This window comes from Schistocerca gregaria, chromosome X (genome assembly GCF_023897955.1).
Source record: "Schistocerca gregaria isolate iqSchGreg1 chromosome X, iqSchGreg1.2, whole genome shotgun sequence".
NCBI classification, from domain to species: Eukaryota; Metazoa; Arthropoda; class Insecta; order Orthoptera; family Acrididae; genus Schistocerca; species Schistocerca gregaria.
The window spans coordinates 688,565,723-688,709,901 of record NC_064931.1 but is presented as its reverse complement, the minus strand read 5'-3'; the positions used below and the strand labels follow the sequence as shown (position 1 = coordinate 688,709,901).

The 144,179-nt window shown below is 41.9% G+C and overlaps 1 protein-coding gene across 1 annotated transcript; it reads right to left on the bottom strand.

Annotated features, from left to right (window-relative positions):
- Positions 1-26,551: 26,551 nt before the first annotated feature.
- Positions 26,552-110,726, bottom strand: LOC126298280 (segmentation protein even-skipped-like). Its single transcript, XM_049989579.1, has 4 exons — positions 110,564-110,726; positions 58,123-58,316; positions 41,941-42,173; positions 26,552-29,368 (listed from the first exon to the last, which is right to left on the bottom strand). Exons 1-4 carry the CDS (start codon positions 110,724-110,726, stop codon positions 29,149-29,151), a joined length of 810 nt encoding a protein of 269 aa, XP_049845536.1. The 3' UTR covers positions 26,552-29,148.
- Positions 110,727-144,179: the final 33,453 nt, after the last annotated feature.

Below are 144,179 nucleotides of genomic sequence, written 5' to 3'. Positions count from 1 at the left end.
AAGGAAAACATCACTTGCAGATGAGATCTGTGCGAGGAAATTTCGCTAACGACTTTTATTTATTATACCGAACAAAAAGAGAAAACTTGACCTGGAAGTTAGTACTGAACACAGGCACACTAGTAAGGGACAGATAAAATGTGGACATCAGGAAACAACTAGCAATAACGAAGCTAAGGATAATGACCATGTAACGTCATACAGAAGTCTATAAATGAAACATAATCCTGTTATTAACGAACGGCCGGATAGTTTGGTACAGTGTGTGACGTCAGAGCAGTTTCGGTACTTATTAACGAAGAAAGCACACAGTCTTCTGTGGTCGTAAAAACTTCAGTGGAGGTACAGACAGATACATGACTTCTGTTCTCAGCAACTACTTAGTGACACATAATAACTGAGTTCGCATTTCTGGTGAGATGTGTAGACCGATCTTAATTCTTAATTTGAAAGTTGAGGGATTGTTGTAGAATGCCCGAAGACCACAAACTCTACGGAAAAAAAGTTCTCTGCATAGTCTTGGTTGAAAATAACAGTCAATGTGTAAGCCGTGGCCATGATCCTCATATAGCTAAGGAATCCAATGAATGAATTCACGGCCATCAAAAATCCTTTCTAATATGTTGGAAGGCATGCTCTTTTTCCTAAAGATGTACCTAAACCAACATCAAAACTTCTTAATATATACTACTGGTTTTATGACTGAGATACGCGCTTCTCGCGTAAACCTCCAATCTTAGGGATATTTCAAGTTTAACACACAGTCTTTATTGGCTGAATAAAGTACCTTCACGGTTTCGTTAACGTATATTTCACAGCTTTTGCAGGGCGATGCGAAAGTGACTGTGCAACCATTATCCCAAGCGCGGATCCAGAAATAATGAGATGAGCCTCTGAAATATGAAAGGCAATTGAAAGATCTTCCTGGTTAGCCAACAGATCTGGTATTAACTTCTTTTTCAGGATCATAACATCTGAAAAAACGATTATTAGGAATAGTATGTCTCAGGAAGTCGTTTCTAAAAGTATTTGTATGGAGTGTAGCCATGTATGGATGTGAAACGTGGACGACAAATAGGTTAGACAAGATGAGAATAGCCTGCCGCGGTGGTCTAGCGGTTCAGGCGCTCAGTCCGGAACCGCGCGACTGCTACGGTCGCAGGTTCGAATCCTGCCTCTGGCATGGATGTGTGTGATGTCCTTAGGTTAGTTAGGTTTAAGTAGTTCTAAGTTCTAGGGGACTGATGACCACAGATGTTAAGTCCCATAGTGCTCAGAGCCATTTGAACCAAGATGAGAATAGAAGCTTTCGAAATGTGGTGCTACACAAGAACGCTGAAGATTAGATGGGTAGATCACATAACTAATGAGGAGGTATTGAATAGAATTGGGGAGAAGAGGAGCTTGTGGCACAACTTGACTAGAAGAAGGGATTGGTTGGTAGGACATGTTCTGAGACATCGAGGGATTACCAATTTAGTATTGGAGGGCAGCGCGGAGGGTAAAAATCGTAGAGGGAGACCAAGAGCTGAATACACTAAACAGATTCAGAAGGATGTAGGCTGCAGTAGGTACTGGGAAATGAAGAAGCTTGCACAGGATAGAGTAGCATGGATTCAGAAGGATGTAGGCTGCAGTAGGTACTTGGAGATGAAGAAGCTTGCACAGGATAGAGTAGCATGGAGAGCTGCATCAAACCAGTCTCAGGACTGAAGACCACAACAACAACAACATGTGGTTTCTTATAAATTTCATAACATCCTTCCAGATCTGTAGCGGCCGGCTGCTGGTGGCCAAACGGTTCTAGGCGCTTCAGTCTGGAACCACGCGACGGCTACGGTCGCAGGTTCGAATCCTGCCTCGGGCATAGATGTGTGTGATGTCCTTACGTTAGTTAAGTTTAAGTAGTTCTAAGTTCTAGGGGACTGCTGACCTGAGATGTTAGGACCCATAGTGCTCAGAGCCATTTGAACCAATTTTAGATCTGTAGCGTTAGGGAAATACGTTTTATTTGTGCATAGCCCAATCCACTGACATATTTTCAGTTTTTTGCTCTTACGTCGTAAGTCACACCTACAATTCTCGTACAGCTTCTTTCAGTTCTTTTCTAATTCTTACTGATCACTCACTAGTTATTGTGATGTTGAAGTAGTCAAAACTGGTTTCTTCAATGACGCAAATAAGGTTCACTTCCTTAAGTATCATATCAGCAAATGTAACTTATTCGGCAATAAATGTTCATTTTACTGAAGGTAAGAACAGATAGCTCCTCAAGTATTTTAAACAGTTTGTCAGCCATCGATGCTGCTCATTTTTGGAACATAACCTACGACCAGCTTAGAGACAGAAGTGATGGCGCTTTCTGCAGGACCTGACCATCATTTTGCAGGACAAAGCTCAAGTACGTACAGTGCAAGCTGTTACTGATTTGTTTGACTGACGGGGCTGATAAGTGCTATACCACTTACTACAGCCCCCTGACTGAAGCCCTCGTGAGTTCAACTCGATTTCTAAAAAATATGTTCCAATGTGTGTGAAATCTTATGGGACTTGACTGCGAAGGTCATCAGTCCCTAAGCCTACACACTACATAACATAAATTATCCTAAGGACAAACACACACACCCATGCCCGAGGGAGGACTCGAACCTCCGCCGGGACCAGCCGCACAGTCCATGACTGCAGTGCCTATGACCACTCGGCTAATCCCGCGCGGCAATCGATTTCTAAACTGAAGGGAACACTTCACGGCATTCTCTTCAGAGCTGCTATAAATTTGTTGGGCAATAGACCGCGCCGCTCAAACTGTCAACACAACTGGCACTGCTAAGAGTATCCTACGACTTCCACATCGATGGCAACGGGTTATACACAATGCTGGTGACTACTCTGAAGGTCAGTAAAACTTTGAAACACGTATCTATTTTGTACGAGCTTTAAATAAATAGTTGCCACCATTAAAGTTCCAACCTTCGTATGAGTCACGTATGGGAGAATATGCGGCAGGCGGTAGCATACGAACTAAGCCACCACTCCCATTGGATCCAGCTGTCCATCGTGCGGCTGTAGTAGCGGCAATAGGAAAAGATGACGTCGCAAGGGAATTCAGTGAACCTGTTTCGGTGGAGAATATCACCTAAATGAAAGAGGCATCGGACAAGTTATTAAGAAAGATCGAAAAGACAGACAATTTGTGCGAAATGGAGTCGTCAGCGATCGCAGAAGGGCGTGGCGATTTGTTTTGCAGTATCAAGCAATATGAGCGGGAAAACTTTGAAAAGGGTTACACGACCAGAGATTTAATAAAAGAGAGAAACGAAAGTGGAAACGTCTGAAAGAGGGCGTTGTCTGAAAATGAAAAGGAGGTGGAATTAGTTAGCGCCACGCAAGATGCGGGAGCAGCAGTTTTAGAGGAAGAGGTTGGTAAGAGAAAGGCAGGCGCCTCACAAAGCACGCGAGTTGCCGATGTTAGGGAAATTGGTGCAAAAAGTAGAAACGTGGTCGGTATAAACAGGGATCTGGAGGAGCATGAAATCCTCAGTACTGTGGATGAGGCGATCTTGTCTGACGAAAAAAACTCGTCCTAGTAAATATGGTTGATAATCATGAGAATATAGATTCAGATGAATATATGCGAACCACTGAAATCCATGACGATTATACTAAATATGAAGTTGACGTTGACGTCATCCAAAGTGATATTGAAGAAACGCCTGTGACTGAAAATGAAATAGAAATTTTAGGAAAGGATCGGAAAATTGAAATTGAGAAAACTAATGAAGAGCTGGCTCGTTGTCTAAGAGTAGTTTTCATGCTAGAGTCAGACAGTGAATGTGAAATGAGTGATAGTTCAAACTAAAGAAACGTAGAAATAGAGGAAAGAGAACGAATAGTAACAGAAAATATATCTGAAAAGAAAAATGAGGTCTTTTCTAAACAAAATCCGGTGGTAGATACCGAGCCGAAAAAGAAAGAGCCACCTGACGATACGATACCGGGGCAAGATTTGATTAGAGCCGTGAAAGACTTCGAAATCAGAAAACCGAAAAAGCCACCAGACCATACGATACGGTGGAAAGAGTTGACAAGAACCGTGCATGACGTAGAAATCAGGAAACCGAAGAAGCCACCAGACATAGATGAGTTACCAGGAAATAAGAACTTACTGCCACCACAATCATAAGGCATGGGGCAGGTTTATTGCGGACTTTGAAGATGTAATGAATTCCCTACACCATGAAACTACAGAATTTACACCCGAGGAAACTCTACTTATTTATAAGAGCAAAAGTATAATTGAAGAAGCCTTACAATTTCCACCCCACGTAGAACTAGATCTGAAAGAGAAAGAAAGACTTAGTAAGAAAAAGAACGAAAGAAAAAGCGGAAGCCAGATCTGAAAGGCACGATAAGGGCCTTAAACTGACCAAATTCGAAAATGGTGATCTTGCTGTCGTAAAAATTCATGAAAAATCTAGTGAAATAAACCAGAAAATTTCTAAGTTCAAATATATTTATGATGGTCCCTTTGAAGTGCAAGGGACTCCACAGACTCATCACTATTATTTTGTTTATCCAAGTCAAAGCAGCCATTGGGTGTTCATAATATTGTAGATTTAAAACCTTATGTCCACAGGAATAAGTAATAAGGGGCAAAAGTGAAAAAGTGAAAAAAAAAGTATATGTATTTGGTCGAATAGTATTTTACTCTATATGTTCTTGTTCTTGATGTTGCATCTGCAAGTGTTGTTATGTTGGACAAAACTTTTCTGTTATCAGACTACTGGTGCATGTCTATAAGTTTCAAATTCAGTTTAACATAATGGGATATACATTACATGTAAACTCCAGGACTGCAATAATGGAATATTACAGCATAATCAGAAGGACTGCCAAATGTGTCAATGGGCAGATAAAATGTCGATGTTGAAAATAACAAAGGATTGCCAAAAGTGTCAACAGGCAGAGAAGTGTTGATGATGAAGATGACGAAGGACTACCAAATATGTAAATAGGCAGACAAAGGGTAAAAAGTTGATATAGTGCATTGAGTATAGTGTTTTCTTAATGACCTGCATGTGTATTTTCAGCAGACAAACATAAATTCTTAATGATCACACAGTGAAAAATAGGTTTAGAGTAACCATGTGTAATGAAAACTGTGTATGTAAACTATGTGTAATCCCTGTGTGTATAGTCCATTAAATTTTGGGCATGCAGCCGCGCAAATAGAATTTCCTCCACTGATATTTCGGCCGCGTATCGTCCGGCCATCCTAAGAGTGAGTCGCAAGACCGACAAGATGCCAAGCGCGGCCGGATACTTTTGATCAGATAATGTAATTACTATTTTCAGTTCCTATCCTCCGCTAGGTAATCAACAAAAATGAGCCATTCTGCACCCAGAAAACAATGGGCGCAATCTTTCCTGCAAATGATGCTGACTCCATCCTATAAACTACAGACGTACCAGCTTCGACAAAACGCATGTGATTGCTGTTCCGTTCCTGCTATGGAGTTGTGGACCCACACTTCACTGACAATAACAAATTGCCGGAAGAAATCACTCAGATGTTATTAAAGGTCCAAATCTTGCTGAGAAGTTCGTTTTTGTAATTGCTGTTGCTCAACATGAAGCACTTGCGTCATACGTCTTGCACAAGCCGTTGTAATGGTTAACACTTGAAGTAAAATAGTCCTTGATTTTGACCACTTCATATAGCGTAACACGTAGAGCCATGGCTTGTGAAAAAGGAAGATAAGTCGCAATCCGGATCGACTCGGCGCAGCGGAATAACGACCGTAGCTTGTAGACCTGACAACATGAGTTTAGTTTTTAGGCGGTTTCAACGCGCGTTCAGGCAAATACTGGGCTAGTGCCCAGTTTCCGCCTTATGAAATACGATACACAAACAGTTAAAATACGATCATTCTCAAAACCATGTTTACACACTTTACTGCAGAGGCGCGTGATTACCCTAAGTCGCTCCAGGCAAATTCCGGGATGTCTCCTCTGAAAGGGCACGGCCGACTTTCTTCCACGTCCTTCCCTAATCCAATGAGACCGATGACCTCGCTGTTTGGTCTCTTCCCCCAAACAACCCCAACTGCAGGGGCGCACACGACTTCATCGAAAGGAAGGGCATCTGTCCACAAAGTTAAAGAAAATAAAGTTTCCAAGTCTTGGTAGTGAACTCCGTACTAGATGGGATTAACGCTAAGAAATACAAACTATTTAGTATTTTTGCTCTTTCGGTATGTTTATAGCGGCAGCTATTTCATTCACATTTAACCGTCGATCGTCCAGTACGATACTGAGTACTTTTTCTTTGAGTTTCAGTTAGTAGTCTTGGGATGTCCTTCGCATGAGTAGTAAGACAAAGTCCATATGGCCCCACTCTACATTGTTGCCAAATTTATTCAAGATGGCGGCGATGGATCTGGGAACATCGCAATGACGACATGGTGGGAAGTTAAAATTTTGGCAGGAAAATATGTCAATTGGGCTACCTCCATTAATCTAACCCCATTCCCTTCCTTCCCCATAAAATGGCGTGAAGTTCACATTTTGGTGGGAAAAAGGGCAATTGAGCTACCTCCACTAACCTAAGAAAGTGCGGGAAAATAGGTCACTTGGGCTACCTCCACTAACCTTCATCCGACCACTACCTCCTCCTTGGAATTCAGTTCTTAACTGCCGAAAACGAGGAATTGTGCACCTTGTAAACCGTCACTGACTTTTTCTGTATGTCCATCCTTGTAATATCTGGTTACAATGACTTCAGCTGTTCAATATGAAATGGAAATTAAAAAACATCTTTTGCATTTAATTTATTTATGCAACCAATTTCGGTGTTCCGTTACACCATCTTCAGGCCCCTTTTCAAACGTAAAATGGGAGGAATCCTGTCTCGTGTGCTGTTATAACAGGAGCAGTATTAAGTAACCAGTACCCATAGATATCTGGTTTACACGACACTGTCCCTTTGTTGATCATTGGGAATGTTGTCCTGATACTCGTCGGTTGATGAACGAAGGGATAGTGTCGTGTAAACTCGAGATCTATTTTTTTTATTTATTTTTTATTTACATGTCAAGTTCCGTAGGACCAAATTGAGGAGCAAATATCCAAGGTCATGGAACGTGTCAGTACATGAACTTACAACATGACTGTAATAACACATAAAAATAAATGTTCATGAACCTGAAAAAAGTCTCTCCATAAGTTTAAGTAAACGCTATCAGCATTACAAAAGAATCAGCTTAATTTTTCAAGGAACTCCTCGACAGAATAGAACGAGTGACCCATAAGGAAGCTGTTCACTTTCGATTTGAAAGCACGCGGATTACTTCTAAGATTTTTGAATTCGACTGGCAGCTTATTGAAAAATGCAGCAGCAGTATACTGCACCCCTTTTTGCACTCTGGAGTTAAGGAAGTACGATCCAAATGGAGGTTTGATTTCTGCCGAGTATTAACCGAGTGAAAGCTGCTTATTCTTGGGAATAAACTAATATTGGTAACAAGAAACGAGAATAAGGAATATACATAATGAGAGGCCAATGTCAAAATACCCAGACTCGTGAACAGAGGTCGAGAAGAGGTTCGTGAACGCACACGACTTATTGCCTGAACCGCCCGTTTCTGAGCCAAAAATATCCTTCTAGAATGGGAAGAGTTACCCAACAACATGATACCATATGACATAAGCGAATGAAAATAAGCAAAGTAGACTAATTTATGTGTCGAAGTATCATTCACTTTTGATACCATTCGAATAGTAAGAATGGCAATATTAAGTCTTTGAACAATATCCTGAACGTGGGCTTTCCATGACAGCTTACAATCTGTCTGAACACCTAGAAATTTGAACTGTTCAGTTTCACTAATCATATGCTCTTTCTGTGAGATTTTGTTGAATTGTGTGTTAGAAACTGTAAAAACTTAGTCTTACTGTGATTTAACGTTAGTTTATTTTCTACAAGCCATGAACTGAGGTCATGTACTGCACTATTTGAAACCGAATCAACGTTGCACACAACATCCTTTACTACCAAGCTAGTGTCATCAGCAAACAGAAATATTTTAGAGTTACCCATAATACTAGAGGGCATATCACTTATATAAATAAGGAACAGGAGCGCCCCCAACACTGATCCCTGGGGTACACCCCACTTGACAGTACCCCACTCAGATCCCACATCACAGCCATTATCAACATTGTGAATAATGACCTTTTGCTGCCAGTTGCTAAAGTAAGAGGTCAACCAATTGTGAGCTACTCCCCTTATTCCGTAATGGTCCAACTCCTGGAGCAATATTGTGAAATCAACACAGTCAAATGCCTTAATTAAATCAAAGACTAAGCCAAGCGTTCGAAACTTTTTGTTTAGCCCATCCAGTACCTCACAGAGAAAAGAGAATATAGCATTTTCAGTTGCTAAACGACTTCTAATACCGAACTGTACATTTGATAGCAAATCGTGTGATATAAAATGATCAATTAACCTTACATACACAGCCTTTTCGATAACTTTTGCAAACACTGGTGGCATAGTAATAAGTCTAAAATTATCTACATTATCCCTCTCTCCCTTTTTTATAAAGCGTCTTTACTACTGAGTACTTTAATCGCTCAGGAAACTGACCATTCCTACAGGAAAAATTACAAATATGGCTAAATACAGGGCTAACATGAGCAGCACAGTACTTTAATATTCTACTAGACACTCCATCATAACCATGAGAGTCCTTAGTCTTCAGTGATTTAATTATTGACTCAATCTCTCTCTTGTCTGTATCACACAGGAGTATTTCAGACATCAATCTCGGAAAGGCACTTGCTAAGAAATTTATATTATTTCCTGTAGAAGCTAAATTTTTATTTAATTCACCAGCAATGCTCAGAAAATGATTGTTAAATACTGTACATATATCTGATTTATCAGTAACAGAAATATTATTATTATTATTATTATTACGGACACCAGTTATTTAATGCTGACTCCTGTTATAACTACGCACATGACTGGATGCCTCCCAACTTAGTTGCTCAAGGTGCCTGAAGACGGTGTAATGGAACACTGATAATGGTAGTGTAAATGCAAACAGATGGATGCAGGTGATTTAATTTCCATTTCACTGACTTTGGTTGAATAACAATAATAAATAAAAAATTTTATGCTACGGCAGTATTCCATTTTATCCGTTTGAGATACGTGCACACAGAACGAATATTTTAATTACTATACGAATTGACCTACTCCGTAGATATGCTACAGCTTTTTCAAATGATTGCACACTATGAATCAAGGCCGAACAATTTACAATTTGCCATCAAAATAACGAAAACAGCACTTTCCGTGCTTATATATATTATGTTGTTGTTGTTGTGGTCTTCAGTCCTGAGACTGGTTTGATGCTGATCTCCAAGCTACTCTATCCTGTACAAGCTTATTCATCTCCCAGTACCTACTGCAACCTACATCCTTCTGAATCTGCTTAGTGTATTCATCTCTTGGTCTCCCTCTACGATTTTTACCCTCCACGCTGCCCTCCAGTACTAAATTGGTGATCCCTTGATGCCTCAGAACATGCCCTACCAACCGATCCCTTCTTCTAGTCAAGTTATGCCACAAACTCCTCTTCTCCCCAATTCTGTTCAGTACCTCCTCATTAGTTATGTGATCTACCCATCTAATCTTCAGCATTATTCTGTAGCGCCACATTTCGAAAGCTTCTATTCTCTTCTTGTCTAAACTATTTATCGTCCATGTTTCACTTCCATACATGGCTACACTCATTACAAATACTTTAAGAAACGACTTCCCGACACTTAAATCAATACTCAATGTTAACAAATTTCTCTTCTTCAGAAACGTTTTCCTTGTCATTGCCAGTCTACATTTTATATCATCTCTACTTGGACCATCATAAGTTATTTTGCTCCCCAAATAGCAAAACTCCTTTGCTACTTTAAGTGTCTCATTTCCTAATCCAATTCCCTCAGCATCACCCTACTTAATTCGACTACATTCCATTATCCTCGTTTTGTTTTTCTTGACGTTCATCTCATACCCTCCTTTCAATACACTGTCCATTCCGTTCAACTGCTCTTGCAAGTCCTTCGCTGTCTCTGACAGAATTACAATGTCATCGGCGAACCTCAAAGTTTTTATTTTTTCTCCATGGATTTAAATGCCTACTCCGAACTTTTCTTTTGTTTCCTTTACTGCATGCTCAATATACAGATTGAATAGCATCGGGGAGAGGCTACAACCCTGTCTCACTCTCTTCCCAACCACTGCTTCCCTTTCATGTCCCTCGACTCTTATAACTGCCATCTGGTTTCTGTACAAATTGTAAATAGCCTTTCGCTCCCTGTATTTTACCCCTGCCACCTTCAGAATTTGAAAGAGAGTATTCCAGTCAACATTGTCAATAGCTTTCTCTAAGTTTACAAATGCCAGAAACGTAGGTTTGTCTTTCCTTAATCTTTCTTCTAAGATAAGTCGTAGGGTCAGTATTGCCTCACGTGTTCCAACATTTCTCCGGAATCCAAACTGATCTTCCCCGAGGTCGGCTTCTACCAGATTTTCCATTCGTCTGTAAAGAATTCGCGTTAGTATTTTGCAGCTGTGACTTATTAAACTGATAGTTCGGTAATTTTCACATCTGTCAACACCTGATTTCTTTGGAATTGGAATTATTATATTCTTATTGAAGTCTGAGGGAATTTCGCCTGTCTCATATATTATATATATTTTTATTCCACTTCAAAATGGATGCAATATTTCTGTCATACACTATAGTGGACACTGCAGCTCCACCCAATGTAAAATTTTAGGTTCGTCTCCCTTACTACTTCGACATCGGCAGGGGATTGAATCCCAAGCGGGAAACATTTACTGCTCCGAGATAATATTTCTAAATTAGAATGAGCCTCTTCACAATCAGTCACTGACAAATAGCCCAGTTCCTTCAGAGCGCGTGGGGCGCATCTGTTTCACGGGGTGGGCGGCTGGTGGCGTGAATATAGAATGCACTGCCGCGTCCAGTCAATAAAGAAGGGGACTGCGAGTAACGATGTGTGTAATCCGGGAGCAGCCGGCTGACCCCGCCCGTCCCCGGGGGAGCCGCGCAAGGTGCATTGTTTTCAGCACCTCCCCCTCCCTAGTTCCGGCCGCCCCTTCCGCGACGCACACCCTTACATTTAACGATGCAATTTTCAATATGGCGAGAAGCAAGTTTAATGGCTAGTCACTCCCCCGCGCCCACGCACGTCACTCCGCCAATAACTGCTCGACATTCCATCAACGACCGCTTTAGTGGAGGACATTATACACCTACTCAGCGTGATTTGTAGTCATGTGTGCTGCGAGACACTTTAATCTACCGCTTTGGCGCGTGTTTACGTGGACTGTTATCGTTGTCACTCACGCGTACTGGCTCGGCTTTATAGCATCGGCTAGTCTCAGCAGTCCCCTACATGAAATCTCGTGCACAGTTCAGTGTCACTTCTTCCTAAGTATATACATTGTCCAGAACCAAAACCTTATTTGGGGCGGTGAAGATAAATCGGGCACTGTGTGCATGAGAGGTGTAACTAATTAACAGCGAAACCTGACACTTGTGAAAATATACGTTGCGATGAATACTGGCTCGCAAACGAGCCGTTCGCGATATGTTAGTGAATGTGTGATTGTGAGCAAAGGCTGACTTCAGTATGAAATAGTGTTGTAATTAGTGAATGTGAACTTTCGGATTAATCCCCTATCTACATTGCCTGATGAAGATACTGAAGCACCGAGAAGGGGAAGAGGAAACGTTACCAAACTCCACAGGTTGAGAGGGTATGTGATATTATTTCAGTTATTACAGCATCGAGTCAAATTTACATAAAACTTGGCAGTATGAACTCACTTATCAGTATGGTGTTGCACCCCTTCTGGCCTAGATGCGTGCACTTATTCGGTTGCGAATCGTGTCATAAAACCATTGTATCCTCTTCTGAAGCAAACTGGCCCACAACCGTGACGGAGTTGACATCCAAGACGGTCCCACGCATGTTTTATTGGAGACACATCTGGGGAGTACCTCAACATCAAGAAGACAATTCAAACAGACACATGCAATGTGCACGCAATAATGATCCTACTGAAAAATATCAACACGATACTGTCGCATGAGAGGAAACACATGAGGACTCAGAGTGTGGCCGGCCTTTGTGACCGAGCGGTTCTAGGCGCTTCAGTCCGGAACCACGCGGCTGCTACGGTCGCAGGTTCGAATCCTGCCTCGGGCATTGATGTGTGTGATGTCCTTAGGTTAGTTAGGTTTACGTAGTTCTAAGTCTAGGGCACTGATGACCTCAGATGTTAAGTCCCGTAGTGCTTAGAGCCATTTGAACTCACAGTGTCCGTGACATAACACTGTGCCGTCGGAGCTCCCTCAGTCACTACCAGCTCTGACTGAAGTCATACCCGATGACTCCCCACACGATGGCACCCAAGTATCACCACTGTACCTCGCTCAAGTATTGAAAGAATGGGTCCTCTCCCCAGGTCGCCGCCATACGCGTCGACGATGAGCATCCTGGGTAGTGTTGAAGCTGCGACTTATTGTTGAACACACTGCGACGCCATTAATCAATAGTCAATTCTTCACGGTCGAGACACAACTTCAAACACATCCGTCTGTGTTGTGGTGCAAATGGCAGCCTATGAAGGAATGGTAATACCCTAGTCCGTCTGTTGCTAGTCTCCGACCAATGGCGCGAAGTGACACTGTGTCATTTCTTGTTTCCGGACGGCAGCTGCACATGTGAAGGAGTTTTGACGTGCTTGGTGCACAATACGGCGACCGTTCCTCCTGGCGGTCAGGCGTGGTCGACCAGAGCGAAGAGTATGCCTGCCCCCACGTTCCCATACGGTCCTATTTCGAGCCAATGTCACATTCGAATGCCCCACAAATTCAAATGTTGTACGATTCTACAAATGGAGCTACACGAGATTCCTTTCCAGCTCTTTCGGCTGCTGATAACGCTGAATCAAACGCGTACGCGGCATCTTAGTGTCCTCACTCTACATCTGACGCTGTTCACTCCCCATACACATCCTTCCAGACCTGGTAACAACACTAAACACGAAGAACACTAATGTACTGTTATGGCGATTCTACTTGTCGCAGAAATGTGACGGTGGTATGTATGTGAACAAAATTATCTTTGGCCGTGTCTTCACGGTGGTTTGGTTTTTTTTAATCAGACAGTATCAGACTAAAGTGAGGCAACATCTATCGCACCTGCATGATCCGATGTGCATACGTTGAGTAGGGTCTGTACCTTGACCGCTCAGATCATCCGACCTCAATATTCCTGCTTTTTCTATCAGTGGCCATCTCAAGAGTGAAGCGTTCAGTAATCCCAATCATACAGTTGAAGAGCTCGAGCAGCAACTTTTACAGTCTTGTTAAGCTTTATGAGATGATTCAGAGGTGTTTGAATGAACTGGCAATTCACCTTAGAGACGGGTGCAATACTGCATCCAAATGCTACCTTGAGCACCTAGATCATCCGACCTCGCGCCACTGAATTTTTCTGTCTGAGGCCATCTCAAATGTGAAGGGCTCAGTAATCCTGATGGTACGGTTGAAGATCTCGAGCAGTAATTTGTACAGTCTTATTAAACTTTACGAGATGGTCCACGAGTGTTTGAAAGAACTGGTAATTCACTGTAGACAGAGGTGCAGTTTTCCATCGAAATGCTACGACGACGTGTGGAACATCTCCTTTTACATGTGCGAGCTACAGTTAATTGCTACATGTAACGTGCTGAAGCAGTATTATATTCCTTGTCGGGATAGAGTGTGGGTGAAATTGGAACCCAATTAGCTGGGAAGTTAACCGAAAAGTACAAATATCTAATACCTTTGCTCTAACTGGCACAATATTTCATGCTGCAGTCAATGGCTGCTCATACCCACGCACTCGCAATTATCTCTCCAACGCTCATTTGTGGACCTATGTTTTCTGGAAAGTTTTTGCATTTAGTAACACATTCTTTCACCCGTGTCGGTTTCCGCTATTAAGTGTGATGCACCCTCTACGTAAAGTGTGAACACGAACTCCACTGACCAAATTTCGTATTGTTCTGGGATATTTTCAGAGTACTTTTCTACAAGGGACTAGTGGTCTCCATTGGCTCTGTACAGACTAACTGCGATTCTTTTGGATTTTAACGTTACTCTGATTCGAACTCTGGCAGAAAACTCAAAGAGATTCTGGTCGTATGGAAGAGTGCACCATTGGCAGGAAACAATCAATACCTTCAGTGCGTGATACCAATGGTAATGTTACGGATGATAGTGCCACTAGCGCCGAGTTACTAAACACGGTTACCCAAAATTCCTTCACCAAAGAAGACGTAATAAATATTCCAGAATTAGAATCAAGAACAGCTGCCAACATAAGTAACTTAGACATCTTGGGTGTAGCGAAGCAGCATAAATCACTTAATAAAGGCAAAGCCTCCGGACCAGATCGTATACTAGTGAGTTTCCTCTCAGAGTATGCTGATACAGTATCTCCACATTTAGCAATTACATACAACCGCACGCTCGTCGAAAGATCCGTACGTGAAGACTCAAAAGTTGCAAAGGTCACTCCAATATTCAAGAAAGGAGACGGGAGTAATCCGCTGAATTACAGACCAATATCACTAACGGCGAGTGTAGGAATCAGATATATAGACTGTACTCGATAATCATGAATTACCTTAAAGAAAAGATTTATTGGCAAATAGGCAACATGGATTCAAAAAATATAGTCCTTGTGAAACACAGCTAGCTCTTTATTCTCACGAAGTACTATCAACAGGGTATGTCAAATTGATTCCATATTCTTAGGTTTCCAGAAGGCTCTTGACACTGTTTCTCATACGGGATTTCTACTTAAATTGCATGCCTACGAAGTGTCGCCTCAGTTGTGCGACTGGATTCATAATGCCCTGTCAGAATTGTCACAGTTCGTAATAGCTGACGGAAAGTCACCCAGTAAAACAGAAGGAATATCTGGCTTTCCGCAGGGACGTATTACTGGCCCTCTGCTGTTCCAAATATATATAACCGATTTAGGAGTAATCTGAGCAGCCTTCTTAGTTTGTTTGCAGATGATGCTGTCACTTCCCGATGAGTAAAATCATCAGAAGATCAAAAACAATTGAAATATGAGTTAGACAAGGTATCTATAAGGCGCGAAAAGAGGCAATTATCTGTAAATAATGAAAAGTGAGATCCTCCACGAGAGTGCTAAAATCAATTCGTTAAATTTCAGTTCTACGATAAATCACAGAAACCTAGAGGTTGTCAATTCAACTAAATACCTTGGGATTGCAACTACAAATAACTTAAATTGGAATGACAACTTAGTTAATGTTATAAGAAAGGGGAACCAAAGATTGTGTTTCATTGGCAGAACACTTGTAAGATGCAACAGATCTACTAAACAGAGTACCAACGTTACACTTGTCTCCGGCCGGTGTGGCCGTGCGGTACTAGGCGCTTCAGTTTGGAACCGCTTGACCGCTACGGTCGCAGGTTCGAATCCTGCTTCGAGTATGGATGTGTGTGATGTCCTTAGGTTAGTTAGGTTTAAGTAGTTCTAAGTTCTAGGGGACTGATGACCACAGATGTTAAGTCCCATAGCGCTCACAGCCATTTTGAACCTACACTTGTCCGTTCTCTTCTGCAGTACTGCTGCGCTCTATGGGAACTTTTGCAGGTAGGATTGTCGAACGACATTGAAAAAGTACACATAAGAGCAGCTGATTTTGTATTATCGCGAAATAGGGATCAAAATGCCAGGGATTTGATATGCGAGTTGGGGTGACAACCATTAAATCATTGGTTGCGGCAGGATCTTCTTATGAAATTTCAATCACTAACTTTCTCCTCCGATCGCGAAAATATTTTGTTGGCGCTCACCTGCATAGGAAGAAATTGTCGTCATAATAAAGTAAGAGAGCTGAGAGCTCGTACGGAAAGATTTAAATGTTCGTTTTTCCCGCGCCCTGTTCTAGAGTGGGACGGTAAAGGTAGAGAATAGGTTGAAGGTGGCTCGATGAACCCTCTCCCAGATAGAGCACTGATGAAGGTGTGGATGTAGAGCTCCCTCTGCTGTCGTATCTGTATTAGACCCAAAACACTTGCAAAAGAGTGCAAATGTGTACAAATCAACACTTTGCACTCGATACTAGGAACCACACTAATGTACAGTTTGGCCAACGATTGACTGGTCTCGGTGGTCCTGTTCAATGGCCATCTCGGTCCTCAGACATGATACCAATGGAATTTATATTCTGAGAGGTTATGAAGAAAATAGTTTTCAGGACTCCAGTCGATGCCCACACGAACCTACTTGACTGGGTTATCCCAACCGCAGATAAAGTGGATCAAAATCCTGGAATTCTTGAGCGTATAAGACAGTCGATATTGCGTCGCTCTGCATTCTGCTGTTATGCTTGTGGTTACCACTGTAATAATGTCTGTAAGGAAAACGTTCTGCATTTGTTACATACTGTACTGTATACTGACAGAACAGATTATTATAAAAGTGTACAGGTTTCGTCTGAAGGTTATTACATCACGTTGTATTCTCTGTTGTAGGTTTTTGTGATTGCATATTACTGTCTTTTTCACTGCATTGAAGGTATTTTCACAGAAGCGCAGGTAACTAGGATAACAAAACCCAGTAAATAACTATGTTATTTAGGGAAGGCTGCTATAGATGAGCCGCCTCCATCGATGGACCGCCTCGATTTGTCTGTGGATATTGACAATAGGAGCACACTACCGGTCATTAAGTGTACCCTTATTGCCAAAGATTCGTCATCTTAGTCATGAGCTGTTTCATGAAGACACAAAGCAACACTGAAAAAGGATAGGATTTGCACTGTGTTCTTGTAATTGACTAGTGTTAGTCATTGAAACATCGTACTGATATGGTAATACAGATAAAATTTCTGCAGTCCTTATCGGAAAGTACTACCAATGCACGCTATTTCGTCATAATCACAATGTAAAATTACGTGCTGTGGACGAAGACTAGGTATTGCTATGCGTTGCAATGCGAGTAGCATTGAATGATCAACGTCTAATTTTGTCTAAAATTAGGCCTAAGTAAGTCACTATGAACAAAATTTAAATAATGGTTTTCATTATATGTTTTCTAATAGCATGTAAATGTTTTGATAACCAGTTTCTTTTTTTAAAAAAATCTTCGAAGGTGACATTTCTACTTATAACCACATTGGTTTCAGATGCATGTTATTTGGTTTCGGATGACTCGAAAACTCCTAAAATAAAATACATGAAAGGTATTTACACTTCTTTAGATGTGTACGGTATTTAACAGCTATTAGACTACTTCCCATTCAGGGAAGCTGCCTGGGCCAATGAAGGAAACCAATCGCCTCGACTGGTTTTTATTTTTCAAATCTTTCATTAACGGTGAATATTTATGACTTCTTTGTCTCCTTCAGGGAAACATAAAAGATAAAGTTCAAGTAATACTGAAAATAAAATATTTATTACAATATCCAACAATGTTATTACACCTTTTCCTTAGGTGGCCCATTGACAGCAACCTTCCTCTACTCTGCAACTAACTATCGGAGACCAAGAGACCAAGAGGCCCTTGCACCAGAATACTCACAAAATATCCCTACAAACTCTTGTCAGTGGAATACAGGTTCAAACTGTATAAATATAATGACTTTTCGAGGTGTTTGGAAAATCAAATAATGTACAACTGACACTAAAAAGAATGGAACACATTTGTACCATTTTTCATGCAGATCAATGTTTAAAGAACAGTCGTTATTTTCCTGTAGCTTACAAACGCCGATCAGAAACAACAAAAAAAGTAACTATTTTATACGCAAATTGACCGCATTCACAGATTTCGAGGAACCGGGTAAAATAGGATAGTAACGTGGGAAACCACGTACTTCCTCCTGACTTGGCTAGGCAACGCTACACGGCGAATGAAGTTCAACAAATGTCGCATAGTTTTACTTAAACACGAGCTTCGCGCGTTTCTCTCTTCCGACATGCGCCACGGTTATCATTTTCAGCAATAGGCTATTTACTAAGGTCGTTACTACAAACAAAAATGTTTCGTGGTAATTATTGACTCAATCGTTGGCCAAATGAAAATAAATCACCGTATGGCACTACTGGCAGGGAGACCCCTGACGAATTGTTCGTTAGCTCCGTGTAAGTCTTTGTATTTGTTGCCACCTCGGCGACTTGAGCTCCGGTAAAGCTAAGATGAAATGATTAGAATACCGCAAACACTCAGTCCACGATCAACGAAAATCTCAGCACCGTTCGGGAATCGAACCAGAGACCCCGCAGTCTAGAGGCAATCACGATAATCACACTTTTTTTCTTTTTTATCCTCTCTTTGTTTTTCTTTCTTTCTCTTTTTCAGTAAATCACAACTCCCGATGTTTTACTTCAAAAATGGCAAAGAAAAGTACTCGTGTTATCAGTATGTTAAAGACATCCCGTAAAAACTATGGAATCACAAAATCAATGCCATGACCAGGAATCGTACATGGACCAGCGGATTGGTACGCTAATGTCTTGACCGCTTTTGTCTTTCTTCAAGACGCTACCCCCCCCCCCCCCCCCCCCCCCCGTTTTCTTTGGAACTCTTCCCTTTTCTAAGAAGTAAGTTTAATCCCTCAAAAAGATGAAACGGAAAATTAAAACTACCCCTAGTTGGCAAGGCCGCATGCATCGAAAAGTCACCATGTATATACTGCCCTCGTGAGTAATTTAGAAAACCCCTTAATATTCAAGATCTCAAATATAATTTTATTGACTGCTGGTTTCGACTTATGTGCCAGCCATCTACAGATCTGTAATATGGAAAATGTCATCTGAGAAGTACATAAGTGTTAATCGAAAATATAAAAGTTCCATTACACGTTACATACTATAACAAAATACATTGTTTGATGTACAACTGCCAAACGGTCGTAATTTTATGTGAATAGGATCGTTTGTTATGCAGTCCAGTGGAACAATGATGTAAATTATCCTAAATCATATTAGAATCACGATAATAATATTTTAGTGCTAGAATACTTAACAGGGAAATATAAGCTGAGACTACAGTCTTTACCCAAAATAAAAAGTCGTCATATGTAATGCACGCTGACAGAATCAGACAGTTTACATATGAGAACGTAGACATCATGCTTGCCACGTTATGTTACTGTAAAGTAACGTCAGAAGCAGTTATTCTTGTTGAATCTGTAGAACCAGATGTCAGTTCCACACGAGAAACTACTAGTATGTAACTTCCATATGTGAACATAAACATCCTGTGTAGCTCATGACACAGGCCTCGGTAGACAAGGAAGTGAACGTGCTTATAGGAAGACAACTTCCGCCTGATGGCGCTAATAACTAATTTTCTTGTTAGTGGAAATGAAGAACAATTAATATAATGATGACATGAATAATTAATTACACAAAACGAAAGACAAAATATGTTTAATACTTGATAACTGAGTACCATGAACAAGGCGGCATGAAAGTGTTGGAAGTACCACGTGAAAGTTTAACGAAGTATAATTGCACCTGTTCTTTCAGTATTGATGTCAAAGTTACGGTACATTGCCGAAAGCCTTGCTTTTTTAACGATTACATATTGTATTGTCATAAAAGAAAGTACTATGGATTTCTTCCTGTATTATCCTGTGCTTTCTTACTTGTTTATAATTCAGCTGCCTTGTTTATGGCACTCAGTTATTAAGTATCACGTATATCTCATTCTTTTGTTCTGCATAATTAAATATTAATGTTGCCATTATTGTAATTGTTCGTCAGTTCTGCTAAGCGAAAAATAAGTTACTAGCGCTATATGGCTGAACATGTCTTCCTGTAAGCCTTGAAACACAGCGTCGTCAACTTTTGTCTCCCGCAGCACGTGCATTTCCGTGTCTACCGAGGTCTGTCTCATGACGTTTATTTTCATTTATGGAGGTTACTTAGTACTAGTTTCTAGTCAATCATGGCCTCCGTGGCCCCATATGTAAACTGTCTGTTTCTATCAGTGTGCATTATATATGACGACCTTTTACTCTGGGTAATGCTTGCAGTCTCATCTTATATTTCCCTCTTATGTATTCTTGCACTTCAATATTATTATCATGATTTTAATACATTTTTAAGATAATTTACATAATAAATCCGTTGGATTTTATAACGAACGATCCTGCTCACGTAAATTATGACGAGATGTCCCACCGTTTCGCAGTTTTACACTAATCAGTGTATTTTGTTATGGTGTACATCGTGTGACGGAACTTTTATATTAACAATTTACACTTCTGTACTTCTTAGATCCCATTTTCTGTCTTACAGATCTGAAGATGGCCAGTAGTCAAGCCGAATCTAGAAATCAATAAGATTATATTTTCGATCTCGACTGTTAAGGGTTTTTATGAAACCACAGCATCAACTATTCACTATTACCAGAAAAGTAACGTCATATCTGAGAACTTGTTGAAAATAGTTTAAATAATGAATGACAGCGAATGACATGTATTACGGGACGGACGAGTTCACGTTGCATGCATTCTTTGACACATCTCTTTCACTGATCAAGACGTCTGCTGAAGAGTAACAGATTCACGGGTATTAATTTCTGTAACCAAAATGGAATTTAAAGAAAAACTGTTTCTCTCCTATTTTCTTCCCACAATTATTAGCGCACGAAGTTTTAAAGAGATACTAAAGTAGATAAAATGACAGGCAGAGCAATAAATTATTAAGTTTGCTGAGATGTTGTACAAGAGACGCTATAGGAGAACAAAAGATGGAATGAATGTCTGCAAGGTGTAGAGTGAGAACAAAAAAATACTACCAGTAGAAGTAAAGGGGTACTAATAAATCAAGTATACGTAGAATATGGAACGTGGAATTTAACGAATAGCCTAATGCGTAAAGTGAAGAATGCTTGTTAGGATGATGAATGATGTATGTGACACGTAGCTGTCTTTCCGATAAGATTATAATTTTAAAATAACGTTTTACACAGCAGTTGCCACACTTCGGACACCTTTAGATTGTCAAAACGTTTCGCGGGAAATTGAAATACAGTTTCTTAAAAACGAAATACTCAGCAAACAAATTTACAGCAACCAAAAGATTTCGACGGTCACATGGAAACTCGATAACCATCTCATTTTAATACTGGATAATTGAAGAGATTTATCGATTTAATAACTGCTTATAGTTTACATTTATGAACAGTTGCTATAGAACTCTTGAGTGATTAAAACCTTATTTATGAAGGAGCTGACCTGCTGTATGTTGTTGAATCGGCGATGGGGGGCAGCAGAGTGAATTACTGCGGTGTGTCAAGAGCCGAGGGTGCGAACAAAGCGTTGTGATCGCTGTATGAAAACCAGTCTGCGGTGTTTACGAGGGGAGAAGTCGCCCACCAGCCACGAGCAAGGGGTACAGACACAGAATTAAGTTCGGCCCTTTGGCACCCTAAAGTCGACACCTGTTTCCCTTAAATCTCTCGTCATGCCCTTCGGAGTCCCAGGATTAGCAACAATGTTTGACGCGCTTCTCCATAATACCTTGAAAAGAACATAAAAGTGTAGTGTAATTTACGCCCTGTGTTCTCGCCCGCAAGGGTTAATGGTATTTTTGAAGTAGTTTTCCTCGATTAAAGTATATCTCTTTTGTTACTTTATCATTTTGCAAATTTACGAATATTTGGCTACAGTTTTCCTGTGCTCTAAACTAATTCGTCTAAAATTACGTACTGCCCTTTAAATTTTTCAATGTCTTCACTAATGCAAATCAACAGCAATCCATAAAGACTAGAAGAATACAATGCAAGATACTACTTGAATATTTTGTGAGCGATTAATTTTCCACACACTGCATTTTTGTATCATTATCATAAAAAACTTTCGGTCGCCGCTTCATTTCTTTCCTTTGTGTTTTGTAGTTTCTGAATGGCTACATCGATTAATTTTACTAATGTGAAAATTTCCAATCAATTCTCACTCATTTTCTAAGCAATGAATTTTGAGAGTTGTGCAATTTTGCTTATTTTATGTTGCATTTAACCAAAAATTTCGTTGTCGTAGCAATTTTTGCATGATAACGTCTCTATTACAAATGTGGTACCGTCGCCATTGGGATTGAATAGCTTTATGCGTTGTTTACAAGATGATTTAGCCATAATGTAGAAAGCATAGCTTGTTTCACCCTTCATTCTCTCCGCTTTAGCGTACGCCTTTGATGAATTGTAATTATACCAATTTAGTGATTTCTAACATTGAGCAAGTGGTCACCCTAATTACAGATCTGCATGGAATACTTGATTTTGAAACAACATAGTAGGAACATCGTATATAACACGTTCGTTAATATGGTATGGTGTTTTCACCATGAACAGAACGCGATTTGTGACAATTTCAATATTTCAAGAACAGGAGAGCTGTTCCTAATTTCCTGTCCGCAAAGATCCCTAATTCTTGTACGTTAATTGTTGTTTTCTCGAAACATACATACATTCTTTCAGATTTTTTCCAATGGGCAGTTTAATCGTGACAAGTAATCTGAGTAGTCACCCGTTCATTCGATTTTGACAGTTTTCACGGGTTGCTTCAAACTCCGATCTTCGCTCATACACGCATGGATTACAAAAATTGCAATGTCTTGTAACCGTGCTATAATATCTATGTTTTGTAGCTCAATTGATCTGGCATATTCAGACTGCATTTCTTCGTATTATCTCTCAGTGGCAATTGCGCAAACTATTAAATTCACACTACGTGCTATATAATAAATATTTCATATAGTTACACCTCTTTGTCAGTCGAACAATCGCTAACTACAAAAAAGGGAAATTGTACACTGGAAGAGAGAATGATTTATGCTGCAGACTATGACTGATCGAAGGCACTCACTCTGTGTTAGCGTTCATAAAGAAAACAGGCTGAGTTTCATGGCTTCAGAAAAGCATCTTAATTAGTATTGTGGACTTCAGTTTACTTACGGTTACCGCCATCTTTGAACTCAAAATTACACAGCACTTAAGCATCAATTATATGAACCAGTAATGTTGTGGATGTCTGCTTAAATAAGTGTTACTCTTGCTCGTTCTCTTTCTATAGAAATACTGTAAGTCTACGGCTAAGATGTCTACAATAAATCGTCAAACGTTAGACAAAGTTCCATCGCTGAGTACAAGTTGGCTTTCTTTCATAAAGAAATGGAGTCTTGTTCTGTATTATAGTCTGCTCTGGCGTATTCGTAATAAGCAAGTTAGTGAACAGTCTTAATCATTTCCGAAAGAACACTGCAGAATACACTAACTCTTTTGTTACAGTGACGTTTTTCATATACGATAACCCATAAGTGTTCTTTCATCTACATCGACACCATACTTAGCAAGCCACCTAATGGTATGTGGCGGAGGGTACTTTCGGTACCACTATGTGATCCCTCCAACCCTGTTCCACTCGCGAATAGTGCGTGGGAAGTATAATTGCCAGTAAGCCTCTGTATTGGCTCTAATTTCTCGAATTTTCTCCTCGTGGTCAATACGCGGGATGTATGTGTGGGGAAATAATATGTTGTCTGACTCCTCCTGAAAAGTGCTGTCCCGAAGTAAGTAGTAAATCTCTCCGTGCTGCACCACGCCTCTCTTTTAACGTTTGCCATAGGAGTTTGTTTAGCAACTCCGTAACACTCTCTAGCCAGCTAAATGATCCCGCAATGAAATGCCCCCTTTTCGTTGGATCTTTTCTATCTCCTCAATCAGTCCTTCTTGATAGGGATCCAAGACAGATGAACAATACTCAAGAATCGGGCGAACTAGCGCCTTATAAGCCACTTCTTTCGTGGATGAGTTACATTTCCTCAAGATTCTTCCGATGAATCTGAGTCTAGTGACTGCTTTTTCCACTATCTGTTTTATATGATTATTCCCCTTAAGGTCGCTCTGTATAGTTACGCATACATATTTTACGGCAGACGTGTCTCCAGCTGTATGTCGTCAATATTGTAGCTGTTCAGTGGTGGATTTCTTTTCCTATGTATGCGTAGTATGTTACATTTATTTACATTCAGGCTCAACTGTCAGGGTCTGCACCATTCGTCAAATCTCTGCAGGTCATTCTGCAAATTCTTAATGTATTCTGGCGTTGCTACTTTGATATAAACAACTGCAGCATCTGTGAATAGCCTTAAAGAGCATCCGACGCTTTCTACTAGATCATTTATATGTACTGTAAACAGCAACAGTCCTATCACACTTCCCTGTGGTAACCCGGACATTACCTTTACACCTGTCGATTTAGTTCCGTTAAGAAGGTCGTGTCGAGTTCTATCTGCAAGAAAGTCTTGAATCCAATCGCAGGTCTGCGGCGATACTCCGTAAGCTCGCATTTTTTTCATTAAACGGCAATGCAGGACGGTGTCAAATGCCTTACTGAAATCAAGGAACACGGCCTCAACCTGAGCGCCGTTGTCCACTACGCTGTGTATCTCATGGAGGAACAGAGCGAGTTAAGTTTCGCAGGATCTCTGTTTGCGAAATCGATGTTGATTTTTATACAGGAAATGTTCATTTTCCAAAAACGTCATAATTCTTGAGCATAAAACATGTTCCATAATTCTACAACATACTGACGTCAACGATACAGGTCTATAATTTTGTGGATCTGTCTTACAGTCTTTCTTAAAAACGGGAATGACCTACTCTTTTTTTCCAGTCGTTAGGTACCTTTCGCTGCACAAGCGATCTACGATAAATTATTACCAGAAGGGAAGCAAGTTCTTTTGCATAATCTTTATAGAATCTTACATGTATTTCATATGGTCCTGAGGCCATTCCACTACTGAGCCATTGTAGCTGCTTTTCAATTCATCAAGCATCTGAAGCTCAGTTAATGGTTAGCGAATCACTATGCAGAGGTTATTTTGTAGAACCATTGTGTAATTTGATCTTGTTTATCTCGTTTAAACTATAGTTATTGGATCCAATTGTGTGTCCTGTAGGAGAGCAAGAATTTATTCATAGTCTCAAACCTTGGCCATAAACACTAGAGTAACTAACATCGGATTTCCACAACAGATGCCGGCCGCGGTGGTCTTGCGGTTCTAGGCGCGCAGTCCGGAACCATGGGACTGCTACGGTCGCAGGTTCGAATCCTGCCTCGGGCATGGGTGTGTGTGATGTCCTTAGGTTAGTTAGGTTTAAGTAGTTCTAAGTTCTAGGGGACTGATGATCACAGCAGTTGAGTCCCGTAGTGCTCAGAGCCATTTGAACCATCCACAACAGATTTCTTGCTATTCGAAAGCACTTCTACATATTTTACTTGCAGATCTCTACAAAGAGTGTAGCCCACCCTGTTGTTGATCCCACTGATGTGAATAGCACTCCAGTTGAATTGAGCTAGTATTTCTTCAACTATCTGTAATTGGCAAACTGTTTTATATTATTTAACAATAAGTACTGCAGCAATGTGAAATATGTAGTTCTCATTTTAGAGCGATTAAGTGAAGATTCCTCTCTTAAAAACATTAAGAGAGTAAAGTAGTTTAATAACGATTGTTCCCTCTACATATCGGCGGAAAAGGTGCCTCTATCTTTACGGTCTTTTCGCTTAACCGATATCAGCCCCTGTCAGGAGTGGGAGAGACCAGGTTACTATCGTCTATACGTTATATTTTCAGACAGTTCAGTCTTATGTAGCATATTTAACTAGTGGAGAAAAGACCATTAGAAACAAAGTAGTAACTTTGTTTATACAAGGATAGAGGAAGAAATCGATCATGACCTTGTTAAAGAAACTATGAATAATATGATTCTACTTTTATTTAAGTGTCAAGTCATAAGTCAGTATGGCTAGACAGAATTTTGACTACGTATCATTTTGCTTCCTCGAGGGTTTCAGCACTCACGTTCTGCGAAGAGAGATGGAAAAAACCCTGCATGAGAAGTTCCTATCTGCACATAGTTCCCTGTATTGCGACTTTGTTGAGTGACATTAACCATGATCTGGTGTCCTGTCTTTGCGTAAAGGAATATATTTGTAATCACACACTTCAATATTGTTTCATGATAATAGAGTATGTAACTACATAGACTTCTATAATTGTCTATGATTACTATTGCTGAATACTATCAAGCAGACTGCTGCCACATTTCCACTGTTATGACAAGGTTTGTGTTCTCTTTCTTCTACCAAAGTATCTGTAGATACTTTTTTGTCAGATTTTCTGTTACAATGTAGCATACATTGAGTTTATGGATGTATGAAAACCTTTTAAGTATCCCTACTCCCGCTAAATGTTAAACGCATTAACTATATGAACCATATGTAATTTAACAGACAGAGAATACTGCCACATGTTTATTCTGCTATTTTCAATAATTATACCCACATATAACAGGTCCGAGGTCAAGGAATATAATGACCAAATTTGTAGTATTAAAGAGCCACGTTTATTCACTCCCATTCGATTTATGGCTACATCAACTGAACTCAATATTCGATAATTACATTCAAATCCAAACAACATTAAACAATACTTGTCCCATGAAATTCATCATAAATACATTCCCACAATCACATGCTCAAGGAAAATGAATTTTCTTATCAAATTTCAAAGCTTTATGGAACACAGAAATATTAACTTCCAAATTTTTAATAGTCAACAGTTCACTTGTTTTGTGTCTTCCAAATGTGAACAGTTGTCAATTTATTTTACTGTCACTGCCTCAGTTTCCAAGAATCTATTCTAGGACAGGTAAATGCCACCAGAGAAAAGAATAATCTAAATCCATTTAAATGTATTTTGACCTGCAATTATTGCAATTAATATTACAACTACACAGTAACATTATTTACAGTATGTAAATGATATAAATGTAAAATATAGTAACATATATCAGAAGGTTCATTTAATAACAAATACAGTGCAATATATTCTTTAACACACATATCTAATGTCCGTTCTCCTCCTCATCACCATTTTCAATAGCATAAATGCAAAATTCAATAATACAATAAAACAGATACAAAAGATTTAATGCTAGAACTTCTTATGGTAAAAGCATTTGTAAAAAAAGACCACAGGACTCTTAAATCATAATTTAATATCTTTGGCACATTACTGAAATATGACAACGCCATATATTACACAACTTACACGATGATTATCACTATGATGTACATAATATAGAGTCATTTACGTATTATCTTCTTTCTATATACAGCTCAATCAATAAACAGGAAAACTCGAATGACGTACTCTGATAGAGCTCATATGGACAACTCGGTGTGCTTCAGTCATAGTAAGTATTTATAATACTAAAATTAAGCAGAGAAGTAAAAAACACATAGAAGTACTGTTGTTCAGTACAAGTACCATATTGTCACGTTTCGGTGGCACTGAAGTTTTACAGGAGACACTAATTCCTGTGAAGCGAACTTATTCAAACTGGATATATAAAAACAGACAGGCATCCATAAAGAGAACACGTTGAAACAAAGCAGATAAGGTCCGCTGTGTAGTTCTCATTAACGGTTTTCCTTACCTTTAGCGACAGAGACGATATTCGCATTCGAGTGTAGATGGGCTGTGGACGAGGTTGGAGAGGCAGTTATACATAGGAAAGTGTCGAAATTGCTATTTTTAGCTTGATGTCACTGTAGAAGGTCGTGTTTACAACATTCACACTCTCGCTCTTTTATATGCTTCTGCTTTCGCGAACTGTATCAATTTCCTTTTCTGTATAGGCGTGATTGTATCCTCATCACCCCTTGCTTACCATATAAAATATAAGCCTATAAACATATGTTACAAATTCTTACATATATTTCAACGGAACTATTATACGAAGAAGTCCTTTGTAAGGTAAACTTGAACAAAAAGAATCCACATGAAGGCACACTATACTATAACCTGTGAGACTAGCGAAGCAAAGATTCCCTAATGATAAGAAGGACATCGAGCTGGAGATAAAACACTACGTATTTTTTGTGCACGGTTTATGTTTAGACGAGGCAGTTTAACACATTGGATCGCAGCGACAGTAGAGCAACAAGCCAACTGTTTTTCATAGATTTCTTTCCAATAAGCGTCTTTCAGTAGCAGTGTTGTATCATGAACACGCGAACAACTTTCTAACAAACCGGAGCAAAATGGGACAAACATTTTGCTGTCCTAGGAAACAATTTAGTGTTCGTTATTGGCAACTGCTAAGCATCAAAAATGGCCCAAAAAGCGCTGTTGAAGAATCAGTTTGCCAATAGTTCCTCACGCTTCAGCAGACGTCTACCGCTTCCCGAGACCACCGAATTGTGGAAGATTTAAATACTTACTATAGTGAAGCTGCTGCGCATAGAATACCAACTATTGCCACTCCTATGTCAGATGTTCGAGAAAAACTGAAACGCTGGAATGTATCTAACCGTTGACTGACGTCTGTCGTACGAGTTGGACCAGCGGTAGAACTCATTTCAGTGCAGTAACGCGAAATTCGGTAAGCGGGGCGCTTTTGCTATACTTAACGTACGAGTTGCGTCTTTGAGCAGTTGGACCTATAACTCCTACATTGAGAATTTCAAAAAAATGGATGCACAACATCTTCAGGGATGTGATCCTCCAGTTTTCCAGAGGAAAACTTCGTGGTTAGACTGTTGAGCCTTGTTGCAAGCGTACATACTGTAGAAATAAAGGAAATGGGTAAATGACTCACTGGTTCCACGATGGAAATATAATCTCGAAGGAAACCTCAATAAGCAGATAGAACGTTTTTCATTTACGGTTGTAACTGAGTTCCGATCAGCTACCACCCTTCTACAGTGACGTCAGTCCAACAGATAATTACTGTCCGTTAGGAATCGAATCACTGCTTTGGTAGAATACTCTTCGGTAAAGTCTTTGCAGTCCACAACAAATACCATACTCTCAACCAGCCAAGCGGGCAGTATTTTCCAGCAGCAGGTCCGAGCTATGCCTAGGAATTTGCCAGAGACGCTGCCCTGAGTGTCCTTATCACACACGCGCCGCGAGACGCCGCGCCGGTTCCCGCGCCTTACGTGCGGTCGCGGTCGCGGTCGGCGTGCGGCGTGACGTCACTCTTGTAGGGCTGGAACAGTTTGGGAGGCTGGCGCGCCAGCTGCGTGGAGCCGGCGCCAGCAGCCGCGCCAGCCACAGCCACGCCAGTCGCGAACAGCGGCGGCGACAGAAGCGGCGAGGGCGACGGCGACGCCGTGGGCAGCGAACTCGCCGCCACGCAGTTCACGATGCCGCATCTGCGGCACACGTACAGCCGTGCTCAAAACAATATGTAACGGGGATCGCTGACTGTCCCACGTTCCAGCTTGACACCTTGGCTTATTAAAAGGATACACTTCGCACAATATAAATAAAGGTATAATATGTAATATTAGAAAACAAGGTCGCTTGATGTGAAGTTGCTAATTTCATGACCAGATTCGGGAGTTACTATCTGTCATCTTGAGATTCTCAGATTCACAGCACACGGTAAAAACGTCAGAGTACGAGGTGCATTAAAGTTTTAAGGCCTCCGATTTTTTTTCTAATCAACTACTCACCCGAAATCGATGAAACTGGCATTACTTCTCGGCGTAATCGCCCTGCAGACGTACACATTTTTCACAACGCTGACGCCATGATTCCATGGCAGCGGCGAAGGCTTCTTTAGGAGTCTGTTTTGACCACTGGAAAATCGCTGAGGCAATAGCAGCACGGCTGGTGAATGTGTGGCCACGGAGAGTGTGTTTCATTGTTGTAAAAAGCCAAAAGTCACTAGGAGCCAGGTCAGGTGAGTAGGGAGCATGAGAAATCACTTCAAAGTTGTTATCACGAAGAAACTGTTGCGTAACGTTAGCTCGACGTGCGGGTGCGTTGTTTTGGTGAAACAGCACACGCGCAGCCCTTTCCGGACGTTTTTGTTGCAGTGCAGGAAGGAATTTGTTCTTCAAAACATTTTCGTAGGATGCACCTGTTACTGTAGTGCCCTTTGGAACGCAATGGGTAAAGATTACGCCCTAGCTGTAACAGAACATGTACACCATCATTTTTTCAGCACTGGCGGTTACCCGAAATTTTTTTGGTGGCGGTGAATCTGTCTGCTTCCATTGAACAGGAAAACGTCCGCATTTTAAGTATTTAAAACAGTTCTCATTTTCGCCGCTGGCGGTAAAATTCCATCTGCCGTACGTACGGTGCTGCCATCTCTGGGACGTATTGACAATGAACGCGGCCTCATTTTAAAACAATGCGCATGTTCCTATCTCTTTCCAGTCCGGAGAACAAAAATCGAAGGCCTTAGAACTTGAATGCACCTCGTAATAACTTGCTTGATCGTACAGCAGTGATACACAAGGAACCTTGTTATCTGCATAAAAATAATTACACGCTTCTCAGAAATAAAACTACACTAACAAGGAGACGGCACGAGCGTGGGGTCGGAGATTTGTCCGAAATTTTGTGTGGTGAAAGAGGACCCCTAAAACCTCACGTGATTAAAATATTAGGATGCACTACCTGAAAAATCCCGGGAAAAATCGATCCAAAGTTTCTTAGATGCCTTATGTGTATAAAATATTAGTCCATTGCCGAGCCGCCGTCTGGCCTACATGGATTTGCCGGCACGGTAACTCTGCGTGTTCGGTCAGAGAGTTAGCTTGCCCTCTGTAATAAAAATGGACCAACAACGAACTTAAACGGGTGTCTTGCGACGCCCACACCGAACAGATGAGACGAACGAAAACGAACAAGAGGAGATTAAAAAAAAAAAAAAAAAAAAAAACATGGTTAGCGGTCGGACCCTTTCGCCAAAGGTATCGGGTTCGATTCCTCATCCGCCACCTTTTTTTCCTTCTGTTTCATTTTCTTTTGTTATTCCACCAGTTATCCAGAAAGTGTCCCAAACCTACATTATTTTTAACAAATTAGTTACATTATTGAATAAAAATTTTCTTTTTGTCCAACACAATTCATGGCGGTGGGTTTTCCATTTTTCATTGTAAAGTATATAAGGAGAATAATTGGGTTTTAATCAGAACAACAAATTCGATTGGGAAACATTCAATTTTTATACATACAATAATTATAAACAAGAACCGCAGTGGTAATTATCGTAAAAACAAGCAAAGCAATAATTTTTGCGACATCTTGCACAACGTATAAAAGCGGATGCCTTACAGTCACAGGGCGTTTGCAATAAATCTGTACAAAAATATGCCCTATTAACATTTACGAAAATGTTTTGAGTTACCGATAATTTTGAGGCAAACCAGGCATATTGTATCGTGTCTCAGAATATTGGTGACGATAACTGATAGTGAATTACAGAATGAATTTTTATACAGTCTTCCCGGGAATTAATTTCACGATTCTCCTGTAACAATGCGCTGCAATTTTGCAAGCAACAGAAGAAAAAATGCCGGTGGAGGAATCGAACCCGGGACCTCTGGCCCAAGGATCCGACCGCCAATCACGTAGGCCAGACGGCGACTCGGCAATAGGCTAACGGTTTATACTCATAAGGCGCCTAAGAAACTTTGTATCGAGTAGTGCGTCCTAATATTTTAACCATGTGAAGTGTTAGGGGTCCTCTTTCACCACACAAAATATCGGAAAAATCCCAGACCCCACGGTCGTGCCGTCTCGTTGACAAAGTGAACATGCTTCAAGTACGATAATACAGCCCAACACTGGTTTGTTAAATATATAAAACTTGTTAAATGAAAGATCCATGTGACCAATATGGGATACATGAACAAAAACAGGTACATCAGGAAAGATGGTGCGTCGATGATAATTCAGGAGGACTGAGCCGGTCCATGTTAAGCAGTTACAAGCTTGGTCGCCAGGCAGCGCCACCACACTTAGGCGGTGACGTGTACACGATTATTTCGAAAAGTGTTCAAAACAAATACACTCCTGGAAATTGAAATAAGAACACCGTGAATTCATTGTCCCAGGAAGGGGAAACTTTATTGACACATTCCTGGGGTCAGATACATCACATGATCACACTGACAGAACCACAGGCACATAGACACAGGCAACAGAACATGCACAATGTCGGCACTAGTACAGTGTATATCCACCTTTCACAGCAATGCAGGCTGCTATTCTCCCATGGAGACGATCGTAGAGATGCTGGATGTAGTCCTGTGGAACGGGTTGCCATGCCATTTCCACCTGGCGCCTCAGTTGGACCAGCGTTCGTGCTGGACGTGAAGACCGCGTGAGACGACGCTTCATCCAGTCCCAAACATGCTCAATGGGGGACAGATCCGGAGATCTTGCTGGCCAGGGTAGTTGACTTACACCTTCTAGAGCACGTTGGGTGGCACGGGATACATGCGGACGTGCATTGTCCTGTTGGAACAGCAAGTTCCTTTGCCGGTCTAGGAATGGTAGAACGATGGATTCGATGACGGTTTGGATGTACCGTGCACTATTCAGCGTCCCCTCGACGATCACCAGAGGTGTACGGCCAGTGTAGGATATCGCTCCCCACACCATGATGTCGGGTGTTGGCCCTGTGTGCCTCGGTCGTATGCAGTCCTGATTGTGGCGCTCACCTGCACGGCGCCAAAAACGCATACGACCATCATTGGCACCAAGGCAGAAGCGACTCTCATCGCTGAAGACGACACGTCTCCATTCGTCCCTCCATTCACGCCTGTCGCGACACCACTGGAGGCGGGCTGCACGATGTTGGGGCGTGAGCGGAAGACGGCCTAACGGTGTGCAGGACCGTAGCCCAGCTTCATGGAGACGGTTGCGAATGGTCCTCGCCGATACCCCAGGAGCAACAGTGTCGCTAATTTGCTGGGAAGTGGCGGTGCGGTCCCTACGGCACTGCGTAGGATCCTACGGTCTTGGCGTGCATTCGTGCGTCGATGCGGTCCGGTCCCAGGTCGACGGGCACGTGCACCTTCCGCCGACCACTGGCGACAACATCGATGTACTGTGGAGACCTCACGCCCCACGTGTTGAGCAATTCGGCGGTACGTCCACCCGGCCTCCCGCATGCCCACTATACGCCCTCGCTCAAAGTCCGTCAACTGCACATACGGTTCACGTCCACGCTGTCGCGGCATGCTACCAGTGTTAAAACTGCGATGGAGCTCCGTATGCCACTGCAAACTGGCTGACACTGACGGCGGCGGTGCACAAATGGTGCGCAGCTAGCGCCATTCGACGGCCAACACCGCGGTTCCTGGTGTGTCCGCTGTGCCGTGCGTGTGATCCTTGCTTGTACAGCCCTCTCGCAGTGTCCGGAGCAAGTATGGTGGGTCTGACACACCGGTGTCAATGTGTTCTTTTTTCCATCTCCAGGAGTGTATGTACATGTAATACCTGTATATAGTAATTATAGATATGTGTATATTCGACTATGCCTGTTTATATACTTGTTTGTGTTGTGAGTCGTGACAGTGTTTATCGTCCAGTTGGAACTACATTCCCCTTTATATAGTTATGTTTAGTAACATAACTTACACTATTCTTTTAATGGAACTAGGTGGTTTGTATGGTCTCCAAAGTAATCGTATACACATCCTCGCCTTAGTGCGGTGGCGTTGTCTGGCGACCAAGCTTGTAACTACTCAACGTGGGCTGTTAAGCGCATCAGCTCGTGTTCCTGAGTTGTCGTAGACATCATCTTTACTAATACACTATCATCTTTACTAATATACCTGTTTCTGCTCCTGCACTCATTGTTGCCATAGATATTTAGCTATTTTTATAGGTGTGACAAACCAATGTGGATCTGTGTTATTGTAACTGGAGCATATTCTCAGTATGTCGACGAGACTTACGTACAGTTATATTCCTGGGAGATATATACTTTTTATTATTCAGGTAATATAGTCCTTTTTGTATAATTATTGTAAGAGCATGCAGATTACTACACTAACATTGTTTTATCCGTACATTGCAGAACTGAGAATCTGAAAATGACAACTAGTTACTGTCGAAACTGGTCATAAAATAGACAATGTCACATCAAGCTATCGATGTTTCTCATGTTACAAATTACAATATTGACTACCCCAACATTATGTGTAGGTTATATAAAAATATAATTAAACGAAAATGGGACTTGGAAATAGAAAAGTAAGATTGTGATAAAACCGAGAATATAAAAGACAACGCGAAAGTGGAGACTTATATTTTATTGCCACTTAAAAAAAACAGATGACAAGAGGCGGACAAAAGATTTGCAGCAGTAGAGAATAACAGACAAAGACATACAAAAGAGATTGATTCAGGGAAAAGATACAGAAAGTTCAAGGGTTTTCAGAAGAAAACATAAAAGAAGAGAAGAGGGACATGAACAAAAGAAAAAAAGAGACAGCATTGAGCAAGAATAAAGAAGTATTGGGAAGCCAAAGAAAGGAAAAGAATATGTTGTCATCAAACAGCTGTTTCACATGGTCCTGAGTTAGCCAAATTCGAATAACAATAATAATAATGAAATGAGATAAAAACAATAAACTGCACCTGTGGAACTATTATTTCCATAAAAATAATTTATCAGCTATGAAACCACAAACAAAATTTCTATTCAAAAATAGCGGAAAGTTCATGAAAAAAAACTTCCCTGTGTGGTGTTTGGCATTTAAAACAGCATGAATTCCTTTGGGAATCGGTGAGCGACCTCTGGGGGTCTAACCAAAAGTTTCGCTAAAATGCATATAACAACTATGTAGTTTCCGTTTTTCTAAAAAATTGGTCGTAATAAATACTTCACTGACTAACCACTAAAGAGAAGAGAATTGCTTTCTGTTGCTAATTTTTCAATTAGCGGGGTCTTTTATGAAGTACACACAACAATATTTGCCGAGAAAAATGTTGGGAGAATGGAAATTGAGAAGAATTCTTCTGAACACATTTTTTTTTTTTTGGGGGGGGGGGGGGGGGTGAAAGACCCATGATACGAGTAGAAGCTATGTCAAAGTAGTAAGAACATTAAAACAATAACGTGTAAGGCCGATATTGGTCTTCAGACACCTGGAATCCTCCTGAAATTCGAATTACACAAATTTTGAATCGTAATCTATGGAATTTCATATAAATTTTGCAGAGAAACTTTTCCAGTTCAGTTTGCTTAGATATACTGATGGACACAATAGAAACTTAACTATTTTTCTATCACAGATCATAATGGCTCAGCAATATGCAAATCCATTGATTAAGGAATTATGGAACTATGTGTTGTTGCATCAAAGTATTCACGAAACAATCACTGAAATTCCCGGGCAAATAATTTGCGGCATGATTACCCCAGTAAACGTGAGTTCCATAGGGAACAGCATCTGCCCCACGAATTTCACTTAACGTAAGCGTCATCCCTCCTTTCAGTGTGACAGGAGAACCCACGAAAACCAACGTACGTCTGCCTAACTATTACAAAACAGTATCTTCCAAAATTTTCCCAAAAATACGCTCTATTTTATGCTGAGAGAGAAGAAGACAGCGGAAGCGGTAAAGAGACTAGTACGGAGTGACTGTGCTATAGAAATAGCGAAGGAGACAATGGTGATGTGAGAGAGAGAGACACACAATGATGATCGAACGGAGTTGGCAGCGACAGAACCGTGCTAAGGAAAGAGTGAAAAAGGCAGTGCCGGAGGGAGGGGGGGAATAAAAAGAGAGAGGCAGCAAGTGCACGTCGGTGAGAGCCAATGACAATGAGAGACAGAATATATGACAATGACAACGAGGAAGAGAGAGACATTGACAGTGGAATGAGGCAGCAAAAGTAGGAAGGAAGAAATGAGATATTAGCAGTAAGAAGGACCAAGAGGGAGAGAGCACCAGTGAGAGGCGACTATAGTAGTGGGACAGAACGAAGGGAACTGTGACTGTGGCACAGGAGACAATGGCAAGGATACACAAAGGGATGATGACAATGAGCTGCGCTGAATCATTGAGTGAAAAAGGCCAACTGGGAGTGAATGGGTATCAGCGACTTACAGTGATGGACTAGTGGGTGTGTACGCACTACAGTTGGGCAAGCTTGCGGGAGTTTGAGGTGAGTTTCATATTTAAAAAAAAAGCACGAATATGTTCGCATGCGGGTGAGTTTTATATTTAAGGGGAGGTTTACTATCTTTTGGTTAAAAGATCGATTTTTAATTGCATTTTTGGATTCATAAAAGTGTTTAGAATCCACCCTTGAATACGGAACGGAAATGTTTGTTATTCGCGGTTGAACAAACAAATGCACCTGCCGGAAATCGGCTTTTTTCACGCACCAGTTTTTTTTTGTTTCGGAGAACGAGTTATTGTACCGGGGCTTGGGAGGAAACACACAAAATTCAAATGAAAGTTTGAACGTGTGTGTTTAGAAGTGAAGCCCTAAACATTTGCATTCTGGTGCGAAGACTGTGGAGACTGCGACTTTCCTGCCAGAGAGCAGCTTCAACGAAGGGTATTCAGCAATTCTGAAGACCTTGACAATGATTGACGTCACCCGCGACTCTATTCGACACCGTCCGCCAAGCATTCGGACGACCACCGGATTCAAGCGGCCGAAAACCGCTTGTCACCGGCCGTAGGAGCGGTTCTGGAGCAGCGCAGGATGGCCCAGATCGAGCAGAACGCCCTCTATGAGGAAGAGGAAGGACTAGTTTACGCACCTGGAATAGCGGACTGAACATAAGTTGCATAACATTGCATTTATATGTAGTCAAAACTTCAAACGCGTTTTTCTCCAAATGACTTTTTTTATCGCGCGATATGGTAACTTCAAATCTACTGAACCGATTGGCACGATTCTTTGTTTCCGACGTAGCTAACTAAATTATCTAGATGTTGTACCACTTATTCCGATCCATCAACTATAAATAGTTTTACTTGGCCGACGAAGTCGAAAAATCGATGAAAAAACCCTATTTTTTTCAAATGGCTGCCATTTTGTTTCCTTTGGTCCAAATAACTTAAGCGAGGTACAACTCCTAAAGAATCTTTTTTATTTCGCTAACGTCAACTCAGTTTTGATTTCAGACGAACCGGCTGACCAGTGACATACTGCGCGTGGAAGTCTACATCGACATTTTGTTTCGTTCCGACGGCATTTCTGCCTTTGCTCTTCGACATTTCCGGTCGAAAAAATTTCAGTGCAGAAGAAATATCAATAAATATATTGACAAAATTTGACATTGATATGTATAACACCCATGAACCATGGACCCTGCCGTTTGTGGGGTGGCTTGCGTGCCTCAGCGATACAGATAGTCGTGCCGTAGGTACAACCACAACGGAGAGGTATCTGTTGAGAGGCCAGACAAACGTGTGGTTCCTGAAGAGGGGCAGCAGCCTTTTCAGTAGTTGCAAGGGCAACAGTCTGGATGATTGACTGATCTGGCCTTGTAACAATAACCAAAACGGCCTTGCTGTGTTGGTACTGCGAACGGCTGAAAGCAAGGGGAAACTACAGCCGTAATTTTTCCCGAGGGCATGCAGCTTTACTGTATGATTAAATGATGATGGGGTCCTCTTGGGTAAAATATTCCGGAGGTAAAATAGTCTCCCATTCGGATCTCCGGGCGGGGACTACTCAAGAGGATGTCGTTATCAGCAGAAAGAAAACTGGCGTTCTAAGGATCGGAGCGTGGAATGTCAGATCCCTTAATCGGGCAGGTAGGTTAGAAAATTTAAAAAGGGAAATGGATAGGTTAAAGTTAGATATAGTGGGAATTAGTAAAGTTCGGTGGCAGGAGGAACAAGACTTTTGGTCAGGTGAATACAGGGTTATAAATACAAAATCAAATAGGGGTAATGCAGGAGTAGGTTTAATAATGAATAGGAAAATAGGAACGCGGGTAAGCTACTACAAACAGCATAGTGAACGCATTATCGTGGCCAAGATAGATACGAAGCCCACACCTACTACAGTAGTACAAGTTTATATGCCAACTAGCTCTGCAGATGACGAAGAAATTGAACAAATGTATGATGAAATAAAAGAAATTATTCAGGTAGTGAAGGGAGATGAAAATTTAATAGTCATGGGCGACTGGAATTCGAGTGTAGGAAAAAGGAGAGAAGGAAACGTAGTAGGTGAATATGGATTGGGGCTAAGAAATGAAAGAGGAAGCCGCCTCGTAGAATTTTGCACAGAGCACAACTTAGTCATAGCTAACACTTGGTTTAAGAATCATGAAAAAAGGTTGTATACATGGAAGAACCCTGGAGATACTAAAAGGTATCAGATAGATTATGTAATGGTAAGACAGAGATTTAGGAACCAGGTTTTAAATTCTAAGACATTTCCAGGGGCAGATGTGGACTCTGACCACAATCTATTGGTTATGACCTGTAGATTAAAACTGAAGAAACTGCAAAAAGGTGGAAATTTAAGGACATGGGATGTGGACAAGCTGAAAGAACCAGAGGTTGTACAGAATTTCAAGGAGAGCATAAGGGAACAATTGACAGGAATGGGGGAAAGAAATACAGTAGAACAAGAATGGGTAGCTCTGAGGGATGAAGTAGTGAAGGCAGCAGACGATCAAGTAGGTAAAAAGACGAGGGCTGCTAGAAACCCTTAGGTAACAGAAGAAATATTGTATTTAATTGATGAAAGGAGAAAATATAAAAATGCAGTAGATGAAGCAGGCAAAAAGGAATATAAACGTCTCAAAAATGAGATCGACAGGAAGTGCAAAATGGCTAAGCAGGGATGGCTAGAGGACAAATGTAAGGATGTAGAGGCTTATCTCACTAGGGGTAAGATAGATACTGCCTACAAGAAAATTAAAGAGACCTTTGGAGATAAGAGAACCACTTGTATGAACATCAAGAGCTCAGATGGAAAAACAGTTCTAAGCAAAGGGAAAGCAGAAAGGTGGAAGGAGTATATAGAGGGTCTATACAAGGGTGATGTACTTGAGGACAATATTATGGAAATGGAAGAGGATGTAGATGAAGATGAAATGGGAGATACGATATTGCGTGAAGAGTTTGACAGAGCACTGAAAGACCTGAGTCGGAACAAGGCCCCGGGAGTAGACAACATTCCGTTAGAACTACTGACAGCCTTGGGAGAGCCAGTCATGACAAAACTCTACCAGCTGGTGAGCAAGATGTATGAGACAGGCGAAATACCCTCAGACTTCAAGAAGAATATAATAATTCCAATCCCAAAGAAAGCAGGTGTTGACAGATATGAAAATTACCGAACCGTCGAAATGTTGGAACACGTGAGGCAATACTGACCTTACGACTTATCTTAGAAGAAACATTAAGAAAAGGCAAACCTACGTTTCTAGCATTTGTAGACTTGGAGAAAGCTTTTGACAATGTTGACTGGAATACTCTCTTTCAAATTCTAAAGGTGGCAGGGGTAAAATACAGGGAGCGAAAGGCTATTTACAATTTGTACAGAAACCAGATGGTGGTTACAAGAGTCGAGGGACATGAAAGGGAAGCAGTGGTTGGGAAGGGAGTGAGACAGGGTTGTAGCCTCTCGCCGATGTTATTCAATCTGTATATTGAGCAAGTGGTAAAGGAAACAAAAGAAAAATTCGGAGTAGGTATTAAAATCCATGGAGAAGAAATAAAAACTTTGAGGTTCACCGATGGCATTGTAATTCTGTCAGAGACAGCAAAGGACTTGGAAGAGCAGTTGAATGGAATGAACAGTGTCTTGAAAGGAGGATATAACATGAACATCAACAAAAGCAAAACGAGGATAATGGAATGCAGTCGAATTAAGTCGGGTGATGCTGAGGGAATTACATTAGGAAATGAGACACTTAAAGTATTAAAGGAGTTTTGCTATTTGGGGAGCAAAATAACTGATGATGGTCGAAGTAGAGAGGATATAAAATGTAGACAGGCAATGGCAAGGAAAGCGTTTCTGAAGAAGAGAAATTTGTTAACATCGAGTATAGATTTAAGTGTCAGGAAGTCATTTCTGAAAGTATTTGTATGGAGTGTAGCCATGTATGGAAGTGAAACGTGGATGATAAATAGTTTGGACAAGAAGAGAATAGAAGCTTTCGAAATGTGGTGCTACAGAAGAATGCTGAAGATTAGATGGGTAGATCACATTACTAATGAGGAAGTGTTGAACAGGGTTGGGGAGAAGAGAAGTTTGTGGCACAACTTGACCAGAAGAAGGGATCGGTTGGTAGGACGTGTTCTGATGCATCAAGGGATCACCAATTTAGTATTGGAGGGCAGTGTGGATGGCAAAAATCGTAGAGGGAGACCAAGAGATGAATACACTAAGCAGATTCAGAAGGATGTAGGTTGCAGTAGGTACTGGGAGATGAAGAAGCTTGCACAGGATAGAGTAGCATGGAGAGCTGCATCGAACCAGTCTCAGAACTCAAGAGCACAACAACAACAACAACACATCTCGAGAAAAAGATTATCAAACAACATGCTTTTTTCGGGCCAATGATTGTAAACCTCCCGTTTATGTTCGGATGCGAAAATTTTCGGTAAAATTTGTAAAGGTGGTGAGGAGAAGAGGTTGCTTGTGGCCCACATTTCAGTCACAGTCTTAAATAAAGAGGAACATATTCACATTTTTATACTCGTATAGGAGCATTTTTCTGCTGTTTAAGACTTGCCAAATTATTTAAAGGGGGGTAGGACGTCAAACGGGCCGACTTGGAGCAGGAGAGGCATCTCAGGGCATTTGAATTTCCAGTGTCTATACTTTTACAAATAAATTCATACACTTTGACAGCATGACCATGAAGGTTTCAGAATTTACACTCATAGCAGTGGAAGTTCTAAAACATAACGAAGTAATTTTTATACGTGTGAAATTTCATCTTTTTTTTCACTTACTAATGGCAGCATTTGTTGCTATAGGTACACTTATCCTCATAAGTTAGAGAGATTCTTCGATGAATTTTGCACAGCATACATACCATACTCACAGGTGTATGAAACTCTAGAATTTATTTAATTTATGAAAAAAACGAATGAACTCATATTTTAAACTTCATGTTAAAAAAACACAAATTTAATAGATAATTACCTCAATTTTTACCACAGTTTTTAATAGATTTTGAAAATTCTAGAGTTTCATACACCTTTAAGTATGGTTTGTATGCTGTGCAAAATTCATCGAAGAATCTCTCTTATGAAGAAATGTGTTCCTATAGCAACTAATTCTGCCATTAGTAAGTGAAAAAATGATGAAATTTCACACCTAAAAAAATTACTTCGTTATGTTTTAGAACTTCCACTGCTACGAGTGTAAATTCTGAATTCTTCCTGGTCATGCTGACAAAATTTTATGAATTTTTTTGTGAAAGTATAGACAGTGCACCCTGGACTCGCATTCGGAAGAACGACGGTTCAATCCCGCGTGCGGCCATCCTTATTTAGGTTTTCCGTGATTTCCCTAAATCGCTCCAGGCAAATGCCGGGATGGTTCCTTTGAAAGGGCACGGCCGACTTCCTTCCCCATCCTTCCCTAATCCTATGATACCGATGACCTCGCCGTTTGGTTTCTTCCCCCAAACAACAACAACAACAATAATATAGACAGTGGAAATTGAAATGTCCTGTGGTGCCTCTCCTGCTCCAAGTCGGCCCGTTTGACGTCCTACCCCCCTTAACTTGTTGTTGCAAGGGGATATTACTGTTCTTGCAGATGGATCAGTACATACTGGTGTAAGTTTCCTTGAAACAGCTATCGGTTGAAAATCAGGAGCTTTTTTCCACAAATCGTTTCAAATCTGGCTTCGCGAAACCAAATGGTCCGCATGGCACTGCAGAGTGAAGAAATAACTGAGGGAGTCAGTGGGAATGGAAGGATGGGCCACCGAGGCAGAAGCCAGGTTAAGCACTAGCTGACGCGGCTTACCTGCAGCTGGGCGAGCCGTCGCAGTCGTCCTGGCGCTGTGGCTGCGCGGGGCTGGGACTCGGGCTGGGGTACGGGTAAGCATAGCGCGCCTGGGGGTAGTACGGCGGGCACGGCACGTACATCGCCGCCTGCAGCAGGCTCGCCGCCAGCGTGGGGTCCGTGTACACCGCGTACGGCCACGCCATCGCCATGCGCTGCCGCTTGTCCTTCATGCGCCGGTTCTGGAACCACACCTGCGCCGACACATCCACTTAGCACCAAAGTACAAGGTCTTTCGGAAAGATTACTCCCATTTCACAACACTACGTCTTCTGCAACTACACTCCTGGAAATGGAAAAAAGAACACATTGACACCGGTGTGTCAGGCCCACCATACTTGCTACGGACACTGCGAGAGGGCTGTACAAGCAAGGATCACACACACGGCACAGCGGACACACCAGGAACCGCGGTGTTGGCCGTCGAATGGCGCTAGCTGCGCAGCATTTGTGCAGCGCCGCCGTCAGTGTCAGCCAGAATGCCGTGGCATACGGAGCTCCATCGCAGTCTTTAACACTGGTAGCATGCCGCGACAGCGTGGACGTGAACCGTATGTGCAGTTGACGGACTTTGAGCGAGGGCGTATAGTGGGCATGCGGGAGGCCGGGTGGACGTACCGCCGAATTGCTCAACATGTGGGGCGTGAGGTCTCCACAGTACATCGATGTTGTCGCCAGTGGTCGGCGGAAGGTGCACGTGCCCGTCGACCTGGGACCGGACCGCAGCGACGCACGGATGCACTCCAAGACCGTAGAATCCTACGCAGTGCCGTAGGGGACCGCACCGCCACTTCCCAGCAAATTAGGGACACTGTTGCTCCTGGGGTATCGGCGAGGACCATTCGCAACCGTCTCCATGAAGCTGGGCTATGGTCCCGCACACCGTTAGGCCATCTTCCGCTCACATCCCAACATCGTGCAGCCTGCCTCCAGTGGTGTCGCGACAGGCGTGAATGGAGGGACGAATGGAGACGTGTCGTCTTCAGCGATGAGAGTGGCTTCTGCCTTGGTGCCAATTATGGTCGTATGCGTTTTTGGCTCCGTGCAGGTGAGCGCCACAATCAGGACTGCATATGACCGAGGCACACAGGGCCAACACCCGGCATCATGGTGTGGGGAGCGATCCCCTACACTGGCCGTACACCTCTGGTGATCGTCGAGGGGACACTGAATAGTGCACAGTACATCCAAACCGTCATCGAACCCATCGTTCTACCATTCCTAGACCGGCAAGAGAACTTGCTGTTCCAACAGGACAATGCACGTCCGCATGTAACCCGTGCCATCCAACATGCTCTAGAAGGTGTAAGTCAACTACCCTGGCCAGCAAGATCTCCGGATCTGTCCCCCATTGAGCATGTTTGGGACTGGATGAAGCGTCGTCTCACGCGATCTGCACGTCCAGCACGAACGCTGGTTCAACTGAGGCGCCAGGTGGAAATGGCATGGCAAGCCGTTCCACAGGACTACATCCAGCATCTCTACGATCGTCTCCATGCGAGAATAGCAGCCTGCATTGCTGCGAAAGGTGGATATACACTGTACTAGTGCCGACATTGTGCATGCTCTGTTGCCTGTGTCTATGTGCTTGTGTTTCTGTCAGTGTGATCATGTGATGTATCTGACCCCAGGAATGTGTCAATAAAGTTTCCCCTTCCTGGGACAATGAATTCACGGTGTTCTTGTTTCAATTTCCAGGAGTGTATCAGGTGTACCGGTATGAAATGAGCGTTAAGATACAAAATTGAGACAGTCTCATTATGTTGATGTTTTAATGGTTTCGTCAAATCTTTTGCCACTGTTAGAAACGTTTCCACGAATACATTGTAAATCTAAGAAGACATGATGCCGGCAAGGAGTAATAAAGTCAATAGGCAAGCCACTTTTTCTCATTGCTTCTGTGAAAAATTTTCCATCAGGGGAAGCTGTTTGAGCCGGCCGTTGTGGCCGTGCGGTTCTAGGCGCTTCAGTCTGGAACCGCGTGACCGCTCCGGTCGCAGGTTCGAGTCCTGCCTCGGGCATGGATGTGTGTGAGGTCCTTAGGTTAGTTAGGTTTAAGTAGTTCTAAGTTCTAGGGGATTGATGACCACAGATGTTAAGTCACATAGTGCTCAGAGACATTTGAACCATTTACAAATGTGTCGATAGGGAACATTTGTTGTGAACGAGCCTTAATTTCTTTTCGTTTGGTTGGTATGACAGCTGTCAAAAATATTTAGTATACATCAAGTCATGGAACAAACATATGTTTTCATCGCGTTAACAATGTCGAATTTTGTACCAGAAAGGGATTATTTGCGGAAAGCATTAATTTTTTGTTTGCATTTGAAAAAAAAAAGTGCTGCAGAGTCGCATTGAATTTTTGTCGAGGCACATGGTGATCGTGCTCTATCAGAAGCAACATGCAAAAGATGGTTGCAACGGTTCAGAAATAATGATTTTGATGTAAGAAGTGAAGAACGTGGTAGACCACCAAAAAAGTTCGAAGACTACGAATTGCGAGCAATATTGGATGAAGATGATACTTTGAGTCAGAAGCAAATGGCAGCAATGCTAAATGTTGCACAACCAACAATTTCCGACCGTTTGAAAGTGTTGTGGTTGGCAGGAGAACCAACACCGTGTTAGTAGAGGAGCGCCGAAATGGACGCGTGCAAGCTCACGCAGGCTGGCGTGAGGTCTGGAACAGGACAAGGAAATTAAAACTTAGAAAAATGGACGTAGCTGGTGGAATACTTAACTTTAATCCATTAATGACGAACGTCGCTCTTGACGGTACATGATTCACAATATCAATAGTAACTGAATATGGCGCCTTGCTAGGTCGTACCAAATGACGTAGCTGTAGGCTATGCTAAACTATCGTCTCAGCAAATGAGAGCGTACTTTGTCAGTGAACCATCGCCAGCAAAGTCGGTTGTACAACTGGAGTGCTAGGAAGTCTCTCTAGACCTGCCGTGTGGCGGCGCTCGGTCTGCAATCACTGATAGTGGCGACACGCGGGTCCGACGTATACTAACGGACCGCGGCCGATTTAAGGGCTACCACCTAGCAAGTGTGATGTCTGGCGGTGACACCACAGAAAGCTATAGGAAAGATTCAAAAGAATGGAAAATGGGTGCCACACGAACTGAATGAAAGACAGATGGAAAACCGAAAAACCATTTGTCAAATTTTGCTTCAAAGATATGAAAGAAAATCAATTTTGCATCGAATTGTTACTGGCGATGAAAAATGGATTTATTTTAAGAATCCTATACGGGAAAAATCATGGGTTATTCCGGGACAATCATCAACATCGACTGCAAAACCTGATCGATTCGGCAAGAAGACAATGCTCTGTGTTTGGTGGGATCAGAAAGTTGTGGTGTGTCATGAGCTTCTAATACCCGGTGAAACTGTGAAATCTAATCGCTACAGACAACAAATGATCAATTTGAATATGCATTGATCGAAAAAAGACCAGAATCGGCCAGAAGACATGGCAAAGTAATTTTTTTACACCACAATGCACCTGCACACAATGCAAAACTGGTTCAGGATACAATCAAAACACTTGGCTGGGAGTTGCTACCCCACCCGCCGTATTTACCAGACTTGGCCCCTTCCGACTACCATTTGTTTTCATCAATGGGACACGCATTGCCTGAGGAACACTTCGATTCCTACGAAGACGTCGAAAATTGGGTGTCTGATTGGTTTGCTTCAAGAGACGAACATTTCTATTGGCGTGGTGTCCACAAATTGCCAGAAAGGTAGTCACAATGTATAGAAAGCAATGGTCAGTACTTTGAATAAAATGATTTTACTTTTCTATTCAAAATTAGTGTTTCATTTTCACAAAAAAACGGTCATTTCATACCGGTACACCTGGTACATCTACGTCTACATCTGTACCCCGCAAGCCACGTGTCGATGTGAGACGGAAAGTACTTCGGGTATCACTACTTGATTCCCCAGTCCCAGTTCCATTATCGCGTGGGAAGATTGATCGTCGGTAAATTTTCGAACTAGTTATAATTTCTTCAATTTTCTCATTGCGGTCATTTCGTGAGACGTGTGTGGGAAAAAATAACATATTGTCCGACTCTTTCTGGAACGCACTGCCTCGGAATCTGAATAGTAAAGCTCTCCACGATGCATAACGGCTCTCTTCTAGCGTCTCTCATGAGTTTACACGTAAAGCTTTCCCGCAGACTAAAGGATCCTGTAAAGAAGCGCACCGCTCTTCATTGCGTCTTGTATATCTTTTCTATTAATCCAACTTTCTTTATTAACCAAGACTGGCACACTGGGTATATTTTAACTTGCGTATCGAAACTGGAAGTTGACCTTGGCGCCAGCTGTAAGTTAAGGGTACATGTGGTTGAAGTAGAGGTCTTCCTGCTGCAGCTAGCTCGCTCGTTCATGAGCCAAAGTGTATCGAGTCGAGATGGAGATAACACAACAAGTCATTTTGCGTTCTCCGTTTCAACAGGTGCAACTCTGTCTCAACCGTAGGCTGTGATTTTTTTAAACAATGAGCTGTCTCGCCGGTCGGAGTGGCCTAGCGGTTCTAGGCGCTACAGTCTGGAGCCGCGCGACTGCTACGGTCGCAGGTTCGAATCCTGCCGCGGGCATGGATGTGTGTGATGTCCTTAGGTTAGTAAGGTTTAAGTAGTTCCTAGTTCTAGGGGACTGATGACCTCACATGTCAAGTCCCATAGTGTTCAGACCCATTTGAATTTGAGCTGTCTCAGCAGTGGAGCGGCCGTGGAGGTGGTAGGGATTCCGCGTAGTACCATTGACTCCCAACGTCGAATGTTCTGGCGGTTTGTTCGACTCCACCTTCGTGCCTTCCCTTCAAACTACTTTTCGTGAAGTGCAACGCCGCGTAATGACAGCAGTGAATGCAGTAACTCAAGACACGCTGGCAAACGTATGGGACGTACTTGAGTAACGTTTGCATGTCTGTCGTGGACTCGGAGAAGACCGCTTTGAACTTTTGTGAAGGGTAAATGAAAACGTTGATCCTGAACTTACTTGTAAAAAGTAAGCCGAAGCTGTATCGCATGAATGTGAAAGCTACGCCTTTGTAAAATCAGATGAATCTTACGAAAATACAGATTTGTAGTCCCATGCGTATGATAAAGTTTTCCCCAAATTTTTATTTTCTTTCATATAGAAGATATGTTCTTGTCAAATGGAATGAATCATTGTGAAACACCCTCCTATATCCAATATATATTATTATTTTCGATTATTTCCTTTTGAGAGAGGGATGGAACTTGAGTAGTCATGATTTCTTCTTCTTTCTTCGTTCTTCCCAAATTCTCTTCATACATTCACTGTGTTCTCTCTAGCGTTCTTCCGACCGTCTTTTTCCCGTTCTGTTCTCGGTATGTTCTTGCTTAAGTGTGTGTTTCTGTATGATGTTTCTAAACTGTTCTCTATCGTTTACGTTGTCTTGTGTGATTCCTAGTTCTTTAATGTCTTCTTCTGCTTCAGTGATCCACTTTGTCTTGTTTTTGCTCTTGTTTACTACCTTGTCTTGTGAGCCTGCTTTTATTCATCCTGCTGATATGTTCACAAAATTTCATCCTTCTCTTTCTAATGGTGTCTGCTGTTGTTTCTATGTCTTTGTAAATCTCTCTAGTTGGCCTCTTCATCCTAATTCCTTCCCGAAACACTGGTCCATATATATATATATATATATATATATATATATATATATATATATATATATATATATCATCAGAGAAGGAGCACAAGTCATATTAAGGAAGGATATATATATATATATATATATATATATATATATATATATATATATATATATATATATAATACTCCTGGAAATTGAAATAAGAACACCGTGAATTCATTGTCCCAGGAATGGGAAACTTTATTGACACATTCCTGGGGTCAGATACATCACATGATCACACTGACAGAACCACAGGCACATAGACACAGGCAACAGAACATGCACAATGTCGGCACTAGTACAGTGTATATCCACCTTTCGCAGCAATGCAGGCTGCTATTCTCCCATGGAGACGATCGTAGAGATGCTGGATGTAGTCCTGTGGAACGGGTTGCCATGCCATTTCCACCTGGCGCCTCAGTTGGACCAGCGTTCGTGCTGGACGTGAAGACCGCGTGAGACGACGCTTCATCCAGTCCCAAACATGCTCAATGGGGGACAGATCCGGAGATCTTGCTGGCCAGGGTAGTTGACTTACACCTTCTAGAGCACGTTGGGTGGCACGGGATACATGCGGACGTGCATTGTTCTGTTGGAACAGCAAGTTCCCTTGCCGGTCTAGGAATGGTAGAACGATGGGTTCGATGACGGTTTGGATGTACCGTGCACTATTCAGTGTCCCCTTGACGATCACCAGAGGTGTACGGCCAGTGTAGGAGATCGCTCCCCACACCATGATGCCGGGTGTTGGCCCAGTGTGCCTCGGTCATATGCAGTCCTGATTGTGGCGCTCACCTGCACGGCGCCAAACACGCATACGACCATCATTGGCACCAAGGCAGAAACGACTCTCATCGCTGAAGACGACACGTCTCCATTCGTCCCTCCATTCACGCCTGTCGCGACACCACTGGAGGCGGGCTGCACGATGTTGGGGCGTGAGCGGAAGACGGCCTAACGGTGTGCGGGACCGTGGCCCAGCTTCATGGAGACGGTTGCGAATGGTCCTCGCTGATACCCCAGGAGCAACAGTGTCCCTAATTTGCTGGGAAGTGGCGGTGCGGTCCCCTACGGCACTGTGCAGGATCCTACGGTCTTGGCGTGCATCCGTGCGTCGCTGCGGTCCGGTCCCAGGTCGACGGGCACGTGCACCTTCCGCCGACCACTGGCGACAACATCGATGTACTGTGGAGACCTCACGCCCCACGTGTTGAGCAATTCGGCGGTACGTCCACCCGGCCTCCCGCATGCCCACTATACGCCCTCGCTCAAAGTCCGTCAACTGCACATACGGTTCACGTCCACGCTGTCGCGGCATGCTACCAATGTTAAAGACTGCGATGGAGCTCCGTATGCCACGGCAAACTGGCTTGTACTGACGGCGGCGGTGCACAAATGCTGCGCAGCTAGCGCCATTCGACGGCCAACACCGCGGTTCCTGGTGTGTCCGCTGTGCCGTGCGTGTGATCATTGCTTGTACAGCCCTCTGGCAGTGTCCGGAGCAAGTATTGTGGGTCTGACACACCGGTGTCAATGTGTTCTTTTTTCCATTTCCAGGAATCAGAGAAGGAGCACAAGTCGTATTAAGAAAGGATGGGGAAAGAAATCGGTCGTATCTTTTGATATGAATCTTCCCGCTATCAGCCTCAAGCAATTTAGGGAATCATGGAAAACCTAAAGCAGGACAGTCGGGCAGATATTTGAGTCTTCGTCCTCCCGGATGAGAGTCCACTGTGCTAACCACTGAGCTACCTCGCTCGAACAAACACTACGAAGAGCACAGCAAAATAGCTAATTTAGTTAGGAACATGACCAGCTGTCCATTGCTCGTACTTTACTAGCAATATTACAAGTTAATCTTATACTGACATATGCGATAATGATACTGATGACCGAACTCATAAAGCTTAAGTAATTTGAAGCCTTACTGAGCTGTGTGCGTCGAACTTCAAACTGTACTAGGCGTGTAACTGTTAGTGACGTGTGTAAGTTTATTTTATTCCCTCAAGAGCCATGCGTGCATCAAATTTAGCCTTTTTTTTTAAGTAACAAATGTTCTGATAAAGTTATGGGACGAAATTTGTGAATTCGTACGATTTTACTGGCTTTTCTAGAATGAGAGAATAGATAAATGATTACCCCAACTGTGCTCTGACGTCTGCGTCGGGGACGAATTTTTATCAGAGTCTTATATTATTCGGAAAGCTTTGTTTCAGAGAATACCTAAGGAAGTGAACATTCAGTACTCTTGAGAGATAACAGTTCCCTGCTCATTGAACTTTGGTGACTACACCAACACACATTGTGGTTCCAAGTAAGATCTAAGTGGAAAAGGTTTCTCATTTAAGTTTTCGTTCGTGGGTATGGTGTATTATTTCTACATACACGTTTGTATACATAGGAAAAAGTCTCTGGCAGATTGAAGATTGGAGGCGCTGCAGCAACTATGCACTGTATAACAGAAAATACCTCTTATCAGCATTAGCCATTTGTTGTCCTGCTAATTTTATGATATGTATGAGAAATGTATCATATACCTCGAGTACAAGTCCTCTAAATTTATCCACCAAAGTTTGTTGACAACAAAGATTGCCTTTCTTCGAACTTTTACCATTTACTTTTCTTGAGTACCATTATTACACTTTTGTGTGGACTATACCGATTGAGTACCATCCTAGCAGTGCACTTTGGTTGTGAAACTGCATGGAAACGGTGCCTGATAAGTATTTACGTATGGCAATGTTTGTTTCGTCTTGAGTAAATACAAAAAATGGGTGCACATAACTTATTTTTTTTTCTGAAAACATCAAAGGGGTGCTACGCTTAATGTACTCATTGGACATAGAGATCCAAGTTGGAAATGACTACTATCCCCACTCTGTGAAAATGTTTCGAATTTAGGTTAGAACATTGGCGCTGTCTGGAGAGCAGGAGCTGTTTACCGCCCTTGTTGACCAAATTCTGAAAATTAAATTTGCTGGCTGAACACCAAGCACAACCAACTCGGAGGCACTTAGCGACATAACGGCAAAGCTAGTCTGCTAAAGTAAAGATCCAGGTTCGAATGGCGACCGGCAAAAACTTGATGTGACAGGAGCATTCATCAACGGTACTACACTGGAGGATGAAACTTGCACTCGTCGTTATGTGCAATCTTTCTATTTATAATCTTGGCTCCGTAAAGATGAGAAACTTCACAGTTCAATAATAGCCCAAGCCACGTACTTGTTAATCGTTTCAGTTGTTTACATTATTTAATGGCACTAGAACGTGGAAAATCAAAAGAAATCTCAGAACTTCAACGAAAACTAGCAGAGGGGAGATGGGAGATGCAGCAACGTCAAGACTCGCTGATAAAATATGAAATTGCCAGGTTTCTCAGCAATTGTAGGTTACACACTAGAAAGACTACAGCAAGGCTCAAAAATATAATCTAGATGTCTAGAATTAAAATGTAATATTCAAGAAGCAAACTATCTCAACTATACTCGAAAGAATAGTCTGGTAGTAAATTAGGTGTATTGGGCAAATAGAGTAATTATTTAATCAGCGAACTGTTTAAGTGTATTAGTAGTAGTAGTTTTATTCATTCGTGTATCAGGTTTTCAAGGATATTGGGAATGTCTTGGTATTTCAGATCAAGAACAATAAAAATAACATAATTCTTATATTCAGGCATTTAGATACAGACAGATCTAGTTTGACAAGGATGGGATAGGTAGTTTGCCGTAGCCTTATAGTAGGAATCATTCCGGTATTTTTGTAATGCAGTTTAGTGAAACCACGGAAAACTTAAATCACAATTTCTGGATAAAAGTTGAAGTCCCAAATTTCCCGAATACAACTCTAGTATGTTTCAAACCGTCCTACGTCACTCGGTTTGTTCCTAGTGTACAATACTGTTTTACAAGAAGTTATTTAATAATGAAAAAGGTTAGTGTAACACTGTTCATTCATTTCTGATTCCCTGTCACTGTACACTCTATACACACATTGCTTCATAATGTTACACTGCACTGTTGGTTGATTTCAGGACTATAGCGACGATGTCTGATTTCCATTTTGAGTAACGGAACTTCTCATTTGCTAGTCTGCAAAACTGAATCAGCATCTCTCTATAACAAGTGAGATATATAGCCCATAAAGAGGATACAGTGTTGGTATTACACACTGCATAGCTATGGAAGTAAGTTCTTCCATATAAGAAAAATAGTTAGGAAAAAAATATGCTGTGAAACTGTCATGTGACATGACAGATGTTTTAGTAAGGCTGTCACTACTTATATGTCTTAAGTTTTTTACCTAGCTCCTACTCTGTGTTGTGGAAGCAATCTTTCAATGTATAGACTGTATTGTTTAACAGGTTCTTTTTAATTGTCGTTTTAAATAAGTTTGTTTTAGTTATGTCTTTAATCTCCTTGGACAATTTATCGTACAGTTTTATTAAAGTTCTCTGTAGTTCTTGTTCCACGGCCATGGAGAGAGCTGTTTTTACAATAATTATAAACGTTTTTTTATGTGTGCAGGTGATTGGTAAATGTACTCGCATAGTGTAGTTAAAACCCCCAGTGTTTTGAACAGATCTTTACAACGGACTGCACTACCGCTTTTGGTTATTATTCTTACCGTCCTTTTGTGTGCATTCAAAACGGTGTTTATATTTTATGCATTTGTTCCCAAAAGGTGTCAAAGTCTGTAAATCGTGAACAGGTCTTTTATGGCACCTTACAACAATATTGGTGGTTTGAGTTAGGTTGTTTAGAGGAACTCATGCGATAACGGTACAGACAAACAAATTTACTGCCAAGGAAGTAGCCCATTTACAGGCGTGGATTCACAGCCGACTGAACTGACCGGTTTCAATGACAATCATATTCTCTTCTCAGTACTTTTTTCACATATCTTACACACAACAAGAATACATTGGTAAGACGTAACGCTGCTTTTTTCCTGATATCTATTTCGATCACACTTAGATTCGAATGATCTTCGTTAGGAACACAACGAATTTCTCATGATATTTTTTTACATAACGGAAGTAACTGATTGATAAATGTCTTACTGATTTAGTGATTAATAAAACACGTGCTAGATATTTTTCCATAATAAGAAAGTATTTAATAGGCTTACATTACAATCTACAGACCTGAAGACACGTATCTATAATTGTAAAGGATGCAAATGGAAAGGATGCAAATGGAAGTCGAAGGTATCGTGGATAAAGAGGCTATCCGGCAGAACGTTTATTCACATCCTCATCCAGATGCAGGCTGTCCGCGGTTTCCCTAAATCACTTAGCCCGAATTCCAGGATCGTTCCTTTGAAAACATGCGCCTAATTTTCTTCTCCATTCTCCACCTAATCCGGATCTGCCCCTAGTCTCTAATAACATCTTCCTAGACGGGACACTACACCCTAGTTTTCCTTCCTTTTCTTAAAGATATGTTAAAAAGCTTCTGGATTTATGAGTTGAAAGAAACAGATAAGTGTCTGTAGTGCCATATAGCTTTCCTTCTTTCCTTCTAACAACAGAAAACCCGTGCTCGTGTTATTGCCAGATGGGCTACAAGAAAGGAAGAAACATTAAAATCATTTATTAACACACACTTGGAAATTAGTTAATAACAGAGATTTACTGATATCTGCTAGTGGCGCAATTACAAAAACAGAAAAACGTTCATTACTTTCATGATGAATTAAAGAGAGCACACCTTTTTTCTAGTAATAAATTATGGTTCTGTTTTAATACCTAAATACGTTTCACCACATTTATAACATCCTCAATGGGTCTTCCCTTTTATTGTTCCTGAAATATATACACAGAGACTTAGTCATGTATTTCTGTATACATACATAATTTGTGTAGGGTACGTACGTATTTCAGGAACAATAAAAGGAGATAAAATCGCCTGAGGATACCACAGTTGTGGTGAACCATGTTTGGGTATTAAAGCAAAACAATAACTGTGACTGGCAAAAAGGCGGATCCTCTTCAATTCATTATAATGTTTCTTCAAGCATAGGAACAGAGCTTAAAATTCCAATATGGTAGTTGACTAATTTCGTTATCCGTGTGCAAGAGTTAACGGAATGGAATGATTTATACAATATCTACGCCATCTATTGGTAATCACGAACCTTGTAAACGCTTTGTAATACAAACATCTGCTATTCTGTTCTGTTTACCATCAAAATAATTCCAAAGTGTTTCCAGATAATTTTACTTTTGCGCACTTAATTTTCACAGCCATGAGAACATAGATACCTATACTGGAAAAATGTTGAAAATATCTGCTGGAACTGATAGATGACTTAAAGCTAAAATTAGGGCAGATACTTCATTGCTGTTGTTACTAGTGTTATAACGCGAGATACGTAACCTGTCGGAGCTTACGGTGCAAGTTTCGTCACTGAGTCGGGATCGTGAAGTAGCATTCAATTAATGCCCACACTTATCACAGGAGGCTTTGAATGGCTTCTTGCTCAAGCGTTTTACTTCTTGTTGTAACCTGTTACCATAAAACAATTATCACTTTTCTCGGCTGCCGCATACACGGCGTAAAACACCGACAACAGCTGTCTAAAAGGTTGTCTTCTACGGCCAATAAAAGCTACTTTTTCGGATAACATTTTATAATATAATGGCAGAGCGGCAATCTCGTGTTTGGTAAATGTGTGTGTGTGTGCGTGTGTGTGGGCGCGTACGTTTGTGTGAGCGATTGTCCAGTTATTGTGTAATGATGGGAGTAGGGGCAGCCGGCACACCGAAACTTTTATCACGGCGATGCTAATTGTGCCAGCTGAGTTCGCGGGTTGTAAAATCCTTTAAGAGCCATCAAACAAAAATAACAACATTAACACACACACAGACGGGGAGAGAGAGAGAGAGAGAGAGAGAGAGAGAGAGAGAGAGATACTGGAAGGGAACAGGGCGGCATCCCTTTGAACCTTTCGGAAGCTCGGTCCGTGCGGTTTTATTTCACCTTTCGCCCCCTGCCTTTCTTCTAGACACAAGTGGTGCGTCCCACGCTACCGTTATACACTTCACTCCACCACTGTGAAAGTTGACCAGTTTAGAAAGAACATTTACCGTCCAAGGGGAGCTTTATTTCGTCTTTCTTTCCTCTTACTTTAGTTCCTATCAGAAGATACCAGCAGTAATTAATTTTGCTTCGATGAAACACAACCCGAACAGGAAATTCATGCAGTACTCGCTGACAGAACTTCGTGAGTCTTCAGGTTGGAAATCCTTCCAGAGACAACGAAAACTGTTCTTTGTATTGAAAAATGTGAGGTCTATTATGGTAGAGCGCGAATTTGGATTACGTTTACTTTTCCAATTTGTACAAAACCTCAAAAATAAATTATTTTAATACCAAGAATGTAACTGAGAATTCGTCTGCGGCAGGAGCTCATTGATATCTTCTACCTAAAACCTTTACAGAACCAGCTTCTGTAGAAAAAAATCCAATTTTTGTGTCTGTTGTGTGGTGAAATGGAAACTCTGCAAATCACATTCAAGATATTGAACGACAGCTTCGTTAGTCATTGTGAGAATAGAGGACAAAATAGTTCCCCATCGTTCGGCTAGGCCTCGCTCACTACTTGGTCTTTCAAATGTGACCGTTTCGACATTGTTCAGCCTGATCATAAATGTTCTCTATTATTATCAAATAACACTTTAAATACCCTTTAGTACACAAATAGTCTTCAATCTAGAAGTTCTTTTAGCAAAGAAAACATTAGGGCAACGACTTTAGCCCTGAAGTAAACCACCTGATCGTATAGTAAAGACACTGATGAGTGGAGCAAAGACGGATAAATGCAGTAGATTTTATGAAATTACACGATTTCCATGAAACACAGGAACCAGGCTGTGCTGAGTTACTAATGTGGCACTTGCTCCTAACTAAAAATCATGTGCGGAATATTCATCACGCGACACAGGTGACTGCAGTTTTAGTATTCAGTTTCTGTCGTGAAGTTGTTTTACCCATCAACACTGTTACTATTACAAGATAATTCCCTTAAAATAAGACCTTCCGATATCACAGCATTCATACTGAAACATCATGTATTAGGCCATTAAATTATATGTACACGGTGACAATTATTGAATTATGTGAAAAAAAACGTAAATGAGATGCAAACTATGGCGTGCACACACTTTATTCAACATGTAAACGTCACTACAGATATCGGATTTTGATTAGGACATGTTTAATATGCCCGCCATCATTGGCGATGACGTGTCCCAGACGAATAGCGAAGTTCTGCATGACCCGCTGAAGTATTGGAACATCGATGCCCACCTGAATGGCTGTTTTCAGCTCAGAACTGGTTTTGAGGTTATTTCCGTACACTTTGTCTTTAATATATCCCCACAAAAGAATCGTATGTGTTCAAATCCGGAGAATGTGGTGGCCAATCTAGGACCATGACAGTGGCCTGTGGGTACCCAAGAGCGAGAATGCGAGCCCCAAACTGCTCCTGCAGAACATCAAACACTCTCCTACTTCGATGGCGTCGAGCTCCATCTTGCATGAACCACATACACTAGGAGAAGAAATGCAGGTGATAAACGGGTGTTCATTGGACAAATATATTATACTAGAACTGACATGTGATTACATTTTCACGCAATTTGGGTACATAGATCCTGAGAAATCAGTACCCAGAACAACCACCTCTGGCCGTAATAACGACCTTTATACGCCTGGGCATTGAGTCAAACAGAGCTTGGATGGCGTGTACAGGTACAGAGGCCCATGCAGCTTCAACACGATAACACAGTTCATCAAGAGTAGTGACTGACGTTTTGTGACGAGCCAGTTGCTCGGCCACCATTGACCAGACGTTCTCAGTTGGTGAGAGATCTGGAGAATATGCTGGCCAGGGCAGCAGTCGGTCATTTTCTGTATCCAAAAAAGGCCCGTACAGGACATGCAACATGCGGTCGTGCTGAAATGTAGGGTTTCGCAGGGATCGAATGATGGGTAGGGCCACAGGTCGTAACACATCTGAAATGTAACGTCCACTGTTCAAAGTGCCGTCAATGCGAACAAGAGGTGACCGAGACGTGTAACCAATGGCACCTCGTAGCGTCACGCCAGGTGATATGCCAGTATGGAGATGACGAATACACGCTTCCAATGTGCGTTCACCGCGATGTCGCCAAACACGGATGCGACCATCATGATGCTGTAAACAGAACCTAGATTCATCCGAAAAAATGACGTTTTACCATTCGTGCACCCAGGTTCGTCGTCGAGTACACCATGGCAGGCGCTCCTGTCGGTGATGCAGCGTCAAGGGTAACCGCAGTGTTGTCTCCGAGCTGGTAGTCCGTGCTGCTGCAAATGTCGTCGAACTGTTCGTGCAGATGATTGTTGTCTTTCAAACGTCCCCATCTGCTGACCCAGGGATCAAGACGTGACTGCACGATCCGTTACAGCCATGCGGATAAGATGCCTGTCATCTCGACTGCTAGTGATACGAGGCCGTTGGGATCCAGCACGGCGTTCCATATTACCCTCCTGAACCCACCGATTCCATATTCTGCCAACAGTCGTGGATCTCGACCAACGCGAGCAGCAATGTCGCGATACGATAAACCGCAATAGCGATAGGCTGCAATCCGATCTTTATCAAAGTCGGAAACGTGATGGTTCGCATTTCTCCTCTTTACACGAGGCATCACAACAAAGTTTCACCAGGCAACGCCGGTCAACTGGTGTTTGTGTATGTAAAATCGGTTGGAAACTTTCCTCATGTCAGCACGTTGTAGGTGTCGCCACCGGCGTCAACCTTGTGTAAATGCTCTGAAAAGCTAATCATTTGCATATCACAGCATCTTCTTCCTTTCGGTTAAATTTCGGGTCTGTAGCATGTCATCTTCGTGCTGTAGCAAATTTAATGGGCAGTAGTGTATTGTCGAAATCGGGGTCACTTTGCATACTGGGGATGAAATCATCTTCCAAAACTTTCACGTACCGTTCGGTAGCCATTAAAGCGCTTAGTAGGTCAGTGAAAAATCGATAAACGTCCAGTGAAATTTTTGATAAAATCAGTACATACTTATTACTTTCGATATCATCACTGAAAATAAGCAGGACGAGAATTCACCCACGATTTCCTCATCGGATTTACTCCGTCGTGGGAGGTACTCGAAAGAATGTTCCTACTACGTCCTGCCGTTGTTCCTGCTATTATAAAAAAATTAAGTGACATCAGTGTTCAACTTCTCGACGACACCAAAATCCTTAAAAATGAAACAATACATCATGTAGAAGAGGTTGGGGGAATGTCATTGACAGTGTCTCGTTGAAGCAAGCATTCTGGCAATCGCTTGATTTAGTAAAATAACTGCAGTGTTATTCCAGGGCGGCCCGATAGCACCTGGACACAGCTCAGAGCATGCGCTTGATAGAAATAAAAGTGCAGGAAAGGTAGATTACCTTGATAGTGGACTCCGGTAGGTTGAGCTGTGAGGCGAGCTCGCAGCGGCGCGGCCTGGACACGTAGTTCTCCTTGTAGAACTCCTTCTCGAGTCGCGCCAGCTGCTCGCGTGTGAAGGCGGTGCGGTAGCGCCGGATGCTCCCGTCGTTCCCGCTGCTCGTCGCCGTGCTGCCCGTCGACATAGCCGGAGTCTCTGCGATCAGAAGACTACTGTTCGCTGAGGTCCCCACAACTACTACTTCAATTGTCCTATCATAGTGCCACTGGCCGGCTGGAGTGGCCGAGCGGTTCTAGGTGCTACAATGTGGAACCGCGCAACTGCTACGGTCGCAGGTTCGAATCCTGCCTCGGGCATGGATGTGTGTGATGTCCTTAGGTTGGATAGGTTTAAGTAGTTTCAAGTTCTAGGGGACTTATGACCTCAGAAGTTAAGTCCCACAGTTCTCAGAGCCATTTCAACCATAGTGCCACTGAACACTCATTAATACTTCTTCCTATGAAGCGTAGGAAACATTAGTAATATACAACCCTCACAGCCCCCCCATGAACCATGGACCGTGCCGTTGGTGGGGAGGCTTGCGTGCCTCAGCGATACAGATGGCCGTACCGTAGGTGCAACCACAACGGAGGGGTATCTGTTGAGAGGCCAGACAAACATGTGGTTCCTGAAGAGGGGCAGCAGCCTTTTCAGTAGTTGCAGGGGCAACAGTCTGGATGATTGACTGATCTAGCCTTGCAACATTAACCAAAACGTCCTTGCTGTGCTGGTACTGCGAACGGCTGAAAGCAAGGGGAAACTACAGCCGTAATTTTTCCCGAGGACATGCAGCTTTACTGTATGATTAAATGATGATGGCGTCCTCTAGGGTAAAATATTCCGGAGGTAAAATAGTCCCCCATTCGGATCTCCGGGCAGGGACTACTCAGGAGGACGTTGTTATCATGAGAAAGAAAACTGGCGTTCTACGAATCGGAGCGTGGAATGTCAGATCCCTTAATCGGGCAGGTAGGTTAGAAAATTTAAAAAGGGAAATGGATAGGTTAAAGTTAGATATAGTGGGAATTAGTGAAGTTCGGTGGCAGGAGGAACAAGACTTTTGGTCAGGTGAATACAGGGTTATAAATACAAAATCAAATAGGGGTAATGCAGGAGTAGGTTTAATAATGAATAAAAAAAAATAGGAGTGCGGGTAAGCTACTACAAACAGCATATTGAACGCATTATTGTGGCCAAGATAGACACAAAGCCCATGGCTACTACAGTAGTACAAGTTTATATGCCAACTAGCTTTGCAGATGATGAAGAAATTGATGAAATGTATGATGAGATAAAAGAAATTATTCATGTAGTGAAGGGAGACGAAAATTTAATAGTCATGGGTGACTGGAATTCGTCAGTAGGAAAAGGGAGAGAAGGAAACATAGTGGGTGAATATGGATTGGGGCTAAGAAATGAAAGAGGGAGCCGTCTGGTAGAATTTTGCACAGAGCATAACTTAATCATAGCTAACAATTGGTTCAAGAATCATAAAAGAAGGTTGTATACATGGAAGAATCCTGGAGATACTAAAAGCTATCAGACTAGAAGGTATCAGATAGATTATATAATGGTAAGACAGAGATTTAGCAATCAGGTTTTAAATTGTAAGACATTTCCAGGGGCAGATGTGGACTCTGACTACAATCTATTGATTATGACCTGTAGATTAAAACTGAAGAAACTGCAAAAAGGTGGGAATTTAAGGACACGGGATGTGGACAAGCTGAAAGAACCAGAGGTTGTACAGAATTTCAAGGAGAGCATAAGGGAACAATTGACAGGAATGGGGGAAACAAACACAGTAGAAGAAGAATGGGTAGCTCTGAGGGATGAAGTAGTGAAGGCAGCAGAGGATGAAGTAGGTAAAAAGACGGGGGCTGCTAGAAATCCTTGGGTAACAGAAGAAGTATTGAATTTAATTGATGAAAGGAGAAAATATAAAAATGCAGTAAATGAAGCAGGCAAAAAGGAATACAAACGTCTCAAACACGAGATCGACAGGAAGTGCAAAATGACTAAGCATGGATGGCTAGAGGACAAATGTAAGGTTATAGAAGCTCATCTCAGTAGGGGTAACATAGATACTGGCTACAGGAAAATTAAAGAGACATTTGGAGAGAAGAGAACCACTTGTATGAATATCAAGAGCTCAGATGGCAACCCAGTTCTAAGCAAAGAAGGGAAGGCAGAAAGGTGGAAGGAGTATATAGAGGGTTTATACAAGGGAGATGTACTTGACGACAATATTATTGAAAGGGAAGAGGATGTAGATGAAGACGAAATGGGAGATAAGATACTGCGTGAAGAGTTTGACAGAGCACTGAAAGACCTGAGTCGGAACAAGGCCCCGGAAGTTGACAACATTCCGTTAAAACTACTGACGGCCTTGGGAGAGCCAGTCATGACAAAACTCTACCAGCTGGTGAGCAAGATGTGTGAGACTGGCGAAATACCCTCAGACTTCAAGAAAAATATAATAATTCCAATCCCAAAGTAAGTAGGTGCTGACAGATGTGAAAATTACCGAACTATCAGTTTAATAAGTCACAGCTGCAAAATACTAACGCGAATTGTTTACAGACGAATGGAAAAACTGGTAGATGCGGACCTTGGGGAGGATCAGTTTCGATTCCGTAGAAATACTGGAACACGTGAGTCATTACTGACCTTACGACTTATCTTAGAAGAAAGATTAAGAAAAGGGAAACCTACGTTTCTAGCATTTGTAGACTTGGAGAAAGCTTTTGACAATGTTGACTGGAATACTCTCTTTCAAATTCTGAAGATGGCAGGGGTAAAGTACAGGGAGCGAAAGGCTATTTAAAATTTGTACAGAAACCAGATGGCAGTCATAAGAGTCGAGGGGCATGAAAGGGAAGCAGTGGTTGGGAAGGGAGTGAGACAGGGTTGTAGTCTGTCCCCGATGTTATTCAATCTGTATATTGAGCAAGCAGTAAAGGAAACAAAAGAAAAATTTGGAGTAGGTATTAAAATTCATGGAGACGAAGTAAAAACTTTGAGGTTCGCCGATGACATTGTAATTCTGTCAGAGACGGCAAAGGACTTGGAAGAGCAGTTGAACGGAATGGATAGTGTCTTGAAAGGAGGGTATAAGATGAACATCAACAAAAGCAAAACGAGGATAATGGAATGTAGTCGAATTAAGTCGGGTGATGTTGAGGGTATTAGATTAGGAAATGACACATTTAAAGTAATAAAGGAGTTTTGCTATTTGGGGAGCAAAATAACTAATGATGGTCGAAGTAGAGAGGATATAAAATGTAGACTGACCATGGCAAGGAAAGCGTTTCTGAAGAAGAGAAATTTGTTAACATCGAGTATAGTTTTATGTATCAGGAAGTCGTTTCTCAAAGTATTTGTATGGAGTGTAGCCATGTATGGAAGTGAAACATGGACGATAACTAGTTTGGAGAGGAAGAGAATAGAAGCTTTCGAAATGTGGTGTTACAGAAGAATGCTGAAGATAAGGTGGATAGATCACGTAACTAAGTGGATAGATCACGTAACTAATGAGGAGGTATTGAGTAGGATTGGAGAGAAGAGAAGTTTGTGGCGCAACTTGACTAGAAGAAGGGATCGGTTGGTAGGACATGTTTTGAGGCATCAAGGGGTTACAAATTTAGCACTGGAGGGCAGCGTGGAGGGTAAAAATCGTAGAGGGAGACCAAGAGATGAATACAGTAAGCAGATTCAGAAGGATGTAGGTTGCTGTTCACAGTAAAATAATTGATCGCCAACAAACATACATTAGTCAACCTCACCATGTGAGACACTACATTACTGAATAAGATTACTGCATTTATTGTTTTAACTGACCGGTTCCCGTGAGATCACCGAAGTTAAGCACTGTCGGGCGTGATCGGCACTTGGATTGATGACCATCCATGACGCCATGCGTTGTTGCCATTTTTCGGGGTGCTCTCCGCTTCGTGATGCCAATTGAGGAGCTGCTCGACCGGATAGTAGCGGCTTCGGTCAAGAATGGGATGACACGGCAGTCGGATGGTCCCGATGGGCCACTTGTGGCCTGTAGACGGAGTGGAGTGGTTGTTTTAACTGACTCGATTGAAGCGCACGAAGCTTCTTCAGAAATGGGTTAACCACAGTATGGTTACAGGTCAGCGTTTGTTCTTGACTGAATCCATGTTCTACATTTCTACGAGATTTATATCGCTCTCTAATACAGTTTTCTTCAAGTTCTTGCGCTTCATTAGCAACTCCCTACACAGTATCCACATGAGTTCCAAAAGAAATCCGTTGGAATTCGATTACTCGATAAATAGTACAATTCTCAAGGCTCTCAATTCAACTAAGTACCTGGGTGTTAAAATTACGAGCAACTTCAGTTGGAAGGACCACATAGATAATATTGTCGGGAAGGCGAGCCAAAGGTTGCGTTTCATTGGCAGGTCACTTAGAAGATGCAACAAGTCCACTAAAGAGACAGCTTACACTACACTCGTTCGTCCTCTGTTAGAATATTGCTGCGCGGTGTGGGATCCTTACCAGGTGGGATTGACGGAGGACATCGAGAGGGTGCAAAGAAGGGCAGCTCGTTTTGTATTATCGCGTTATAGGGGAGAGAGTGTGGCAGATATGATACACGAGTTGGGATGGAAGTCATTACAGCATAGACGTTTTTCGTCGCGGCGAGACCTTTATACGAAATTTCAGTCACCAACTTTCTCTTCCGAATGCGAAAATATTTTGTTGAGCCCAACCTACATAGGTAGGAATGATCATCAAAATAAAATAAGAGAAATCAGAGCTCGAACAGAAAGGTTTAGGTGTTTGTTTTTCCCGCTCGCTGTTCGGGAGTGGAATAGTAGAGAGATAGTAAGATTGTGGTTCGATGAACCCTCTGCCAAGCACTTAAATGTGAATTGCAGAGTAGTCATGTAGATGTAGATGTATCTTCGTACCTTGTATATTTAGTCTCTAAGACAGAGATTCACGCATGTTTTCAAACAGATTGTTTGTAAGAGTTACCACCGAACGAGATGAATGTGTGGTTAGGACGCAACCTGTTATTTGGAGGCAGCACTGTTCGAATCTCCGTCCGGTGACCTCATTTTGGTTTTAGTGGTTTCCCTACATCACTACAGACCAAAGCAGTGATGATTTCTTGATAGAGGAACGGCTGTTATCCTCCGTCTAGTAGTTGTGCAAAGGAGTCGATGCTCCCTCTGTAATGACCGCGTTGTTAACTGGATGTTATGCAACTGCTCATTTAGTGGGACTACAGTCTGTAGATAAGGTTAAGCTCGAAGGTTTTCCACGAGTTCACTAAATTGCTCCAGGCAAATGGCGGGATGGTTACTTTGAAAGGACACGACTGATATCCTTCCCCATACCTGACACCATCCGAGCTTATGCTCCGTCTTTAATGACCTCGATATCAACGGGAAGTTAAGCCCAATCTGCCTTCTTTTTTTGCTGCTTCGGCTGCGAGGAGAATGGCTGTCTGGATGGCGCTTTCCGTCGTTGAGGAGGGTGACTGGCAGCTCCCTCGGTGACGAGAGCGCTGGAGCGCTAGACACAGAGAATTTGTCCCGTTCTCGAAAATGCTGTCAAGACTTCTTGCGACCGCTGGAATTGCTGTGGAATAATGGCGGTTCTGGCAACTCCGAGGATGTTTGGCAAACCCCAGAATGGAGGTTTGTCGGTGACTGCCAAGTATCGCTTTCTCTTGGACAGTAACACCTGCGATTGGCCTCCGTTATACCGGAAATTCTTCTGGAAGAAGCAAGAGAGGCAGTGGAGGTAGCAGGGGACAGAGTGACTAATGATAGCACGTCGCTGAGGTTGTTTATGAGACAGCCTGCCATAAGACGGCATAGGCCAAGAGTAGCAGAGTACAGAAGTGAAAAGACTAGTGAGGGTCCGGAGTCAAGGCCGGTGATAGAATTGTGAAGTGATGACAGCGGCGTGAGGAGTTGGATACAGCATGGGGTATGGGAGGGCAGTTCAGTAAGGATCGGCGGAGAACGGAGAGGCACAGCGCTCACTGTGAAAGAAAAGAGCCATTGTAAGCTTTCTGTTGCATCCGCCTCTGTAGCAGCACTGTCAGCGGGGCGGAATGCCAGTCAAAGTGTCCCGAGCTCGGTTTCCGTCGGCTAGGAGAGTTTCTCCGCTCGGAGACTGGGTGTTGTGTTGTCTTTACATCGTATCGTTATAACTAACTGACAGTCCACTCTTGACATCACCCCGTCCAGGAACCGACGCTTCAATACGCACGGCTATCCGCTCGGGTAGTGTCTTCTGAGACTGAATGTCGTAAGTGTGTCATTTTGATGTGTGATGGTAGGATAGGAAATCATATGTTTGTGGAACGTGCTAAGAGTGCGCTGTACGAGGCGTGATTCAAAACAAACGAGAAGTATACGGTTACGCATTTCGTACTTCACAGAACATTGGCACTGCTAAGTAAAAACTTCTCCATGGAAGTTGCACCATGCATAGAAAACTGCTACAGTACAGATCAGAAGGTAACTGGAGGACGTACGCAATGGGACGAACAGAAAAGACACTTTTATTCAAAGACAATAATTGCACTGAAGTCTTCGCCATTTGTTATGGTCCCCTGGACATTACAGAAGATGTATTGTGGTTCTTAATAGTGTGTGTGTGTGTGGGTGTGGGTGTGACCATGGACGACAATACAGGCTCTGCACCTTGCTCCCACTTTGGCCACAAAGTCGATATGTAGTTCTTGTGGTAGGGCGTTCCACTCCTCTGGACGTACCCTCATATGACGAGAGGTGGCCAGCACCCAGGGATATTCTCGAACATGACCATTTATGGTGAGGGAAGGCGTAATGTTGCGTGGGCCTGCTGACCTCCAGATCTCTGGTCACGGTACACTCACGGCTCAACGTTATTGTAACACTGTACGTCTTCCCCGTGTGCTTCTTTCTCCGGGAGCATTCGATCCTGACTTCAGTTTCATGAGTGACAATGCGGACCGCATCGAACTGCGCACGTGGAGGTGCTCTTGGAACGAGAGGATATTCGGCGAACGCACTGGTCTGTTCGTTCCCACTACTTGAATCCCATCGAGCACGTGGTGGGATGCTTTGGGGAGAAATACGAGGGGCGTTTGAAAAGTCCGTGCAACGTCCGAGAGATGGAACCACCCGCGCGTATCGAGGTCATATTTAGTTAGTAGCACCTTTGGAAAGAATGCACACCAAGTTTCATCCATATTGGTTTATTTCTTTGTGTTTGGCATTCGTGTGAATCAAGAAAGTCGAGTGATTGTCAACAAAAGGACGAAAAAGAATTTCGTGTGGTGCTTAAACATTACTTGATGAAGGCAAAACGCCTCAGGAGACTAAAGATAAGCTTTATAAACATTACGGTGACTTTGCACCTTCGATTAGCACAGTTTATAAGTGTTTTCAAAATTTTCGGAGTGACCATATGAGCACAAGTGATGCTGAACGGTCTGGACGCCCTGTGGAGGTTACGACTCCAGAAATCATTGATAAAATCCATGATGTGGTGATGGATGACAGAAGAGTTAAGGTGCGTGACGTGATGACTGGGTGAGGGGTACGCCGATATGTTACAGAATCGCATAATCCGCAGCCTGGCTGATAAACACCTGCTGGAACGTACGATGTTTATGCAGGATGGCGCTCCAGCCCATATTGCTAGACGCGTCAATGATGTATTGCGCGCGTCGTTTGGTGATGATCGTGTGCTCGGCCACCACTTTCGTCGTGCTTGGCTTCCCAGGTCCCCAGACCTCAGTCCGTGCGATTATTGACTTTGGGGTTACCTGAAGTCGCAAGTGTATCGTGATCGACCACATCTCTAGGGATGCTGAAAGACAACATCCGACGCCAAAGCCTCACCGTAACTCCGGACATGCTTTACAGTGCTCTTCACAGCATTAGTCCTCGACTACAGCTGTTGTTGAGGAATGATGGCGGACATATTGAGCATTTCCTGTAAAGTACATCATCTTTGCTTTGTCTTACTTTGTTATGCTAATTATTGCTATTCTGATCAGATGAAGCGCCATCTGTCGGACATTTTTTAAATTTTTGTATTTTTTTTTTGTTCTAATAAAACCCCATGTCATTCTAAGCATGTGTGTCTATTTGTACCTCTCTATCTACATTATTCCGTGATTTATTCAGTTTTCAAATTTATACTGACTTTTTGATCACCGGGTATTTGAGAGACATGCCGCAGCGAGCATTAGACTAGCAATATTTATTGAACAGTGTGTAGTAATCGTCACTACGTGCACTCGTCTTGCAACAAGACAGGATGAGCAGAGGCCGGGTGCGGCTGGAGATTTCATAAGCGCCGACAGCGTCTGCCGATGTTCAAGTACTGAATGGCCACATGGCGGTGTGATTTAGTGCGGCCGGGATGAAAGCGGCCGCGCGATAAGGCTGAGTGCCCGGCCAGCCGCCGGACAGATACTAGTAGCTAGCCGCCGTCTTTTAGCGGGCATTATACCGCCACCATTCAGCTACCTGCCGTGCCGACGTGTCTTAATGCGCCGCCGGCCCCTTATCGCCCGCTTCTTGTACAGTATATATTCGGGCGGGGCCCGTGCCCGACGCAAGTACCGCTTGTAATGCAGATAAGCCACATGTGTCTCCTTAACTAGGCGGGAGGTGCTACCCGACTGATAGTTAGCTACCGGAAACACTTATTTACGGCCGCGATTTGGAGGAACATCTGTGCGTTCTCCGGAGCGGCGGCGCCGACCGCGAGCGACAAATGAGAGGTCTTCTAGTTCCCTAGGCGATTCACATGCCGCTTCCACTCCTCACACACATTAGGGTCTTTTTTTGTCTACTGCAGTTCTCGTTCCAACATCTTATTCTTTTTCCTGGTCTTAATCCCGCTTCTCCACGGATTCAGCCTGTTAATTTTCGGAAATTATTTGTGCAGAAACCAGATGGCAGTTATAAGAGTCGGACATTAAAGGGAAGCAGTGGTTGGGAAGGGAGTGAGACAGGGTTGTTGCCTCTCGCCGATGTTATTCAATCTGTATATTGAGCAAGCAGCGAAGGAAACAAAAGAAAAATTCGGAGTAGGTATTAAAATCCATGGCGAAGAAATAAAAACTTTGAGGTTCGCCGATGACATTGTAATTCTGTCAGAAATAGCAAAGGACCTGGAAGAGCAGTTGAACGGATTGGACAATGTCTTGAAAGGAGGATATAAGATGAACATCAACAAAAGCAAAACGAGGATAATGGAATGTTGTCGAATTAAGTCGGGTGATGCTGAGGGAATTACATTAGGAAATGAGACACTTCAAGTAATAAAGCAGTTTTGCTATTTGGGGAGCAAAATAACTGGTGATGGTCGAAGTAGAGAGGATATAAAATGTAGACTGGCGACGGCAAGGAAAGCGTTTCTGAAGAAGAGAAATTTGTTAACATCGAGTATAGATTTAAGTGTCAGGAAGTAGTTTCTGAAGGTATTTGTATGGAGCATAACCATGTATGGAAGTGAAACATGGACGATAAATAGTTTGGCCAAGAAGAGAATAGAAGCTTTCGAAATGTGGTGCTACAGAAGAATGCTGAAGTTTAGATGGGTAGATCATATAACTAATGAGGAGGTATTGAATAGGATTGCAGAGAAGAGAAATTTGTGGCACAACTTGACTAGAAGAAGGGATCGGTGGGTAGGGCATATTCTGAGGCATCAAGGGATCACCAATTTAGTATTGGACGGCAGCGTGGAGGGTAGAAATCGTAGAGGGAGACCAAGGGATGAGTACACTAAACTGATTCAGAAGGATGTAGGTTGCAGTAGGTACTGAGAGATGAAGAAGCTTGCACAGGATGGAGTAGCATGGAGAGCTGCATCAAACCAGTCTCTGGACTGAAGACCACAACAACAACAAAACAGTCTACGTCTGTTGTTATCCCCTGTGAAAGTGTGCAAACTTTTTTCTAAATGTATCGTGTAAATGAGGCAGGATGCGAGTACACCCACGGTATTCACCAAGCCGGATGTGGTAAACCGACTAAAAACCACATCCAGGCTGACCAGCACACCGACGCCGTCATTAATCGGTCGGGTGGATTCGATTCGGCTCCCCGAATCACGGAAGTGGCGTGCAAACGAGCGTGACTATCCGGGCGCGATGCCCCGTTCCCACATACTATGAATTTTCCCCTTCTTAGGAAGCAGGATTTCTTTCCGTTGAATGCTTCAGCTATCCTGAATCGACACGTACGAGGACGGGTCCCAAAGTAAATATAATTCCTCCCCTGAAGCAGGCTCGCCGGAACAGGGATATGTCAAGTGGTTGCCTACTTGTGGCCGCTTAGTGATCACGTCACACGTTTTCCCTGTACATGTAAATTTTTAAAGTGCTCAACAGACATGGGTAGATACCACTGAGGTTGTTTCCGAACTGGGGGGGGGGGGGGGTCTTAAAGGGACCTATTGCCGTTTCATTCACCCATGTGTCAATGTCGCAATCTTCCATGATCACGCCATAGGAGGGCGAAAAATATGAGAGTTAGAAAAGCACCAGCAGCCTTTGTTGCTTCGGATCGCGTTAAGATTTCTTGGAATGGTTTTCAACGGTGCCTTGTGTTCCACATCGTTAAAAAATAATTTGCGGTCACATTCAGTGGGATTGCTGGCCCACGATGTCTTTAGAGAAGGATTGAGGAGTTCGTGAGGTGTTAGCCATGTCAAAGACTGTCAAGAACGTTGCCCTGTTTTTCACTGCAATCTGAGCTGTGGTTTCGACTGCACAATGTGTGGGAATCAGTGTCTCAAGAGAAGGGGTGGTTTCATTGACGCCCATTATGTCACCTCCTGAGGCCTTTCCATGTCGATTCTGAGCGACATTGCGTCTGAAATGCCTTCCTCGGCCGCAAATAAGAAAACGCGTGATTTTAACGCTAGGCATCGCTGTTATAACCTCATCGCGGAGACATCAAAAGAAGGGGTCAAATATAAGAAGGCGTGCGATAACCTTCCCACAGTATGACACGTCTACGGTGGCGTTGGGCAGAATTGACGTGAACTTTGGTGCCAATGTAACATCATTAACACCTCTCAAGAACGTCTGAGCTCTGGATGTATCGACATCTTGCTATTTAATGCGACGTCGGCGGGCGCCACGCTTTTGCTTCATTATAGAGAAAGGTAGTAGACGCCTTAGAGCCAAATTTCAAACTTATAAGTCAAAATGGGAAATGATTATGGGGTTTCGAAAAAGTGACCCTTTAATTCTGTTTATTTCGTGGGGCAGAGTGGGACCTTCCAGCACAACGCTCCCAATCACACAGCACACGAGTGTTAAGTAGATTTTGGCATAAAAAAGTGATAATGGCTTAGCACCAATCCTACTCGCTGTGTTAGGACCTGTGGAGCTTTTTGCTCCTTCTTAGAATGTAAGGCGACCTAAAAGGGATTTGTTATCAATGCGTAGAAGCACAACGAAAACCGCCTAACGAGTGAAACATTTTATGTACACTGGAGGTGGAGTGGAGGGTAAGGAAAGGAAAGGGGAGGAACTGATGATGTCAGCTGCATCCGGACTTATGCAGCATCAACGGCGACGAGAGAAAATGTGTGACGGACTGGGATTCGAATCGTGGATTTCCTGCTTACTCGGCATTTGCGTAAACCATTGCACCAATCAAACTGTGTTCATCGACTTCGCGTGGACTGCCTCGGCACTCCTGGCCGACCCAGAGTCCCACCTAGTGACACCTATCAAATGTCCTCCGTGCTCGCTACTTTGAGATTCCGGCATAAGGTCGAACTTAATTGTGCATCCGCACTGAAGGTGGTAGATTCATTGCATCGAGGCAAATCAACTATATGATTGCGTAGTCTCGCTTCTTTCGGACCACACCTTCTTGTGAGTGAAACATTATTTATGAAAACTAGTATTCCAAACGAATGATAGCTGATCAAACTAATTCAAGGAAGGTACCTAGCTGGAGAACTCGTAACATTCAACCCTCCACTCGCATAAAAATTTTAGTTACTTTTAGTTTCTCTTTCGAAAGCTTTCTCGTGTATACTGCACTTCTAGGCACTGCGTTCATACTGTTACACAAATTAAATTTCTTCAGTTTTTACTATGCTTTTCCAACTTCAGAGCTGGAACGGTCTGCAGTGAGTGGACGCTTCAAGGAAATACAGACTGTTGCTCAGAGTAGCCAGAGTCAGATTCGAAGTATGGTTCAGCACAACGTTTGTCTCGTTTTCGGAGTTAAACATGAAGCATAATGCCTATGTGGCGAGCTCGGTAACGGAAAAATAAGATAAAACTCGACCGTGTGTTTTTGTAAGAAAATATCGCGGAATTTTCCTTGTGCGATTTAGGAGAACCACGTAAAACCTAAATCTGGATGCCCACACAGGATTTGATCCTCGGTCCTCCCAGTGACAGAAGGGGAGCGATTAACTTACACTGAAATAAGCATATTGTATGTAGTGCACTGCCTTTAGAACTCGATGGCATACATTTATATCTCCGAGGAGCGTTAAATAAGTAAGGCAAAAAAAAAATTGTGAAAGAAAGTTGATCCCGTTCAGGATTACGGTACTCCATATTATTCCCCACTCTTTTGGCTACAAAACCCCATTTTCCAACATAATCACCGTTCAATGCAACGGCCTTACGCCACCTTACTGGAAGGACCTGGATGCCCGCATGGCAACATTCTACTGGTCGACGTCGGATCCAACGTCTTGCTGCATCAGTAACCTCTCCATCATCCACGCACTGCTTCCCGAGGAGTGCATCCTTCATTGGGCCAAACAGATGGAAGTTGGAAGGTGTGAGTTCGGGACTGTAGGGTAGATAAGGAAGAACAGTTTGTGTGACTTTTCTGCGATGACGATAGACTCCTCGCCCAACGACTCACCATCCTTTCGCCCCGCTAAAACAAACTCAGTGACAGCTCTGCCTGGAACGCACTTCCATCACAGGGGCCATTTGGAAGACTACGTACAGCGCCGCCACCTATCGGAACTTCATAAAGCTATCGGGGACGAAGAAGAAGCATTCCACAATGTCCCACAACTAATTCCGAAATTTTTAACCAATATTGGCGGAGAAAAAAAGTATTCCATTTTTTATTGAACGCCCCTCGCAGAAGTATTAGACTACCAAACCGATTTCGAGAAATCAGCTCTGTTGCTTTTCGCAATGCTGGCTACTATATCTTTCGTGCATCTGTCTTTTTTTTCTATTGAATGTCCGAGATAGCACACATTGTTCCCCTCTTCTAAAGCGTCTTGTCGAAGTTTCACATTTAGTCTCCATCGTGTTACCAGCTGTGTATACCATTACCTTCATTAACTTAGTTTCCTTTTTCGGAATGTGCATATTATATCCATGAGCTAGTACAGCATCACTGGTACGACATCTACATCTACATGTACGTCATACTCCGCAAGCCACCTAATGGTGTGTGGCGTAGGATACTTTTCGTACCAATAAATGAGTCCTCCAACCCTGTTCCACTCGCCAATAGCGCGTGGGAAGAATGTCTGTAAGCTTCTGTATTGGCTCTAATTTCTCGAATTTTCTCCTCGTGGTCATTACGCGAGACGTATGTGGGAGGAGGTAATTCGTTGTCCGACTCTTCCCGGAAAGTGCTCTCTCAGTGATGCAAAACGCCTCTCTTGTAACGTCTGCCAATGGAGTTCGTTGCCCATTTCCGTAATGCTCTTGCGCCGGGTAGACGCCCACGTGACGAAACTGGCCTCTCTTTGTTGGATCTTCTCTATCTATTCTGTCAGTCCTACCTGGTAGGGAACCCAGATAGATGAACAGCACTCAAAAATCGGTCGAACAATCGCCTTATAAACCGCATCAGCGAACTGTATCATGCTGATTTTCTATTCGTGAGAAACAACCCCAGTATCAACTCCTGTACATCCCTCGTTACCTCTTCGATACACATTGATGAGCTAAAACATTATGTGAAAAAGGCTTTCAAATATCGCTACCAGTCACAAAATTTGTTGACAGTGAAATAATTTATTTAACGACACTTTTAGGGATGGTACCTCATATCAGGCTATATTAGCATAACAAAAACATTTAACACGCGTGCATGCAGATACTAAAGTTTCTTGGCATGACCGCACTGATCATCCTAAGGAGAGAGAGAGAAGGATAATGTAGTAAATGGGTCAAAAGAAAGAGTGCGAAGCCGACATCAGGAACTCGTTTGGCTATCCGCCTTTAGATATTCCGTGCTTCCCTTAATCGCTTCACGAGAATGCCAGGATCATTTCATCAAAAAGGTGAAGGCCAATTTTTATTTACTATTCTTACCCAATCCCAGCTAATTCTCCACCTCTAATGTGTTTGATGTCGACGAAACGTCAGACTAACCTTCCTTACTGTAGTGAGGTGCCATTATTAGTTCTGTCATTACGCAAACTATATCCCCTACCCCCATCTCCAACCTACTTTTCTACGGCTGTGTGTGCTTCTGCAATATAGTTAGAAACGGAGAATGTTCAGTCTTTTTTCCGTTGTATGGATCTCTCAGTTTGTTAAGGAGAAGTACATTTTTTCATATAATGTGAAATAAATGGACAGTAAAATGAAAACGAGACAGATGGATAAAAGTAAATAAACTGTTTATCACTTCAAAAGTAATCGCCATTACTCTCAATACATTTATCCCACTGTGTGAGAAGATAGTCAATGCCTTCATGAAAAATGTTTGCGGTTGCCTACGGAACCATGATTGCACCCAGACGTACACCTCTTCGACCGAAGAAAATCGACAGTGGGTGGACTCACTTGTTGCTAAGGTTGCTTAGTCTATGCTGGAGAAGTGCACTTCCTCCACACAGTCCCCGAGCGATTTTTACAGTTTTGGAGCTCCGACGAAACAAATTCGTGGCCGCCGTTAATTTGCTTCGTACGAAGAGGTGCACGCCTGAGTATAATCACGGTTCCATAGGCAGGTGCAAACATTTTTCCGTGAAGGCATTGACCGTCTCCGGCGCGATAAATATATTAACAGATATGGTAATTACTTTTGAAATAATAAACTTACTTTTCCCATCTGTCTCGTTTTCCTTTGACTGCTTCTTATATAACATGGTGATGCGGCTGTACTACGCCACTCGAACACACCTAAGATTCTTCATTTGTGCAGCCTTAAGAGTTCGTAGTTGCTCTATCATTCATGAGGGTATTTTTGATCCGTCGTTGCAACTACAAAAATGGGTGATTTTTTCATCAGACGAGTTTCGCTTTATTGAGGTAGAGCATCTCAGTGGTCTATAATTAAGTTTAGTTACATTTTGATTTGCTTTTTAGATCGAAAAACAGTTCGTTAAGAATAGGTTGGTTTGTACTTACGGTGTTTTTCGACTGCTTTCTCACTTACGACATTTCCCGATGTAAGCGGAAAATCAGCCGATAAATCACCGTATGTACAAACCAATCTATTTTTAACGAACTGTTTTCGATCTAAAAACCAAATCAGAATGTAAATAAACTTAATTACAGACCACTAATGACGCTTTACCTCAATAAAGCGAAACGCGTCTGGTGAAAAAATCACACATTTTTTTAGTTGCAACGACGGATCAAAAATACCCTTATGAACACCTAAGGTACATGTGTGTCGACAGTCACGGAACATTTAGAACGGTGTTGTAAGAGCTGAAATTGCACAAAAAGTGTAAAAAGCCAATTACTGCTGTTCTGCATCATAGGCGCTAGATTTTTATCAAACTGAGTTGAAAAGCAATCAGCAAGCACACACTACGGTTGAAGTTCATAGTCTTTTTCAAAGCCATGGTCATATTTCCTGTACAATTTTGTCGTCCTCCTAGTTGGGAGAGTTTGCGGGGCAACGGAACCTGAAACACAGCTATTTCTTTCTTTTCTTTTCTTTTTTTTCTTTTCGCAGCATATGACTAGGGATGAAAGTTGTTAATTCCCAGAAAACTGTTAGAACTAACGTATGAAACACGCCAACACATCTAGACCTATACATGGACATTTATCTCTATAGGCACCAAGCTAGAGTGAAATATTAAAGTGAATTCATCTTAATGCCAGAAACTCAAGCATCGTTGCATTTAATGGGTGCTGTTAGAGGTCGATCAGCAAACGGAAGTTACATATCATTACACTTATCCTAAGACGGCTGTGAACAATGTCTATTAACTAAATAAGCGAAATTGAGTACACATCTTAGCACATTAATGTATTTTGGTAAAACAATAGTTCAAGAAATCAATTTGAGAACAGTAAAAATTGTCCATATACTTACAATGATAGTGACCATAATCTATTAGGATCTACTAATGAAACACCAGTTGAAATTCGAGAAGTTAATCGTAGAACTGCAGTTTTTATAGAGGACAAATTTAGTAAAAAAAGGATACAAAAAAATGGTTCATATGGCTCTGAGCACTATGAGACTTAATATCTGTGGTCATCAGTCCCCTAGAACTTAGAACTACTTAATCCTAACTAACCTAAGGACATCACACACATCCATGCCCGAGGCAGGATTCGAACCTGCGACCGTAGCAGTCACGCGGTTCCGGACTGAACGCCTTAACCGCGAGACCACCGCGGCCGGCAAAAGGATACACACTTCACACCCACAGATTTGAGAAACTCTTTCTATTGTCGAATCGAATAAAATGGTTATTTTTCATTCATAGAAAATGTGGTATTAATTAAAGAGATAGAAGAGGAATACTTTTTAATTATGTAAAACAAGCTACAATAACCAGCAAGGACTGAGTGATACAAGAGGGCAAAATCAGGATAGCTCATTGCAACAGCTAATATTTCATTTATACACCTATGAGCCAAAACATTATGATTACCAGCTTAACAACGTTTGGTCCACTTCTGGAACGCAATACAGTAGCAGTTCTGCGTGATACGGATTCGACAGATACTTGGTAGGTTTCGAGAGTTATGTGACACGAGATATCTACTCACAGTTCACGCAATTCCCATAAATTAGGGACCAGTGGTTTGCGGGCGGGGAGCTGGTGCCCAATAGCGTCTTAGACATGTTAATTGGGTTCAGATCAGGCCTTGGTGACTAAGACATCAACGTGAGTTCACTGTCACGCTCCTCAAACCACTAAAACATGATAGTGGTCTTTTAGACGGACAGTTATCCTACTGGAAGATGTTATCGCTGTCGGCGTAGACATTAAGCAGTAAAGGATGCAGACAGTCCTCAGTAAAGTTCACGCAGTTCACAGCTTTCGTGGTGCCTTCGCTTACGACCACAAGTCCCTTGGAAGCCCAGGTGAATACGATCCATAATGTAACATTTCCCCCATCTGAGGAGGTGGCGAGGTGCATGTTTCGAGCAGCCGTTCTCCTGGCTGATAGCGTATCCGTTTACGGTCATCGACCTGAAGTAACACGAAACGGGATTCATCCGACAAGACGACACGATCCACGCTCCAAGTCTGATGATCCCGTTCCCACAGAAATCACAGTTGACGAGGTTGTTGCGCCAGCAAGGGAACACGTAAAGGTCGTCTGCTGTGAAGCACTGTACTCTGTTGTCATATCTGTCACAGGTCGTCGCCTATCCTGCTCTACAGGGCGGGCAAGCCTCCGACTTCTACAAGCTGTGATGAGTAGTGGACGTCCACACCTTGTCACCTACACATGGTTTCAGCGCCCTCCAGCCACTTCCATAGATGCTCACCGCAGCAACAAGCTAACAGCCGAACTAGCTTCTCCATTTCCGAGTTAATCGTTCCCTGGCGCCTGGTCATATCTGTCTCTTGTCTAAGTTGCGTATGTGAATCGATTTCCATTCGCCTCTACATATATACTTCCCTTGCCGCCTCACGTGGCTGCAACACCGCCAGGCTCCATCCAGACCAGTAGTGTTCATAATGTAATAATTTTAAGCCATATTGACAATTCATCGAAAGTGACTACTTCAAAAATATAAAAAGATTTTCAAATACCGCGACGAGTCTCAAAATTTGTTAACAAAAAATGACTCTGAGCACTATGGGACTCAACTGCTGTGGTCATTAGTCCCCTAGAACTTTGAACTACTTAAACCTAACTAACCTAAAGACATCACACACATCCATGCCCGAGGCAGGATTCGAACCTGCGACCGTAGCAGTCGCATGGTTCCGGACTGCGCGCCTAGAACCGCGAGACCACCGCGGCCGGCATTTGTTAACACCTAAATTATTTATTTAGTGATATGTTTCGAGGTGCTACCTCGTCATCAGGCTATATTGACATTAAAAAAGCATTTAACACAAGTGTATACCGATATTAAAGTTTCTTGTCGTGACTGCTGTGATCATCCTGTGTATCGTGCTTTAAAGACACTGTTGCGACGTTTGTGAACAGTGGTAAAGAAGTCCAAAAGAGCCATGGAAATAATGGGGCCTCAGTACATCACATGAAAACTGCCGCGCCACAAACAATAAAAAGAGTCATTGTTTTATATATAAAAAAAGTGTTCTTGTGAACGGAAGACCAATACACAAACTAACATCGCATCTTACTACGTTAGCCGGCCGGAGTGACCGAGCTGTTCTAGGTGCTTCAGTCCAGAACCGCGCGACCGCTACGGTCGCAGGATCGAATCCTGCCTCGGGCATGGATGTGTGTGATGTCCTTAGGTTAGTTAGGTTTAACTAGTTCTAAGTTCTATCGGACTGATGACCTCAGATGTTAAGTCCCATCCTGGCATTTCGTGAAGCGATTAAGAGAAGCACGGAATATCTATAGGCGGATAGTCAGACGAGTTCCTGATGTCGGCTTCGCACTTTTTTATTTTTTCACTGCACTAGCTCGTTCATTTGTTCCTTTTTGTTATATATTGATGTCGTCGGCATCTTAATTTGTGGATTTGGTAACGTTAGTCTAGTGTTATCGTATGTGAAAGCGTGATAATATTTTTCTCAATGTTTCCATATGGTGTAACTCAGGTGAGACGAGAGTACCACCCCGGTATTCACCAAGTCGGATGTGGGAAACCGCCTAAAATTCAGGCTAACCACCCCTCCGGACCTTGTCGTTAATCCGCCTGGAGTATTCGGTCCGGGGCCGCCGAGCTTCGACGCCTCCAGTAAGCGGAGCGCTAACACGCTCGGCTATCCGGGCGGGGTGTACAGTTATGGTGCTCTGAGCTAAACTAAGGTATCAGCAATTCTTTACTTCTAACCTGAGATATAAAATAATGCAGTTATCAGAGTCCGTGTAGGCCTATAATCGTCAGCTGAGCCAACTTTCAGTCTAGGTGCAGAACTCGCCAGAGCTATACAGATATTTTCTGGAATCTTTACTTGTTACAGACTTAACTGGAAACAGGAGGCACACTTATTACTTCATTGTTCGTCACCTTTTCTTACACTGGTAATGTAGGTGTGAAGCTTCCTGACAAGTTTAATCTGTAGGACCGGCTGGGATTCGAACCCTGAGCTTGACTTTCATAGGTAACGACTTTTCACCTGACCCATCCTCTCAGTTCCCATCCGCCAGTACCGCTCTCCCGTTTTTATTAACTTTACCGGGGATCTCTTGCCTAGCTTACTCGACTAGCACCACTGGGGGGAACTATGTATCTTAACTCTGCAATTGTGTGCACTCTGTAGCTACAGAGGAATGCTCAGGTCGCTCATCATCACCAGTGAAAGCCACGTTAAGGACTCGAATCTTTGCCGGACACATAGTTTGAATTTGTCAGGAAGCTGACGATAAATGAAGTAATAAGCGTGTCTCCTGTCTTCAGTTAAATCTGTAACAACCACTGTATAGCTGGTAGGATACTGCCCGCCAATCGCAAAACATCTAGTTTGGAGTGCCAGTTTGTTATTCTATTTCAGTATCAGAACATTGTCACTGTGGAGTCATGGTATCGTTCGTTTATAAACTTCAGTTATAAGTTGTACGGTAAAAGCAATTAACAGTATAAAATATTCCACTAATGAATATTAATATACGATTGTGCTGACTAATACCAGTGGGGACGGGATATCTGCTCAACTTTGAAAGGTGAAATAACGATTCTTCTTTTTCCATTCTAAAGAAATCGGAAGTCCCAAACAAAAAAGGCCTGACCGTTACTGGCCGCTACGCCTGCCGAATCAGAAGGCAATGTTCCAGCTCTACGTATGTTTGTGCGGTCTGCCGTAGCCGTCCAAGTATTTACACTCCCATCAAAGAGCTGGTGAGAAAGCAAACACGTTTAAGTTAATGACTTTATCTAGCCAGTCATTGTTTGTTGCAGCCGATAAATCACTGTGTCACGTGTGTGTGTGCTAACACTGAGGGTTTCATCAACAAGGTACGTAAGAAGAGTTCTACGAAGGAAAGTAATGTTTGAACAGAATGTTTAACTTCACGGTCGTGAATATTCATATTGCGTTGATATTTCTATACCTTTTTCGTTAATCCTTTATGAAATCAGAATTGTATGACCACTGAATTTCCTTGCATTTTACTGTATTTATACGCAGCCTGTCACAAACTAACAATTTATTTGGTGAAAGCTGTATTAAAGGAACGCGTACACTCACGCATGCATAGACGAACACAGATACAGACACACACACACACACACACACACACACACACACACACACACACACACACACACATGCAGAATTTAATTATATTGCTTTTTGTTCTTCTGCATTTCCTTCGTTCTTTCCGCAGCTGTACTTCCAGTTCATTTCTGCGGACTCCTGACAAAGTGATTGTGCTTGCTTTGCTTTGCTTCTTAATACTCTGTTCGCGGTTTGGAACAATTACAACTTTTGGTGCGCTTTCATGTGAAGTTTGATGATTATTCTGACGAAATATTATCATACATGAGAAGTCTACGTTAACGCTTGGTAACGAGCAGTGATGCCAAAAACCACTTGTTGCGGAAAATCCATGAAGTCTCTAGTTATTGCCATTCGCATAGAATTACTTTGCAGAGGAGAAAAGAGAAAAATGACTAACTATTGATGTCATGATACCACGGCCTATGTGTCTAACTACAGAATCTTGTCATCTATAACCTCTGTAACTTACCTGTGCTGTGGGATGATAATTATTACGTTTTCCTAGTTACTATTGAAAGAAGTAGCAGCTTTTACAATTGTTAACTCGATATCTTTCACTTTGACATTGTTTTATTTCATATGTGTGTTTGAAATATGCCTCCCGCCTAACACGTATACTTCTTTGTTCGTCAATTAAGCCTAGTCATAAAACTGAAGTGTTTTATATAACTACTTTGATCTATGAAAAGTTGTATTCTATCAGTAGAGAATGTTTGCTACAATTCTATTTCTCTTTATATTACCATCGATTTTCATTAAGGAAAATATAACGTCAGGGTTGAAAGGACATGAGTGTAGCAAACTTCTAATAATATTTTCCTAGTGAAGTGACTTTCAAGGGGTTCATTTCTACCCGTCGTCACCGATTTAGTCCAAATTTTATGGAATATGCGAGGCTTGGTCAGAAATGGAAGTGACAAAATTGTGAGCCGCAGATGACCGAGAGTCTACAGAAAATAGCGCGGGTCGAGCGAGCGGTTAACAAAGCGGAAAGAGTGCCGAACGCTACTACAGTGGTAAGGGACTCAAGTACCCGTGTGGAAACATTTTTTTTATTATCAATTTTTACCTTATTTACACTGCATATAAACCGAATGATGAACAGATTAGTCCACTTGTATACAGCACAATAAGCTATAAGCATTTCTGGAAAATTATTACCAACACCCTACGTATGCCTACAATGAAGTACTAGCTCTTTTGTACAGAGCATTCAAAACATGGTGGATTCATATGCGACAAAATATAGGTATGTCGTTATTACTTCGTCAAAATCTGGTAAACTGATATGATGAAACACACCACACAGCAAAACAAATTTGCTCTGTTAATTGACTCGTGGGAAAGACAAACCAATCCACAATTATACGACAAGATTTTTCGAGATGTTCAATAGGAATAAGGATTGCCATTGTGCAGTATTAATGTGATTCACCTCACACTCTGCTAGTGAAACCCTCCGATGTCTATTTTTATCGTCAGAGAAAGAATTTGCTCAAAAAACTCTTACCTTGTCGAGAAAGAAAAAGGAATCACATTCAGATAAGACAGCACCAGAATGTATTCCGTTGTGCACCCCCAGCTACACTCGTCAGTATTTGTCAAAATGATGACCTACGCCTCGTTTGCTGCCGGGTTGTGCTATGAGAGGAATCTTTTATGAATGTAAACCAAGCTCGTTTTTCTATAGAAACTTTAAAACAACTATGCAAGTGTAAACATGCGGCGTTTATAACGAGTACAAGCTGCTGAAAAAAAAGTGGTTCAAATGGCTCTGAGCACTATGGGACTTAATATTGGAGGTCATCAGTTCCCTAGAACTTAAACTAACCTAAGGACATCACACACATCCATACCCTAGGCAGGATTCGAACCTGTGACCGTAGCGATCACGCGGTTCCAGACTGAAGCGCTTAGAACCGCTCGGCCACCACGGCCGGCTACAAGCTGCTGAGAAAGTTCCTGCTTCTCCTGTATTATGATCATTATCACCCTGGTACGTGTAAATCATCAACTGTAAATAATAAAAAAGTGTAATTTTATATACGAAGTTCTTGTATATGCCTTATAATCCCTTACTGGAAATTTATTTCGAATCCCTAATTTTCCTTTACCTTTTTTTTCACGTCTCTTATGAATATATTAGTACATACAATGTAATGAACATTATTACTGTTTATTTATAATGTAAGTAATATAAAAACTGAACTTCAAAAAGTTCTTGTATAGGGACTCGTTGGCACGACCCTAATATTACGGTTCCTTACCCTTTCCGCTGCGCCAACCGCTGCGTGGGGACTATGTAGCATAAATGACTCACCGTATTGAGGACCATGTTCCACTTTTTATAATGTCCAAGGGGCAATCGTAAATCGCGGTGGCTTCAGTGTGAGTACTGTCTTTCAACAAAAGTATCATTTCTGTTCCTCTCACTGCGTATTTATTTCGTTACCTTGTGTACTATAGTGTAGCAGTTTTTTCTATATACTGTCTAAGTTTCATCTAGCTGTGTTACTTGACAGTGACACATCAAACGAAAGTTATTTTCATCCATAAGTATTGCAAAAGATTGAGGATATGCCATTTCATGTGTAACGCGTGAAACATGCTCTATAAAGAAACGAATGTGTCCAATCCCTCCAACTTATCTATGACATGGAAGACATGATACGCAGAAATCAATACAACTGTTTCGGGAACAACGAATTTTTGTAAGAGTAAAAGTATACTACAGTGAAACTGTCCTCAGTCAGAAGGCTGGTTTGAACACTGCAGTGCTTTACAGGGCATGGCCGTATTGCCTACTGACTAAGTTGTCTGCTTACGGAGGGACTTGGGCCGAGAATCACCGCATGGCAAATAAGTCTAAGGCTGATTTTGTAATAAATCTGAAATTCACTGAAATAAGATGTTCAAAAATATGTGTGAATTCCTAAGGGACCAAACTGCTGAAGTCATCGGTCCCTAGACTTACACACTACTTTAAGTAACTTAAACTAACTTTGCTAAGCACAACACACACACCCATGCCCGAGGGAGGACTCGAACCTTCGGCGGGAGTGGCCGCGCAGTTCGTGACTGTTGCGGTATCATATTGACAGTAGCACGTTTGGGCTGTGAAGAATATCTGCAATTGTAACTATTATTTCGCTTGTGCAACAGTATTTAAAACTTCTCTCTGGCAGAAAACTTCCAGTATTCTTCAACATTGTTTAATCCATATCGATAACGGGTTCACCGACAATGAAGCTATCGCTTGTTCATGTGCACCATTCTACATACGTTTCGGCCTTGCGCACTCCGCCGGAAACCTAACGCCACGGTAAATTTAAATCAGATTTTGTATAACGTTCCATTAAAGCGACAGTTTTCATACAGTTCGGACGATAGGCGATGTGCATGTACCGAATTGCAAATAGTGATAAATACAGCATTCATGTAAAGAAGAAAGGAAAGTTTTCCGGTAATACCATGTCCTAGACAATGTGGATTCCAGTACGTTCCTCTCTAGACGTACGTCAATCAGGAGCAGCACTACAAAAGTGTACGATCTTAGCGGGAGCTTTACATGGCAACTCGGTTTGAATACCAGCAATATCGCGCAATATTGTGTACCAAGAAATTCCTGAAAAATAATCCATGTTTTTACTGCTATAGCACAATTTTCAGAAGTTATGATTATGTCTTAAACGGCTTGTGTCGGATTCAGTATCATCGTCTTGCATTATTACCCATTTGTTCAATGGCTTTGTTTCGATTTCAGGTTCTGCTTGTATACTCATGTACCACTTGAAAATTTTTGATACCTGTGATCATCTTCCGAATTACCGGAATACAATAAATCCTTTCGCGTTTTCAAATCAAGTGACGAATTTAACATACAACGGAGCAACGTCTTAGCCTCCTTTATATAAATTTTGCTTATGAGCATCAGAAGAGAGGAGATTAGTTAGCCAAAAAATTCAAATTCGAAAATATTGCACGCAAAAATAATTTTCCATGGTTCCTTACACTTAAGTGTTCATAATTTTTATGTATGACTACTTCAATCCCACGGCAATGAGACACGTACTTAACTGCGCAAATGATTAAAAAATACGGGGAGGGTTGCACAGCGAATAACGGAAAGAAGTATGTTGTGATTGCTGAGAACAGACGCCAAAAAGGAATAACTGGCTAGATGACAAGACAGAAAATGAGGACGATATAGTGGAAGATTTCACTGTCAATATTGGCATACATTTTGATTTTATTTACAGGGTAGCTGGGGGTAAAGCTCCACGTGGGGTAAACATTTATACCTAGTTTTCGAATAGACTGCCGTTGCTTCAAGGAGTTGTCCACCAGATCTCAGGTTTGTCTTATTGTAATTTATAGTTCCACGAAAGTTCATCCCGGCAGGTCGCTCCAGAGGTGAGAAAATGGGTTAGATTTGTTTTTTACTACTTACACGTAACTTTCCGGATATTTCACCTGAATATTATATGATGTAAGAATTGAAAAGAGGAATCAACGAAAAACACGTTGAGCTACTGCATCTAAACTTAACTTTCACGTGGAAACAGTTGTTCCAATACCTCCCCAAAGTCAACTACGATGCGTTTTCCAGAAAATGGCGAAATGGTGCATATCCCTGCAGGTGTTTTGGGGTAAATCCTCACAGCTCCAACAATGTGACGGCAATTCTTTAAAGATAATCCTCGCAAAAGATGACATTCAGCACTCGCTGTCTAAAATAAAAGATTTAGGGCAACTTTCTGGTAAGCATTGAAATCTGTGCCTTTAGCGTCGACACCCAATAAAGAACAAATGGAAGAAGAATTCATGGGAAAAGAAAAACTTGCTGCAAAGAAGAGAAGACGTGCCAAAGAAGGAAAAGAACATGCTATAGAAACAAAGAGACGTAAGCTACGTTTCTTTACATCAATGCAAAAAAATGGACGAAAACAGATCAAACAGCCAGTTGATTATTATTCATAATCAGATTTAGACTTCTCACATCATGACATTTGCTCAGATACAGATATGGAGTTTCTATTTGGCAAAGAAGTATTCGAAGAAGAAGAAGCATAAGAGACTGGTACTTCAAGGAAAAATCCGAGGACCTAACAAAGTACACTATTTACTAGGTACCTAAATAGTTTAGCCTCAGTAATTTAACTCTTTCAGGTTACTCTACTAATCCTCCTGTCCTGGAGGAGAAAGCATTATTTTTGTACAAGTATTTTGAAGTATTATGTTCAAATTTGAGAGACGTTTCAGTTCAGAATTTTGTTGGGTTACTTGGCTACAATACAACAATGTTATAAAGGATTTTTTCAAGTGTTTTTATTACGCAATTTTTATCCATGTTTATCTCAGAGGGAACAATCTCCCCCCATTTTGGGGAACAAAACCCTGCAAGTTTTATTTTAGCTAAATTGTAATTATCTCTTTCAAAAATGTTCAAATGTGTGTGAAATCTTATGGGACTTAACTGCTAAGGTCATCAGTCCCTAAGCTTACACACTACTTAACCTAAATTATCCTAAGGACAAAGACACACACCCATGCCCGAGGGCGGACTCGAACCTCCGCCGGGACCAGCCGCACAGTCCACGACTGCAGCGCCTTAGAACGCTCCGCTAATCCCGCGCGGCTAAATATCTCTTTAATTAGCAATCAGAGAGAGCTGGAATTTGGATAGCTTATATGTAACAACCTAGTCTATTATTTCAATTTGAAATCACTAGCAAATCTACTCCTCATTGACCACAATAACAGAAAAACTGAAATTGCTTGGCCTTATCCTCACCTACCCTATGGGCATTAGGCCGTTGTCTTAGATACGTTTCTGTACCTAACGTTTTACTTCGTAATGCTAGAGCCATCTTCAGTTCTAAAGTAAACTAACACGTCTTTATAGCCTCTGAGGATGTCTAGAGTGCTAGGGGGCGAAATGTTAAGTATATAATTTTGCTTTAGGCCAAGATCTAACGCCTATATAATGAAAATCAACACGTATGTGAGGATCTCATTTAGTACCAATAAATGGAGATACGATAGCAGTGTAACCCAACGAGCTGACGAAATTCTCTGCTGGATCTTGCGAGATAAGTAAGGACCTTAACAACTAATTTATGATTGAGAGTATAATACGTTAGGAAACATGTACGGTATTCATGGAGGGTCTTAATATGTGGCAAAGTGTGGAAGAGATTTTTATAAAGCAATGGGTAAGAGATTTATGATAATCACAAAAAGGGTGTCAGTCTACATAACTAACAAACGGCGTCATCTTATGTGTACGGTGTAGGGGCTTTGCAGCCGTCATTTACCATTTTATTGAGTTCAATTTACCGTACAGGAGGACTAGGCACAAACTGAGGCTTACCATCTTCCGTCGACATGGGACAGAAACTTTTAGATCATGAAAAACATCAATCAATTTTTATTTATTCATAAGAGAGAATCATAAGGGAGTATGCAAGAAGTATTTTCTTGAGTACGTCATCTTTATTTGACCTAACACGTCCAAAACCTACGAGCTCTTGGAACTGTAAGTTCGAGAATCTAGCAACCACAATCGTTATTAATGTCATAGAAAACCCTAACGTATTTACTGGAAATTTCATGAATAAAGGAGATGACAAAAGGTGAAATAACAATTAAGGGGAAGCGGTAAATGAGTAAACTCTTCTCTGAAATCTTCTGTTAACTATAGGAAATCCATGTCACGAATTAATTAGAGAAGAATAGACAAACTGGTAGAAGCCTATGTCGGGAAAGATCAGTTGGGGCTCCACAGAAATGTAGGAACACGCAAGGCAATACTGACCCTACGAGTTAGTTTAGACCATAGTGTAAAGAAAGATGTTAATAGCATCTGTAGACTTATGACAGTGTCGACTGGACTACATTCTTTGAAATTATGAAGAAAGCATCGATAAAATATAGGGGAAGAAGTTATATGCTGGCTGCACAGAAACGAAACTGCAGTTACAGGAGTCGAAAGACGGGAAAGGGGAGCAGTAATTGAGAAAGGAGTGAGACAGGTTTGTAAGCTATTTCCGATGTTATTCAATCTGTATATTGAGTAGGCAGTAAAGGAACCCAAAGAGAAATTTAAAACATGAATTTAAGTTTAAGGAGAAGAAATAAAGCCATCGAGGTTTGTCGATGGCACTGCAATTCTGCCAGAGACGGAAAAGGAAGTGGGAGAGCAGTTACAGAATGGATAGTCTTTGAAAGAAGTTATAAGATGAAAATCAACAAAAGGAAAACAAGGTTAATGGAATGTCGTAGAATTAAATCAGATGACGCTGAAGGGATTAGACTAGGAAATAAGACACTAAAAAGAATAGATGTGTTTCGCTATTTGGGCTGCAAAATAACTGATGGTAGTTGAAGTAGAGAAGATGCACACTGGTAGTAGAAAAAAAAAATCATTTAAGAAAAAGGGCAATTTGTTGACATCGAATATGAATTTAAGTGTTAGTGAGTATTTTCTGAAAGTAACTTCCTGGAGGCTAGCATTTTATGGAGGTGAAATATGGACGACAAGCAGTTCAGACAAGAAGAGAATAGAAGCTTTAGAAAAGTTATGTTATAGGATGTTTTGTTGACGCTGACCTACATAGGAAGAAACGATCATCATAATACAATAAGGGAAATCAGAGCCGCACTGAAAGATATAGATGTTCGTTTTTTCCGCGCGCTGTTTGCGAATGGAATAACAGAGAATTAGTGTGAAGGTGATTCGATGAACCCCCTACCAGGAACTTACGTGGGATTCGCAGAATATCCATTTAGATGTAGATATAGATGAAAGCTCATGACTAGGTGGGTAGATCGAGTGACTAATCATAAGGTACTGAATGGAATTGGGGAAGGAATATATTTATGGCACAAATTGACCAAAAGAAAGGATTGGTTGGTAGGACGCACCCTGAGGCATCAAGAAATAGTTAGTTTGGTAATGGAGAAAAGTTTGGAGGATAAAACTTGTAGCGAGAGGCCTAGGCATGACAACAGTAAGCAGGTTCAAATGAACATAGGTTGCAGTAATTATTCAGAGATGAAGATGCTTGCACAGGTTAGATTAACCTGGAGAGCTGCATCAAACCAGTCCTCCGTCTGAAGACCACAGCATGTATGACAAATCTGAGGAAGTAGTTGGGAATACACTAAGTGATCAAAAGTATCCGGACACCTCCAAAAACATACGTTTTTCATATTAGGTGCATTGTGCTGCCACTACTGCCAGGTACTCCATATCAGCGGCATCAGTAGTCATTAGACATCGTGAGAGAGCAGGATGGGGCACCCTTCGCAACTCACGGACTTGAAACGTGGTCAGGTGATTGGGTGTCACTTGCGTCATACTTCTGTACACGAAATTTCCACACTCATAAGTATCCCTAGGTCCACTGTTTCCGATGTGATAGTGAAGTGGAAACTTGAATTGATATGTACACCACAAAAGCGTACAGGCTGACCTCGTCTGTCGACTGACAGAAACCGCCGACAGTTGAACAGGGTCGTAACGAGTAATAAGCAGACATGTATCTAGACTATCAAACAGGAATTCCAAACTGCATCAGGATCCACTGCAAGTACTATGACAGTTAGGCAGAAGGTGAGGAAACTTGGATTTTATGGTCGAGCGGCTGCATATAAGCGGCACATCACGCCGGTAAATGCCAAACGACGTCTCGTTTGGTGTAAGGAGTGTAAACATTGGAACAGTGAAAAAAACGTTGTGTAGATTGACGAATCACGGTACACAATGTGGCGATCCGATGTCAGGGTGTAGGTATGGCGAATGCCCGGTGAACATCTGCCAGCGTGCGTATTGCCAGCAGTAAAATTCGGAGGCAGTGGTGTTATGGTGGGGGCGTGTTTTTCATGGAGGGGGCTTGCACTCCTTGTTGTTTTGCGTGGCATTATCACAACACAGGTCTACAATGATGTCTGAGCACCTCCTTGCTTCCCACTGTTGAAGAGCAATTTAGGGATGGCGATTGCATCTTTCAACACGATGAAGCACCTGTTTCACTGCCTGTGGCGAATTGGTACACGATAATTACATCCCTGTAATGGACTGGCCTGTACAGAGTCCTGACTTGAATCCTATAGAACACCTTTGGGATGTTTTGGAACACGGACTTCGTGCCAGGCCTCACAGACCGACATCGATACCTATCTTCAGCGCAGCACTCTGTGAAGAATGGGCTGCCATTCCCCACCAAACCTTCCAGCACCTGATTGAACGTATGCCTGCGAGAGTCGGAGCTGTCATCAAGGCTTGGAGTGGGCCAACACCATATTAAAGTCCAGCATTACCGATGGAGGGCGCCATTGACTTGTAAGTCATTTTCAGCCAGGTGTCCGGATACTTTTTATCGCATTACCGAACTACCAGTTTAATAAGTCACGGCTGCGAAATACTAACGCGAATTCTTTACAGACGAATGGAAAAATTAGTAGAAGCCGAAATGGGGAAGATCAGTTTGGATTTCGTAGAAATATTGGAACACGTGAGGCAATACTGACCCTGCGGCTTATCTTAGAAGCTAGATTAAGGAAAGGCAAACCTACGTTTCTAGCAGGTGTAGACTTAGAGAAAGCTTTTGACAATGTTGACTGGAATACTCTCGTTCAAATTCTGAAGGTGGCAGGGGTAAAATATAGGGAGCGAAAGGCTATTTACAATTTGTATAGAAACCAAATGGCAGTTATAAGAGTTGAGGGGCATGAAAGGGAAACAGTGGTTGGGAACGGAGTGAGACAGGGTTGTAGGCTATCCCCGATGTTATTCAATCTGTATATTGAGCAAGCAGTGAAGGAAACAAAAGAAAAATTCGGGGTAGGTATTAAAATCCATGGAGAAGAAATAAAAACTTTGAAGTTCGCCGATGACATTGTAATTCTGTCAGAGACAGTAAAGGACCTGGAAGAGCAGTTGAACGGAATGGACAATGTCTTGAAAGGAGGATATAAGATGAACATCAACAAAAGCAAAACGAGGATAATGGAATGTAGTCGAATTAAGTCGGGTGATGTTGAGGGTATTAGATTAGGAAATGACACACTTAAAGTAGTAAAGGAGTTTTGCTATTTGGGGAGCAAAATAACTGATGATGGTCTAAGTAGAGAGGATGTAAAATGTAGACTGGCAATGGGAAGGAAAGCGTTTCTGAAGAAGAGAAATTTGTTAACATTAAGTATTGATTTAAGTGTCGGGAAGTCGTTTCTGAAAGTATTTGTTTGGAGTGTAACCATGTATGGAAGTGAAACATGGACGATAAATAGTTTGAACAAGAAGAGAATAGAAGCTTTCGAAATGTGGTGCTACAGAAGAATGCTGAAGATTAGATGGGTAGATCGCATAACTAATGAGGAGGCGTTGAATGGGATTGGGGAGAAGAGACGTTTGTGGCACAACTTGGCTAGAAGAAGGGATCGGTTGGTAGGACATGTTCTGAGGCATCAAGGGATCACCAGTATAGTATTGGAGGGCAGCGTGGAGGGTAGAAATCGTAGAGAGAGACCAAGAGATGAATATACCAAGCAGATCCAGAAGGATGTAGGTTGTAGTAGGTACTGGGAGATGAAGAAGTTTGCACAGGATAGAGTAGCATGGAGATCTGCATGAAACCAGTCTCAGGACTGAAGACCACAACAACAGCTAGTCTATTGTTTCTGAGTATCCTTAAAGGCAAGCACGGCATGGCGCAGGAGAGCATTGCTGGGCAGCTGGCGGAGTTGCCAGCTCCCTGGAGACGGGCTGGGTGCGCGCAGCGCATTGTTCCCACACCGCCTGCTGGGAGGGCCGGCCTCGCGGACAGACGTCACCCTCAACGCTATTTGTACACTCGTAGCGCTTCCTCGCCAGCGTGGCCTTTCTCAGAATGGGTTTTCACCGTACTTATGATGTGGAGGTGCCCACTGGGCCGTCCCCCAGTGGCAGCGTTCCAGTCATCCATTGACATACGCTGAACAGAATATTCTCAGTCTGTATATTTGTTCTGTTGGCCGTTGCTAAGTCACTAAAAGTCATCTGTTTCGAACGATCCTCAAGAGAAATCACCTTCATTAAAAAATACCCAGTCGAATGTCCTTAGTTCACTACAGTTTGGTAGAGATTGCTGTGCGGTGTGGGATCCGCATCAGGTGGGACTGACGGATGACATCAAAAAAGTAGAAAGAAGGGTAGCTCGTTTTGTATTATCGAGAAATAGGGGGGATAGTGTCAGAGACATGATACGTGAATTGGAGTGGCAATCATTAAAACAAAGGCGTTTTTCGTTGCGACGGGATCTTCTCATGAAATTACAATCACCAGTTTTCTCCTCCGATTGCGAAAATATTCTGTTGGTAACCACCTACGTAGGGAGAAATGATCATCACGATAAAATAAGAGAAATCAGGGCTCGCACAGAAAAATTTAAGTGCTCGTTTTTCCCGCGCGTCGTTCTAGAGTGAAACGGTAGAGAGACAGCATGAAGGTGGTTCATTGAACCCTCTGTCAGGCACTTTATTGTGAACAGCAGAGTAATCGCGTAGATGTAGATAAAAGAACTAGCGGCACGTACGGCTCGTGAGTTACCGAAGTAAGGTTTTTCTTTCATAAGCGCGATGAGTGATGCAAAACAAATACTTAAAAATGTTGTAACATCTCGAGAAATAGTGCTTGAACATAAACGCAGATGCTAGTTAAGACTGCGGGTAGTATTTGGCCTCTAACGGCATCTGTGCGATGTCCTGAATACGTTGCAGTTGTCAGTCGTGGTCAGAAATGTTCCATGCAGTTATAACTGCATAATGTTTGAGCTCAGTGCATTCGAACGTGGGCAAATTGTTAGTGGTCCTACGGTGTGTGCTTCGGTAACGAAGGTAGCCAGAGTTTGCTGTTTAAAGAGCCGCCGTATCGATATTTATACCGCCCACAGAGAAACTGGAAGAAAATCGTCCGCGAAGTCACAACGCGAACGGAATTGCGTGTTGAGTGATCGTGGCGAACTCTCACTGAAGAGTACTGTGACGAGAAATAAGAGTACGACAGCTGCAGTCACTGTAGAACTGAATGGCGCACCCGCGAAACCTGTGAGCATCAGAACAATAAGAAGCTCCATGTGCAGGGAATTCCGCTGCGAGCTGGATTCTCAAAACCAATAACCAGTGATTCAAATGCCTGTAACAGGAAAGTGTGGTGCCGAAGGCATAAAACCTGGAATATGGAGCAATGGAAGAATGTCATTTGCTTGGGTGAGTCGTGCTAATACTATTTGCAACTTCTGGCCGAATTTGCGCCCCAAGAGTGAAACAGGGCGGGGGTTCGGTGATGATTTTCGCAGTCGTATCGTGGCATTCCATGGTCCCAATGTGTATTGTACGAGGTCGCCTCACTGTCAAGGATTATGCGACCATTTCATTTGATCAAGTCCTTCCCATGGTACAACGTTTGTTCCCCTAAGGTGATTCCGTGTTCCAAGAGGACAGGACTGTTCTTCACACACATCACATGGCTTTGAACTGCTTCTGTGACTACAAGGGTAAGTTTTCGTATCTTGTTCAAATAATTTATGGGTTTGGTGCCGGCGGACGTCGTCGACCACCGCAGATATTTCGACAAGAGCACGCCATTACATTCTCAAGCCAAAACTGCCGCAGGGGGTGCTCCTGACGAAATATCGGCGGTGGTCGACGTCACCCGGCAGCAAACCCGTAAGTTATTTGAACATTCAATTCGCCGGGAAAAGTTAAGGTGTCACATTTGCGCATCTTGCCTGGCCAGCCGGCCGTGGTGGCCGAGCGGTTCTAGGCGCTGCAGTCTAGAACCGCGCGATCGCTGCGGTCGCAGGTTCGAATCCTGCCTCGGGCATTGATGTGTGTGATGTCCTTAGGTTAGTTAGGTTTAAATTGTTCTAAATTATAGGGGACTGATGACTTCAGCAGTTAAGTCTCATAGTGCTCAGAGCCATTTGAACTATTTGCCTGACCATCACAGACACCAGATCTCAGTATTACTAAGCCTTTGTGGTCTGTTTGGAGAGAAGAGTGTGTGATCACCATCCACCTCCATCATCATTACTTGAGCTTGTCAATATTTTGCTCGAAGAACGGTATAAGATTCCCGTGAAAACTATAAAGGACGTGTATTTATTTACTCCGATACGATTAGAAGCCGTTTTGAAAGCTAATGGTTTTCCTAGCCGTATTGGGCTTGGTAATGCGTTGCATTTTTCTTGTTTCTATATTTTTGTCTACCCCTGAACTTCTTGATAATTATACATTGTTACTTGAGGCGTCATCAGCAGTCGTCTAATTAGATTTATATTCTAATTAGATTTATATTCAGCAAATTTGACGAACAGTGTATTCTACAATTTATGCAGTTAGTTAAATTCAGAGATACGGTATATTGTTTAAGAAACTTCGTTGTCGTTTCGAATTTACCTAATAGATCAAATTGAACTTGAGATCCGTATCACGCAGCAAGCGCAATAATCCAGCCATAGACAGAATCGTTGGCCAATTAAGATTTGCATTACTACTACCAGTATTTTGTCAAGATGATATAGCGACGTTCTAAATCCCAAGGCTAGACACTCCGCTAAAATATGTTATACACACGTGAAAGAAACATCATTTATAATTGACAGAACTTCATGTTACTGTTCATTATCTACTGTCATTCCAAAACAAGCAATCATATTTCTTATGGAGTTATTTAATTTTCGTTTCGTTTTGTTTATTTCCTGTTGCTTAGTATTTTTGAAACAGGTGGTCCTTTTTAAAGTGTAATCTTTTTTAGGATTAATTGTTACATACTACGAAGATATTTATACAAATTACACAACTAGGGTGCGCTGACAAGTAATTCTTGCAAATTTTTGTGTGAAAACTCTCAAAGCTTTCTAAACAAAACAAATTTTATTAACATTCTACATCTATATTCTTCATGTCAACGCATTTCTCAACATAGTCACCCCGGCGAAATAAATGTTACACGCTACAGTTCGGGGCCTTCTAACAGCAGAGGGTTGAATCTTGCTTCAAAGGAAGCAGGAAAATCGACTGAGTAATATGAATGACATGTAACACTTCAGCCGATATTGAGAAAATAAAAAAATTAGAAGCATTAATTTTCACCATACTATTGTAATAATAATGATTTTTAAAAAAAACTATAACTTAGTTAAAAGAGTAGAAGTGGTTTGGGGGAAGAAAGGGGATAGAATAGCGTGGGAGGAAGTTCGATAGTCTCGCTATGAACGCCAACCGCAGCTGGAGGCCTTGGAATGGATTATCGAGCTCTAGTTTCTTCGGTTGGTCGCATCCTATTCTAACTGTGCAGTCTTCCACAGTGAATGCGATTTACCAGATGGCCGGGATTCTTACTCATGCCGCAAAGGCCGTGCAGAGCTTATAATTTAGGTGTTATTTCCACGATTCAATTAATTGCTGCTAGTCAGTTAGTTGTGTAATTCTGCTTGTGCTTGTGCTATGTTAGTATTAGACTGTAACATTTATAATTTTTACATAAATATGTGGGTACACTAACTTGTGGCTGTTCGGAAAAATGTATATATTTCATACCTTCAAAGTGACGCAGAGGCAAAAGTATCCGGCCATAGTCTAATCTACGTATGTATGGTGAATAAGTGTCTGTGTTTGAGTGTTTGTACTCTCTTTGTTCTGTTTTACTGAAGGAGTCAAATAATTGTCATTTAAAAAGTCTTTTGGACATTCGCAGTCATAAACCACAGCTGCATTACATTAAGTAAATGTCCCTTCCGTCATATGCTGCACTCCTCAAAGTGGAAAAATTGAACTGAAGACGTTTAAAGCAATTATAATGAAACTAGTTGTAGTTTATCTATTGGCGATCCGAAAACTACTTGTATCACCTAGAGTCGCTTTAAGTTAATATTCATGTTTTTACAGGCATATAGTTGCGTTATAGTCTACAATAGGAATACTGTATTCCTTAAGATTTCGTATACTCATCGTGTAAATGCAACATAAATATCTCAGCTCATAGAAGAACTGTCCAGGGTGTGTGGCACGCAGCATTCTGCGAGAAGATTTTAGTGGTCGGTGAATGAAACGATATATTTAGATATTTGAAAAATTTACTTGTGAGTGTCATAAGTTACGAAATAACTAAAAGCGGAATAACAGTTATCTCAAGGTTCTATAAAATCGTAGATAAAGTGCACATAATTTTATCAGAAGTATAACCAAGGAAAAAATTTTGAACTTTGTTTCTGGAAGAATGTAACAAAAAAGCGTTCAAAGGTAGCGCCACCGTACGAAGTATACGATTAAATGATTTGAAGAAATAAGTACGACGTCGAATCAGAGACGCAAAATTAGTACCCACTCTTTGAAATTTTAAGCATGAAACGTTGATGTCATTAGCAGAGTATTTGCTTAATGTTGAGATTTATATATTTTATATTATTTTTCCATTTTAAGTTTCACGGACCATCATCAGAAAAAAGTCCTGTTACTTTTTTGATGCGCAGACTACATTCTAAATTACATTGATCTCCTTGGAGGTTTTTAATGGTACATAATTGCAGCTATAATTCTGACATCTGTATTGCACTCGTTTCCTGTTGTGTGCAAATATTTCGTATTATTAATTTCAAATTCGTTCTTCTAGTATTCGCACGTCAATTGGATCGTTAAAACTTCGTTGTGTTCGAATGGCGACAACAAAGTAAACATAACATTATTAAATTTTATGAACATAGCTCTGTTGGCGAAAACTAAAAAACACTTCATAAAATCCTGCTTTCTCTTCTTTTAAAGATGTTCAATCGTCGCCATTATCTTATGAACTAGTGACACTAAAGTAACAACGCATCGGTTCTCTCGAAGCACCAGGCGCATTGGTAATGACCAAGACATCAACTCACAAACCTGTGACGGAAGCATCAGATCTATTCGGCATAATGAATCTCTTCCTCGCAATGCATACACTATGAAATGATATATAATTAACGCATCTGAAAAAAAGAGTTCCGTCAACCTGGAATGAAAATATACTAGTAGTACTGCCATACAGTGAGCTAGCTTGTAAAATATAAAACATTTGTTTATGGTCTATGTAGTTTCCTAGTACTCCATACCTATTAACAGACACTATGGGAAATCAAAAAAAGTTTGAACTTGTCTGGATGTATTTTTTCTCCGCACAGTATTAATCACGCATTCCATAGGATAAGAGTCTCCTTTGGAATTGTAAATGAATTTTAAATAATTATTCTGAAGCAACGGAACATTACTTACTGATCAGTATCAGCTTTCAAGTAGAATAATCTTTATTTCTTTCCCATTCGGTGCATAAAGACAACTCATCTTCTAGGGTACTATCTAGAGTGAGCCTTTCATATCCCCTAGTTTACATCACCGTGCAGCTACAAATACTCCAGAGAAATCTATGATCCAAAGTTCTAAATTTATGAAGCAAGAAATTATTTGGTCACTGCATTAAAAAATAAATTTTCCACTATTCTGTCGTAACGTTTCAGCCCTGGCAGCTCTCAGTCAATGTCAACAGGACAGTCGAAAGTCCCACCGATTAATTAATATATCTTCGTAATGGAATTCACCTACCTGTAAAGACGGACATCAAGACAGAAAAATCAGTGGCGTACATTATTAATCTCATTCAGTACTTATCATTGTAATCACTGTGGTACTGTCCTTATTGAGCATTTAAATTTATACAGAACCTCATATAAACTCACTAGAGACTAAATTGAACTGAGTCCCGACTGCTAGTTCCGTTTTATGTGGTACCTGTTTTCATCGCTTGAAGTCACAATTTGTTTTACCAAACACAGTTTTTCACAGCTATATTGACTTCGACAGCTATATTGACTTCGATCCTGATGTTAAACATCTATAATATTTTATTTTATTTGGTTAATTGCTTGTTTTGTATTATCTGTTAGGTAGAACTGGAACCGAAAGGTCAGTATTGATGTTGGTTTCTTTTGGTTCCCCTAAATTAAGTGAGGGGAATGGTCGGGTAGCTCCTTCGAGGTGCCAAGACGGGTTCCCAACCTCACCGTTTTTCAGCTCATATAGAGTTAGTTCCGTCTCTGGTCTCAGTGTCGACGGAACGTTACACGCAAATCTTTGTTGGATAGTGCATTAAGTTCTTCCAGTCATAATAGAAGTTACCATTTCTCTTCTAGGTACAAACCGAATCCTGACTGAGACGTCATATTGCCTTAAAGGGACTAGTTCGAGAATACGACGGAAATATTGAAAAATTTGTCAATTTTACAAATAGTGTAACTCAGAGATTAGAGATGTAAGCCCACGTAATGATTACCAGCCTTTAACGGATCTTTTGGGAAGAATTTAATGTACAAACCACAGCTTTTGGTCTCTTTGTTAAAATTGTGTTTTGTGTTTCAAGTGAAATAAAGCATGTAAATTATTTATGTTCAGCATAGGTATGAAAGAAAGCAGAAGGCTGATTTTTTCTGGAAGATCTTTGCACCATCATGTTTAAAGCAGACTTTTAAAAAGCTGTTGCTTTCATAAATAATCGTTCAAAAATTTTAATAATGGTTACCAATACTTTCAGTAATTATCTAATAGTTGTTCTTTAAAAAGTCTTTAATCTTCAAATTTAAGTCATAAGAAAAGTCTACTTCTCGTCATGTGTGGTTTAAAACAATATACAAAGTTTCAAGGCACTGTATTTAACAGTTTTTGACCAGCGTGTACTAAAACATCAGAAAACTAAATTTCCAGGAAATTCAAGCTAAAGTTATATCTCTAACTACCCTGCATAGCACTAATGCGTCCCAGGTCCACAGTCATCTTTTTCTGGTATTGTTCTCTCTCCTTTTTCTCTTTCAGACCTCTTAATATTGCTTCTTTGGTGGCCTACCCAATGATTTCTTTGTTTCCAAAAGTCTCCTGCGGTCTATCGCTTAAAACTCTTTGCATATTGAGTCCACCACGCGCTTTCATCAATTCCATAACCTTAAACCCTGGCACTGCACTATCATTGAAACATAGCAAAGCACTCAACACACTATCAAGGTATTTAGTCCTACCAGAACAGTTTTTGGTAACCATTCCCATATACCGTTGTTAAACTCTCATTTGAGTACTGTGTCCTACCGTGGAATTACTTCTCTAATAATCTTGGGTGACTAAGACATTAGAGACTAAAACTCACAAAAAACAAACAATAGAGAAAAAATTCTGTTTTAACAGAGCTGTCTGCGTGACATAGAGGCATCGTAATGAGTGCAAACATTTTTAAATTCCTCTAATTTTGGGGCTTCTTTCGTTATAGTTTCGTTGAAGTAAACTTTTTATTGTGCAGAAAACTACAAAGAATTTTTTAAAGACAAAAATTTAAAAAATCGTTTTTTTGACACTTATTCAGGTACTAGTCCCCTTAAGTAGCGTAATTGTCTGTCTTAATTTTTTCTGCATTTTTTCGAATTTGATTTATTTTTAACTATTTTTCTTAAGATGAGCACATTTTTCCTTTGATTAAATATTCAGCCTACCGTATCTCTCACAACCATTCAGTCACTGGTGTCTTGGAAGGGCAGACATAATGATTTTGAAATGAATAGAATGAATAAATCACAACCGGTGTTCAAACATCGTGCGCTTTCTTATTAGAAGTTTATTTTTCCCAGCATTTCATGACGGCAGAAGACGAGCAGTATTTCAGTGCTATCATAAGACTGTTTTACTTAATTTCTTACCTTGAGTCATGGCCGCAGCTTTGCAGCAGGAAGCACAGTCATGGTGCACCAATACAGGCCGCACATGAGTAACGTTTTCCCTCCTAGTTGTGGCTGGTGCGATCATTCAGCAATTCTATACCAGACTCTCGTGTAATAAGCATCAGCTAATAACGAACCTCGCCACCCTCTCAATTATTCGCTAACCATATTTCGTCAGATGAAGTTGGCACAATCCCCACACTCGTCAGTATTACTGCCCAGCGGTCGGAGCCGCTTCTTCTTTGGCAGCATGCAGTTATGGAAGATTTCTGTGTGGCTCATTATTCAGCCAGCTATAGTCTTCGCAGGGCTCTTACAGAAATAATTGGAGGCAATGATAATTCAGAACTGGCAATGAATGGGTTGGATTTTTATTCGGTTTGACACCGAAGAAATCCAAAATCCGTCAGATATACAGCCCAATTTTCTGAATGATTCGTACGTCACCACCCAGCTGGAAACGAGAAATCTAAAGACTTTCAGCTGAGGAAGAAGCCAAGTGCATTTTGTTACGAAACAAAAAATGGGATATGCCTCATTCATGAGCCAATTCCTCATTTTACATCTGTATAATACTGCTACTGAAGAATTATACACCTGTGTTCTGAATTCAGACTGATTAAATGCATACATCCTTCTGATTGGGTAATAGTTAACTAAGCATCTTAGAGCGAATCAGCAGTTGTTCATAGTTCAGCATAAGAGTCACCGCGAGAGCGATGACGGAAGAGCACAAAAATATATAATGTTTGCATTAAGACGAACATACTAGGCGGATGGTACATTTGTCTGCTGGCCTTTCAGCTAAATTTAAAAGGAGTTTAAATCTCAGAAAAATTTTAGCAAAATAAAATGCGAGAAACTGGGAACCCATGATTTTTCTTAACAACTAGACGAAGATCTCAGCTCCGAGAGGAGGTCATGTGGTCTCATATAGCAAGAACACACAAGATCTTACCGTGTTTACTTTACATTTGTCCAATCTAGACCACAGCAACAACTAACAAGAAAACAGCGTCTCCGTAATACAAACGACGAGCGCCATAGCCGTCGAGCCGTGGCCGTTTAGAAAAATATTTGAGCGCATTCCGGACACAGAATACAATCGGGATATTTAGAAGAGCAATGTCTAATATTTTTGGTGACAAATGGTGTAATGCATCAGATATTGGTGATCAGGAGAGAAAGTGCCCGCGAAATCGTATATAATCGAACCAATTGCTTTAAAAAAAGTGGATCTCCGTATGAAGCACGCATGTTTACAGCAGTGCTCAGGAGCTTTGGAGTCGTGTAAAAGAGTTTTGGAGGAAATACTTTTTTCTGGGAAAGAGTGTCATCTCATTAAAAGAAAAAGTTGCACGGGCAACAGGTTATTACAAAGAAGAAAAGCATCCGCCAGTAGCTATTCACAAAGCGCAACGCAATATTTGAAGTAGTGAGTAAAGTGTTTTTGAACCATTCGCTGGTACCTTGAATGTCATTATCTAGTACCTAATTCTCGGCTTTACCTCAGCATATTCGTATATAATATTCTGAATTCAGCGATGCAGCAGCATCTGTCTAAAGGAAAACAGTTGCTAACGTAAAGGTGAGAGAGTGCGGTTTCTTTAAAGTGACAGAGGGTTTCTCCTAGGATTACAATGAGAGACATGCCAGTATGTACTCTTTGTGAATAACAGCGAATAAAGATGTTTATTTATTAGGTGTTTTTAAGTCTGTCATAAGGTTGCAAGTGCCACTTAAAGGGCTAACGTAATGTCGGAGACAATGTGATTAGAGCTGGGATCCAAGCTCGGATTGGGAAAGGCTCGACAAGAAAATGGGCCGTGTACCTGTCAGAGGAATTATCCCAGCGTTTCCTAATTGCTATTTATGGAACTCACGGAAAAGGTAAATCTGGATGGTTGGACGGGTCCCTGAAACCCGTAGTCCCGAATAGGGATGAGAAAGACCGACCGGTTAAAATTGATATCGGTATTTTAACTCTGAGTATCCAATATTTTTCAGTATTTGTTAGGTATAGATTATAACAAATGTTTCCTTACTAATAATCGGGAAAAACGTATCAATTATCATAGTAACAGAGCAAAATTTTTCGTTTTTAAATAAACATTTTTTAAAGAAGAAGTAATTTTTATTCCTAAAATTTGCATTGCTTTGAAGTATTGCATTATTATAGAAAATGGTAAATGCAATCAGTGCTATTTTAATAACAATGCCGACACAAACGAGAAACAAACAAATGGCATGAGAATTGGTACAACACTGCTGTACCTGTTATCATGTGGCGTCCCATAGACGGTACCAGTGCACATGAAATGTGAAAGACTTCCTCCATGTGGTCTATATGATAGTTTCTCACTGTCGTTGTCGGACATTAGTTGTATTACACATTGGCACCACCCCTAGACTGGAAGTATTTTACAAAGCAAGGTATCAATGAAGTACAATGCTCCATTTGCTGTAAAAGATTAAAAATGGAAGGAGCCACAACAAAGGTCCGACATAATTTAAGGAGAAAATTTAACAGCACGTTCACAGTTTACAAATAAAATAGAAAGTTGCTGATCTGCTGCCTGTGTCCACACAGCGGGCTTTTAACTGCTGTTAGCCCTTGGAAACAGACAAATTAACACGAAAAACAGAGTTCTTCAACACCAGTTTTCGCCCTTTACCACCGACTACTCGTAATATCTAAATAGTGGTATGATATCCGATTAAAACGCGATTTTAGAGCGGTGTCAAAAAATTAGAATCAGTAAAATAATACTTGTGATTTTTCTTGGTAGTTAACAACTAATCGCCGGCCTGGGTGGCCGAGCGGTCCTAGGCGCTACAATCTGGAACCGCGCGATCTCTACGGTCGCAGGTTCGAATCCTGCCTCGGGCATGGATGTGTGTGATGTTCTTAGGTTAGTTAGGTGTAAGTAGTTCTAAGTTCTGGGGGACTGATGACCTTAGCAGTTAAGTCCCATAGTAATCAGAGCCATTTGAACCATTTTGAACCAACAACTAATCACTTATCGAGAAAAGCAGTGAACGATGGACGGACTACATATTTCTATTTGCTTATCCATTTAATACTTGAATCTGTGTGTCTTGAAACTGAGGGAGTCAAAAATTTTCAATCTTTGTTCGATTACAGTAAATAATAGGAATAAAAAAAACGGTAATCGTTTATTTCAGAAATAAGTTATTTCGAGCGGTTTTAACAATCCGGTTAGACTGGCGTTGAAAACAACGATATAACTGAGAACCGGTTGTTTCAACGATAACCGCCATCGCTAGTCCCGAAGGCGAGTCCAGTGTCTTCTCGTTCGCTTAATGGTTGTAATATTCTTGGTATTGTAAAATTCACTCCTTCAATATTATCGGAGCAACAGATGCATTTAAATTTTTAGACAGCATACACGCTGATGTCGAGTGTGTATAACAGTAACACTTCGGTTACAACGTAACATAGCTGAACAAGACTTCGAGAAGAAAGTAACTAAACTACTAAGTTAGTGACACGAGCAGACTCAAAAGGGACGAGAGAGGTTCGCCGGTGTTTGTAGACGATTATAAGTAATTATTGACGGGCAGTAAAAGCGTTTTAGGTGTTTCTGGGAAGTTTTAAAATGTCAGCGCAGGTAGGAGCGGAACAGCGGGGCGTCCGTCATTTGTCGGGGAGATATATGGGCCGCAGGCAACATTTGGAGCTGTTGACGCGGGGGACAGAGTGGCGGGGCGTGTTCCGTTGTAAGACAGGAATTCCGACGCTTGATTTACTGGCTCGCCGGAGGTAGGCAGCCACCTACAACGTGCCGCGCCGGCGCTCTTTACTTCACCCTGCTCTTCCTTTTCTATAAATGATCATTTGCTGTTGGAACTGAAACGAAATATACTGCTGCGTACTGCTGTGTTCGAGTTTACTCCAGCTGCTCTACTGAACGCCATACAAAACAAACGCTTTCGATAAATAGTGTCAGCTTACACCGTATAATCATTCATACAACTACAGCAACTGCTTTAGTAGTTATTTTGAAAAGAAAAATGCTTGTCTGAAGCACGACAGTTGCTACTTCACTTAGAGGAACATCATATTTGGTACAGTAGTGCACGCTAGCTACCAGAAAACATCTCTTTGCATATTTCTAATTATGGAAGTATGTTTTGTGCTTTGAGTTAACAGTAATTCTTGTTCTTTGACACACATACATATTTCGGTAAAGTTTCATCATCGTCAGTGGGTTTATTTGTTTTCTTAGCATCGTATCGCACTCGTGCAAGAAAAGTGACAGAAAACCGAAAAGTAGTATCTTCATTTTATGTCACTGAAAAATAACATGCAAAGTGCCCCAACGTGCACAAAAAAGTGATGGAATTTGCGGCCAACAGTACCTACTTGAAATGCAAAGGAAGCTTACACTGTTTCAAGAGAAGTTTTAAAGAATTTATTCTTTAAGTCGAGTTTCAAACAAGTATTGCATTTTTGAGTAGTGTTCTTGCCGGCGTCCGATACTGATGATCACGCGACTGTTCAAAAATGGTTCAAATGGCACTGAGCACTATGGGACTTAACCTCTGAGGTCATCAGTCCCCTAGAACTTAGAACTACTTAAAGCTAACTAACCTACGGACGTCACACACATCATGCCTGAGGCAGGATTCGAACCTGCGACGGTAGGGGTCGAGCGGTTAAAGACTGTAGCGCCTAGAACCGCTCGGCCACAAGGGCCGGCAATCACGTGACTGTCTGTCATTTGCAGAACAGCTGATATTTTGCTCCATTTCATCTTTCGGAAATGCTTGGCATAACTTCGAGATTTTCATGTAACATCAGTATATGATAATGAGAAAATAGATCTTCCCACTGACGATGGTGAAATATCACATAAACATATTTGGGTGTTAAAGAAGAAGAGCTCGCATTATGGCAAGGTAAATAACTGCACATTTGAAAGCAAACACGGACAAAATGTGCTCCAATTAGAAGATGAATAACGGAACGTATTGTTTTGAAGGTAAGGCTGTCATCAACCTGGAATAACGGAACGTATTGTTTTGAAGGTAAAGCTGTCATCAACCTGAAGTTTGATTTGTAACACCACAGAACATTATAAGGGATGGTCTTATTGCACGTGGTTTGCCCTTGCCTTCCTCCAATCTGAAAATCGTCTCATGCATCCAGTTATTGCAGGGGTCTACAGTAGAAAATGGAATAAAAAAAACAGCAATTTCATTGTTTTACATCTCCAAATAACTTCTGTTTGTGAAAGTCATAGTAAGTGTCAGAAAAAATCCAAAGAATAACCAAGGATTAAACTATAGACTATCATATTTGTAGTACGCGTTTTATCCGCGGAGCCACTTATTACGCAAAGTTAGGTTGGTTAATGCCAGGCAAGTCACGTGACTACCACACGCTCTGTTTACTTCATCGGCTCCTCAGCGCACATGCACCTCAGTATGTTCTATCAGAGATTAGGTTACCGTCATCTCATCACAAATGAATCAAAAAATTCGCCCACTCCTTTTGCATTGCTGGCATCCGGCTCTGGAACAAGTTACACTGCACTCTGCGCACAATTAAATGCCCTGTTGCTTTTAAGACCAATATGAAACTCTTCCTTCTACAATCTTCGTAATGTTTCCCAAGAAATTAACGTATACGGCCAGTGTCCGCTTGTCAAAGAGTAAAACAAATACTCCCATTTTCTGCCATCTACGCTTCATGCCCATTTCACTTCTAAATCAGTCACGTCATTTTCTTTTCCCTTGGTTTCGCTAACTGTGTTTTACCACGTTCCTCTGTCTCTCACTCTTGCAGCTCTCATACTACGCCCACTGCTGCTAACCCTCATAGCTTAAAACTGCCTTCCAGTAACCTTTCTCTATTGTTGTACTCATGAACTACTGTAAAATCTGTTTATTTTTCTCTTTCTGTACAATATTAATTATTGAATGTTTTATAACGTTGTATGCGGTACTAGATAGTCTCTAACTTATAACATGCTTATTGTAAGGAATGCAATGTAAAATATTGAGAATTTCTGGTTACATGTAAGACAGGACCTGATGGTCCTATTCTTGCGAAGTCAAATAAATTACATGCCTTTGATGTGCGATCTGTCAACACAGTCATGTGGCCACTTATATTAACGAACAATAACTACCTTCTTTCCCCTGATGTCTTCTTAATCCAAGCGTACAAGACAAAAAAATGGCTCTGAGCACTATGGGACTTAACATCGGAGGTCATCAGTCCCCTAGAACTTAGAACTACTTAAACCTAACTAACCTAAGGACATCACACACATCGATGCCCGAGGCAGGATTCGAACCTGCTACCGTAGCGGTTACGCGGTTCTGTACAAGACAGACATTGTTTTTATGACATTATGAACTATGTAACCAAAGTACAATTAAGTGAAGTAGAAAACGCGGGAATCTCCGTGACGGTTTCCGCGGATGATTTTGTTGTATACAGGGAAATCACAACGCTAGAAAATTGTTGCGAAATGCAGGAAGACCTGCAGAAAATCGGCGCTTGGTGCAGGGAGTGGCAATTGACCTACAAGATAAGAAATGTAGCGTATTCCGAATACATAGACAGAAATATCTTTTATTGTATGATTATACAATTGCAGAACGATCATTGGAAGCAGTTACTTACATAAAATATCTAGGAGTATGCGTACGGGGCGATCTGAAATCGAATGACCACATAAAATTAATCGCGGGTTAGACAGATGTCACAGTGAGATTCATCAGAATTCTCACTCGTTCGACCAATAGTTGAATATTGCTCGTCAGTATGGAATCTGTACCAGATAGAGGAAATATAGAAGATCCAAAGAAGAGAGCGCGTTTCGTTACAGGTTCATTTATTAAGCACGAAAGCGGTACAGAGATGATCAACCAACTGCAGTGGCAGACGCTGTAAGAGACGCATTTTGCATCGTGGTGTCGATTATTTTTAAATTTCCGAGGGCGTACTTTCCTTCCGCCTACGTATATCTCGCGAAAAGACCACAGAGACAAAATTAGGGATTCAATCACACACGTACGCAATTGTACTTCCCTCGAACTGTTGGCAACTGGGAGAGGAACAAGAAGGGGAGTGAGTGTGGAACACAAAGTATCCTCCGCCACACACCACAAGGTGCTTTGCGGAGTATAGATATAAAAGGTGTAGACAGACGTTTGCCAAGTTTGATTACTTCACAAGAAACTTGCAAACGATGACAGCCATGACGAACTAAAAAGCTTTCGAATTGTGTTCTCGGTATCAAATATGTAAGGACAGATTATTAAGGATTAACGCTCTGTCGACGATTATGCCATCATAGACTAAGCATAAGCTCGTATAAGACAAGGATTGAGAGAGAAATTACACACGTCCCTTTCCAAGAAACTATTCCGACATTATCGTAATCTATTTACCAATACCTGCAAACCAAAACAGTCTTTAATCGAAAATTTTTTATTTATTCAGTGACCACTTTAGAAAATTTAGGTCATCATTATATTAGTTCTTTCAGGAGACGTAATCGAATGATGATCTATCTGATTGAAACCGGTCACTAAACAAGGGAAAAAATTACGATCAAAGACTGTTTTAGGTCCCAAAAGTTTTTAAACACTGGATCACTTTGTTCTCCAATGGGATCATTCACTATTTATGGACGCCATATCTGACCTACATCATTATCGGCGGACGTGTATTTGATCTCCACTCCTCCAGTGTGTGTATAGAGCGCGCTAACCAATGCGCCTCCCCACTCGGAACGACGATAAACGGCAACAAAGGAAAGTTAACGATCGGTAGATGTTTTTGCTCTGTAAATAAATGCCTGAAGTAAATGTGGTCCCTGGAACACAGTAAAAAGGGAGCACGGGAAAATGGTAAGGAAACAATAGCCAATGTTGAACTACTGCGTAAATTACATAAATTCGGGGAGTTCTCATCAAGGTAAAAGAAAAGAATATAAAGAGTATAGCTTCGCTAACAACACACAGGCATAACGATTGAGGGTAGCGTAAATGAAAGCACTAGCAGATGTCCACAAAAGTTGGTTTATAAACGATTCGAAGCTCCGGACTTGTGCGAATGTGTGCGAAATCTTATGGGACTTAACTGCTAAGGTCTTCAGTCCCTAAGCTTACACACTACTTAACCTAAATTATCCTAAGGACAAACACACACACCCATGCCCGAGGGAGGACTCGAACCTCCGTCGGGACCAGCCGCACACTCCACACTGCAGCGCCTGAGACCGCTTGGCTAATCCCACGCGGCAGCGGAGTTGTGCATTCCAACAATGTATTAGCACCGTGTCATTAAACAAAGTTTCTATGTTTTTGGTTATTCAGTCCAAATAATAGCTCCGCTGTCAATAATTTAATAACAATGATTGCATTACCTCGTGTGTGATTATAAATTCAGCGGTTGTGTATTTACCAAAATTTTTGTTCCGTTCTTGCATAATGTTTCACGCACTGAATATATAGTCTTGTGTCTACTCCCACCATGCAGCGGACAACGACGTCGTCATTTCAAAACGTACGTTCTGACGATGAATAGTACACAGTAGTTAACTTTCCTGCATGACAATGCATACCATAAATATCTGTTTACATTATCGGCATAAATTTTTAAGAATACTGACAATCTGATAAATTAAAAGTCTCAGTATTGTATATAACGAACACCGTACCGTACCTATTAACAAATAGTAAATGATCCTTTCCCCGCAATGTCAATACGATCTGATAATTTCTAATTAAAATAATATTGAAGGATTTGGCGATAGTCTTTACAGCACAGTTCATTTGAAGAAACAGTGTATTACTCGCAACTGTTTCAATAATAATCTCACCTAAAAGATTGCCTCCCGCTCCTGCCCTGTTTTACTTAAATTAATTTGAGTTTAAGGACAAATGCAAATTTAAAACTATTAATTTGCCGTCAGTAATTTCACATACATTTTCGGAGGTTTTACCTAGACATAGAACATCACTAAATTATCTCATACAAGCTAGCGGTAATCATACCGTAAAATGTGAACAGTTAAGTTCGCAAGCAGATGATGGCATGTATCGGAACGTCGGGACCATTTTCAGAGATTCCCGATTTCTGATATTAATTAACACTATAGATTTCGGGGCTTAATATCAACTTCCCGAAATTTTGAAACAATCTAATCAATACATGAAATTCTAAACTACTAAATACACAGCCGTGATGAAAAGGAGTGTTGACTTTAGGTCGAAATTCAGATTAAATCAGTGACTTCCACCTCTTTGCCTATTTATAAAAGCAATGGTTCTGCACATGAAATATTATCTGCTATACACCTTTATATTTAGTGCTACTTTGCTCATGTTTCGACAGCGCATTTATATTTATTTACGATATTAAAATGAAGCAATAAACTAAGCTTCCTCTTGTTAAATCTATGAAAGTCATATCCTAATTAATAACATTTTAAGATATTTATTGCATTTTTGCAAAGTTGAAACGTTTTTATTAATGCAGAGAGGGTAAAAAATGTGCAAAATAAAGGGGCAAATAAGGCACTATATTTGTATGAGGTACTTTGACATTGTCGTTTGTAGACAGCTAGATTTCAAGATCGGAAGAAATCACAGCCCCGTAATCGGTTGTTATGGACGTTCTCGTATCCAGAGAGACAATAACTTAGACATAATTTACTCAGGTTATATTTTCTCTTTTTTTTACGTTTAGGTAATCCAAGCAGCAGCTAGCGGTTACTAAGATTATTTTAATTTTTTCTTCTTTCTGCACATTTCGGAAAACTGGTAAATCGAAATGTTTGTAAATTTGTGCAACATTTCAATCTGCACTTAGTCGGAGGAAATAATTTCTAGATGTGATGACACTATGTAAGCCGTCACCGAATTCGCTGCAACTGACAAATCGGAGTGCAGCTTTTGTGGTTCGACCACTGTCTGGTAACTCCGTAACACGGGCGTTTTCAATAGAAAATAATATAGAGGTAAAAAGAATCAACACCACTGAGCACTGAGTAATCAATGTTTTAGTTATAGGCATAGAAAAAGGAAGTGCATTCCGAAACCTAGCCAAGCTCCGTACCTTTTGTTTGTGTGCCTACCGACGACACAGCGCTACCTTCCGGAGAGTCGCCTCTTTTGTTCATAAATAATTCGTAATTTTCCACCAGAACTTTCCCCACATTACTAATGTGAATGGAGTAGTAGAATTGAGCACTAGTTCAGCTCAACCGATATTTTTTTGTTTTAGGCAGAAATTAAAAATGAAAATATTACAAAAAAGAGACGGAGATCATGTACAAATAAAATTTACTTGGTCTTTTACTGATATAGTGCTGTGGTCTCACTTAACGAACGACGCAATCGTTTATTACAAAAGCTGCTATTCAGTGTGTATCGAACTACAAATGTAATATCGTACGATTCATTTTTTCACAAACAGCAGACTCCCTTAAACGTACAATATTTTCCCCCAAATTTAGATGTGACCTGAAAACTAGTGTCAGGAAGAAGGTAAAGTAAAAGCTTTAAATATAAGACCCATTTTTGGCTGATTCCTATTTCTGTGCTATAATCGTTGTACGTCTACTATAATCATGAAAGGACTACATAGAAATAAAACAGTTTAGAGTGAATAAAAATTGCGACAAGAGTCACAAAATACCTTCTACGGATTTCGCTTTGGAGCTCCGTAAAGCAAAGAAAGTAGTTAGTTATTCATTGTTGCGGTTGATACTACATGTTTAAAAAATCTTTCACTCGTCATGATTTATATCGCGCAGTGAATAACTGATACCAGTCAAATTATACAGGCACCAGTAAGAATCATTTTGAATCTGCATACACTCGACGGATAACACTTTCCCCTCGGGCCAACAGTGCATGCATAGATGAAAGAGACGAAGCCAAGATTAAAATGTGGCACCACGCTAGGGAATAACACCCAACTAGACTCAAATATGTAAAGCACGTGAAAATGAGAATAAATTCTTGGAACGCTTCGTGAAACTGCAAGTACATCATCATTCATCAAGTGAATGACAACAAAAATTAATACCTTTATACATAAGAATGATTTCACTGTGAAAGGCTTGTAAAGACTCGGGAAATGCCCACCTCCCTAATAATCTGAAGCTGTGGGCAGGACGACCAACCGTAGCCAGATATGAAAGCACCTCGCTCCGCGGTCTGACTACTGACAGTTAACAACAATCCACTAATTCCCCGCAAATTTGTTAATCTCATTTTCTCATTCCCTTTCTCTGAGGGATGCGCACAATACCGAAAGCAGATTCAGAAACGGATATAGACCACACAAGTGTCATCACAGGGGACGATTCAACAGACGCAAAAATGACCATAAAACTGCAGCACCCGGCAAAAATGATATTAAAAGACTACACCTACGATAAGCCCCACTAACATAATAATACTGACTCTAGTAAATATATTTGAATATGACAAAAGAAACAAACCAGCGTCATGGAAAAGCTGCAGAATCATAATGATAACAAATCCGAATAAGCCTACAATCAACGCAAAATCATACCGACTAATACCATTGTTAAATACCATAGCAAAAACATCTGAATGATCGTAACAGATCGCCTCAGAAGATATGTCGGCTCCGGAAAACATCTATTCGGCTCACTACGGTATCTCTGGAGCAGTTAACGGAGGCTGCTGGAATCTAGTATTTTCGTGAACATACAGCGAGCCTTAGACAAGATGTGGCATAAAGGGTTACTTCACTAACTGGCACACCTCAAAAACACCCATTAGAAAATTCGTCGCTCTGTCTCGCCTAAAACGTGTGTGATGCATTAACCGCAAAACCTGCGTGTGCGGCGTGTTGCCTATAAACGCGGCACTAGGAGGAACCGACTGGAGTTTTACTCGTGTGTGATTTCTATGGTCCGCGCCACTGCAGATTTGCCGACCATCCGGAGAGAACCAATATTTGGTACAGACGTTTATCCCAAGTTATGAGTAATATATCTCATTGGCCACACTGAAGCAGACGAGCAACATAGCGACATCGATGTCCCAGAATTATGCAGTGTTTCCTTCGGCATCCTGAAATGACAATACGATGAACTGTATTACATAGCAGTGAGAGAGTATGTGAATTAAACAGTGACATTCACAGTAGAAACGTAACTTCACGCGTTTACTGCACGCTGAAGCAGAATTCCCACAAGTAAATATTTTCCCTTTATCATGATATTATATTTTGTCAGCAACATTATTTCAGTGCATAGCAAAAAGGACTAAGCGAATGCGAAATATTGCGAAGTTGCGTAAGCTGGGCATACCCTTGCAATCGCAGGCTCTCGACTGTAGAAACATCGCACTAGCTATCGAAAACGAGAATAATAACTAAAAAATTTTTTCATTATATTATTTAGAGAACTATCTTAAAATATGTGTAGTAGGCGAAAGAAATGAAAGAAGGCTATGGGAATGGGTGAGAATAAATAAAAAACAGCAGAGTTCCATAAGAAATGTTCATTAGAGTGTACCACGAACAACCGACTGTGAAAGATTTCTCGATTGTTCATGTCATTACATGCTAGAATTTTTGTATAAACTTCTGAAAGCTAAATACAACGTTTTTGAAAAGGCTTCTACTGAATTATGACTCTGTAATACAGAATAACCTAACAAGCTGTGCTATGTGTAAAATATGTTGCTATTTAGCTTGGTGAAAAAATTATGTTTATGTAAGGCAACATAAAAATAAAAATATTAACAATAACAAAAAATAAAAAGCTAGCAGCTGCGTTGAAGGACGAAAATTTTCATGTAAAATGTCTATGTTGACCACGTAACTACGAGCCATTTGAAGTGTATCTTAAGGTGGAAAGAATATAAATTTCGACCATTTTCTGACAAAACATAAAATATTGACTATTTTCATTGTGGCCTTAAGTCAGTTTCAGTGATACTTGTTTACTTGGCAAGCAGTGTGCCACGCCCCTGCTGTAAGAAGCTAACAGAACAAGGCGCGTTAAGACTGAAACCTGAACGTACCTTTGATAGATTCGGTTTTGGCGACTGGCGGGCTGGTGTACGTGGGCGGTATGACGTCTACGACGACGGTAGGCTTTCCTAGATGTGCAGCCGGCGGAGGCTTGATGTCTTCCGAGGAAGACACGACCAGCTGGTGTTCCATCACGCGGAACGACTGCTGCATGCTGCGACGAGCTGGTGGCAACGGCTGGGCGCAGGACACTAACTACGTGCTCAGCACCGCTGGGGGAGCCGTATTAGCGACCCGTAAAGAGACGCCTTCCCAATTGGTTGGGACGGACGCGCTCCGCCATTGGTCGGCGGCCGGCAGGGGCGGAGCCAGCGGCCACGCCCCGTACTCTCCCCTCGCACCCCAAAAACTACAGCTGATGCCGAGCCATCAAGGAAAATGATGACCAGGAAATCGCCGAGATTGATGCGGGCGAGGCAGTTCCTATTACTTTCTCCCTCTTCATTTCCGACCGCCCCCCCCCCCTTCTCGCTCACCACCTCTCATCCTAATCTACTGCTGTGCGATGTTATTGGTTGTACATTCCCTCCGCATACGGTTAATAAAGATGGTTGCTCGAATTGAGCGTAAAGATCATTCCTTGCGACCAATAGACGTGCCTGTCCCATACCAAACCCTGATTTAAGCACCCAGTTTCCGATGTTTTCCGATCTATTGCTTCACGAAGGATTTTCCGAACAAGCTATTTTCACGTTCGCACATTCATCGATTTTTTGTGACTCTGCGAATGATCTGAATCCCGGTCAGTTCTTAAGGATTATTAGCGGACTCGCGAGTCGCTACTTACTGTGACGATCACTGGCCCCGCAAATGAATCGTTTCCGGAAACCAAACATATCTGCGTTTCCATGTGGCAGCAGAGTAACGCTAAAACAAACCTATTTTTTCAGTTTTCAAGTTATGTACAAGGTGTTCTAGCAATCTTATGCATCGTGAAAAATTTTCCGTGCAAACACATATGATCGCATTTTTCTTGATCAAACACTGTCTCGAAATCAACAAATCTTATCTAGCCAAGATTTTTAGCAACATTATGTTGTTAAAACGTCTTTCCTATGACAAAACTCTCACCACACTCGATAGTGTCTGTTTTACACGATTACTGCATTCCAGTTGGTAATCGTATATAATGAAATGCTGTTATTTGCCACATTTTCCATTTTCACTCCCTTTATGTGAAAGCATTACTTTATCTAGAACTTTTCCTTTTTGTTTTTCAGACAGGGAATAATATGCCTTTAATGTTCCAGACATAAGTATTGATATTCAAACATCTCGGATGTTTATGGATTCAAAAATTTTCCCTTTTATCGCGTGTATGCATTGACTGGTAGGAGAGATCTAAATGGAAATATATACAAAAACAGACAGAGAATTATTCCGACCAGATTAGAAATATATATAGAATTCAACAGAAAGAAAAAAATGTAGCAAATCCATAAGGAAATTACAGATTTGGTAATCACGGTCACGTACGGTACAAATGTTTTACGTACGAGATCGCCAACGGTACATTCCTTACATTCCTGATGGCTTTCAGGACAGTTTTTAACCGTACTGTACTATTTGTTCTGCGCCATATACGCATGGATTGTACCTACCTTAAAAAAAAAAAAACCTTCCATCTCTGATCACACCGGTGCATAGCCAATTCAAAGCTTTGGACGTAGTCAATCTTCGATCCAATACAGCAGCTAGTTTCTCGATGAATTTAATCGTCTCCGCTTCTCAGGTAAGCAACGCTCATAAAAGTTACCGTATGCGAGCAATCGTTTCTAATAATGTAACGTATGAATTACGAAGTAAATGGTTGGAATTTGATGTAGTGGAATCACGTATCATACTAACCGACAACACCATTTTTCCAAGCATATTTTCTGATGAAACCTTACGCACGGAAAGTACAGAAAATAGCTGGAAATTCTTTAAACGGACTGTGTAATGTATGGTGTTCCCATTTTTCTCTCAGCTAACGTTCAGTTGCACTGAAGAAATTTAAAAAATCAAGTTTCACCGTAGTTCGGATATCACGTTAAACTGTCAATCCACGTATAATTTGCGAAGTGACCCGGTTTTCAGGGCCGAGCAAGTAAAGGACCAAAAAGAGTCCATCTACTAAGGCACTGTTATGTTGAAAATAACATTTTGTGATAGTGACAGCTTTTGTTTTACAATTCAACCAACAGAGGCATCAGGTAACCTGTCACTAAACGCTGTGCTTGACAATATCGACGTATTTCCGTGGATTAATTTCAAATTTAGGTAACAATCTTGGATTTTAGGTTGTTAGTAAAGATCTCAGAAACACAACTACATTAGAAGTAGAATAATTAAAAAAGCTAATTTTTTTGTCCCATAAGATGAGGTGGATAATTCGCTTTTAGGTCGTCTGAAGTTAAGGTTAAGCATCTGAATCATCGAGGGACTAATTTTTAAAAATGGTTAAAATTGCTCTGAGCAGTATAGGACTTAACTTCTAAGGTCATCAGTCCTCTAGAACTTAGAACTACTTAAACCTAACTAACCTAAGGACATCACACACAGCCATGCCCGAGGCAGGATTCGAACCTGCGTCCGCTTGGCCACCCCGGCCGGCCAATTTTTAAAAGAGTAATGGGTTGTTGTGGAATGTGTTTTTGTTACTTTAATAGTTTAAGTTATAGTCGCCAGAACAACTATTGCGCAAATAGTAGTGCAATTTAATGCGTTGATTAGAATGGTATTTTGAAGTTGAATATGGAAGTAACGTAATAACAGCTTTACTGATAATACAATCCGATGTCAGTGTCCTGACGTGAAACAGCATGCACTCCATTTGTGAGACAACAGATCAGTCACAATTAACTGTTAATGCAGTGTAGAGAATAAGCATCGCAGAGTCTATTCTCTTTGTTGATGCATCCCTGAACTTGTATCTTTTCTTCATTCAAAGAGTACGATGCATGAATGAATGCATAAATAAACGGACCCATGTTTGTAACACAGACTTCTAAAAGTGCACAAACGTTATACGTGCCATATTGTGTGTCAGCAAATACTTAATATCAGTGTTATTTACATCGTACCCTCTCTGTAAACTGAGTTAAAATATTCTAGTTGTGTAATGCTTTGCTCTTGTCTGCCTTACTCTGTTTCGATACAGCTGGATAAGAAACTGCAACGCCGTGAAGGAGTCGTTAGAAAAACGTGAGATATTCGCCACAAATGAATAATGGAGCCAAATACACGACTAGAGGCTCAGAGTACTACGTGTAGGCCTACATTACTGCGAAATAACGGATATTTTGAAGGGCCAACCCAAATTACAAGGAAATTTTTTATACCAATATACATTATGACAAGTGGTCGTTACGCAGTATGGGAGGCTGGTGTGAGTTTAGCTCCCAGTCAACGATGAGATCATTAGAGATAGTGCATGTTGTTGAATTGGGGAAGAATTGGGAAGGAAATAGGGCGAGCTCGTTCAAAGAAAGATCACGGAAAACTGAGATCAAAATTTTAACCTCCGCACTTGCGAATGAGACCATGGGCTTCCATTGCCCCACCCCGCTCATTAGGTCGCTTCGAAAGTCACGATACAGCTACATACGAGGGCGTGCTGAAATTTAATTCCTCCGAATGTGATGCATATTACTCCTTCGACCTTCCCGCTTCGCTGACGAAACCTGCTACGCTATGCCGCTAGAGGGCTCCGAATGTAGCTTGTAACATGGCGCTGTTCGTCGTAACCGTGTCGGTTCGTGAGAAACAGCGTGCTGTAATTGAGTTTCTAACCACAAAAAATGTGCCTCCAATTGAAATCCATAGAAGAATGGAAGCTGCGTTGGGTGATGACATCAGTAGGGCGTTTAGCTCTTCGGGCTGAGGTCACCTTTTTGACCCCGAAAACAAGGAAGCATCAATGGTGTTCCGCCACAACGAATCGTTTGACGCCAAAAATTTCAAGACCATGTCATCAGCAGCCAAAGCCATGCTAACAGTATTCTAAGATGTAGAGGCACTACCATAAGCTCTGCAAGGTACTGCAAGGCCCTCAGAAAACTGAAAGCACGACTTAGAAAAGTTCGTCCACACATGGAGCACCCTCTCCTTCAGCGTGACAATGCCATACCACACATGACCGTTATGACATCTGTAACAAACCGACTCCTTGGGTTCACCGTCATCGATCATTCTCCGTGCAGTTCCGGCCTTGCCCCATACGGTTTTCATGTGTTTCCAAAACTTAAAGCCGTTCAAGTAGTGATGAGGTTTTGGCCCCGTCAACAAAGTCAAACATTCTACAGTGACGGTATCAGAAAAACTACCACAGTACTACCACAGCCACCTTATTCATCAGATATCGCTCCGTGCGACTTTTTTCTACTTCCAAGAGTTAAATCGGCGGTCAAAGACCACCATTTTCAAACAAGACAAGATTTCAAAAAGCTGTGACGACGGTCTTCATGGATATTACAGAAGATGAGTTCCAGAAATGGCAGAAGCGCTGGAAAAGTATGTGCAATCAGAAGGGAACTACTTTGAAGGAGACAACGCTAAACTTGACTAAAACGGTAAGCAACATTTATTGTCGCAACTCATATCTATACAGGGTGGTCCATTGATCGTGACCGGGCCAAATATCTCACGAAATAAGCGTCAAACGAAAACACTACAAAGAACGAAACTTGTCTAGCTTGAAGGGGGAAACCAGATGGCGCTGTGGTTGGCCCGCTAGATGGCGCTGCCATAGGTCAAACGGAAATCAACTGCGTTTTTTTAAAAATAGGTTTCCCCATTCAAGCTAGACGAGTTTCGTTCTTCGTAGTTTTTTCGTTTGATGCTTATTTCGTGAGATATTTGTCCAGGTCACTATCAATTGACCACCATATATATATATATATATATATATATATATATATATATATATATATATATATATATATAAGTTTTATTCAAAATGCTTGAAGAATATTCACACAAAAATTTGGAGACATTACTTTTCAGCACTCCCTCATACTTCCATACTTACACCATAGAAAACCATCCAGCGCATGGCGAGAAGTACTTTGTAGTAACATTATTTACTCCATATTCTCGTATTCTATTTCCATGCGCGTTTAGAACGGAGGGGGAATGATGGAGCTAATACACCATGTAACCTCTCTTATATTTTTTTCGTAGTCAGTGTATGGAATACACTTTACATTTGAGAAAGTAAAATGTTTGCACGAGTATCTCAAGTAATGGCTCTCTTGATTTACCTGGGTAACGTTTTAAGGGAGGCCGCCTTTCTGCCAATGATGAACTGTAATAACGACCTTTTATTGTTCCAGTAGCGCGTCACTGAATTCCTTTGACGTCTTTTGTCAGGTTGACATGATAAGGTTTCAGTACACTATAGTAGTATTGCGGGATAGGTCGTAACAGCGTCTTGTAAGTGGTTCCCGTACCAGAATCGCTGCTCTTTCCCAGAAGTATCTATTTATACTAGCGTCAACCTTAAATTAAGTTTCAATTTTTTTAAGTAAACATATTCAGCCGAAAATGTTGCGCATACGCGACAGAGCTACAATTATATAACGGCCAGCGAAGTCTCGATTGCTGTCAGTAGCGCTGTAGTAATGGTTGAAAGTGTTGGTGGCTCTTATTCTTTCATCTGTCGACAGTGATTTCCGGTCAGTGATAAAGTTTCTTAACGCTCAAAACATAGTGCGGATTGTAATATTCATTTTCAATGCAGTCAATGACTTGTTCTCTGCCCGGACGTTGGTCATTATTCTGAAGTGAAATACATTAAAGGGCATATTCACCTACTAAGACATAATGTTTTGCCTAACTGTTTGTCTTGATATTGAGTTCTTTGTCTTGTTTAGAGGCACCATAAGGTCCGCAGCCTGGACTAGTACGTAGAAAATTAACTGACGGAAGTATTGCGAATGGTTGGTAAATATCAAGTTACGAAATGAAGTTAAGCTTCTGAACTTATATTCCGGAACTCTTCACACATTATAACAGTACAATTTAAACGAATAATTTGGACAATGAGTCTGGTTTCTGCACCCACTCAAAATGAAGATCATTCAGAACAACTAGCCGCAAAGTCTGTACACGATGAAGATATAAAAAGATACTAGACTATGAAAATCAAAGAGTTTACACCTTTGTCAGAGATAATAGCTTGTGCATATTTAGCAAAACTCAACAGAATTGAATTTACAGCATTTTATGTTAAATCTTCGACATTGTTCTGAAGACATAGAATATAAATATTTAAGTACTAAATAATTAATTTTAGCTGACATAACATTTGTATGAACTTTTGTAGACGAAGAGATCGATACGCGCTGGTATTGCAGGATTCACAATGTGTCTTGGGCTCGATTACATTACACGATTGAAAATCATCGTAATGGGCGTCAGGTGCAAGGGCCGAAGTTCATGAGCAATCGGAGTCTGACTGGTGCTGGCAACTTTGAGGAAGTCATCAAAGTGACCATACTGAAGAGGAACATGGGCGTGTTATGGAGAACCGCCGCTTCATAATTATGAATCTAAGCAGATACTGCGATCCTTGTTCCAAGACACTGTCACTGGTCACGAGCTGTTCAAGTAAGTGTGTGTCAGGTGGATGCTATACACAAAATGAATCACTTAGGAGCAGCACTGACATTTCTGCAGCGGTGTCATGATGACGAGATCATCATGATCGACGGGACGTGGCCTACCCACTTTACCCCGGAGTACAAGCATCATTGGCGTCACAGTGGATCTCAGGTCGAGACGAAGTTTTTGTTGGTACTGAAAGTGATGTGCATGGTCTTCTGCTCATTGACTTTCTGCCCAGAGAAGGAGTAAAGGCTGACCGTTACTGCGAAAGAGTGTGAAAAGTGCGACGAGCCACTCGAAACAATAGATGTGAAAAACTCAGTGGAAGTGTTGTGCTGTTCCATGAAAAGCTCGCCAACATACGATGGACAACACAACTGTTCTGAAAGAGTTTGGCTGGTGGCTGTTTGATCAACCCTTGTGCAGTCGTGATCTTGCTCCCAGTGACTACCATATTTCCGCGCTGATGAACTTGCCGTTGAGTGCCCCTAATCCACACAAATACAATATTTCTTTGCACCTGTCGTCTGGTTAGCATTTTCACAATGACGAAGAGTTGAAGACGACTGTCGTATGCTGATTTCATTCACTGGCGTCCAACTTCTACGGCACAGGAATATAAAAGTTGATCCTACGAAATGAAGGCCTACCAATTCTAGTGGTGATTATACCGAAAAAAATATCCCAAACATTTCCGTAGGCATATCTGTTGCCAATAAAGGTTTAATGTATGTACACTAACTGATCAAAAATATTGAGACACCTATTAGTATCAGTGGACGTTAATATGGGGTGTGTCCACCATTAGTCCTTATGACGGCTTGAGCTCTGATGGGAACACTTTCAATGAGGTGCGTGAATGTCTGTGGTGGAATGACAGATCATTCTTTCTCAAGAGCCGAAACCGGAGAAGACAGTAATGTAGGACCCTGCAGTCTGGAGCGAAGTCGATGTCCTGAATCATCATAAAAGTGTTCCATTGGGTTCAGGTCGAGAATCTGAGAAGGCCAGTCCTTTCAGGAATATTTTTCTCCACAAACCATTTTCTCACAGATGCTGCTTTGTGACAGGTTTCATTGTCATACTAATACAACCAATCATCATCTCTGAACATTTCCTCTACTGTGCACGGTACACAATGCTGCAAAAGTGTTCATTTACTTAGGCATTTAAGATTTTCTTGTCGGCCGATGTGGCCGAGCGGTTCTAGGCGCTTCAGTCTGGAACCGCGCGACCACTACGGTCACACATTCGAATCCTGCCTCGGTCATGGCTGTGTGATAGTTGAGTTTAAGTAGTTCTAAGTTCTAGGGGACTGATGACCTCAGATGTTAAGTCCCATAGTGCTCAGAGCCATTTGAACCATTTTTGAACAGTTTCTTAAGCGCAGTAAGGGAACGAGACCCTAACTACGAAAAACATCCCCATACCGCAACACCAGCTCCTCCTTGCTTCTGTACTGGTCTTGCACATGATGGTAGATTAAGTTCTCCAGGCATCCGCCAAATCCAGACCGTTCCATCAGACTGCTATATGGCAGAGTGTGATTTATCACTCCAAATCACTCGCATCCAGTGGCGGTGCTCTTCACATCACCTCAAGCGTCGCTTAGCGTTGGCTACAGAAATGAGTGGATTACAAGAAGCTGCTCGACCTTCTTACCCCATTATTATTATTAATTTCGTACGGGCAATCATCGTTCTAGCCAGACTGCTGTCACACTTTGGAACTCACGAGTGTTTCCTTCCACTGATTTAATGCTAGTATTTTTAACCAGCCTCCGCACTATTCAATGGTCGCTGTACGTGAGTACATGTGGTCTGCCTGGTATTGATTTTGCTGTGACTGTTCCTTCGCGTTTCCACTTCACAGTCACATCATCAACAATTGATTTGGAGAGCTTTAGCAGGGTTGAAATCTACATCAACATCTACATATATACTCCTCTAGCCACCAAGCGGTGTGTGGCGGAGGGCACAATTCGCGCCAAAGTCATATTCCCCCCCCCTCCTCCCCCCTCACTTGCGGATCGCGCGAGGGAAAAACGGCTATGTGAACGCCTCAGTACGAGCTCTTATTTCCCTTATCTTTGAATGGTGATCATTCCACGATTGGAAAGTTAGTGGTAATAATATATGCTCTACATCATCGCTGAAGATCGGATTTCGGAATTTAGTGAGCAGCCCCTTCTGTTTACCGCGCTGTCTGTCTACAAGAGTGTCCCACTTCAAACTTTGTATGAGATTTGTAACTCTCTCACGATGGCTAAATGTACCAGTCACGAATCTTGCCGCTCTTCTTTGGACCTTCTCAATCTCTTGAATCAGACCCAGCTGGTAAGGGTCCCACACAGGCTAACAATACTCCAAGATTGGACGAACTAACGTATTGTAAGCTATTTCCATAGCTGAAGGACTGCATCGCTTCAGGATTCTACCAATAAACTGCAATCTGGAGTTCGCCTTACCAGTTACTTGTGTAATCTGATCATTCCATTTGAAATCATTTCGAACAGTCACACCCAGATGCTTGACGGACGTTACTGCTTCCAAAGACTGTGCATTTATTTTGTACTCATACATTAATGGGGATTTTCGCGTTGTTATGCGCAGTAGGTTACGCTTACTAATATTAAGAGATAACTGCAAGTCATTACACCGCGCATTTATTTTCAGCAAATCCTTATTGATTTGTTCACAACTTTCGTGTGATACTAATTTCCTGTAGACTACAGCATCATCGGCAAACAGTCTAAGGCCGCTGTCAATACCATCAACCAGATTGTTTATGTAAATCGTACAAATGTTCGTGATCCCTTTGTACTCGGGTGACATCCAGTAACTAGTACATGTTCGAAGTCGCTGAGCTCTCCTGATCGACCCACTCTGCTGTTACTGCTTCACTACTGACAACGCAAAACTTCCCGCCTCCTTTTATATTGGCGGGTCCACCTCTCGTGACGTCCAGTGGTCAATTCCGCATTACGCAGGGGTTTCCCATGCTTCCATACTTTTCACCGTATGGTGTTTTTTTCTTTTTCTTCCTTTTCTTCCTCTCTTTTTTTAAATGGCGTAACTTAATCTCTAGATGACCCTGGTATAGTATCCGCATTAATGATTCGTGTCTAACGTACTGAATTGTATCAAGTCTTCGAACAAATGACACATTTGAAAAGGTAATCCGTGATAGTATTTTCATCATTAATTGTTAATGTGGTTCAGTGTGTAACGCCCTTTGCAAGACATTAACTATATCCGCGCGTACTCTTCGTCCGGAAGCGTTCACAGTTCGTAGTAATTGACGAAAACTCATCGAGTAAAACAGAAGTGATTTCAGGCGTTTCCCAAGGTAGTGCTATAGGCCTTTTGCTATTCCTTATCTATATAAACGATTTGGGAGACAATCTGAGCAGCCGTCTTCGGTTGTATGCAAATGACGCTGACGTTTAACTACTAATAAAGTCATCAGAAGATCAAAACAAATATCAAAACGATTTAGAAATGATAGCTGAATGGTGCGAAAATTGGCAGTTGACCTTAAATAACAAAAAGTGTGTGGTCATCCACATGAGTGCTAAAAGGAACTCGTTAAACTTCAGTTACACGATAAATCAGTCTAATCTAAAGGCCGTAAATTCAACAAAATACTTAGGTATTACAATTGGTTCAAATGGCTCTGAGCACTATGGGACTTAACTGCTGTGGTTATCAGTCCCCTAGAACTTAGAACTACTTAAACCTAACTAACCTAAGGACATCACACACATCCATGCCCGAGGCAGGATTCGAACCTGCGACCGTAGCAGTCGCGGTATTACAATTACGAACATCTTAAATTGGAAAGAACGCACAGAAAATGCTGTGGGGACGGCTAACCAAAGGCTGCGTTTTATTGGCAGGACACTTAGAAATAAACAGACCTACTAAGGAGACTGCCTACACTACTCTTGTCCGTCCTCTTTTAGAATACTGCTGCGCTGTGTGGGATCCTTACCGGATGGGACTGACGGAGTACATCGAAAAAGTTCAAAGAAAGGTAGCACGTTCTGTATATGAGAGAGAGAGTCACAGAAATGATACAGGATTTGGGCTGGAAATGATTAAAAGAACGACGTTTTTCGTTGCGATAGAATCTCCAACTTTTTCCTCCGAATGCGAAAATATTTTGTTGACACCGACCTACATAGGGAGTAACGGTCACCACGATAAAATAAGGGAAATCAGACCTCGTATGGAAAGATATAGGTGTTCATTCTTTCCGCGCGCTATACGACATTGGAATAATAGAGAATTGTGAAGGTGGTTCGATGAACCCTCTGCCAGGCACTTAAATGTGATTAGCCGAGTATCCATGTAAATGTAGATGTAGATGTAGATGTAGAATTATGTACCTGTCCGTGGTATGGACATCGGGTATCGTAGACGGCCATAACTGTTACAGTCTGGGATTGGGCCTACCCCGAACAGCACCCATCCTTCAAAGGAGTTGTACATGAGAAAGTCGCAGGATTTGTTTAGCATTCTGCAGGCTACATTCTAAGGAGATGAAAGGGTAGCCATATAGCACGTAGAATGTCCAGTGCTCCTTCAAACATAACTCAAAAACTTTTCTTCTTCAGCTTTTCCGTAAATAACACTTTTTGCTGTCCAGGCATTCCAGTTTTCATTTACTGATTTTTTTGATTGATTTTGCACCTACAGCCTAAAAACTAACGCAGTTTTTGTTCAATAATTAATTCTCTCAACTCAGAAATAAGAGATTCCACTGTTCACAGACACGAGGTGTTCAAGAAATCCCCCTCTTCACCTACATCCTAAATCCATCTTGGACTGAAGCTAGGGTGACGGATGACAGGCGGGATAGCCTGAGCACAGAAATAAGTGTCAAACCGCACATAGAAACAATTACAACTCCAGGAAAATACAGAAGCAGAAAGGAAGTTTCCCTTGTGAACATTCCGTCACTTTTTCTGGCTCATACGATCGTAGCTCTGTTCGCAGAAAATTCGAAGAATTGGTGGCAGCGGCGACGAGTCTAACGTTCTTATCGACCGGAATGCAGGAGCACACAGCAATGGCGGCTGGGTCGTTTCAAATGATGGTCGCTGTCATGTCTCACTACTGCTAGCCCGTGAGCTGCGCGGCCGTTCCTAGAATGTCATTGTGGTTACTAATGCACTCGAAAGGTCCTGTGTGCGTGATTTTGTCTCTGGCGTCCTGTTCCTAGAATGCCGCTCGTCTTACTAACGCCTTTCAGTTGTCGTACACGTGAACTTTTCCGCTTTCAGAGATTATAAAGGCGTCCCGTTCTTCGGAGTTACCGCTGCCTGATGTGCACACAGCGAATCCCGAGTTGACTCCAGTTCTGTTTGACTGGTTCAGATAAAAAATGAATAATGTTTTCGTTGCTGTTCGCTTGGTGTGAGGTAATATGCGTTTAACTGATTCTTAGATCTGCCTTTTTATAAGCGCTGTTACAGAAAACTGAGCAGTGAGGTTTCTCGTGTGGGAACGCTATTATATACTATGTGTAAAATTCAGAGGCTGTTAGACGGTTATTCAGATAAACTGGCTGTGTCAGATAAGACAAAGCAGAATGCTCTATACTGCAGATTGAATTATTCATTTTGCAAACAAACGTGTGGTGCAACAAAGCCATTTCGAAACCATACCGCTTCTCCCAGGAATGCTAATCGAGCAAAGTCTTCATAAGAGCTTCGAAGGAATTTGGAAACTAGTGGACTGAAATTGTTAAGACGCCACGTGAACATAAATAATTCGGGCTTTAATTCCTGTCGGGAATAAACTAATCTCAAAGAGCGTAAAACACTACATGAAATAGTCGATTGTTAAATTTTTTGAATTTCGGTCACTCCTCCCTAGTTTTACCTGTTAGTCTCTTTGAATTTGGAAACAAAAGTGATAACGTCTCTGCACAGATGCCTCATCTCCTGTGAGAAGATATTAGCTTCTGCACGAACATCTAGACGTATACTCGGTATATCACCGTTACTCGTGTGACAGAAGTTTCCTTTGATATTACCATACATTGAGGTTTCTTCTAGCCCCAAAAAAAAGTGATTAAGAAAGATGTAAATTTCTGTATGATCATTCTTCGAGTGTGTTCAACTTCAGATTTTTCAGAATGTCTCTCACACTTCCCCAAATTTCAAAAGCTTCTGTGTCTACTTCACTATTAAGTTCAAATCATTTTCCAACCACAAGTTTCTTTAAATGTGTGCACAGACGAAATAGGCTACTTTCCTATGTTATAAATGTGATTCGGATTGTTGTTATTCTGAGTGATTATAATATTCAAATAGCATTTACAGTGACTATTCTCACAACAATCTGCTATTTTTATGTAATTAAACCATAAAAGTCATTAAATTTCAAGATTTTATCACGTGGTCGAAAACTCTCTGTTACTGGCTGAATCTCTGGTGACATCACAGACTGGGAGCAAGACTAAGCTACATGTGTGTAATAGGAGTGATAACCGAAGTTACTAAGTTTTTACGTACTTTTTTGCGAACAGTTCAGCTGTTTAGTGACGGAAAACGTATTTACAACATTTAAGTAACAATGGAAAGAAATTTTGTGATCGCTTATAGTGGAAACCTTACGAAAATAGATGCGTTTATGCTCCACCCATTTAAAGCGGCGGTATGTGCAACGACGGACATTCTTTTCCTTGCTCCCTGCAGCATCATCACACTCGCTCAAAACTAAGGGACTGTAGAGCGTTTTGCAAGTAGGCTCGCATCTTATATGCAGATTGTGGACTAACTCATGAACGGCGACCCACAGCACAATAGAATTATCCTTGGCAAATCTTAGGGCTGGTTTCCTCGTTTATATCACAATCAGCAGAGAGACCGCGCTCTCTGGCGCGACGGATAGCGAATCTGGCAAAGAATCAGGACTTTTTCAGGTTCGAATCCTGTTATGGTCGTAAAATTTTAAAAGTTTTACACGAAATACGGAAATAGCGCTAGCAAGAATTTATGGTGGCAGTTGTTTCTATGGTGGAAAGTATTACATACAGCTTCACTTTAATCTTATGCATTTAATGTACGTACAAACAATTCACTTTTTTTTTTTGGAAAGCATTAAAGCATTGCTAGTGGTAAAGGTATCACCATACGCCCACAGTACAACGAGATGCAGGACGAAGAGGTTTTGTATGTGGAGAGATATAAAGTAAGTATAACATGCAGGTAACATAAACGTAAGGGCTGTGCTGTTTGTGAGTTGAAACTAATGTCAGTGTCTGAAACAGTCTTACCTCATCATTATGTAAGATGATGAAACTCGAGAAGCTTGAACAATAAGGATCCCAGGTGGACAATGCGAAGAAAAAAAGTATTGTTTCCAATAACGAACACTACTCTGTTTCTGGGCAGTGTGGTGAAGTTTTGTAATTTTGATTTAGTTTTCATACAACAGTACTGTTGAGTCATTTTAAAAATAAGTTAAAATATTTTTTTGCGTTAGCCTTCTCGGCATTTGGCCTGGCCGGACGTCACATGACACCTATTTAAGTCGATAGATGAGTGCTTCACTCAGTACGGAACACGCCTAGTTACCGTCCCGGCACCCAGCTAGCAACCGGAGAGTGTATGTAACATTAGATATAACGAAAATTTTCACTATGAGTTTAATTTCGTTGAATGTCGCTGTCCTTCCTTGCAACAGCGGGAAAGCATATCTCGGAGAAAAGTTTACGTTAATTTCAGAGTACAAGAGATTTTTAATTAAGTTAGGGGATCTCATATCGACGTGATGGCATTTTACCGGTACAATGCAACCAGATTTTACGTATTTCCTCATGCTTTGGAACGCTCAGAACAATTTTTTCGGAGTTTTCATAGATGTACCGGGTGATCAAAAAGTCAGTATAAATTTTAAAACTAAATAATGATTTAGATAGAGAGGTACAAATTAATACACATGCTTGGAATGACATGGGATTTTATTAGCACCAAAAAAATACAAACGTTCAAAAAATGTACGACAGATGGCACTTCATCCGATCAGAATAGCAATAATTAGCATAACAAAGTAAGACAAAGCTAAGATGATGTTTACAGGAAATGCTCAATATGTCAACCATCATTCCTCAACAATAGCTGTAGTAGAGGAATAATGTGAACAGCACTGTAGAGCATGTCCGGAGTTATGGTGAGGCATTGGCGTAGGATGTTGTCTTTCAGCATCCCTAGAGATGTCGGTCGATCACGATACACTTGCGACTTCAGGTAACCCCAAAACCAATAATCGCACGGACTGAGGTCTGGGGACCTGGGAAGCCAAGCATGACGAAAGTGGCGGCTCAGCACACGATCATCACCAAGTGACTCGCGCAAGAGATCTTTCACGTGTGTAGCAATATGGGGTGTTTTTTTTTGTTCTAATAAAACCCTATGTGATTCCAAGCATGTTTGTCATTTTTTACCTCCCTGTCTACATTATTCCGTGGTTTATTAAGTTTTCAAATTCATACTGACTTTTTGATCACGCGGTATTTGTACAGAGTGGAACTACACATCGTCTGTAACGAATTTTTCGCAGCGTGAATTCCAAAACAAGATATCCCTGTGAATGAGTTTTACGACAGCAGGAGCAGCGAGCTTGCCAGTGACGTCACAGGCATCATATAACGCAAACGGAGCGTTTTAGCGGGCTTTCAAATTATTTGAATTCCATTTCCTTTTTTAAAAAAATTCCGAAATTCAAGAGGAAGAAAAGCCTGGTATGAGCAAAAAATGACATAATTAAGCATTTAAGTCGATTTACAGAAGACAGTCAAATACCGTATTCACAGGAAGCAAATCTAGGCACTAGCGTGAAAGAAACAACAGTTCGTATTTCGAAATCCTCCTTTCCCCCATACGAAACGGACTGTTTTGTCAGATGCATTATCACGATGAAAGATGATTGTTTCCCCCGTACAATCCAGGCTTCGTCTTTTCTACTTTTCATTGGTCAAGTAGACTTTCGCACTATTTGGCAGTTACTGTCTCATTCACTTGTAAGCCATGAGTCAACAGAATCCATTTAAAGCCTAGAAATCATTGGTTTTTCCAGCAGATGAAACGAATTTTTCTTTATTTGTGCGTCGCCACCGGCTTCCAATCATCTCTTCGGTCTCTGTTTTCGTTTTTGGCGTAAAATGATAGTCCATGTTTCATAACGTAAGTAAAAGACGGTTGGATTATGTTTAAAGCAATCCAAAAGTTGCGGAGAAATTCTGTTCTACATTTTCCTTTGATAAGCGTACCCATCTTACGAAACACCCGTTTATAATTAATTTTTCTCTTACAATATGACTACAAAGGCAGCAGTTTCGTCAGTGTTACGTCGCAGTTCATATAATACCAGTTGTGTGCTTTCTGCGTGTCTCCATCTTTGGTCTTTAGTTTTGATACCTTCTCAAGATCGACCGCCTTCTGGAGACACAGTGTGATGTTTTAGTTTAGCCACATAATTACTAAGTGTTAAAAGCATAGGAACCAGTTACATATATATCTTCACGACACGGTATTCCAGTTTATTTATCCGAGCGAAATGACGACTACAATAAACCAGAATAACACTATTCGTTAGATAAGATTCACGCTTGAGCTACCAGTTTATGCAACATGGATACACACCTCAAAATGTGTGTTTCTGTGACAGCTGGCTGCAATTGTCTCTATGACGAGATACAGTGAACAATGTGGCGAAATTTTTGGGGTACTCAACTGATTTATAACGGCTATTGGTGCCTAATTATGACACCATTGTGTTTTTGTGTTTGCTTTTATAAATGGGCTATATACTTACAACTATTGCAGAAGAAAGAACCATGGAAAGGGACTACAAAGAAACAATATATGTAGATCTTGACGAAGTACGAGAAAGGTAACAGCGTAGCAAACCAGTCTGTCCATCAGGAGGAGATACATTACATGTATACTCAGTTGCGAATATGGACAACCATCAGCTCGCTTATCGCGAGCGGTCACCGTATCATTTGGCTATCCGAGCACGACCCACGGCCAAACCAAAACTTTCATTCGTCGTCAACCATGTGTTTACAGCCTGTACTCGTACATCCATTATGTATAATTCCGTACAGGCGTTGTAGTTCGGCACGAGTTCCATTAGAAATTTTCGACCTCTGTCTCAACCGTCATATTGCAGCAATGATGAAGTAAGCAACCGCTGTAGTGTGACAGAGTGAGTTGCAGCAGCTCGTAATACCAGCAGGCGGATCGCGGCAGCAGACGGCGGCGCGACATCTGGGTGGAGCCGTAGCCGAGCATTTAGTGTTCCCAGGGGGACTGTCCGTCTCCGCCCAAATGAGTCTGCGCTCTGGCTGACGCTCTTATACGACGGCAGCCGCCACCCCTCAGCGTCTTCTTCTGTCTGCAGTGAAGCAATGTAATCGCAGTGGGATTAAGGAATCACAATGTTTTGTTAGCTACAATGAAACTTTCACCAGCTTTCACGTAACGCATGGCCAGCGTACTTCCAAATCAATACTATTATACGCTGAAATGTTCCAACGCTAGCGGACGGTAGCGAAATGCAGGAAGACTTCTAGAGGATCGGCGGTAGGTGCAGAGATGGGCAGTTGATCCTCAAAATAAACAAATGTAGCGTTTGCGCATAAATAAGTGGATAGATCCATTGTTGTATGATTACACTCTTACACAATAATCGCTGGAAGACGTCACATCCATTAAATATTCTGGAGTATGTGTAGGGAACCATTCAAAGTGGAGCAACCACGTAAGAGAAATTGCAGGTAATGCAGATGCCAGACTGAGTTTAACAACGTTCGACCGTCACTTGAATATTCATCTACATCTCCATCTACATGGATACTCTGCAAATCACATTTAAGTGCCTGGCAGAGGGTTCATTGAACCACCTTCACAATTCTATATTATTCCAGTCTCGTATAGCGCGCGGAAAGAATAAACACCTATATCTTTCCGTACGAGCTCTGATTTCCCTTATTTTATCTTTGTGATCGTTCCTCCCTATGTAAGTCGGTGTCAACAAAATATTTTCGCATTCGGAGGAGAAAGTTGGTGACTGGAATTTCGTGAGATGATTTCGTCGAAACGAAAAACACCTTTCTTTGAGTGATGTCCATCCCAAATCCTGTATCATTTCTGTGACACTCTCTCCCATATTTCGCGATAATACAAAACATGGTGCCTTTCTTTGAACTTTTTCGATGTACTCAGTCAGCCCTATCTGGTAAGGATCCCACACCGCGCATCAGTATTCTAAAAGAGGACGGACAAGCGTAGTGTAGGCAGTCTCCTTAGTAGACCTGTTACGTTTTCTAAGTGTCCTGGCAATGAAACGCAGACTGGTTGGTCTTCGCCACAACATTTTCTATGTGTTCCTTCCAATTTAAATTGTTCGTAATTGTAATACCTAGGTATTTAGTCGAACTTACGGCTTTTAGAATAGACTGATTTATCTTGTGACCGACGTTTAACGCGTTCCTTTCAGCACTCATGTGGATGACCTCACACTCTTCGTTATTTAAGGTCAACTGCCACTTTTCGCACCATTACGACCATTAATACCAAATCGTTTTGCAGTTTGTTTCGATCTCCTGATAACTTTATTAGTCGATAAACGACAGTGTCATCTGCAAACAACCGAAGACGGCTGCTCAAATTGTCTCCCAAATCGTTTATATAGATAATGAACAGCAAAGGGCCTATAACACTACCTTGCTCATCAGTCTGTGACGCGTACCGGATGGGACTGATAGGTGAAATACAGTGTGGTTATAATTAAACTTGAGAGGGCCCCCAAGTTATCGCATGGCAATAAAACTCTGTGAAAGGATTTGTAAGGACATGCGAGAGAGAAATAACAAGTAAATCGTTTTTATTTCCACATGAGAAGGTGTCATACAATGCTTATGTTCCAAGTTATAAACGTTGCTAAGTGTGACGACAGTCTGCATCCACGACAGCCTGCAACCGCACTACAGATACCAGTTCACAGTCGTTCGCAGCACTTTTAGAACGGGGAATCATAGAATGTTCAGCTGTCGTGACAGAGTTCGTAGACTGCTTGAAGATCGTATATTGCGTCCAGAATTCTCGGCCACGGCAATCGTAATTTCTTCAATAATTTGTGGTGCATTTGGCCGTCGGCCTCTCCAGTCAGCAGTTCCCAAATCTCGAGTTAATTAGAGCTTACGAGTCGAGTTCTTCAACCCTGGTGCAGAAAGGGGACCTCTCTGTACTCCTTTAACGCGTCGATACTCACGAAGAGCAGCAGCGCTATTGATTTTGTTTTGATAAAACATATTATTCTGAATGGTGGAAAACAGCAGCCAACTGCCACATTTTTACAAGAAGGCAAAAATATTGCTTTGGCTGTGGAATTTTTTTTATTAAAACCACGACCAGTTTTACGCCATTTTTGTAGCATCCTCAGGTGATATAAATTGTGTCTACAACATTTTTTTGCGCTATCCTTCATGTCACTGATAAATGAAAACCAGCTAGAAGTGCTTGTCAAAAAAGGGAGAGGGTGTTCTACACTACTGGCCATTAAAATTGCTACACCAAGAAGAAATGCAGATGATAAACGGGTATTCATTGGACAAATATATAATACTAGAACTGACATGTGATTACATTTTCACGCAATTTGGGTGCACAGATCCTGAGAAATCAGTAACCAGAACATCTACCTCTGGCCGTAATGACGGCCTTGATACGCCTGGGCATTGAGTCAAACAGAGCTTGGATGGCGTGTACAGGTACAGTTGCCCATGCAGCTTCAACACGTTACCACAATTCATCAACAGTAGTGGCTGGCGTATTGTAACGAGCCAGTTTCTCGGCCACCATTGACTAGACGTTTTCAATTTGTGAGAGATCTGGAGAATGTGCTGGCCAGGGCAGCAGTTGAACATTTTGTGTATCCAGAAAGGCCCGTACAGGACCTGCAACATGCGGTCGTGCATTATCCTGCTGAAATGTAGGGTTTCGCAGGGATCGAATGAAGGATAGAGCCATGCGGATGCGACCATCATGATGCTGTTAACATAACCTGGATTCATCCGAAAAAATGACGTTTTGCCATTCGTGCACCCAGGTTCGTTGTTGAGTACACCATCGCAAGCGCTCCTGTCTGTGATGCAGCGTCAAGGGTAACCGCAGCAATGGTCTTCGAGCTGATAGTTCATGCTGCTGCAAACGTCGTCGAACCGTTCGTGCAGGTGATTGTTGTCTTGCAAACGCCCCCATCTGTTGACTCAGGGGTCGAGACGTGGCCTCACGATCCGTTACAGCCATGCGGATAAGATGCCTGTCATCTCGACTGCTAGAGATACGAGGCCGTTGGGATCCAGCACGGTGTTCCGTATTACCCTCCTGAACCCACCGTTTCCATATTCTGCTAACAGTCATTGGATCTCGACCAACGCGAGCAGCAATGTCGCGATACGATAAACCGCAATTGCGCTTGGCTACAATCCGACCTTTATCAAAGTCGGAAACGTGATGGTACATATTTCTCCTCCTTACACGAGGTATCACAACAATGTTTCACCAGGCAACGCCAGTCAGCTGCTGTTTGTGTATGAGAATTCGGTTGAAAACTTTCCTCATGTCAGTACGTTGTTGGTGTCGCCACCGGCGCCAACCTTGTGTGAATGCTCTGAAAAGCTAATCATTTGCATATCACAGCATCTTCTTCCTGTTGGTTAAATTTCGCGTCTGTAGCACGCCATCTTCTACTGGCCACACAGATGACCACAGCAGTTGAGTCCCATAGTGCTCAGAGCCATTTGAAGCATTTTCTTTTTTGTTTCCACTCAAAAAAGTTGACGGAAACATATAAAATGAAAACTGGAAAAACATCAAGAAGAAAAAGAGGGCCAACCTGCCCCGGTACCCCCTAAGCTAGGAATAGACAGAAAGTACAGTTTTCCCAGCTAGCTGCTCCCAGAGGACATCGAGGTCAGTTAGATCTTGATGTGGCGCCCGAATAGTGGAATTCGAAGGTCAGTGAGCTAAGGAGATTGCATAGAATTCAATTGTGGTTTTTGAGCAATTAGACTACAACTAACCGAATTGCCGTGGAGGTTGGTGGTGGAGAGGTAAAACGCGTGCGTGGAAACCGAGAGTTCGCGGAATCGAATCCCGGCCGAAATTTTCAGTCTGCTTCAATCTAAGTTTTACTTCTCAACGATGTGCAGTGTGTTCAGGATTGATAGTTGGTTCGCATTCCACGTTAAACTGTAGGTCCCCTTCCACTTGTAGACTTGCTAGGATTAGTTAGGGACACGCAAGTCACTGACTTGCGGGGTCCTGATCAGCATACGATACGGACTCCAGGTCTGTCATTTCGAGAATGACTCATGCACTTCACGGGCATGAGAAACATAAGACTCGTGGAAAATCTCGGAAAAGAATGTATAAATAACATAGAACATGAAGAATTATTGGAGTTAGAGAAGAAAGGGACTACCCGGACACAAAATTTACACGGTACTGAAGAATACGCCAGCAGCAGAAAAGCTTACAGAGATGGTAGAGTTTCCGAGCAGGTAACGCCAATAGCACGAAGAAGTGACTGAATCATCGATAAAGTACATGAGACCAACCAAGAGCGATAAAGAGGAAAGGAATGATGGATACGAACACGAAAACATGGAGCTATGAAGTAGGTCAGAAGATTTTGATACAGGACTATGAATCAGACAGAAAGCGGTGGGTCATAAATTTTTCCCGCTGTGTTCTGGATCACTGAGGATTGTGCGCATTATTCATGCATATGTAATAGAGGTAGAGACGCTCATGACATGTAAATATGGGGGAAAACATCATATTAGCAATATTAAACATTTAAGGGCATAACTTAAAAATGTGAGCAGTGCCATCGGGGCAGGAATGAGTGATGGAATCTAGTCGGTGCAAGTGAAATCAGGAGACAGTGAAACACACGTGTAAATGTAGGCGGTTGGAAGGAAGAGGCCAACTTGGGATTACAGTCCGCAACTTCGGATATATGGTAAAGCTGGGAACAGTGTTAATATGGATGATGAGTATGAATCAAGTGTATGTTTTTTGCAAGTATCCCTGTGAGACCCAAAACAAGGGAGGAAATTGCGTTATGAGACGGCATGGAGAGCACGATGTTTAGGAACGTAAGCGACTTCCGGAAAACTTGTGTTTCGTAATGTGTAAGATTGAAGGTGGTGGTCTATGGTCAGAATGTGTGTGGTATTTTTGTGTATATCGTGGAAAGAAGGGGGTGATCTTGTACGAGTGTAGGTTGAAGATTAAGGTGCAGATGTTGCCTTAAAAGTAAGTAGTCGAGACAGGTGACGGGCAAATTGATAGTGGACTACTATGAAAGAGCGCGAATGACCGTCTGACCAAGGGAATGTGCTGGAGTAACGACGACAGGAAAGGGACAGTCTCGGACTTGGTACCCCTGATAGTGTAGAAATTGCGGAATTATGAAATGAATGAAAGATATAAAGAAGATGTGAAAGTACAGGGATAAGAATGCGGAAGAGAAAAGCCAAGCTTGGAAATGCGGGGTAACTCATGGTGATGGTATCTTCTCTCTTTTCTATTAAACCATAATTAACTAGAAGGTAAATGTATAGAGGAACTAACAGGAGAAGCATGAAGGAGAGGTTGCATGCATATAAAGGACAGGCTACGTGACAGCGTATGCTCCATTGTAAGAAGATAGATAAGATATAAATTAATACATTTTGTTTAAAGTAATAAGTCATGCTATTACAACACAAGGTGTTCGGAAATTGCCTTACAAACTTATAGTACTTGTAGCGGGGAGTGAGTACATAATATTTTGAATAGGAACCCATGTCCGGAAACGTCTTCCAACGATGCTACAGAGCGTCAAAGTCATAGGCGCTGGCACCTGTAAATGTTTTTTTATTCAAGGTAATTCCCTGATGATTTTACAGACTTTCTAGGGTGATGGACAAAGATAAATGTATCAATCTGAGGTAATGGCCCCTGTACCGGAAACGAACGATTCGAAAATTGGAAGCGAAAACACTTCTGATACCTCTGACAGTCGAATACATGGACCTATACTATTTATTGCCGCTAAGATTGTAGGGTGAGCAGTGTTTAGAGGTGATAGTATGGACCAAAACAAGAAAGAACTCTGCTGCACATGAACTGTAAAATGCGTAAGTTAAGAGCTATGAGCAATTGTTCAATAGAGAAGAAGTATTTCTCAGTAACGAAGAAGAACAAGTACTCACAGCTTCTCAGGTATGCATTTTAGAGTCCATATATATTCTTGTTTTGGTCTATACTACCAGCTCTGAAAGTTGTCCACTCTACAATCTTAGCAATAACAGTACCATTCCATGTATTCCACTGTCAGAAATATCAGAAGTGTTTTCGCTTATAATTTTCGACTCGTCCGTTTCCGGTAAAGGGACCATTACCTCAAATTGATACATTTATCTTTCTCCATAATCCTAGAAAGTTTGTAACATTATCACGGAGTCACCCTTTTTATACATACATTTACAGGTCCCGGCGCCTATAACTTTGACGCTCTGTAGCGTGGCTGGATGACGTCTCCGCACATGGGTTTCCACTCAAAATACTATATACTCACTCCTCTCTACGAGTCATAAAACTCTGTAATGGGAATTTCCTAACACCCAGTATACTAAAAAGGATGTAAACCTAACATAAATAAGTTGCACATTAAATTGTACCTGAATGAATGTAAAATATATAAAAATATAGGAAACTAGTTTTGAAAGGCGGCTACAATTCTGCACCTTACAAGCACTCATCTACATACTTTGCAGTGATTTATAACCGGAATTAGGTATCATTTGATAGGTTGTACATCATATATATGAATATTAAAAGAAGACTGACATTGTCACGTACACCTTGTAAATAGTTGTATGAAAGGTGACGCAGTGTCTTTATTATCAAAACGGCGTAATGAATGATTGTCTATACTAGTAGAGGTTGGAACGCCAGTGGATATGAAACGGCAGACGTAACTCAAGCCCTGGGTGGAAAAGCCCGCAAGGGTGCGTTGTTACTGCTTCACACAGGAAGTAGCTAAGACGGACGATCGGGGCACCTGAGCGATGAAGCACAATACAGCGGCGGCTGGCAGGTATTGTAGCATGGCCGGAACGATAACCGGATAATACTTCGGAAACTCTGAAAATCATGGACGAGGAAGCGTTACCTCGGAAATAATGCAGGCTGTGTGATTTCCGAGGATTTTTACTCTGAGAAGTGTACCATTGTATGTATTCCTAATTAACGGGGATAGGCATTTTCTCGCAAACTTTCCGCGCTGGACGACAAAAGACAAAAATATGGTTGGTCGGCGTTCGGAAGAATCTGTAGGGAGGGAGAATATTCCGTGGTTTCGAGAATATGATTCGCTTTGTGCAGTTACGAGGGAAGGGAGCCGCGCTTTGCTGGGAAGCTAGCAGTGGAGAGAAAGGTCTTCTCTTTAGAGTGCCCGAGTTTGATGGTCGCTCAGTATCAGCTCTTGTTAGTACAGACGGACTTGCTGTCTTTGTTCTCAGGAGATTTTATAGTTAGAACGGTTAGGCACTGTACTGTTGCGAACTTATATGCTTCTTGACTTCGCCTCCGGATAGGGAGTCGTCGTTGAGTACGCAGCGTTCAGTAAATGGAAATGCCGCGTGTCTAGGGCCTCCCGTCGGGTAGACCGGTCGCCTCGTGCAAGTCTTTCAAGTTGACGCCATTTCGGCGACTTGCGTGTCGATGGGGATGAAATGATGATAAGGACAACACAACTCCCAGTCCCTGAGCAGAGAAAATCTCCGACCTAGCCAGTAATCGACCCCGGGCCGGTAGGTATGACATTCCATCGCTCTGACTACTCAGCTACCAGGAGCGGACAGCGTTCAGTGATTGAGAGCACTTATTCTGTCTATACTCACGTAGAGACGTTATCTGAATTCCGCCCTTGTGGCTGGGAGTTCGCGGTTCTTGTCTGTAGAAAGAGAGGAGAAGACAGTATTAGAGTATACTAATCAGAGGACCGCCTTCTGCCATTTTGAGAGTTTATTTTGTGGCTGAAGTTCTTCCATCGTCACAGACGTATACGAGAACCATCACTCCGATGCACCGGAAGCAGTACATACGGTGATATTGCTAATTGTTTCGGCTTATATGGGCTATAAGGCTAAACAATTGTGATCACGTAAGTTCTATTTCCACTGAGGTTGCACACCACTGTAGATCATCTTTGAAAGTAGTGTCTCCTAGTGTTTGGTAAGTAGAAGATGTGAGCAATCTCGCTTTACTTATATTAGATCGCATAGCCATAAAAAGGGGCAGATTTGTGCAGTTGATCAGTAATATTAGTTAGGAAATATAAACATTCGCAACATAAAGGGGTTTTTAATCTACAATAAATGTATAAGCAGAAACATTTAGCATTTAGTAGTTGCTAGTTCCCTTAATCATTCACAACTAAGAGATCCCAAGATCTGCTTCAGGGGGTAGTCAGACAGGGCCACATCTTGATTTTCGCGTTCAGTATTTTCCGTTGCGCACATTCATTTTACACCCGCCTGGAGTAGCATCTTGGAGTTTGAAAGTAATGTGTGGTGTCACCGCCAGACACCACATTTGCTAAGTGGTAGCCTTTAAATCGGCCGAGGTCCGTTAGTGGACGTCGGACCCGCGTGTCGCCACTATCAGTGATTGCAGACCGAGCGCCGCCACACAGCAGGTCTAGTCTAGAGAGACTCCCTAGCACTCGCCCCAGTTGAACAGCCGACTTTGCTAGCGATGGTTCACTGTCTACATACGTTCTCATTAGTAGAGACGACAGTTTAGCAGAGCCTTCAGCTACGTCATTTGCTACGAACTAGCAAGGCGCCATATTCAGTTACTTTAATTTCTACCACCATGAATGTATTCTGATCAGACAATGTTGTGCATCATGTACCGTCAAGAGCGACGTTCATCATTAATGGATTAAAGTTCAGTATCAAACTAATCACGTTCGCTTTCTGAATTCTCATTCTTTGTCATGTTCCAGACCTGACGTCATTACAGTTCTTCCCTCTTCACGCCAGCCTGCGTGAGCTAAAACGCGTGCATTTCGGCCTCCACGGTGTTGGCTCTTCTGCTAACACAAAATAATGGATATGGGAATAAACATGTTGCTGTAAATAAGGAACAGATGTGCTATGGGGATTGTGCAGATACGGGCTGATGAGAATGAGAAAAGCCCTGTACGTGCGATACTGCTGTGGCACACTCGAGTGAGAGAGACTCGCGGGACCAGCTGAGGTGAAACGACGACCAGTTGATGGCCACGCAGCAGGGTGGCTGCCTGCTGGTGTGGGCTTGTCAGGGGTAGAATGTGAGCAGGCAGCCGCCCTATTGTCTGGCACACGCCTCCAGCGGCTCAACGGCGGCCGCGCCACAACACTGCGACTACGACGGACCTTTGGGAGGGTGAGGGACATGTTGGCACCGCCAGCTTAACTGGTCAAACATGCGGCCACCTGTAACACAACGTTGGCACGCGCCGCAAGGTGACGCTACACTCTTGCGACAGGGCGGTACAATACTAAGGCTCTGCATACATACCTCGAGGAACCCTGCAGGGGAAAGATAGACGACTTACTTTTTCCTAATACACAACTGGCCATTAAAATTGCTACACCACGAAGATGACGTGCTACGGACGCTAAATTTAAACGACAGGAAGAAGATGCTGTTATATGCAAATGATTAGCTTTTCAGAGCATTCACACAAGGTTGGCGCCGGTGGCGACACCTACAGCGTGCTGACACGAGGAAAGTTTCCAACCGATTTCTCATACACAAACAGCAGTTGACTGGCGTTGCCTGGTGAAACGTAGTTGTAATGCCTCGTGTAAGGAGCAGAAATGCGTACCATCACGTTTCCGACTTTCATAAAGGCCGGATTGTAGCCTATCGCGATTGCGGTTTATCGTATCGCGACATTGCTACTCGCGTTGGTCGAGATCCAATGACTGTTAGCAGAATATGGAATCGGTTGGTTCAGGAGGATAATACGGAACACCGTGCTGGATCTCAAAGGCCTCGTATCACTTTGAACAGTGGCTGTTACATTTCAGATGTGTTACGACCTGTGGCTCTACCCTTCATTGGGTTTCTGCGAAACCCTACATCTCAGCAGGATAATGCACGACCGCAAGTTGCAGGTCCTGTATGGGCCTTTCTGGATACAGAAAATGTTCGACTGCTGCCCTGTCCAGCACGTTCTCCAGATCTTTCATCAATTGAAAACGTCTTGTCAATGGTGGCCGAGCAACTGGCTCGTCACAATACGCCCTCACTACTCTTCATGGACTGTGGTATCGTTTTGCAATCCAAGCTCTGTCTGACTCAATGTCCAGGCGTATCAAGGCAGTTATTACGGCCAGAGGTGGTTGTTCTGGGTACTGATTTCTCTGGATCTATGCACTCAGTTGGCGTGAAAATGTAATCACATGTCAGCTCTAGCATAATATATTTGTCCAATGAATATCCGCTTGTCATCTGCATTTCTTCTTGGTGTAGCAGTTTTAAAGGCCAGTAGTGTATGTCGAAAGGGCAACACTACAACTCACAGTAGCACTCTGATAAGAAGTAAACATCTATGACAATTTTCTCCTAGTGAAAACTAATCCTGTGCTTTCAACCATGCATGGTAGCTTTGAACAGCAACCCATAGTCTGTCCTACGTAAAAACGGATAGCTATAAAACTCCAGGTAGCACTACTCTGTTGTTATCGCATGTTTTTTGCTCTTCTGTGAGCCATTATGCATCTTTCTGCGTTTACGTAGCGTTGATGTCAAACGTAACCGGACAAAGAGTGTAGATGGACTCCATGTGTGGTCGCACTGCACAAGGGACAATAACCAGGCCAAACCGATGCCTTGGCAGAGCCACTCACGCGCGGTAAGGAACCAGAAGGTATATCACCACCCATGAGACACTCACAACCCACATTTTTCGCCGCGATCCTTCCACATCCATGTTGCCGAGGCGACTAGATTCGAGGAGCACAGATGACGATGAGTGACGAGATTCTGCTCGGCTCTCAAAGTGAACTCTGTGTCTCCACATGAATTCACATGCCAGTATCGCATAATAGTTTCGCAAGTGAAAGTGAACACTCCATAAATACAACGTGACAGACACAAATGACAGAGACAAATGTAACTTATTCTACATCAGCACAGAACACTATCATACATTTGTTGTTAGTGTGGCTAGGATTTTTAGGGAACTTATGACTTGACTCATACTGTTTTTATCACGTGTTGTTGTATGATGTCTTCACTTAAAACTTCCGGGCTGATAGGCCGTGGTCGAAGTATAAAACTCTCCCCTGACGTTTCATCTCCGACTGCGGGAGACATCCTCGGAGGTAAAGCGGCGGAGAGTTTTATACTTCGACCAAGGCCTATCAGCCCGGAAGTTTTAAGTGAAGACAATACCGGCCGTGAAAGCTTACATTGTTGTATTATGTGTTGGTACTTCATTACCCATTCATATGCCACATTTTATCTAGATTATTTCTTTCCCCAAGATACACAGACACTCAGATTTGGTGCCAACACCGGCATAATGAATAACTATAAATGTCATAGATATTTTTATGCAGATTATCATGGCACTTGGATATCAGTACGAAACACTTGGAAGGTGTGATTAAATTTTTACTGGGGAAAATATAAAACATTGAGTATGATGAAATGTTCTTGCAGATGGATTTATGTTTTGTAATTTACCATTTTTGAGCGCTATTCTTACTGAAAATAATTACACAGTGCTTGCATATTGTTTTCATTATTGTACTTGTGCACAATATGCAAGATTTAGACTGATGAAATGTTCTTGTGTAGATATGTCTACGTATATATGGTTATCTCGATTTTGGTCTCTAAAGTTACCACAGACACTGTCGTAGTGTTTATAATGTTCTAGTCCATATTCTGCTCGTTGTTTTTAGTTATATATTTTTGTGTTTTGATTAAGTAAGAATAATTATTGTACTGGTCTTATTTTCTGTATAATACAGTAATAAAGCGTATATGTTGATTCCATGAACGTGTAAGATAATCTGTAAGTATGGCTGAACATTACGTCACCAACCTTTTTTCTGCTGAAACAGGTAAAGGATTCACGACACTGGGGACTATAAATTACGTCGACGAAGACGAATGCATAGATATGTTGTGATCAGATTTTTCCTTCCATTCCAGGTTGAATGTCTTTGTCAAAGAACTGAGCAGCATTTTATTTCTAATTTTGTTTATTATTTAGATTTTGTGAATGATGTTTACATGAAGGTTGTGAACTCCACAGTATCAAGTAATTGGCCATCAGCATGATGCCACGTTATATGTCTGAATTAAAAGGGTGGCTCCCAGCAGTATGAATGGATATTTTGCGTGCACATTTGTGTTTGTGAGTTGGCGAGGAAATTATTTTGTACCGCTTCTCCTATCCTCCACCATTTCTATATGCGACGGTAGGTACAGAAGATCATGGGGAAGTAAGGAACTGCCAAATTTGCCTTTCAATATGACACACTAGAAAATTTTGTGCAAACATCTGTGAAAAATTTTATTTGGGAGGAGGGAGTGATGAGGGCTGGCTACTTTTTCCGGCTAGCCACGTCTCTTTCATGTGTGAAATGATGGGTCGAATGAAGGTGTTAATGGCAATTAGACTCGACAACTGAACTTGTAATGCAGACGATGGATATGTCAGCGATTGCAATGGAACTGCTAAATCTCTGTACTTTTTACATTCTGATGGGGTTCCTTGCATGCTATTGTAATTGTGTATTGAGACAGACTGCAGTCCATTCAGGGTGAGCACTTGCTCAGGGAAGGACGCCAACTGCACCACGGGATGGGCCCAAGGGACGCTGGAGGCGGCTTGCTTTCAGACTGGACAGTGCATCTGCGGCCAAATAGGGACCACAAGGGCGGGGCTTCAGGCAACGGGGCCTCCAGAGCCACGGGACAATATACTGAGACCCCGTCACTGCATTACAATGCAGCCCCTCCCCCCACACTCACCCCGATGTTCCCCCAAATTTACCTTGCTGGTCGTCTGGTCGTAGCACGTGCACACAGGATGATGTGAAAAACTTTCCTAGTGAAGTGAGAGACTTCATACAAACACCGTCGCCGGCCGCGGTGGCCGAGCGGTTCTAGGCGCTTCAGTCAGGAACCGTGCGACTGCTACGGTCGCAGGTTCGAATCCTGCCTCGGGCATGGATGTGTGTGATGTCCTTAGGTTATTTAGGTTTAAGTAGTTCTACGTTCTAGGGGACTAATGACCTCAGATGTTAAGTCCAATAGCGCTCAGAGCCATTTGAACAAACACTGTCGGCATCTGCGAGTTTTTCAAACTAGAGGCTCCGGCCACAGATAACATTAGAAATCGTACCAAAAAGCCTCCTAGCTGGAATTATTATCGTATTGCCGGTGGCCCGCGAAGCTGACGCCAGGGGAAGAGCGACGAATTTTTTATTTTTGTTTTACCACAGTGGCAAACACACTGATGGATGTCCTGTGATGTAGATTATGTCACATATTTTAGACTGATGGGGACGGGGCGGTAATTCAGTTGATTGGGGGGATAGTGTTATGTAGCCTCTAGACTGAGGGTCGCAATCATTTCAAAAATATACCATTGGCCCGTATTGACGGTAAATTTAGCGATTGATCGGAATGATTTGGATGTGTGGAAAACAGCTGCTAGAACAGGGAAGCTGTGTTTTTGGGGCACTTAGGTTTAGGCCATTGGAGAGACTAGAGAACTTTGGCTTGGGACGCGGAAGAGAGAGGTGATTACAGTGGCAGACTCCAGAGAGAGAAACACTCTGGTTGTGGCCAGTAGACCTGGGATGTACAGTTTAGAGTGGTCACTACATCTAGGCTCCAGGCTCCGAGGAGGGACGCAGGGTGCCTTCTGACTATGGTAAGAACACATCGCAGCAGCAGAACTGTAAGGTTGGTTAGGTGAATTTGTGGAATTAGATCACCCTCGACTGGTCGCTTTGCTGTTTGACTTTACTCGCTGTCTACTGCACTTTTCGCCCTGTAATCACTGCGTACTTGGTGCTTAACTCCGTGATAGGATAATGATGATCAAAAACTGCCTTGATCCGTTCACTAACTCCATGCCCCTCAGAACCTTGCCAACAATTAGATACCATAATCAATTTTAATCACATATGCACTACTTTTTAAGTGAACTGTTTATAATTAATGCTGAATTGGTTTAATTATTCTATGCAGTTCATAAAATAAATCATCAGTATTTTGTATGCCCTGACTTTTCTTTAATAGGCAATTAATTCCTCCCCATTCCTATGTAGAATTAACAGAAAGTTGATTGACACCCATTCGGGATACAGCACTTAGTCCCCGCCTCCCGTATAACTTTCGGAGTTCTTTAAAATACACTGTGCAACATGTATACTCAGCCCTGGTAGATAAGGAGCGATCTGATACGGTAGCTGCAGAGTACAGATCGTTAATAAAAGGCTGGCTGGCGGGTTCTTACAACCCTAATAATGGCGAGCCTCAAGTGTTCAACTACCCTTCACTTCATTAAATTTATAGTTCTGTCTATAAGAGATGGGCAACCACTGCCCACATTGGCTATATTACATGATTACAACAAAGAAGAATCTATTCAAAGCACATACACACACACACACACACACACACACACACACACACACACACACATACACATACATATATACATGCCCAAATTGGGGAATTGATTGCCACGTGGCATAAGTCTCAGAAACTGAAAAGAAATAGCTGCCACCACGTATCATCACTAGACAGTAAGATCTTTGTATTCGTCAAGTGCCTAGTTCAGTAGCTTGCTTTCACTGAACGAAACTGCTAAGCGCCTTCGCAATCATGTGGTCTACGCCAGGTCACCTACCACTGCCTGAAAAGAAATATGTCAAATGTGTGTGAAATCTTATGGGACTTAATTGCTAAGGTCATCAGTCCCTAAGCTTACACAGTACTTAACCTAAATTATCCTAAGGACGGACACACACACCCATGCCCGAGGGAGGACTCGAACCTCCGCCGGGACCAGCCGCACAGTCCATGACTGCAACGCCTGACACCGCTCGGATAATCCCGCGCGGCTGAAAAGAAATAAGATAGTGGTTTATGAAATGCGATAAGAGTTTTTGACACAGACCTTGAAGAGTGTGTCACGAAGAGGAAAAAAATGTTTTCTGCAAATGAAAGCAACTGGCTGAAAATGCGTCATATCAAGCACGATAAGCCGCATGGAACATCTGATTTTTATAAATAAATCTTGAGTGTCAAGATTTAATTTCAGGTTCTCGAACTGAGAAAAAGTCATGCTGCTGGAAACAGGGCTGAGCGACTGTCGATGAACTTTACTCGGAGTCACTTTCAAACAGCTTCAAAAATGATTCAAATGGCTCTGAGCACTATGGGACTTAACTTCTGAGGTCATCAGTCCCCTAGCACTTAGAACTACTTAAACCTAACTAACCTAAGGACATCACAAACATCCATCCCCGAGGCAGGATTCGAACCTGCAACCGTCGCGGTCGCGCGGTTCCAGACGGAAGCGCCTAGAACCGCTCGGCCACTTCAGCCGGCTCAAACAGCTTCCCCTGATGGAAAATTTTTCACAGAAGCAATGAGAAAAAGTGGCTTGCCTGTTGACTTTATTACTCCTTGCCGGCATCATGTCTTCTTAGATTTACAATGTATTCGTGGAAAATTTTCTAACAGTGACAAAAAATTTGACTAAACCATGAAAACATCAACATAATGAGACTGTCTCAATTTTTATTTTGAGTTTTTCAATTTTCCTTTTTCTTAGTGTCTGTTGACAATAAATAACAATTCTGTCTTTTGTGTGGGTTGCCAAATTGTATTTAAGGTCGTTCCTCCTCCCAAATCTTTTTTTAAGATAATAATTTTGAAACTCTTAATTTTTAGGTGCTTAAAACATCTGAAGAATAGATTTCTACATTGTGATAGAAAGTTTACAACTGCAAGGATCTGCTGCACCATGATTTATTCAAGAAATATATCATTAAAAGCTACAAACTTCAAATTTGCTCTCCTGAGAATGTTAAATTTTTGACATAGACTGCTTGGCAACCCGAGAAATACATGTACACACCATTTGTAATACAGTTCTGTGTGTCTGGTAAGAAGGCCATCAGAGTGCATTAGCAGTGTTTGTGTTTCGTTTTGTTACCAGGGCCGGTAGGATAGATAAGGGGCGAGAATAGCGTTATATCATGAGTGATATCTATGAAGAGCATCGAGATACTGCACACTCTTGTGAAACAGCGTTATCAGCAACTAACAGATTTGGAAAGGGCCTCTTTCTGGATCTCCATCTGGCCAGATAGTCGAATGGCACAACATGCAGATTTGAGGGGCATTCGGATGTGACAGTCACCTGATGTTGAGATGCATGAATCGCCGTATTGTGGCTCAAGCAGACCGTAACGCCTTCACATCTGATCCTGGCATCCGACAACAAGTAACATTCTGCTCATCCCACACCATTGGTGAGACACTTGCAGCAGCCGGACTACGCATCGATGTGTACGCTGCTGTTAACACTACAACACAAACGGCTACGTCTTGAGTGGTGCTTGCCTGGGAAGCATATACGACTGATGAATCGCTATTCTGCACAGCAGTGTTACTACTGGGGCTATGGTGTGGGAAGCCATCGGGTATGACTTCTCGGCAGGGCTGGTAGTGATTGGGGGAACTCTGACGGTACAACGTAGGCCTATGTTATAGAGTGAAGAGCCTAAGAAACTGGTACACCTGCCTAATATCGTGTAGGGACCCGAGTGCCGCAACACGACGTGCCGTGAACTCGACTACTGTCTTGAGTAGTGCTGGAGGGAACTGACATCAAGAATCCTGCAAGG

Excerpts from the sequence above, each read along its gene's own strand:
- LOC126298280 (XM_049989579.1), bottom strand. The coding sequence starts at position 110,726 with ATGCAGCAGTCGTTCCGCGTGATGGAACACCAGCTGGTCGTGTCTTCC. Across the intron at positions 58,317-110,563 it reads CAAAACCGAATCTATCAAAG|AGACTCCGGCTATGTCGACG; the intron begins GTACGTTCAGGT and ends TTCTGATCGCAG. Across the intron at positions 29,369-41,940 it reads GACGGCTCGCCCAGCTGCAG|ATGCGGCATCGTGAACTGCG; the intron begins GTAAGCCGCGTC and ends CGTGTGCCGCAG.